The sequence below is a fragment of the Crinia signifera genome, chromosome 9, assembly GCF_055691185.1.
Source record: "Crinia signifera chromosome 9, ASM5569118v1, whole genome shotgun sequence".
Classification (NCBI taxonomy): domain Eukaryota; kingdom Metazoa; phylum Chordata; class Amphibia; order Anura; family Myobatrachidae; genus Crinia; species Crinia signifera.
In genome coordinates, this window is record NC_139225.1 from 37,809,576 (window position 1) to 37,953,754 (window position 144,179).

The window sequence follows — 144,179 nt, forward strand, 5'->3', positions numbered from 1 at the left end:
ACTACATAAGTACCTATATTTTTTCTTCGCTATGTCCACAGAAGTTTTTAGCTCCTTTTTCCATTTGGGGGCATATCTTCAGTGTCCACACTGAAAGGATCCTGTCAGTTCCTCAAACATTTTGAAACCTGATTTCTAAGGAGTTTTTTTAGACAGCATTTCGAGATTAGTGATTTCATAGTAGGTGCCTTTTTGAAAATGATATCGGGCGGTGTCGGCAAATAGTTAGAGAGTATCGGATCTCGTTTTAGTACGTGGTAGTTTTTTTGTATAATTTTTCTTTCTTTTTCAGCAGTATTATATTTAGTAATAAATAGACAAAAGATTTTCTCTTGATCATATTTTCCTTTGTTTTTATACTAAAGTAGTTCTTCTCTGTTGGCAATTTTTGCTTTATCTCTGGCTATCTCTCTCTCTCTCTCTCTCTCTCTATATATATATATATATATATATATATATATATATATAAAGATAAATAAATAAGAGAGAGAGAACAGACTCTAGTTTCGCGCCACAGAACTTATGAATATTTTACCTGGGCTGGCTTACAATTTCCACTGTTGGATAGGGGAAGGATAGGATATGGATAGCAATTGTAAGATGGCACCCTTTGTGATGACCATGGCACCCTTTGTGATGACCATGATCAATGTGATGACCCATTGATCTAATCCTTAAGGATTAGATCAATGAAGCCTTTGAATGAATCGTACATTTTCTAAAACAAATAAAGTAAAGTCCATAAATTTCAAAAATGTATTAAAAGTCTCTTTCTCCACTCAGTGTTGGTGGTTATTTCAGACCGTCAAAAGGTTCAGGTATTTTAACATAGCAAACAAGTATTTCCAACGAGTTTCGTCCCTACATGGGACTTTATCAGGGGTTCGCAGATCGTATAAATAAATTACTTCCAACTGCTTTCACAGAAGTTATGTTCAACGGCTTTCATAGATGGAATAAATCCGCAGTAAGGTAATTCAATTGATTATATATCACAATTTCAGGGATACACTGTCACTCAGACTATTTTCATTCGGTAGTTGAGTCCATGTATGAGCCTCTCAATTTTCATAAAAGGTCTTACCTTAAAAGGTTAAAGGTGCCAGTGTGATAGAACGCAGGCCACAGGGTGAGGAAGCGCACCAGTGTGATAGAATGCAGGCCGCAGGGTGAGGGATTACGTCAGTGTTATACAGTGTAGGCTGCGGGGTGAGGGAGAGCACCAATGTGATAGAACGTAGGCCACAGGGTGAGGAAGCATGTCAGTGTGATAGAGCGCAGGCCGCATAGTGAAGGGGGGCGTTAGTGTGATTGAATGCAGGCCGCAGGGTGAGGGATTGCATCAGTGTGATAGAGTGTAGGCCTCAGGGTGAGGGAGGGCGTCAGTGTGATAGAACACAGGCTGCAGTGAGAGGGATTGCATCAGTGTGATAGAATGCAGGCTGCAGTGTGAAGGATTGCATCAGTGTGATAGAATGCAGGCCGCAGGGTGAGGGATTGCATGTCAGTGTGATAGAGGGCAGGCCGCAGTTTGAGGGATTGCATCAGTGTGGAGTGCAGGCCACAGGGTGAGGGTATCAGTGTGATAGAGAGGAGGCCACAGGTTGAGGGAGCATGTCAGTGTGATAGAGGGCAGGCCACAGGTTGAGGGAATGCATCAGTGTGATAAAGCTCAGGCCGCACGGTGAGGGATTTCATCAATATTATAGAGTGTAGGCGGTGGGGTGAGGTAGAGCGTCAGTGTGATAGAGCACAGGCTGCAGAAAGTACGGATTATTACCTGTTAGTACGATTTCCTCTACTCCTCCATGGCAGCCAACCTCTGGGTTCTCTCCCTATAGGTAGATATCTGGAAAGGAATAAAAAAGACACCTCCCCTATATAAGGACTGCCCCTTCCTAGGCTCAGTGTCTTTTAAATTATACAGCTTAAACATAACATACACATATAACTCATTTTTTTTTTTTTTTAAGTTACTCATGGGCGGGAATAATGCTGCCATGGAGGAGTAGAGGAAATCGTACTAACAGGTAATAATCCGTACTTTCCTCTACTTCCCCATGGCAGCCAACCTCTGGGTAATACCCTAGCAGTTACCTCACTGGGCGGGTTTCAACTTAAAATTACTATTCAATGCAATATGTCCAAATAAACAGGACACCAAATGAAAAAAAAAAGGATACGAGGTTCTCTTCACCTCCTCTTCCTTGTCATAGACTTTCTTCTCTTTTTTTTTTTTTTTAATAGCGCCACTGCGCTAAGAATCTTCCTCCCAAACTTTGCATCACTTGATGACCCTACATCTACTCTGTAGTGTTTGGTGAAGGTGTGTGCTGAGGCCCAACATGCCGCTCTGCACAGTTCTTCCATTGAGGCCGCGCCCCTTTCTGCCCACGACGCCGCTACTGCCCTTGTAGAGTGCGCCTTGATGCCTTCAGGTGGATCTATCTCTTTAATCCTGTATGCCTCTGCTATGCATGACTTGATCCACCTGGCTATAGTTGTCTTGGTGGCTCACAAGCCCTTGTTTTTCCCTTCTGATATTACAAAAAGTCTCTTAGTCTTCCTCCATGATTCCACCCTCTTCAGGTAGATCAGTATAGCCCGTTTGACATCCAATTTATGCAACCTATCCTCCTTTTCGTTTGCCGGCTTGTCGCAAAAGGTGGGAAGCACTATCTCCTGATTCACGTAGAATCGCGACACTACCTTTGGCAAGAAGTTAGGGTTCGTCCTTAAGACCACTTTGTCGCTGAACACATTCAGAAACGGCTCTTCAGCCCAAAGAGCCTGCAGCTCTGACACTCGCCTTGCGGATGTTATTGCCACCAAGAATGACACTGTCATCGATAACATTCTGGTGGACACTTGCTCCAATGGCTCAAATGGTTCCTCTGTCAGGACATTCAACACCATGTTCAAGTCCCATGGCGCCATAGGTCTGTGAAATGAAGGCCTTATTCTCTTCGAGGCTTGTAAAAATCTCTGGACATACTTGTTATCTGCCAGTCTGATGTCCATCATAGCTCCTAAAGCCGCCACTTGCACCTTTAAAGAGCTCACAGAAAGGTTTCTTTCTAACCCTCTCTGCAGAAAGTCCAGCACCGAAGTGACCAGCTTATGGTCTTTACCTTCCCTTCTGCAGAGCTCTGTATATGCCTTCCATATCCGGTAATACGTTTTAGACGTAGTTTGTTTCCTAGCCTTCAGCAGGGTATCCACGACCTTTCTGGAAAACCCCTTTGCTACCAAGTTTCTTGTCTCAGCAGCCACGCCGTCAGATTCCAGTGGTCGGGCTGCCTCTGTACGTGGGGCCCCTGTCGTATCAGGTCTTCTATGTCCGGTAGTTCCCAGGGAGCATCCACCGCCATCCTGACCACCTTGGCGAACCAAGCTCGCCTCGGCCAGTAGGGCAGGATTGCTATGACAGTCATCCGTTCCTGTTGGATTTTGTTCAACAGTCTCGGTATCACTGGAAATGGGGGAAAGACGTAAGCCAGGCCCATTCCCCAACTGGCGGTTAGGGCGTCCGCCTGCCATGCCCCTTGTTCCCAGTGCCTTGATATAAATTTTTTGGCCTTTGCGTTGTACTTGGTGGCCATTAGGTCCACCTGCGGAACTCCCCAGTGGCTTGTCAGTATGTCGAATATTTGCGGGGACAGTTCCCACTCTCCTGGTCTTATTGCCCACCTGCTTAGGGCATCTGCTTGCTGGTTTTCCTTCCCTGCGATGAACACTGCCGACAGGCTTAGGACATGTCCTTCTGCCCACTGGAGTATGTTTGCCGTCTCCTTCATCAGTTCTTGGCTCCTTGTACCGCCTTGGCGGTTCACATACGCCACTACAGCTCTGTTGTCTGATCTGATTACAACTTCCTTTTGCCACAGTTGTACCTGAAATGCCCGGCATGCCATAAGCACTGCCCTCATCTCTCTTACATTTGAGTGTGCTCTTGACTCGGCTTGTCTCCATTGACCTTGTGCTGTTCTATTGCCGCACACAGCTCCCCATCCCGACTGACTGGCGTCGGTGGTGACTACTATCTGTTCCCTTTTTGCGAATGATCTTCCTTGTCCCAACCTGTTCGTGTCCATCCACCACCTTAGGTCTTCTTTCGCTTGCTTTGACAAGGAGATCCTTTGCATGGGATTCTTCCCGTCGCCATCCCATTGGGCTAGAAAGCACCCTTGTAGGTTTCTTGTATGAAATCGGGCCCATTTGATAGTGTCTAGCGCTGCCGACATGAGGCCTAAAACTTTTAGACAGTCTCCTGCGCACACTAGCCTTTTTCTCAGAAGCTTGATTACTTCTGACCTTAATTTCTCCTGCCTTTCTGGTGTCAATCTGACCCTCATGGCTTCTGTATCTATCACCACATCCAGATACTTTGCGGCTCTTGTTGGTTCCAAGTGACTTTTTTCCTTGTTTATAAGCCACCCGTGGTGCTTTAGATACTTCGTCACCTTCTCTGTATGATCTCTCGCCATTCCTTCTGTCTTTGCCATAATCAGTAGGTCGTCCAAATATGGCCAAATTGTCACCCCCTCTTTTCTCAAGTTTGCTATGAGCACAACCAGAACCTTTGTGAAGGTTCTTGGGGATGTGGATAGGCCGAACGGCAGAGCCGTAAATTGGTAAGTAATTCCTTTGATTTTGAACCTTAGGTATTTTTGTTGCTGTTGACATATGGGAATATGTAAGTAAGCGTCTTTTAAGTCTATTGTTGTCAGAAAAGACCCCTGTTTGATGTCCGGGAGGATAGATCTTATCGACTCCATTTTGAAGTTTTGTGTCTTGACATATGTATTGAGTCTTCTCAAATCTAGAATGGTCCTGAAACCCCCTGTCGCCTTTTTTACTACGAAAAATCTGGAGTGCCAGCCTTGGCCTTCTTGATCTTTGGGCACTATGACTACTACACCCTGAGAGATCATAGTCTGCAAGCTGCTCATTAGCGCCTCCCTTTCTTTCGGGCACCTTGGCACAGGGGATTCCTCCATCCAGTTTCCGGGCGTCATAATGAATTCTATTTTGTACCCGGTGGAGACCACTTCTTGGACCCACCGGTCCTCTGTAGATCGGAGCCAGGCCTGTTTGTACTCTAACAGCCTGCCCCCGACCCTGTCCCTGGCGTCATTGAGATGACTGCCTGAACGAGAACCTTCCTTCCTTGTTTCTTTGCCCTCGAAAGGAACTCCGATTTCCAAACCACGGCCGCCTATAGTTCCTTCCTGGCCTGTAAGTTCTCGCCTCTCTGAATTTCCGATTGCTGGAACCTCTGAGACTTATTGAAGGGTTTCTTTGCACCCCTGTCCTGTGGAAGCCACACTGATTTTCCACCTGACACCTTCGTGATGATGTCGTCAAGCTTTTTCCCGAATAAATACTCTCCCTGAAATGGTAGGGATACGAGCTTATTCTTTAATTGGGCATCGGCTGCCCACGGTTTCAGCCACAGAGCCCTTCTCACTACTGCTGCGTTGGCGTTGACTCTTGCTGCCAGCCTGACTGCATCCAGTGAGGCATCGCACACAAATTCTATGGCTACCTGCATATTCTGTACAATCTTCAGCAGGTCCGCCCTTTTAATGCCGTCGATCATATCCGACTCTAGGTCCTGACACTACGACCTGAGCACTCTAGAAGTAATTGCGATTGCTGATGACGCTTTGATCGCCGCTCCTGATGTTACGTGTTGCTTACGCAACCCCATCTCCATTTTACGCTCCATGGAGTCCTTGAATATATTGGCGTCCTCCAATGGAAGCGTCGTCTTCCTAGATATACGTGCGATAGCCGCGTCTACTTTAGGCGGTTCCTCCCACGTCTTAACTTCCTGAGGTTCAAAAGGGTACATTTTATTAACCCTTAGTGGCACCGCCACCTTTTTATCCAGGTGTGCCTACTCGTCCTCTACTACTTCTTTGAGTGTCAAAGACAGCGGGAATGTCTTAGGCTTTTTCTTTTTGTCTCTGAAGAGCAGATCTTGTAACTTGCCTTCCTCTTGTGCCACGTCTATATTAAGAGACTTGTTCACCAGTGTAAGCAGGTTATCCAGCAAGTCCGGATTAAATTCTAATTCTGCTTTTTCCTGCATCACTTCTCCTTCCTCAACTTCCTCCTCTATAGCAGGAGCAGGGCCTTCTTCTGAGTCCTCTGAGTTAGCAGAGTCAACCTCCCTAGGCCTTTTAGCCGACATCTTTGCCAGATCCTCCTTTGTCACGAAGGTATCTGCCAAAGCTGTTCTAAGTTTTGCAACCAGTTCTGTCATTTGTGAAGGTGCCAGTATCTGAGAACCTTTGCAATTATCACAAATAGGCCCTGCACATTTGTCAGGAAGTGTTTTGTCACAGAGTGTGCATTTGGCCAGATGCATTTTTTTATGCTTGGCCTTTCCTTCTGCCTTTTCCTTGCTTGCTTCAGACCTGCCGAAGTACACACATTATGAATGCCTGACTATACCAACAACAACATTCCATGAAAAAAATAAACAAATAAATAAATAAATAAATAAACTAACTGCCTTTCCTGCTTACCCTGACTTTGCAGGCTGCTTTCTTTCATCCTCCATAGTATAGAGTGCCTGAAAGTATCTGCACAAGGATACAAATTCAGTAAGCATAAATATGCAGGCATATACACAGCCCTGGCCAAGCCTAGGGTCTTACCTTCACTCAGAATAGCCTCCTGCAGCTGCCCTCTGGAGAAGCAGTGGCAATATAATCTCAGTCCCCGGGTTCTTTCTCCTATTGCCGGCGTTTGGAACAACAATGGCGCCGTCCTGTGCCCGTGTGACGCTTAAATGGCGCTTGTCTATGACACGAATCGCGTCCAGTACCACACAGGGGTTATTCCCCCATCATGCCGCGCGCCCGTGACTCGCCACGCTCAGCGGCGTCGTGCCTACTGACGCGAGGTGACGCGCCCTCTGGCGACGCGCCCTCTCTGGTGACGCGCCCGGCGTCCCCCAGCGTGAGCAGGCTCTCTTCCTATCGGCGCCACCTATGACAATTCCGGCGTCATGTGACGCGGCCGTCGCCCCTGATGACGCGGCCGGCACCTCCGGTACACGGCGCCTGACTCACCGCTTACAGCCGCCCGGCCATCCGACATTAAGGTCCATGCCTCAACAGGAACCATCTCCTGTGGCTCCTGAACCCGGGGTAAGCGACCTAACTGCACCTGGCAGCAGGACGCTGTAATGTCATCTCCCCACCACGCTAGATGGCGGGAGAAGTTGCTCCTTATTAAGTCCCAGCCTAGACCCCAACTGCACTGGGCAGAGGAGAAGGCAGCAGCCAACCTCAGGGTAAGCACTCTCATCTACCTGGAAAGGAAAAAAAAGACACTGAGCCTAGGAAGGGGCAGTCCTTATATAGGGGAGGTGTCTTTTTTATTCCTTTCCAGATATCTACCTATAGGGAGAGAACCCAGAGGTTGGCTGCCATGGGGAGGTAGAGGAAATAGGGCTACTTCCCAGGTTAGTTTTCCATCCCAATCTAACCCTCCCTGCTCTGCAGCAATCCAGTAATGGGCACAGGGAACTTCCAGTTTGTGTTCCAGCTTAGGGGGTGCGGAAATATCAGTGTATGGGACCCCAAGAATTCTATTGCCGGTCCTGGTCGTAGGCAACAGTGCAGAACTTCTATCTACTGTCATATTTTTGTATATTTAATAATGGGCCCTGCTTAACGTTTGCTGGTTTAGTTGTGATTTTTGCTATGACAAGTGTTGCCTTCAAAAATCAACTTTTAAAAATGCTAAATTCATTAGTAGTCTATTTTTACGCCTACCTGCCAATCATTCTGTTTTTGTTTGTGAAATGAGCTGGAAATATGAACGGTGCGGCATATTAATGGGATCACAAAGTAGGCCTCTCCCTAGAGTTATTACTGCATCTCCCTGCAGGACATTGATTTTCTTTTGTGTGCCAAGCGAATGTGCGATCAGTAGGTCTGACAACATAAATGTCAATGTTCCAGGCTTAATGTATTGACAAGCTACACAGGAAGACGTATCATCAATGACATTTCCATTGACACATTGGGCCTGTTTTAGACCTGCTCGCTAGGCTGCGTATATTCGCTGCCTAGCCAACAGGTAAACACTGGCTGCACCCCACCCCCGTCGCCCGATCCCCACGCTAGCATGCAAGCGGATGTGTACGCTCACCATCAAATGAGTTTTCCTCCGTTCGTGGATAAAAGTAAGTCTGTTCTTACCTGTACCCTTACCTTATCTGGACGGTGATCACTAAAATGGGGGGCGGGAGCTGATGTCATGTGACGTCAGCCATTCACCCTGAGGATGCATGGGCACGCCTGGTATTATCAGCAGATGAGTGGCAAAATGGATGGCTTTCCATAGCATCCTGCTATGGAAAGTCTTACACCCCCAGGAAAATTGTTAGAATGGGCCAAATATGATCAGTGTGTTTCACTGAGCGGTTTTCAGCGTCAGCGTTATCCATACACGCTGCGCAAAATCGGCCAGTGTGTATGGACCTTCTAGCCTCACCTTTTTTAGGTGAAGTACTGTCAGTGACCACTAGAGGCCACTCGATGGACCTAATAATGTAACTAGGGTGGCCAATCCCGGGATCGGGATCCGCGGGATCCCGGGATTTGGCCCCCAAAACACCGGGATTTCAATCCCGGGATTGGAGTTTCCAATCCCGGGATTTCGGGATTAGACTGCGCATGCGCAGTCTAATGCCGGGCAGCGTCTGAGCGGGTGCTCAGCAGCTGCCCGGCTTCTCCCGTCCCGGGCAGTGCGGCTCTGCGCAGCGTGACGACGTCAGAGGTCACGCTGCGCAGGCCGCACTAGCTGTCTGCCTTCATCCTGTCCCCGGAACAGCCTGCCCAGCCGCCCAGTCCCCTGACCAGCCCGCCCAGCCCGTCCACCCAGCAGCGGACCTGCCGGCATGCCACCAGCGGACCAGCCCGGACTCCATCACCCCGGCTCACCCACCCACCCGGCCGCACCACGCATCTGTAAGTAAATATGCGGGGCGGCCGAGGTGGGTTTTTAACATGAGCAGGTTTCTCTCGATATATAACGAAGCCGCCTCTGATCTGCTGTCTGATCGCGTTAGTGACCTTTCTGCTGCCTGCGTCGCTGTGATGTGTCCTGTACCTGTCCTGCTCGGCCTGTGCCCATCCTGCGCCCGCCTCACCCCCCCCCCCCCCCCCCGTGCCCTGAGGTCTGTATTAGGGAAGCCAATCCCGGGATCTCGGGGATCCCGGGATTGGGCATTTTTCAATCCCGAATTCCGGGATTGAAAAAATGCCCCGGGATTGGCTTCCCTAAATGTAACAGAAAGTAAATGCAAAATTATCGGTTTGAAACTTGCTGGATATGGAGAGAGGGAGCTGTGAGGTCAGAGATTGGAGGTAGTAGCAGATAGGGACTAAAGCCATACTTGCCTACTTTTCATCTCTCCTCTTCGCCTTTTCCAGGAGAGGAGACAAGATAGCATCATGTCAGGGGGGCGGGACGAGGCAGACGTCACCAAGCCCCACCCCCATGACAGACAAAGGTGACATTTTGCGGGTCCGGAGATTGGGGGAGGGGCTAAAATGACGTGAAATTATGCGAATTGCATCATTTTAGCCCCGCACCCAATCTGTGGTAAATCCACATTTAGCGGGGAAGAACAGTGTGTGTGTGTGTGTGGGGGGGTGGTAGCGTGGCCGATGCAGGAGACTTGCCCACCTTGCCGGGGGTGGGAGGGGGACCCAATTTCGGGAGCCTCACGGCCATTCCGGGAGGATAGGCAAGCTTGCCTAAAGCGGAGCATACACTACTGCGATTTCTCCTAGCAGTGTATGCCCAGACGATCACCTGCACCCTCTGTTCCCCACCCTGCCCTTTGCCGGGAGGGAGATCAGTGTATGGGAGCATTAAACCATTATTTTGATAGGCTTTTAACCAGTGCTTTATAATTTAACAAATTAAGGGAATGATTTATGCAGAAATATATTGGCACTGTATCTGTTGTTGCTTAGTTATAATTAAACCTTTATCTGAACCTTACAACCCTGCTCTGGTCTCTTTAAACCTCTTTATTAAGAACACATACAAGCAATAACATCCTATATACAATACTAATACTGCATGAGCACAGCATTACTGTACAATGTCCATATATTGTCATAGGTGGGCGACGATCTGATCCATAGTGTTCTCCTGTAATCAGGCCTGATCCTGCATCTTCAATACACATCACTGCCACATCAATAGCGGCTCAGAATATGTCATCATCGCAGATATCCAGATATACATCAAAGGCCTCCCGGTTACAGTTCCCTTCTGGGGTGAAGACGTACTTGTGAAACGTTCCGTCCACGCAGACCGCTATAAAAATAGAGAGCATGGTTACCCCTTCTGTAGTGGGAGGATGGAGGTTTGGGGAAATGAGAGGTAAAGGTCTCACCTATGACAGAATTGACATTTTTGGAGGTGTTTTTGCCGAAGGCGCAGATACAAGCAGACTCTGCAGGTACGGTGAAACTGGCTAAACTCCACTGTGAGTCCACGTACTGGCCGATCATAGGTCCCACCTTACCGACACGCGCCAAGCTGAAACAGGATAACACGCCCGTTTGGTATGCCCGTATATTTAAAGCGGCAATCATTGACAAGGAAAAGCCAACCTATGTCCTTTTCATCAAACCCTTAGGATGGGAGTTCTATTGAAGGTGGGATGTTGCCCATAGCAACCAATCTGATTCTATCTATTATCTTTTAGAAGGTGCTAAATAAAAAAAGAAGTCGAATCTGGTTGCTATGGGCAACATCCCATCTTAGTAAATTGACCCCAGAGAGGTTTATGATCATTGCCTTTAGACATGACACAAAACAGCTCTGAAGATGGAATCAAATGCAACGTGCAGAGCTGCACTGTGTCGTATTCAAAGGCAATGGAAGTCAGCTAAATGTTACAACAGCTCGGTGAAATATGTCAACTAAAGTTAGTCAAAAACCTGTACGGTTCTCAAACTGTGGGTCCTGACCCCAAAGTGGGTCCCAACCTTCTCAGCATGGGGTCGCGACTCCATGTTGCTGACCATCAGGCTGATGACTTTTCTAATGGCATTCAAGGAGTCTGAAACATCTGTTGAATTGTCTATTATTTTAGAATCCTCCCATCGCTCTGTGCCTCCACAATGCTGCCATGTATGTGCTGTCTGCTGACTACACGTGTGATGTGATGACCTTCGGCGGTAACTTTCTGGGGTCCTGTCATTTTTTTTATTGTCTGTTGGGGTCCCAGAGCAAAATAGTTTGAGGACCCCTGGTCTAAACAATTAATAAACAAAAAACAACCCCTTAACCTCTAATGAGCCACTGCTGCAAAAAAACAAACACCCCCCCTCTTCAGTGGACCTAGGGGGTGATTCTGGTTGCTTTGCAAAAGCAAACTCCTTTAATGGACAAAGCCATGCTGCACTGCAGGTGGGGCAGATGTAACATGTGCAGAGAGAGTTAGATTTGGGTCAGATGTGTTCAAATGAAATCTAAATTGCAGTGTAATGTAGGGTACACACCAGGACGACCACCGTCGTTCACGACCGATAGACGACCATGGAACGATTTCCCTTGGACTTCCCGGGAGCTCCCAGGCAGTCCCCAGCAAACGATTAGCAAAAATTGTGGGTTTTTTGCGGAACGATCTAGATCCGATCCCGATGTGCCCGCGATGGTCGTTAAGACGGTCGGATCGCTGGTTTTTTTTTTTTTTTGCAAGAACACATGCGACCGTCGTCAGATGGGCCTTTGAAATTGTAATGAAGGGGCTGGACTAGCAGAGGGGGAGGACTAGCAGAGGGGGATAGGAATAGCAGCAGCCATTTTAAACCAGTGTATTTCTGCTTTGTTACTAGTGAGGCTTGGTTTATACCTGCTGGACATAGCTATTTACACATTACTTTGTTTTGCCTGCCATTACAAAGTGTCTTTTAACCCTGCACTATGGAGAATGCAGTGATGGGTAGTCACCAGCAACAGTACCTGCTCTATTATGCAGTTTTGAAGCTCAGGCGTCAGAGAGCCCAGCGCAGGAGAGAAAGATCATGCTGGACAAAGCAGTGGCTACTTCAGCGTCAGACTCGTTCGCACATGCCACTGCTCAGGGACATCAGGGAGAATAACCCAGACGATTTTCGTAACTTCTTGAGGATGGATGATGCCACATTCCAGGAATTGCTGCGTCTGGTGACTCCCCACATCGAGAAGCAGGATACCAAGTATCGCATGGCTATCCCTGCTGAGGAACGGCTGGTGGTGACCCTGAGGTTTCTGGCGACAGGACGGTCTCTTGCTGACCTAAAGTTTGGATCCCTCATCTCCCCGCAAGCTTTGGGCCTCATCATCCCGGAGACCTGCAAAGCCATTGTGAAGGTGCTGCAGTACCAGTATTGCAAGGTAAGGATGAAATATACACTGTACACTTTATTGTGCAAACAAAATATTTTTATTTATAATTTAGGCCTAGGACAGAAACAGGTTTTTTAGGCCTTTCATGGTTAAAACATGTAAAATAGTAAATAGATTGTGTCAACACAAATATATTATAATACCATATATAAAAGATATTGTACAAAAACACACACTATATATAAAGATTTAAGTATGTATGACCCAGTTTAAACTTTCCCAATAAGTACGGGCTACTGTGTGGCAGAGGATGTCTGCCGCAGATAAGTAAAGGCTGCGGCCCACATGGCGCATGGCGCAGATGCAATGGTCCCGGCCCCATTGATGTGCGCCATACGCCATGTGAGCAGTGGCCATCACATACCTGCAGCTGAGACCATGTCTGCCGCACAGTACCCCATACTATTGGCAAAGAAAAAAGGGCAATAAATGGAGTTTGCTATCCAGATTGAGGAGAATCCTGTTCTCCCTCTGGTAATGCAGGTACAGGTAGCAGCATATAAATAAACAAAAAAAACACACTCTGGTAACTTCTGGAACATGCCCTTACAACAGTAGGGATAAGGTACTGTGCGGCAGAGGATGTCTGCTGCAGATATGTAAAGGCTGCGGCCCACATGGCGCATGGCGCAGATGCAATGGTCCCGGCCCCATTGATGTGCGCCATACGCCATGTGAGCAGTGGCCATCACATACCTGCAGCTGAGACCATGTCTGCCGCACAGTACCCCATACTATTGGCAAAGAAAAAAGGGCAATAAATGGAGTTTGCTATCCAGATTGAGGAGAATCCTGTTCTCCCTCTGGTAATGCAGGTACAGGTAGCAGCATATAAATAAACAAAAAAAACACACTCTGGTAACTTCTGGAACATGCCCTTACAACAGTAGGGATAAGGTACTGTGCGGCAGAGGATGTCTGCTGCAGATATGTAAAGGCTGCGGCCCACATGGCGCATGGCGCAGATGCAATGGTCCCGGCCCCATTGATGTGCGCCATACGCCATGTGAGCAGTGGCCATCACATACCTGCAGCTGAGACCATGTCTGCCGCACAGTACCCCATACTATTGGCAAAGAAAAAAGGGCAATAAATGGAGTTTGCTATCCAGATTGAGGAGAATCCTGTTCTCCCTCTGGTAATGCAGGTACAGGTAGCAGCATATAAATAAACAAAAATACACACTGTGGCCCTTGTGTGGCAGAGGATGTCTGCTGCAGATATGTAAAGGCTGCGGCCCACATGGCGCATGGCGCAGATGCAATGGTCCCGGCCCCATTGATGTGCGCCATACGCCATGTGAGCAGTGGCCATCACATACCTGCAGCTGAGACCATGTCGATGGTAAATGATAAAGTAGCCTATTTTTTAAGACAGATCCTCAAAAACAGGACACTCTGGATCTTCTATCAGTAAAGAACTGTAGAATTGACGGTACTGGGGGGGTTGAGAAGGCTGTGTAGGTGTTGACTGGGTATGTGTTGGAATTGTGCTCGACTGGCCTGCTACGGTGGCAGGCGGAGTAGGCACTGGTGATTCTAATGACAGTGGTGTGTCTGGTGCACTACCAATGCCAACTATTTTAGTGCCACTGTTGAGATACCCTAAACTGCCATTATACACCAACTCCATGCATAACTTTTCAAAAGTAAGTTGCTGGTTAGGAGCCATGTTGCGAACACACTCTGCCACATAAGTGAAGTAGTTGTCATGTTTGTCCGGGTTTCTTTGCAGGACTTGATGTGCCCGCATCATAAATTCTTCATGTGCCGCTGCTTCTCCTTTTTTTCCTTTGCCACGCATTTTTTTGGCACGGGGGAGTGGTGGAGTGGGTTCCAGGGTGGGTGGCGGAGTGCGTGCCGGAGTAGGAACTTCGTTCGATGTGCATGCATTCTCAGATAGGACAGATAGGTCTGGGGTTGCAGGTGGGTAGTCACCAAGCTGTAAAAAAATTGAACATGTTTACTAATCAATTCTATTTACTTCTAATTTCAGTTCCCTACCAGCGTGAATGAATGGAAAGTCATTGCAGAGGAGTTTGAACAGCGATGGAACTTCCCAAATTGCGGTGGAGCCATTGATGGCAAACATGTCCGCATAGCCCAGCCTATCAATAGTGGTTCCTACTATTTTAATTACAAGGGCTATTTTAGCATTGTACTAATGGCTGTTGTTAATGCGAACTATGAGTTTATCTTCCTGGATGTAGGAAGGAATGGCCGTGCATCGGATGGTGGCACTTTCAAGGACACAAAGTTCTACGAAAGGCTCATAGCGAACACCCTTCACTTGCCGTCTGTCCAGGAAACTAAACAGGGGCTTAACTTTGTTTTTGTGGCTGACGAGGCTTTTGGCCTGCACGAGCATGTCATGAAGCCATATGCGCAAAGGGGGTTGAACCATGACAAAAGGATCTTTAACTACAGGCTATCCAGGGCACGGCGTGTTGTGGAAAATGCTTTTGGCATCCTGGCAAGCCGGTTTCGCATTTTCCACACTGCCATTAACCTGAGGGTGGACAAAATTGACTGGGTTGTCACGGCGTGCTGTGTCCTGCACAATTTGCTCCGCAGAAAAGCCACACAGCAAAGGGCTACAGGCACAGCACTCCAAGAAGACCAAGAACTGCCAGAGGAGGTAGTGCAGATATCCTCCTTGCAAACCCCAACACAACACTACACAGGGAGTGCACGAGCCAAACAGGTGAGGGAACAGTACATGGCCTACTTTAATGGGGAGGGCGCTGTGGATTGGCAGGAGGAATCAATTAGATAGCCAAAAAAATAGACTCACCGATGCAGACTGCGAATTCTCCTCCTCCTCCTGCGCCGTGACTTCTTGGTTTTCATGTTCTACCATAAGGACTACTCCTGTCCTCATCGACTCCTGGCTGAGGGTGAATGTCAACCGGTCATAGTACCAGAGCGATGTTTGATACATCTCGTCGACTCCAGCACCAGACTTCTTTGCAGCCTCCACCTTCTTGTGTTCCTTTAAGAACACCGTGCGCAGATTCTGGATGCGTTTCCTCACCCATTCAACATTGGCCTCTGGGTGAAATGGAAGACTGTAGCGTGCCAACTCCTCCAAGGCTTGGTTTCTTTTCATTTTGTTTGAATACTCCTTGGATTTTGTTCGCCACAGGCATTCGTGTGAACGATATTTTTCAATAAACCCTTCAAGAAACTCTTGTTCCTTTGCGTTGGACATTGGGACTGTAAAAAGATAAAACCATTTTAGTTGTTATAGTTATACCAATGTTTTGTTTCATATTTAAATTTTTATAGTTATAGTTACCAGTTTACCTAGTTCTTATGTTTTAAGTATTTAAAATGTTAATAAACTTTTATGAAAACCACTATACATTTTATTGTGCAGATTGCTATTCACACACACAGGTGAATGGGGCCTAGCAGAGAGGAGTGCATGGAATACTGCAATGGTGGACAATGGTTTATGTATATATATCTATATATACACAAACACACACACACAGGTGAATGGGGCCTAGCAGAGAGGAGTGCATGGAATACTGCAATGGTGGACAATGGTTTATGTATATATATCTATATATACACAAACACACACACACAGGTGAATGGGGCCTAGCAGAGAGGAGTGCATGGAATACTGCAATGGTGGACAATGGTTTATATATATCTATATATACACAAACACACACACACAGGTGAATGGGGCCTAGCAGAGAGGAGTGCATGGAATACTGCAATGGTGGACAATGGTTTATGTATATATATCTATATATACACAAACACACACACACAGGTGAATGGGGCCTAGCAGAGAGGAGTGCATGGAATACTGCAATGGTGGACAATGGTTTATGTATATATATCTATATATACACAAACACACACACACAGGTGAATGGGGCCTAGCAGAGAGGAGTGCATGGAATACTGCAATGGTGGACAATGGTTTATATATATCTATATATACACAAACACACACACACAGGTGAATGGGGCCTAGCAGAGAGGAGTGCTTGGAATACTGCAATGGTGGACATTGGTTATATGTATACACACACACATGGGGCCCACCCAAAAAAAACAGTGACATGGTCGGGTGCACGGTTGCCAAACCAGTGCTTTATACACACTATATACATTGGTGGCAACAGTGGGCATGCATAGAAGAGCATTGGGAGTGCAAACATACCAGGTTGTTGTTCTGGGAGATGAGACAAGAAGGAGAGTCCAACTGCTGCGCCAGCGCTGTTTGCTATGTGGAAAAACATGGCGCCGGGGGAGTGTTTAGGAAATGCCACTCAAATAGGCTGGATCAAACGACGGACGCACCGACGGACGGACGACGGAGGCGGCAAAAAACACTCACGATCTGCATACGATTGACGGTCGGTCGGCCTGGGATTGACGGATCCTACCTGCAGCACGTAGGACCAAAGATGCGACCAAACGAGCGGCGTGAACGCGCATTGGATCGGAATCGGATCAAATAAATGTCAAAAACACACGATAGTACATACAATCTGCATACAACCGGTCGGAATTGGATCTAAATTGACAGAATCGGGCCCTAGTCGTCCTGGTGTGTACCCAGCATAAGAATAAAGCAGACAGTATTTACCCTACACAGAAGCAAAATAACTCACCTATATGTAACTCTCTCTGCACATGTTACATCAGCCCCACCTGCAGTGCAGCATGGTTTTGTCCTTTAAAGAAGGAAATTGCTTTTGCAAACCAACCTGAATCACCCATTATTGTGAAAATACGGAAAAATTGAGCAGTTGAAAAGCACTATTAGGATTATTTTAAAATTATAGGATTTTCTTTTTTATTTCAAACTAGTTTTACTTTAATCTTATAAACTACAGATTTTTTTTTTTTTTTTATAGTATTTGCCCACGTTTTAGTATAATGGGTCTCTCCCTGCACAGTGCTTTGTAAAGGCCCACATATACTTGTATGGGTGTGGTATAGGGGTCCGACAGTTGGGATCCTGACAGTCATTATCCCGACATCGGGATCCCGACTGGCCAGACCCAGACACCTTGCGGACTCACTATGTTCGCCACACTGCGGGCACAGTGGCTCACTATGCAAGCCACCTATTCTATTCTCCCTCTATGGGGGTCGTGGACCCCCACGAGGGAAAATAGTGGGTGGCCGTCGGGAACCTTGCTGTCGGTATCCCAACGTCGGGTGAATGCCTGTTGGGATCCCGCCTGTCGGGACCCTGTCCGCCACCCACTTATTGTCTCTCTCCCCAACTCAGCACACACGGGCTGTGCTTTTCATCACTCTCCCCTCTGCCTGGCTCCCCACCAGTAGACCTGGGCCCACATAAAAAGTACCCTCTCTAAGCCACTGACTATACATAGCATGCAAAAGGACCGCACACAATACATCGTATGTGGTCAGGCCAGCTCCCCTGCGGGCAATTGCGCTGGCCCTTTATAAAGGTATTATAGTATACTAGCTAATCCTGCTGGAAGCAAAAGCTTTGAAAGCTAGTCTTCTACCTTGTGATTGACTATGTGTTTCTGTATGTGTGAAAGATATCTAGTTTCACACGTTGCCAGCAGATGGCAGTGTTTTGGTTACACCACGACACTAGATATATATCACAGTACATAGTTTAAATTTTTGTGAGTTATTTCATAAAATACGCACCTCAATTGTATTTTTTTCTTTTTCATGCTTTACAACATTGACACCAAATAAAAACTGAAAAACTCATATCGACCTTTTGCTGTCTGCCTAGAGACAGTCAGTGAGCTATACCACACCCAGCTCCCTGACCTATCTTCAGATCTGTTTATTACAAGCGTAGCATGTGCTGAGCCTGGTTTTGCCATTTTCCCAGACAAACAAACAATTCCTCTCCTGAGCCTGATGGCAGAAGCCCTGAGACAGCCGCCACCGGCTCTCTCTGCTGCGCTGTCAGAGTGAAGGATGTCACGTACGCAGAGCGGCGGTTCAGCTTGGTGTCCTTCAGAGCGAAGATGTGCACGGTGCCTTTATCGCTGGAACTACACAGGAAGGAGCTGTCGTGGCTGAAACTGATGCTGGGGAAACAGAAGGAATACAGTTCTATTAAGACTGATTTTTATGATTCTAACCAGATCAGGAAATATATTTACAAAATTATAAATATAGACATTGTAGGAGCTCAGCAGGAAAAGTGCTTGATGGCAGGTATGTGCCACTGAGACTGCTGATGTCAGTGGTATAAATCCCAGACAGGGTTGAAATGGGTGGTACGTCTGGGTTTTGGAATGCTTGTGTTGGTTTGCTACTAGCCATTTCCATACTACACACAAGGTTAATCAACTCCTGAGCTGGTGAGAGAGAGCTGGTGTTGCTAGGGTCTATCTGGGACCTGCTAATACAGAGACAGGGTGAGTGCCTTGGTCTATGTCTGCCTCTTCTGAAGCTGCAAAGAGCAGAGACGTTGTGTTCAAATTGAATGGAAATGATGTGGAGATAAGCCTTGTGTCACATGACATACCTCTTTAAGTAGTATGTTGTACAGCATACTACTTTTCACAAGAAAGCAAGTATGCTGTACACCATGGGTCTTCAACCTGTGGCCATCCAGATGTTGTGAAACTACTTGTTCCAACATGCATTGCCACATTTTTTCCAATAAGAGCATGCCAAAACTGTCAGGGCATGCTGGGACATGTAGTTCCACAACATCTGGATGGCCACAGGTTGAAGACCTGTGCTGTACACCATGGGGGAATATATATGCCTACTATTTAGTTTTACTTTGTTATGATTTAAAGGTTTTATTAAGCATAGGTATTATTGCAATATCAAAAATGGATTATTCAGTATAAATGTATTAGTTTCTAATTCAGGCATTCACACTTATTATTTAATTGTTGTGTAGGGTGGTGTTATGTAGGCCTTTACCATTGCCCACAATATGTCATTCAAAGCACGCTTACCAGTATAAAGTGGCTGGGTCTGTACCACGCCGCAGTTCCACCAGCTGCTCCCGCGTCTGGGTGTCAAAGAGCCGGATTAATGTGCCTTTCCGGGATGCGGAAGCCACCAGCGTGCCTTGCTGATTAATGGCCAGACAGCCCAGCTCACTCTGGTGGGCGTTTATGGTGAACGGGGCGGAGGAACTGCCGGGTTTGGCATTGCACAGATCCTACAGGCAGAGTGAATGCTTGGATTAGTCATATACCTTCCCTGCACCAAAGCGCTATAATGATATTAAACTCACCACCAACTGCAGGCTGCCGCATTTATGTCCTGGGAAAATAAGCAGCTGTTTCTCCATACTGGGGCACAGATCGCATAGGCCTGGGGACATAGACATTAGTATGATGATGAAGACTCTCACCAATACACTTGTTTACTTATAAAAAAATATTGGAAGCAAATAATACAGAATTAACCCTGTAGATGTGTACCAATGAAATCAGGACGACACGTGCAGCATGAGTGTAATACAGGTCTTTACTCAGCATGAGCCAGACATAAGGTAAAAGTAACAGAAGACAAACAGGAAGGGAGTCCCCTCAGCATGACATCATCTCCAGGCCCCATACCAGTTGTTACATCATTGTGTGTTCTGACAATGATTATCTGTTGTGGCTGTACAAAGGGGTCGATTCAGTCCTGCACAGTGAGCAGCAAATTCAACCTCATTTTCAATGGTGGGGGAGTGCTCATGCGCATAGTCACTCATGCCCATATGTGCACCCCAAGTCACGGGGTTTGGTTGGCTGGGGGAGGGGGATTGGGCTACGTTTAGAAGGATGGAAATTACCTGTTTGCTAGAGAGCAAAAACATGCCGCCTAGTGAGGTCTGAATTGGGCCCAAAGCTGCTTAACCCCTTCACTGGTAATCCCGAGAACTTTCTGGGCTATGTCTTAATGCCCAGACTGGCAAACCCGGAAAATTCTCGGGATTGCCAGTGTTTATCGCTCCCTCTCCTCCGCCTGCGGCGCCGGCTTATGACAAGCAGGGAGGGGCGCCGGGCAGCGGCTGACAGTGTTCAGCGGCATTGCCCGGACCCTACACACAGCGTGGTGGGTTTTTTTTTTTAGGTAGCGCTCCCCAAAAAAAACCTTGCCCAGTGGGGAGCGCTACCTTAAAAAAAAAAAAAAAAACACCACTGAAGGGGTTAATATGTTGGCGCTATATAAAACTTACATTTCCATCTCAGTACCTGTCATAGTGACACTTCATATACACATCATTATTACAGAGGGACACTGACAAATTAGTCAGAAACCAACCATCAGCAATGAAGACCCAGGCCTCTGTGTCTAGCATGTCGCACACTCTCATACCTTAGCACAGAGGGGAGATTTTACCTTTAGGATTGTCTCGGGTGTCAAACTCAAAGAGTTTGGTTGGATTGTCAGGAAAAGAGTAGACGTAAATCCGATTTTTCAGTACGATGATAATTCTGTAACAGGAGATTATTGGGTTACTAAACATTCTAGATATCGACAGAGCATCGCCCTGTTACAGATTATATTACAGATTATGTTACAGATTATATACAGTGGGGAGCGGAAGTTTGGGCACCCCAGGCAAAAATTCATTTTAATCTGCAAAAAGAAGCCAAGGAACGATGGAAAAATCTCCAAAAGGCATCAAATGACAGATTAGACATTCTTATAACATGCCAAAAAAAGTTTGATTTTATTTCCACTTTCAAAATAACAGAAAACAAAAAATGGCATCTGCAATATATATGCAAATACTCACTTGTCAGATCTCAGACGTACACTGAGCACAGGTTTAGTAAATGTAAATTCCAGAACCAGTTTATCCTTTCCATCACGTGAATCATCCCAGATCAGCACTAGATACAGAATACAGACAAATAAGCGCTATGGCTGTACCATCGCCATTTACTCAGAATGTGATAGGGCAATAATTACCAAGATGGCAAATTAAAGGCTTTAATGTTCTATACCTGATATATCTGAAAACTTGGGATTACTCCCGCCTCCAACAAGCGCCAGTAGATTACACCTGTGTAGCATTTCTACCTGTCCGACACTGCCCACCTGCTCCAGGTCTAGGAGAGAAGGAAGACAATTAGCACTGGTGAGTGGACTGAACGTCCCTCCTTACACTTGGACTTAGGGCCTTATTCAGACCTGTTCAGTGGCAAATGCAGGATTTCTAGAGGGGGGTTTCCAAATTCAATCGACAATCTCACACTCTGTGCAACATTGGAGCAATGCGGTAGTCTGGGGGAGTAACGATCCCCGGACATTAATGTACACATTGGTCTTTTTATACACTGGATACTGTATGGAATACAGTATTAATATCTAACACAGCGGTAGCCAACTCCAGTCCTCAAGAGCTACCAACAGTTCACATTTTCCAGCTCACCGCACAGGTACACAGGTGCACGCATTACTGACTAACACATTTTAAAAGATCCACAGGTGGAGCTAAAAACTTTGCTTGTGATTCTGTGAGGAGACATGGAAAGAGTACTGAAGTTGGCTATCCCTGATCTATCACTATAGATGGTCTACAACAGGCATGTCCAAACTGTGGCCCTCCTGCTGTTGTGAAACTACGAGTCCCATCATGCCTTGCCACAGTTTTGCTATTAGGGAATGCAAAAACTATGGCAAGGCATGCTGGGATGTGTAGTTTCACAACAGCTGGAGGGCCACAGTTTGGACATGCCTGGTCTACAGTATTGGCTGTATCAAACATTTTAATAATATAAGTAAGTGGATAAGAAAAGGTTAAATATACCATTATAATAAATACACAAACATAATGAAACTAGTACTGCACTTTCTAAGCTCACATTCTCCAACCTCATGGTAAGGCTCCAGTCTCTTCTTCCTGGTAGCTGCTCTCTGCTACGGTCTACTGAACTGATGGAGGACTCAAATCCACACACACAGAAAACTTGTTAAAAGCTGCTACCACTGGGCATGTGCAGCAGCTCTCCTCTGTCCCTTATACTGCATAATATTGCTATCAAAATTTTAGCCAATTGCCAAGAGGAGGGGGGTTTCCAGGCAACTGGACCCCCCCCCCCCCTTGCATCTGCCTATGCTGTTAGCAAGGCTGCACATTTTGCAGATTGACACATTCATGCTGCCCTGCAGGTGGGGTAGATATAAAATGTGCATAGAGAGTTATGGGGCCTACACATGTAGAGATTTGTGCCAGTGATTTTGCATGGGTGATTCAGCATGGGAGATTCCCCTTGAGTTTCTTCTAATCTAGATCACTCAGAAAGTGTCAGTAATATGCACCAGCGATTAAGCATGTGAGATTTAAGTTAAGCAAGGTAAAAAAAAAAAAAATAAAGTGAGGCAGGGAGTATTCTGGTGACACAAATCATTTATCACTATCGACTACTCCAAAAACACAGGCTATGTGCAGTCTCTTGCTAAGCGATCTGACTAGATTGATGGTACATGCTGGTTCTATGCCCATTATTCAGATCTGATCACAGTACAAATTTGTTCTCAAACTGGGCAAAACCATGGCCCTTATTCTGGTTGGTGCGGTAATATCCGCGTGCGTTCGGCCCGCCGATGTTTTGTGTCTGCGCATGTGCAGAGGCGTCTCTGCGCATGTGCGAGCGGGGCGTACGGCCAAATCCCGCATGAAATGTGAACACTCCGAACAGGGGGTGGAGAGGGGCGTGAAAGGCTATTTGGGCTCATTACCATATGCATACGCCCCGCGTTTCATGGGCGTTCCCATGCAAACGCTGGGCGTACGCATGGTAATGCGGCCGTGACGCACGTGTAGGGGGCGGACATATGACATCGCCGGATGTCAGCTGCCCGCCCAGATCCCTGCTTTTGCACGGAAAAATGTCCGTGTGGTCTGAGGTTGCGGGAGCTGGTGGAGCACTCGGTCCTGCATTCGATGGTCTGCGACCATCGAATGATGGGGGAGGTTCCCTGAGATGGAGGAGGCGTATTCCATGAAAAATACACGTGCGGTCCGTTCGGCCAGCTTCTTACCGCGTACGGACGGAGTTGGCGATCCGTACGGAAGGCGGGGTTTCGCACGCACGGTCCTGCCCGCATATTCGGATCCGGACGCACCGATCAGAATAAGGGCCCATGTGCACTGCAGGTGGAGCAGATGTAACATGTGCAGAGAGAATTAGATTTGTGTGAGTTATTTTGTTTCTGTGCAGGGTAAATACTGGCTGCTTTATTCTTACACTACAATTTAGATTTCAGTTTCAACACATCCCATCCAAATCTAACTCTCTCTGCACATTACATCTGCCTCTACTGCAGTGCACATGGTTTTGCCAGTTTTGAGAACAAATTTGTACTGCGATCAGATCAGCATAAGGGCCTATGGGGGAGATTCTCTAAGCTAGAAATGCGGTAAAAACCCCGTTATCGGGGTTTTTACCGCATTTTGGGATGCTGTAAGCATCCCCCGCCGGGTTACCGCGGCGGGGGGCATCGCCAGAAAAATCTGGCGATGCCCCATAGAAGCCAATGGGCTTCTATCGCAACCCTCCGCCGCCCCGCGCCGACCCCCCGCCGCCCCGCATCGCCCCCTCCCCCCTCACCTGTGTCCGGGCAGCACAGCGCAGTGCTGCCCGGACCTGTGACCTCCTCCCTGCACTGATCCTCTTCCGGGTGCAGGGTTCTTAGAGAATCTCCCCCTATATCTCCTGGCAATAGTGACATGCATCGCTATGGGCACTACACATACAGCCATGCATGCTTAATTTCTAGTCAAATTAAGTCAGATTGCTTTGAAAATAACTTAAAATCACTACGCGTAGAGGTAGGTCCCATTAGATTTGGGGGAGTTATTGGTTTCTGTGCAGGGTAAATACTGGCTGCTTTATTCATACACTGCAATTTAGAGTTCAGTTTTAACACACCTCACCTAAATCTAACGGTCTCTGCCCGTGTTACATCTGCCCCACCTGCAGTGCAGCATACTGCAAAACTTGCAGCCTTGCTATCAGGTCTGAATTAGGCCCTTAGGCCCTGATTCTGGTTTGGTTGGTAAGCTGTGAACATCGAAGCTTACCGAGCACCAGAGACGCCACCCCGAAACCCCCCTCCCCATGCCGCCGATTCCCCTCGTTAACATTTGAGGGGATGTGTAGTGAAGACACATCCCCCCGCATGCCTCCGCTCCAGGAGAAATCAGTCGATGGTCACCGATCATCAAATGATTTCTCCTAGCTTCACAAATAAAAGTCTGTGGGAACGGACTTTTATTTGCAATCGCCGGGACGAAGAAGGGGAGGGTGGCTGACGTCTTGTGACATCGTCTCGCCTGTGTACCAATGTGAATGACCATAAAATGCTGGGCATTCCCATAGGCGATGCCCATTCCCACCGCCCCCATCCCTCCCTCCCTACAAGGATCGGCCTGGCGAGTGTGTAACTTGCCAAAGCCACTTGTTGTCAGGGTCTGTACATGCGTAAATACATGTTTGCGCATATGCAGACCCCCAAACGTTGGAACGGGGCTGAATTTGTCCCCTTCCAAATAAATTAATATACCCCCTTAGTCCGCTGTACTCACCAAGGTGACCCTTCTCCATCAGCGGCTCAATGTTAAAGATCCTCACTCCCGTCTCCATAGCACAACAGAAGCAGCCTAGAGGACAATACAATAACATCTAAACACCAGTCTCATCCAATGGGTGCAGGGCTACAACATACGTCATTTCTTGGTTTAAACACCACAACCCGCTCTGTATGTATAAGAGGCACATCTGGTTCGAGTTTAGAACTTTTTTATCTGTGTGCTGCCCTGGAGTAGTCAGCCTGTGTCGGCATGTTGGGGGCCCATACCCGATATTAGGGACCCCCAGTGACACAGAGACGCCTTGACGTACGGCCTGGGGACTTAGCCCTATATCTGCAGATATATGCAACCAAGATCTCTGTATTATCTGATTATTATATGTATATCTCTCACTCAGTGTGCAATTGGGATACAAAATGTTTTTTTCCTGACCCGTCCACATTATAAGCATAAACAGACCTGACCGGCCTTGTGTACCACCATCTCATTGAATGACCCCTACATTCTGTGGCCTTCAGCAGCCCTGGGAGTCATACTGTACATGTGAGACAGCCAGGGGATAAAATTCAGCGTCTGTAGTGCAAATAGCCGCTTTCTTCAAATGGAACCCAGCACATCTACGGGACTTCCTCGTGCCCCATCAGAATGGTTGTGAGTATACATCATCCAACCAGGTTTAACGACAATACCTCTTGTATTAGTATAGTGGTTATATTCTTCTTTTTTTGTCCATTTACCATAAATAGGGAGCATTTTCACTAATTCCCTACCACCGCTTTTTGGAAATTATGAAGGAAATATCACATATCATTTTTTTTACATCGCCGGGAAGGCTAGTGTTAAGTCACTACCATTATTTTCTTGGTCCACAATAATGTACATTAAAAAGTATAACTGACATATAAAAATATAGAAATGGACAGGGCACACTGAGTACTAGCTGAAGATGGGCAGGCTGCTAGGATTCAAGAGGTGCCCAGCCTTTAATTAGCCTAGAGCAGGCATGTCCAAACTATGGTCCTCCAGCTGTTGTGAAACTACAAGTCCCATAATGCCTTGCCACAGTTTTGCTATTATGGATCTTAAAACTATGGCAAGGCATGCTGGGATGTGTAGTTTCACCACAGCTGGAGGGCAATAGTTTGGACATGTCTGGCCTAGAGACTAGCTAGAAATGGCAGCACTGATCTCTGTGTCAAAGCCAGTGCAAGTTTAGGGGAGCATTGTCATTGCTACAGATGACAGATGACAGTATACATATTCAGAAAAGAGGGCCCAATACAGCATGGTTACAGATTACAGAAAAAAAGGCTAAATCTGGATTTTTGGGGGGAATCTATGCGTGTTGCGTGGGGACCATTTATTGGACGGGTGTGATGTCACATACAGCTACTGCAACTTGAAACATGGTTGTCCAGCACTTATTGTGCGAGTGCTGCACTATGTAGATAAGTGCTCGCACAATAGGGCTGTGGGCCTGCGGCTGTAAAATCTTGTGGATCCTGCATGCAGGAGGGCATTGCCCTGTAGCATACTTGCCTACCTGACCCTCTCCATGATGCTCTGTTCCTGGACTTTCCTGGTAATGTATGATTGCCATCACCTGTGGTGAAACACCTTTCTTATCAATTATCTAGCTCCCCGCAGGTGATGGCAATCATACATTACCAGGGGAGTCCAGGAACAGAGCATTTTCTCCCTCATGGAGAGGGCCAGGTAGGCAAGTATGGTCTGTAGTTTTGAGGATGTACTAAAAGGAATGAAAGCGGAATGACAGTCTGGTCTTCTGAAAAGGAATGCCAATTGACTATAATGGTAGAAAATGACATTGATATGTATATTTCTGAAATTATTAAACATATCAACTATATTTTTGGTACATATCTTGCTAAGACCATTACACATATGTTACATGCAGAATGACGGCTGCTTGCTATGGAATGACGCCCTTTGATATTTTATCCCATTATAGTCAATTGGCATTCCTTTTCAGAAGACCAGACTGTCATTCCTTTAAGTACGTCCCGTACCCTTGTGAGAATTTGGTGCAGCGTGTAAAAACATCACTCCCCCATCTCTTATTTTATATATGAATATGGTGTGTGAGAGACAATCACGGCAGTGTATATCTGACACATAAAGAGTGTATAAGCCTGTTTACAGTGCCACAGCAGCTGTTTGTGTGCAGGAACTGAGTGGCAATACTGAATGATCATACCCTCCAACATGACCCTCTACTTTAGGTACAAAATGCTCTGTTCCTGGACTTCCCTCTTAATTTATGATTGCCGTCACCTGTGTTGAACTAGTTAATTTATAAGAAAGGTGTTTCACCACAGGTGACGGCAATCATATAAGTAAGAGGGAAGTCCTGGAACAGAGCATTTTGTACCTAATGGAATGGGTCATGTTGGAGGGTATGAATGATGTCACCCTAGCCCGGGTACCCCCTGGACTTGTCCCAGAGGCACTCCCTCTCTGCTTGCACCTCCTCCTCCACTCACTCTGGTCCTGGTTGAACCGGAGCCCGTTCACACCGCGCTGTTGCGTCATGGCTCGCCCCGAGCTGTGAAGAAAAAGAAATGTCGTCACTCTGACGTAACACCGCGGTTGATCAGCCGGGCCCCATCCTTCTCTGTGACTGCCTAGCAAAGCTCATACCCCGCGTTCACTGGGTGACAGCGGCTGTGTTTCTCAGGTAACGCCTAGATCCCTTTCTTTTCCACCGGGTGCTTCCTTGTTTACATGTTAGACCGTGTCATACGGAGGACATGACATCAGACTGGGCAGAGGGAGACTGCGCCGCCATTCTACATTCTGGCAAAGATCCTGAATTGCTGTTACTGTGAGATGCTGACGTGTCCGTCAATCAGATAACCGAACACAGTGACACTTGCTACATTGTCGCCCCGAAAGTAGCTAATTTAATAGTCATTGAGAGGGCAGGGAAGGGCAAGAGACGCCGGCGCCGCCATCGTGCTTAAGGGCAATGTTGATCCTGCCATTAGCAGATAATGCAAACAGCGGCACCTGCAGGCCTCCATTAACACTGCGATGGTGACGTCGTCGCCATAGGATACCGCCCACCTGTCTCTAGCCCAGTGGATGCTGCTGTAGTATAGTACAGTAGCTCCGCCTCCGTGTGTCACAGCCGCCGAGTCTCTGCATCTTGGAGGACTAAACCACTGGTCTCAGAGACGCTCTTGTCGATATCGAGGACTCTATGGTGATCCCGGCTGGACCCGGAGATGCAGCTTACGGTGAAAGCGTTAAAAGGGAAAGAGGCCAATCTCCAGGTGGGTGACGGTGGTAGTGCGGCGTGTGCACCCGGGGGTCATAGTCCTTGTAGCGGGTGTTTCTATAGCCTCTCCATAGCTTGCAGCAACACACATAATTGCACCAATTCCCTTGCTGTTGGAGGAGCCCTCCTGCCCCTGTTAGTGCCTCAAAGCCCATTGCTGCCCTCCTGTTTGCGGCGGCTAGATGCAGGATTGCTTGGGTATCTTCTAATAGTGGTGTATGTATATATGTATGTATGTGTATGTGTGTGTATGTATGTATGTATGTATGTATATATATATATATATATATATATATATATATATATATATATATATATATATATATATATATATGTGTGTGTGTTTTATGGTAGGGTGTAATGTAACATACCTCTCAACATTCTTGGAACGCTCCCTGTTTGTTGGCTCAGTCCCGCTGTCTTGACTGGGACAGAATTGTTCCAGACACCACCGGGTAGGTGGTATTACTATTAAACAAGCGGTGGCACATGTCCTAAGTTGACTGTGCCAGTCTGCTGCGCATGAGCCAATCTCTCAGAATGTGGCGTTGGTGCCATTTTCGCAATGATTTCAGTACTGAAAATTTGCGTGCGCTACTATGCACTCCTGGGTAAAATGTGTCTAAACGCGCCTATTGTTGGGAGGAGGCGTGTAATAGAAATGTTTTCCATAATCATGGGCCAGATACAGTAAAACAAGTAACTTTGTGTCCGCATCGCCGGCCTGAGCCAAATTTTTTAGTAAGCGATCATAGATTTTGGTGCCCCTAATTGTGGATATTATGGCTGGAGCTACACCATGGTGTCCCTCCCACATAAGCCTAGCCATATAAACACTGGCTTTGAAAATATTGCTGCAGATCTATAATATTCCAGATTTGGTATAATACAACAGAGTTATCTAATTATTATGTAACACACATCTAAAAGAAGGACAAACCTATAGGGGTGTGAACACAAAGTAATACCAATTCATATTATGCCACACAATAATCTCTATTCAAATAATGCCACACAGTAGTGCCACTTATACACATTACACCGGATCCGATACGTGATCCCGGCGGTCAGAATCCCGACCGCCGAAATTCCGACATGGGGGGGACGTGGATCGCCCCCCCTTGCGGGCTCGCTGCGCTCGCCACGCAGCGGGCCCGGTGCCTCGCTACGCTCGGCGCGCTATTTTATTCTCCCTCTATGGGTGTCGTGGACACCCACGGAGGGAGAAAGTTTGGGGATTTCGGCGGTCGGGATTCTGAACGCCGGGATCCCGACCGCCGGCAAATTGACCGCATCCCATTACACCAGGTAGAGTGCCTGTTACACAATGCACCAGGTAGATCTCCTTGTGTGTGTTAGGTTATGCTTACATTTGGCTCTGGTGCAGCAGACATTGCAGACACAGAAGGGGAAGCCAGGAGAGGTAAAGCGTAACAAGGGATTGGACTATGCAGCGCTGCCCTGCTTCATATGCGAAAAATAGCTGGTTGCTGCAGCTACCAAGTGGCATGTGGATGGATAATACCAGTGTTGCGGCCGTGCGGATACTGCATAAGCGCTGTATACTAGGAGCCCTTATGAAGACTGTCACACATTACAGGCAGTGAGCACTATAGCCACCTTCTCTATACACACTGTTCCACATACAGAGCATTAACAAGTTACCACACACAGAGCACTTTATCAGATAGCCAGAGAAGACGTGTAATCACGGGATGCGGTCATCTATTAGAATGAACTTAGGTCTACAGTCATTAGGTCGACCCCACTAGGTCGACTGGCAGGAAGGTCGACCTGACTTAAGGTCGACATGGGCCAATGTCGACATGACTTAAGGTCGAATTTGCATAAAGGTCGACATGAGGAAGGTCGACTGGTCATAATGTCGACATGGGTTTTTCACTGTTTTTTTGAGCCGACATGTGCCGACAGGCGGTATTTCATGCCCTACCATCCACTAGGGCGTGGTGGGAGAATAAAATAGTGTGCCGAGCGCAGCGAGGCACCGTGCCCGAAGCGAAGCGAGCGATGCGAGGGTCCGATTCTCATTGCCAACTGTGTCCATGTCGACTGTGTCGACATTCGGATCAAAAAACAGTGAAAAACCCATGTCGACCTTATGACCAGTCGACCTTCCTCATGTCGACCTTTATGCAAATTCGACATTAAGTCATGTCGACCTTGGCCCATGTCGACCTTAAGTCAGGTCGACCTTCCTGCCAGTCGACCTAGTGGGGTCGACCTAATGACTGTAGACCTAAATGCAGTCTGACGAATGATCCCATTCCGTAATCACTGTGTGTACCCAGATTAAGGGGCCCATTTACTATGGATCACATATTCAATATGATCTGGGCAGGATTTTACTACCCAGGATCGCATTGCAATATGAAATCCCATCGGCGGCATGTAACACTCTGCCAGGGAACCCTCTGAGTGGCCAGCACTGCGGTGAGTAGCGCATAGGCTACAAATTCTCAGATGGTGGTATATGCGGGGGCCAGTATCCGGAATGCTTCTAATTCCCGATATTGGTAAATCGGGCAGCATCGCTTACCCCTATAAACCTATGGGGGATGCAGGTACATGCAGGACAGGAGGGATTACAGCAGGTATCAGAGATACATGATGGCGGTACTTAATATTTGTGGCTAACCAGGGCTGGATTAAGGGTCTCATAGGCTTGGAGCTGAAAATGTTCAAGGGCCTATTATGAGATGTGCAGGAGGTGAGGTCAATACCATGTACACTATACACCACAATATCTCCCTAAATATCTAAAAGTACAAAAATGTCCTATGTGTAAAATAGGAACGCAATTTTAATACTTAATTTGGCCCTGCGCTACCCCCCCCCTCAAACGCATGATTATAGGGAACTGTCTACAAATATTGTGCCAGATGTATCCAGCTTCAAAAAGTGATCAAATGGAGAGTGATAAACTGCCAGCCTATCCGCTCCTACCTGTCATGTTACAGGCTGTGTTTGATAAATAACAAGTAGGAGCGGGTTGTTTATCACTCTTCATTTTATCACTTTTTAAAGCTTGATACATCTGGCCCTTTGAATGATAAATGGGCCCCTAAAAGATGAAGTCAATGGGAGAACACACAGTAGTGGAGGGAGGTATGTATCTATCCAGTATACAGGTTGTAAAAATAGCTGGAAATACGAAGTGAAAATGAAGACCAGGCACCATGTGAGTCTGACACTACATTTGAAACACTGTCTGTGAAAAGGGAGCCCATTTGAATGACAAGGTGTGGATAGTAAGAGGAGATGGTAAGGGGGGAGGGGCATTGGAAGACACTCGCACGCAGAGCAGAGATTGACAGAGAGACGGGAACACGTAGAAGTTGAAGCTTCAGACTCCCACAAAGTTTGGGACATAGACAGAAAATGGTACAAACATGGGCTGGGGAGGAGAAGGAATACTATGTACACTAAGGGACTGATTCCAACCCGTTCAGAGGGCTGCGAATTCACAGCCCATCCAAACATCGATAGACTGCGCACAAAACAAGCAACCGCCGAGTGACTCCTGGGCAGAGTAGGAGAAATCCTTCCATGGTAAGTAACCATGGAAGGATTTCTCCTCTGTGCGGCTGCATGCGAATGGATGTGTGCGCGTGCGTTAACTGCTTGCTAGGCTATAAAAACACGCAGCCTAGCGAGCAGGACTGAATTGGGCCCTAAGTTCTCTCGTGTAGACCGGAGAACTGCAGGTGGGATGGGAATGCATTCTAAGCAGATCAGCCTGTGTAAACAGCTGCATGAACAGATAGTGCAGGCACCAGTCTACATAGATGCTACCCCATGCAAACGGCCTGAAGTGCTACAGCACCCAGTTTTGGAACTACTGGTGTATAGTCTAATGCAGGGATAGCTCTCCAGCTGCTGTTGAACTACACATCCCAGAATGCCCTGCAACAATTTTAGTATGGTAAATAGTAAAACTGTTGCAGGGCATGCTGGGATTTGTACTTCAATAACAACTGGAGTTCCCCATCTCTGGTCTAAAGGTATTGCAGTAGTTGTATTATGATCTACTGACCACTGCTCCATGCCAGCCAAATGTCGGATAGAGAAATACCATCTTTGTGCCAATCACACATTGCAAAGAAATACCCCCAGTACAAAGCACCTTTTCCTCTACATCATACTCACCTGTCTGTCCCCCGTCCCCCCCCCTGTCCAGGAAATTCTGCAGCTTTGGTCCAAAGGGCAGATGCTTGAGGCGTAGCAATGGGATTTGTATCATTACAGCCTCTCATCCAGCTTAACATTCCACCATTCATTCATTTAGCACAGGGATGGGGAACCTTCGGCCCTCCAGCTGTTGTGGAACTCTACATCCCAGCATGCCCTACTACAGCATTGCTATTTGGCCATGCAAAAACTGTTACAGGGCATGCTGGAATATGTACAACAACAGCTGGAGGCCTGAAGGTTCCTCATCCCTGATTTAGCAGAAGGGTGTAATGGCGCAATTTCCAGCAAATCATGGCCCTGCCCGCTTCAGTTGGATACTGACGGAATGCGGGAGGATCGTACTCTACCAAGTATGTTCTACAACCTTCCCACAATCAGAAGAGGAATTTTGGCTAAGTCCTGCGCTGCGGGTGGTTTGACCTACCTAATCCGTAATATAGCACGGACTACCACACCTCATAAACTGCTGCTGTTCTGTGGGGGGTAGCTCAAATCCCCAAGTTAGTTACCAGAAAAAAACACAAAGTAGAACTGCGCAGTAAAGGGGGAAATAGTACATGCAATTTATTTATACCAATATAAAACACATATAAAACATACACAAACAAAATTAAAACACAATTTATAGGCACAACCGGTTGTGTCAGGATTAATAGGTTTAAAACCAAATAGATTTTGCTTCCCTTAGCTTATCACAGTCATGTTAGTTGTGAAAGATACTGATTAGGTAACAGTCTTTGTATGGATTAGTAGATATTACTGTCCAGGTTTTGTTTTGTCTGGCCAGACAGTATTGTATTAGGGGTACCTTACAGCTGCCACCTGTAGTTCCTCCGGTCTCCCAGTGGATGGTGCTGAATCACCTGTATTTGTCCAACTATGTCTGGAGTCACCTTCGGACTTGTGGGCTGATGGTAAGCCTGTATGGATTCCCCTATGGTGCAGAAAAGAATTTTTGTAAGTAACCAACGCGTTTCCCCGCCTCCGTTAACGGTCTCAGCGGCTTTTTCAAGGAAAGAGCCGCTGAGACCGTTAACGGAGGCGGGGAAACGCGTTGGATACTTACAAAAATTCTTTTCTGCACCATAGGGGAATCCATACAGGCTTACCATCAGCCCACAAGTCCGAAGGTGACTCCAGACATAGTTGGACAAATACAGGTGATTCAGCACCATTCACTGGGAGACCGGAGGAACTACAGGTGGCAGCTGTAAGGTACCCCTAATACAATACTGTCTGGCCAGACAAAACAAAACCTGGACAGTAATATCTACTAATCCATACAAAGACTGTTACCTAATAAGTATCTTTCACAACTAACATACTAACATGACTGTGATAAGCTAAGGGAAGCAAAATCTATTTGGTTTTAAACCTATTAATCCTGACACAACCGGTTGTGCCTATAAATTGTGTTTTAATTTTGTTTGTGTATGTTTTATATGTGTTTTATATTGGTATAAATAAATTGCATGTACTATTTCCCCCTTTACTGCGCAGTTCTTCCCACAATCAGTTGTAGTTGGGCTGTATGAATGTGAGATGGGTAATGTGTAATATAGTATGTGTATGCCAGATCTGATATTCTAGGCCTTCAACATCTCACAAGTCTTTGGTTTTCAATATTCTAGGTCTCTGAGAGTGATACCATCCTTGCAGTGAAGAGACTGGTGGAAGAGAAGCTGCAGGTGCCAGTGTCCCAGCAGCGGTTGTTGTTCAGGGGCAAAGCCCTGTCAGGTATGGTACCAATTGCTAGATTTTGGACGATTTAATAATAGCTTTTTTTTTTTTTAGATTTATTTTAATACTGCAGGTTTTTCATGAACATCATAATTCAGAGGGAAATTATTCTGTTTTGTGTGCAGCGATAATTAAAGGGTGCCCATAAGTTATCACACTTGTTGCGGCTAAACCCATTTATAGCCCTGGCAAAAGTGTTGAAACAGCAAAGTTTTCGTACATTTCTCCTCGCCGCTTCTGGAGGCTGTATAGAAACCTAGCGCCCGCGGCTCTTGCGTCCAATCGGAGTAACTATTGAATTGCACCATTGAGCACCAATTATTTAGTGTGGAGTCCAAAACAGTTGAATCCCAACCCCCCCCCCCCATAGTGTTTGATGTAAAGTGTTTATGGAACTTTAGTAATAAAGGCATTTTAGATATGGACTTTTGGGGTATTCAGTCTTGGATTCCACCTGTCGGAACTTTGCGACAGTCTGCATCCTGGCCTGTTCTCGCCTGGCTCGACAGGCGGAATTCAATGGCTCTGTTTTGTTGGAAATTGCTCCCGGAATTGAATACCCCACTATATATTGATTTTAAAATGTCAACATTATCACAATGTTAACTAACAGTAACTCTATGCAGTTTACATATTCATTTGTTTGAACTGTATTTTAATAAAGGCGTTTAATGATTGTCATCCTCAGACGAACATAGTCTTTCTTTTTACTCCATTGGGCCTGGCTCAAGACTGAACCTAATGGTGAAGGAGCGAATGTCTGTGGAGGTCGGAGGGAACGCTGTCTGGAAATCCCTGGCTGTTATACTGGGGAAGCATTTCAGCCCCTCAGATGCAGAAAGAGTTCTGGAATATGTACAGAAGGTAATGCAATGCGAAAACCTGTATAATGGGTCATGTTGTTTTTTTTTTTTTTAATAATTAAGGACGGTTCGGTTTTTTGGCATTCAGTTTCCACCTCAAATTCATGGCCACAAATGTTGCATATTTTCCTCCCCAACCCATAGAGATGTTGTGTAATTGCTCGGTTACCGCATAAAATGGTGTAAAGTACTAGCCAATTCGCTTCTAATTTACTGTTTTAATCATTTACTTAGTATTTGTTTCACTAATTTACAGGATGTGTTTCAAAAATGACAGGTGCTGATTGGTTGGAACTTTTTAATTTAAAAAGTTCAAGTAACCTGTGATCTACAATAAAGGGTCTCTCTAGCAGGGGTGGGCAATTGCTGTTGATGAACTACACATCCAAGCATGCCCTGCACTAGTTTCAGCATAGCCAGATAGAAAAACTAAAGCAAGGCATGCTGGGATGTGTAGTTCATCAACAGCTAGAGGGCTGCCTATTGCCCACCCAGCCCTGCTCTAAAGGGCTGGCTATTCAGAATGGTGGAGTAGTGAGGTCACAGCAAACTTCAGGTGCTAAAATCAGACCCACTTTGCACAAGTGTTCCATGCCCTATTTTGTGTGAATCTAGGCTGCCATAAAGTGCTGCCGCAATGACTGGCACAGAATTGCGCAGAATTGGCCCCTATGTATAAACAAATGCCTCAAGCAGTTTCTGCGATATTAAGTACTATGGTTTCTTGGCTATGACCTGACGTTGTCCTTACTTGCTATTTCCACTTAGGACTACGAGCGCAGTCTGTCACTTCTCAGCCTGGATGACATTGAGCGGCTGGCTACACGAATTCTCCATCCACAGCTACCGGATACCATAGACCTGGGATTCCTGGACTGAGAAACAGAGTCCTCTCCCACCCTTCTCATCCCACAATGCACTTGTTGTCCCCCCCTGTACAGTCACCAAATGGCATCACAAATGTAATAAAATGCAAAATGACAAGGATCTATGTCCATGAATTTCTTTAAGGTCTAATATGCTGCAAAAGAGGGACATGGTCCAATTGGGTCACCCCTTCAGGTTTATGGGAGAGGTCTCCATGTACATGACGGATTGTAGACAAGTGTCAATTTAAGTTTTCGGACGTTACATTATTAGATTAATACAACATGTTTACAGAATAAAAAACATTTATTCAATATTTCCGTATTTTTAGCTTTCTGAAGGTAAATTTGAAATGTTAGCATATTATTACAATATATTGCTTTCAAATGTACACTATATACATGTAAACAATACTCAATATATATATATATAATACCCTGTAAAACAGTAGATCTTATTTGATTTTTTTTTTGGCTTCATATGTCTAGAAAAGTAAAAACAGGGCACATGTTCAATGGTTACACTGCGGACAGTTAAAAACAGAAATCCAATTATGTAAGACAAAAACTTTTGTAAATCCAAGTAATGTTCATTCTAGCACTCGCCATATTTGAAAAGCCATGGAGTTCCTTTTCCCTGTCTGAGGTGTCACTGTCTGCTGTAGTGCTTCTAGCACAGTGTGGTCTGTATATCAGCACTGATATGCAAAGCAGGCCTGTGCTAGAAACAACACAGCAGACAGTGACACCACAGGCAGGGAAGAGGAACTGCATGGCTTTTCAAATATGGCGGGTGCTAGAATGAACACTATCCAGGTATAAAGGGTAAATTTTTAGATTCTATTATTATTCTTTTTAGGCCTCTGTGACACCGTCATTGTGTTAAACCAGCCCTATACCACTGGCTTGCACCGTAGGCGGACAACACAGCGATCACATGGTGTACATCATGTATCAGTAAATTAAACCACTAAAGATGGACTAACCTATACCTGTCAAATGCCAACTGCAGTCATACATACACTCCAGTTCATAAATAAAAATGCATTTTTAAAACCTAAGGGGTGCCAGTGGGAAATAGCACAATATATTATTGGTGGCAAATCACTGGTGTGAGCGCAGTATATTAAACACTAGGGAAGGGTCATTATCTTTGTCGCAATCGAGAAGAAAAAGCAGATGTGTAGTGCACCAATTGTACTGGCTAGTAAGGTGCAGAGGGGGAATTTGTCCAGTGGTGCCGGAATAGCCAGTTTCTATACTTTGTGAATGTGAGGGGAGTGGGAAGGTGTCTTACGGGTAGTCCTTCTCCTGCTTCTATGCTTTCTCCAGGCCTTCTGAATAACTGCTGCAGCTTGGTTTTTGCGCTGGAAGAGCTGCTTCCTAGCCTTCTCCCTTTCTACTAACTGCAGCCTTGCCTCCAAGGGAATCAGCTCAATGTCCAACTGCTGCCAGTCAGTAGCACACTGCCCAGGCTTTAAACTCTCTCTAGGAATGGGTAAGGTCAGTGCCCTCCTGAAGCCAATGTCACTGGTTGGAGAGCAGATCGCTCCTTTTCTGACCATGTCTGTCTGTTTAGTCAGCCTACAGCGTGAACCAGAAGAGCTACGTTGTACCGTTCCTACACGTTTCTTCCCGTCACATCTAGACTGTTTTCCGGTTGCAGGTCTCTGTCCACCTCTGGCGGAGCAACCTCTTTCCTGGTACTTATGTGCGTCTGAATCCTCCCTAGGTTGAGTAGAATTGTCCTTATTTATGTGGTTTACTGTATCCGAAGAGGCTTTATTTCCCCTAGGTGATCTAATCTCTGTAATACTACAATCGTCCATTTTTGGGGTAATTCTATCCAAATCTTGTCTTTTGTTCCCCGACAATCGAGTACCTTTTATTTGCTTTTGCTCTTTAAGGATATCTGAAGTTTCTATTTCTAGGACACAGAGTCTACTTCCACCAACTTTATCATTGTTCTCAACATTTACCGGACAATCAGAAACCTCACTAAGCTCCCGGTGAGATTTCCTACGCCCAGTTTTACGACTATGATGCTCTTTTTCAGGGACCGTACTATTGTTGGATTCCTTTTTAGATCTGGAGTTTTGTCTGTTATCCTGTTTCTTCATACCCCCTTCTTCGTAATATGGCATCTCTGCTAGTACTGTTGGAGAAGAGGAGGACTGGGAATGAGATGAGTTTCTTGGACTACACTTGTTGGGTGTGTCACAAACCTTTTTATGTCTTGGAGATGTGCGTTCTACCTCAGGCAGTTGCTGTACTGTCCTGTTTTGGTGCTCTTTGAGTTTTGTCTTATTTGTAATCTCTTGAAGTCTTTCTTTTGTGCTTCTTTTACGATGTACTGCCGGATGACTGTTGTCTTCTTGTTGGTCCCTTAAACACTCTTTGATATCTTCCTGCTTTCCTTCCATCTGCCCATCTTTGGCTGCCTGACCAATTCTGAGTTTTCTCTTACTTTCGCCCTCTCTCTTTTTGGCTGCTGCATCTTTCCTCAGCTGTTCATGTTTCATTAGTAGGTTCTTCCTGTCTCTGAAAGCCCTCCGCACTTTGTGTGCCTTGTAAACAGCCTGAATTTTTGAGGCAGCGATATCTTGTATTGCAGCAATAGAAAGGGCACCATGTTCCAGCATAAACTGTATTACCTCTTGGTGCCCGCCAAGCAAAGCATAATCTAAAGGCGTGTATCTCTCTTCTATGCTTTCCATCTGGTTAGGAAAGGCATTGTAGTGTAGTAGAAGTTTTATGGCATCTAGGTAGCCATTGTTACAAGACCAGTGCAGAGCCGTGCGACCATTCTTATCCTGGATGTTAGGGTCTGCCTTATTCTCCATTAGTATTTCCATGCAGCCAATGTAGCCTCCATAGGCAGCACACTGCAGCGGAGTCCTGCCTTCATAGTCCTGGGCGTTCGGGTTAATGTTATTCTCTATAAGTATTTGACATACATTGGCATTGCCTCCTAAGGCTGCCCAATGAAGAGGGGAGCGTCCATCTTTGTCCACAAGATGAACCGTTGCACCACCTTTAATTAAAGTATAGATGTCCTCTCTGTGTCCCATTTCGCAAGCTTTGAACAGTGGCGTGTGCCTCATGACGTCTGCCGCATCCACTTGGGCACCATTTTCTAACAGAATGCGCACAGTGCTAATCTGTCCGGATAAAGAGGCTGCGTGAAGAGCGGTTCCACCGTATTTATCTGTCCTGTTTATCTCTAATTCTGGGTCTAGCTCCAGCATAGCTTTCACCGCCTCATCACTGCCTTTACCTGCTGCCCACATAAATGCAGTCCTGCCCTCTAAATCCGCCTCATCTCTCACAGAAGGGTGAGCCAGCAGGATCTTTACAGTGTCCGGGCAATTCCCCTGGGCAGCATAATGCAGAGGGGTTGCTCCTTGGCTGTCAGACGGTATGTTGGGGGATCGATTTCTCTCCAGAAGTAGATTTGCAATTGGAGTATGGCCTAACAGTGCTGCCCAGTGAAGAGGAGTACGGAAGAGATTGTCATAAGGCGCCACATTACATCCCCGATAGGACGTCAGAAGGCGCACTACTTCTTGGTTACCATCACCAACAGCAAGATGCAGAGGAGTGCGGCCTTCGTAGTCTTGCCAGTTGAGTAAGGACTCTGTAGGGGCTGCTTCCAATAGGCATCGTACGGTCAGAGCAGCCTCTGGATCTTTGTGCCCAGCTGCCCAATGTAGTGGTATCTTTCCCTCGAGGTCAGGGATGCCTATGTTGGATCCATGCCGCACTAATAACCTGACATGCTGCGGGCGGTTGTAGTAGGCACTCCAATGTAGCGCAGTTTGCTTCTTTTGATCTTGGGCATCCACTTGACCAGGCGGTGTGTGTTTCAGAAGAAGCCCCAAACAGCGAGTGTCCTGGTGACGGGTCGAGAGGTGCAGTGCCGTGATGTCACGTAAATCACGTTGGGTACAGTCAGCCCTACGAGACAGGAGTAGTTTCAGCAGCCGGTGGTTGCCCGTTTGGGCTGCCAGGTGTACCGCAGTCCTGCCACTCTTGTCAGAACGATTCAGCTGGGCCCCATAACGTAGAAGCGCCTCCGCGCAGGCTCTGCGGTCACCCAACACGCTGTACATCAGAGCGGTTCTCCCAAGGCCATCCTCCTGATCAATAAGCCCTGAGTTGGAGCCTATGAGTCGCAGGAGGGTGGCCTTATCCCCTGTCACAGCAGCTGCATGCACAGGGGAGGCCAAAGAGGAGCCCTGGGGCTGGCAGGTCATCTCCTTACAAGCTGAATTCCCCAGCACTGTTTTTATGGTAGCCAAGAGCTACCGGCTTCTTCCATTTGCCATAATAACTTCTGTGGTCCTGCAGAGACTGACGGATACCTGTTCATCTCTATGACAACTGGAGGTCTTTCTGTCACACGTGGCTGTCCGGTCTCTATGGTAAGGCGGGCGGCAGTGAGGCGCATGCGCGCTGACGACCTTACGGCGACCCGTCACATGATTTGGTTGGTGTCTGACTCCGGAAGTGGCGCTAGCCCCGCGCGGCGCTAGTAGTGTCTTTGCCATCATGGCTGCCGGATCGCTGCCTGCCTTCATGGCTCCGTACTTCCCCGGGTACCGACCCTTCGACCCGGAGTCCCTGGGACTAGGGGCGGCGTTCCGTCTCACCTCGTTCTCTGATATGAAGGGCTGAGGGTGTAAGGTCCCGCGGGAGACTCTGCTCAGGCTCCTGTCGGGACTGGAGGAGGGAGAGCCCCGGGAAGCGGGCGGCGGAGGGGAGTCGGAGGCGTCATGTGTGCTGCAGGATGGAGGGAACCCGCGGCTAGGTAAGCAACTCACACTCTATCTGGCCACTGCGCTGAATATCTTTTGCAGAACTACATGCTGTGCTGCAGACACCTGAGTCTAGTGCTAGACAGCCTTTTTAAAACTTCAATTCCCGGCATGCACTGCTGCAGATAAACAAAACTAGTGTAATACAGCTTTTGGAGAACTACAAGTCTCAGAATGCTGTCCTGCAGAAACCAGAGCCGAGCACTATAAAACCCAGACGTTGACCAGTGGCCGATATCTGGGCATTGTAGAACTATACCTCCAATTATGTCCTGCTGCATACATGGACCAGCTATTGTCTCGTTGTCTGGTGTTTCGCAACACCTGAAGGTGCAGCTTGTCTATCTCTTCCCCCCCAACTGCAGTTTGCTGCCGGTATTCTTAGTATTTTTACACCCAAATATTTTTTGGGTTGGGAACAGAATGTTTGCTAGGTCCTCCAGATACATGATGGGTGTATGGCTCCCAGGCTGACTACAATGTTGAGGAAATGGGACGTATTGTATGGGTCATAGGGTTGACACTATGAAGGTCGACAATGCTATAGGTCAACATGGATAAGGTTGACGCAAGCATTAGGTCGACAATCAAATGGTTTCGGTATCTGTGTATTGCTGCACTCGTGGTCAGTGGCACACTTCCGACCCCAAATGGGACACAGATTTCAGGAAGTTAGTTCTTGCATAACCATGCTGAAATAAGGCTCTGTGCTGTTGACATTTTTTGGAGACCGTTGGTAAAACAAGAACTTCCAGTCTATGGCGACTTGTATGTTTGTAACGAAAACAGAATGTGGTTCTTTTATCAATGACCCCTTTATTTGCCCAATTATTTTAACAGCAGTAAATGAAAGAAAAAAACAGTTTACATTTCTCAGTACAGGGATTTTTGGAGTGCTGGCTCTTATTGTCTTGAACTAGAGACACATCTCTCTAGTTCTTGTCATGCCACTGACATTGAAACCTACGCTTACTAGGTCCCCATGTGACATATGTATAGTTATATGCCTCAAACCATATTCTTGTGTTTTTGTACACAGTCACATGTTAGTTGGTAAGATACAGAGTGTTCGGAAAGTCACTGTGCACTCTTCATAAAGCAGTGGTGAAGTTGCCTATGGCAACCAAACAGCTGCTCCAAATAATTGTATAATATGAAAATTAGAAATGTTACCTCAATGCTGGTTATTTGCCATAGACAAATGGCGCTTCTTGCAAATAAGTAAAATTAAGCTGAGCGGAAACTTTTGGTCATCTGGGGCATCAATAACATAAGGCCTGATTCAGAGATGGGCGCCATGTCCGACGCAGAGGTACAATTAAGTTTTGTTGCTGATAACAGGTGTAAGGAGGATTTATTTGGAGAATGATTTAGTGTTTTGGCGATAACGAGGTGGTGGTGACGTAGGTGTGTTGCTACCGATTCAGGGACCTGTCCTACAACTATCATGTACCAGATTGCAAAAATGGTTCTCACATCTTATGTCCGGCAGCCATAAGTGACCATAGTTGCATCTTCCCGCACAAGCCGCGGATCTGAGATGCTGCCAGTTGGTTTCTCTGTACTGGTGCCTACAGCTGCAACATTTTAAAAAGTTCATACAACAGCTGCATATTGCATTGCGGATGCCACTGCTTATCTCTCTGAATCGGGCACATAGACACTACACGACAGTGGCTTTTATTCCACCTCTGTTTAGGAACAGTCCATGCTATTGCCAGAAGGAAGAGAGAATATTCATGTATCTGGTCACTAATTTGACGTATTATAGGGAAATGAAAGTACCTCATTTTTTTTTACGTGCGGCTACAATCAAAGACAACACCTAGAATCTTGTGCCTTCTGTAAATTTAAGAACCTGTGTGGTATTAATGTGGATGTTCTAACATAACTTACAACTTGGGACATTTCCAATTGGCATACTGAGAGTGGCCTGAGGGAGCACTGCACCAATTTATGTAGCGTACAGTGTGTATCCTCTGACAATGACCGCACATATCGTCTGCTTACAGCTCCTAAGCTGGGTACACACGGAACAATTTGATGCCCGATGTGGGCGTTCCCGATCGATTAGAACGATCGGGAACGCTTCAATCAGATTGTTACTTGCATCGTTAACAATGCGCGTACCTGCGAATCGTTAACAATGGTCTATGATCTTTCCTGCATGCAGGAAGATCATAGACAAATTGTTGGTCAAGTGTATCAAATCGTTCCGTGTGTATGCACGACAAATGATTTGATACACTCGTGAACGATGTCGGAGCGATTCCGACATCATTACTTGTGTACAGCCCTCTAGTCTTTACAATAGGAAAGCCAGGCCACAGAAGGAAAAGGGCAATTTTAATGTAGCCCATGTTCAGTAAAGTCAAATTCATGGTAATTGGGGAAGCCAATACCAGGATCGGCGTTATCAAGGGATTTCGGGCCAAAAATTGTTTGATTTAGAACCTTTAAATCCCATGATTTATGGGAATACCATTTATTATTCTGGGCAGTGCACTTGGCTCAGATGCTACCCGCTGGGCAGCACAGGGGTTCACTGGTGTCAATGGTGCTTAGATGGCAACCATAGAGAGACAGACAGCTGGATTTTGAATGGAGCTCTAGCCACCAGCCAATCAGGGAAGAGGCTGCAGAAGTGGCTCTTGATTGGCTGCTGGACCGCTAGCTCTATTTAGCGGCTGGTCAGGGCTACATTCAAAATCCCGCTGGCGCTGTATTTCTTTATGGTTGCCTGCTCAGTGGCTTTTCCATCTCTCCAGCACATCTAGGCTCTGACAGGTCCCAGTCTCTGTGTGCTGCGATGCTGATTGAAGGCCCGTACCCGTTCTGCAGGACACTGGCTGTAGTTCATGCAGAGCAGAGGGATCTTCAGTCAACTATAACAGCTGTGGGGAGAATGTGGATGGTGCCGTGTGAGTGCACAGGGTCATAGGGGATGCGAGGGCCCTTCAGGCTTGAGACAAGGGCACAGGTGCCACTAGGCTGTGTGGCATCGGTGTATTTGGCACTTAGGTGAACAGGCATAGAGACACAGACAAGGCCTGCAGCATTTCAAATACTCCCAGCAGCAATCCATACTTCGATCCCGGGATAATCAGGATTAATCATTTGTTTTTATTCCCGAATCACGGGATTAACATCCCTAATGGGAATGCAGCATGCTGACCAGCAGCGGTGAACTATAAGCGCTTATACTGCCAGTACTGATGTGTGTACAGCTCTAGCAATAGGCTACTATTGTCTGCATTTCCATCATATACATCCATTTTGCTACCTACGCTCCATACTGTTTTTAGCATGTTCTCCATACTCGTATTAAATTCATGTCTGCTTCTCTGATGACTAGACCCTGGCATTCAATGTCTCTCGTGCTTCTGCTGCAGGTATTGGGATGGACTCCTGTGTGATTCCTCTAAGACACAGGGGACTTTCCCTGGTTCAGACCACTGACTTCTTCTATCCATCTGTGGAGGACCCCTACATGCAGGTGAGTTCTATAAACCCTCTTGTGTAACCTTTGTAAGAATAAAACGCACAACCACGTAATCCTCCTAATGAGTCCCTTGGGATTTTGTTCCTGCGGCCTGTTGTGTGCGACCATCTGCTGAGTCACCATGATACTGCTGTGCCTGTATCCATAGGAGGGAGTTAGGAGCGGAGGGAGGGAAGGAATTTGCTTATAAAGCATTACATGGCTGTTTCTTAAATAGAATCGCCATATCTTACTTTGTTAGCACATTGGTTAATGATTTGCCCCTGCATCTGCTACAGTTTCTGCATAGTTTGTATGGTGCTGGGACAGAGACGAGGCCAAAAGTGTCTTGCTGAGAGATTCTGAAGACAATTATTAAATGAAGTAAATTGTGCTTGCATGACGTCCTTAGGTTCAGTAATGTGGTGGTCGTGGGCAGGGTTGTGCTTCTGTTGTAGACATGTTATAATTATCATTAACCGGCACTGGTTTTGCAGATCACATTGACCATAAATAATTAGATTTTGATCCTGGACCACCAACCTCAGGGTGACACAGCACCCAGTGTGGAAGCCACTGGGTGGCCATGGTTTGGTGACTGCATTTCAACAAAGTGCGTTATTACGGTTTTAGAAGAGCCAGTCCGTGGAGAAATTGGAGATCTCTCCAGCAGGGTCTTTAATCACATCCATCTATGGCAGAAAAATGTGATGGCCACTTGTTAAGCTCTCAATCTGTCCAATAACACACAGCGCAATCTGGGAATGGCACTATGGCTACTTATATAGCCCTTATATCGCTGCACTAAGCAGTAATGCAGCATGTCTCATGGTGCAGGAAAACGAGTGGCTGATAAATCTCTCCCCCCCCCCCCCCCTTTACACATTCTTGACGGCATCACTAGATAATCCTAGGTTCATGTACTGTTCTTAAACAAAGCAGTATCCCCTGTGCTAGGTCTTCTCTCATAGGCTAATCCTAAGGTGAACACAAAAGGGGGAATTCAATTGTTCATCACCCCTGACTTCCCACCTAAAGGGATGGAAGGTCGCAGGACCATATTAAATTAATGTTTTTATTAACTCATGCTCAGTTGGGCGCCATCTGCTGGCAAGGAAACAGTTGTGTACCCCCTCAAGTGTCTGTCATTGCTGGCAAGCCTCACTGATTACCTTTGTTAGTATGGGTAACCACTGCAACTGTCATGATAATATCTGCGCTTGTAGCAGCACAATGACATGTGCAAGGGATCCCTCTGAATTTGGCTTCCTTTCCTCTCACAGTTTTGACACATGTGCGCAACACTCCTACAAGTCGGTGCAATCGCATATAACCACGCTATCGCCAAGTTCCCATCACAAAAATGCCCTATTTCACAGAGAAAAATCTGGTTAAACAATTTTGCAAATGCTCACACTAGTGCTGCCTGGGTACACTCAGGACTTTCACCAGAAGTCCTCAGACATGCATATAATGCAATGTATAAAGGTGACACAACGGCGCTTATGTGTTTACAAACAGACAAGAACAATACAACCTTGTTTTGTTAAACAGGCTTTCATTTGATCTTCATTGAATTTTGTTCTTTCAATGGATCAAAAAGCTTAATTGAAAAATAAAGAATCCCAACAATCCCAGTACTGTTGCATAGAAGATAACAATTTATTCATAAAATGCACTCACAAAAAACGTATAAAATAAGCATATCACCACCATATTAATCAATTAATTGTAATCAGATTGTTTTGTCTGCACCTTCCCCAGCACTTCTGCTTGTATCAGTATGAACAGAGGTGCGGTTACTGTGCAGTTGGTTGCAAACTGCGCTCTAAATATCATCTGGCACCCGGAAGTGGGCATTTACCGGAGATCTGTTTCACTTTCTCTCTCTCTCTCTCTAGCCTGTTTAATAATAGTCGCATTCTGTCTAAAACATTCTGCCATTTCATCTATTTGTACAGAAGAGCAGGTGTGTGATATTCAGTTTCATTTGTCTCTAACAAACTGCCCAAAGGGAATACAGTCTAACCATCTCTTGTGATGCTAACTTGTACTTTCAATATAACTGTTAGTCTGTAGGTTTTCTGTATATTTAATAATTAACATTAATAATTTGGCCGTATTTAAATGTTTAAATCTAAAAACACAATCTCTTTACTTACATGAAAAGTTAATGTAATGTTAAAATCATTGGTATTGAGGTGCTCACAAAAGGCAGATAATTTGGTGGGTGCTCCTTGCCATAAGCAGTTGAATTACCAATAGAAATCCATGAACAGAACCGTTGGAATGCAATTTGCTTTCCACCTGTGTTATAGAAACGGACTTCTGGTCTGCAGCATGTGTGGAACTCACATTTTGCCTCTGATTTGTGATATGTGTATATATATGTGTGTATATATATATATATATATATATATATATATATATATATATATATATATATATATATATATATATATATATATATATATATATATATATATATATATATATGGAACAAGTGGGGGTAGACTCTGTTGTGCGCTAATCCTAAAGGTCAGCTGCCCCTCTGATAAGGCTCTCCTGTTAGTGAGGGCCTACGTGTACAGAACAAAAGCAATCCAACACGTAGCGATGTGTGTAGTTGAGTTTTCTGAGCAATGCTAGATCACTCAGATCGCTCCGCACACATCGCTATGTGCTGTCAGGGCCAGTGTTCTCCAGTGAGAACACTGGTGCCGACCGATTTAATCACCGGGAGATGATAATGCGCGGGGCCGCACATCGCTATGGCACCTACACAGCGATGTAGGGGTATTTTCTGATCAATGTAGTTCAATTATTTATATATTAATGGTTATTTATATAGCGCACACATATTCTGCAGCGCTTTAGGGAGTAGTTGAACCTTCACATCAGTCCCTGCCCCAGTGGAGCTTACAATCTACCAAATGTACACACACATTCTAGGGTTAATTTTGTTGGAAGCTAATTAATCGATCAGTATATTTTTGGATAGTGCAGGGAAACCAGAGTACCCGGAGGAAACCCACACAAGCATGGGGAGTATATACAAACTCCGCACAGTTTGGGCCATAGTGGCAATCGTACACATGACCTTAGGCTAACCATTACACCGTAAGTAACATCGATCAGAACATGTCTTACTCAAATCTCTGTGTATAGGCCTCAGTGCAAATGTTTCCAAGCTTCAAGTAAAATTGGCAGCTCTTGTTAGCGGGTTACTGAATATGTAGTAACAAACCCCCTCCCCCCTCCAATGAATGTTATGTGTTGTAGATGTTCAACTGTTCCCTTCCTTTTTCTATGTATTAGCTACTCCCGTTATCTGTGTCGTTATATGGAAGCTATCACAAGACCGGAGCAGCTGACTCATGCTGTCAGTGCAGTTGAGTGACTTGTTGCCTTCCATCTGCTGTGGAACTACACATCCCTGGCAAAGTTCTACCCATAGCAACTAATCTGCCTACATACACACTTATGGTCCCAGCTAGTGTGGCCAATCCCGGGATCGGCGGGATCCCGGGATTTGGCCTAAAAAAGTCCGGGATTTTGGGATTAGACTGCGCATGTGCAGTCTAATGCCGGGCAGCGTCTGAGCACTCGCTCAGACGCTGCCCGGCTGTTCCCGTAACCTGACCCGGCGTGCGGCTTGCGTAGCGTGACAGTAGAGGTCACGCTGCGCAGGCCACACGTCACCAGTGACCGCCTACCCGCCTCTTCTCCGCCGCCCGCCGGCCTGACTCTGCCCGCCTCTTCTCCGCCGCCCGCCTGCCTCCGCCCGCTGTCTTCTATGGAGGTGCACTTGCCGGGAGGCACCGTGCACCTCCAAACCCACTCCCGGCCGCCCGCACCCTAATGTAAGTAGATGTGCAGGTTGGCCGGGGTGGGTCCTATGCTAAAAATGTTTTTTTTTTTTTGGTGGGGATGCCAATCCCGGGATTGAGCATTTTTCAATCCCGGGATTGAAAAAATGCCCCGGGATTGGCATCCCTAGTCCCAGCTACTCTCTACCAGATACACTGACCATATAGATTAAAAGTCCATTCTGTTTCTGGTCCTCATGTTGCCATTGTAGCACTATATGCACACAAGCTGATCATGAACATGTGCAACAAACTATAGTCTACTTTATAGCTCTGTTACTGCAGCATACTATGTGGCAAAAAATCCTTACACAGCTTATCCTTTGTTTTCAGGGCCGCATTGCCTGTGCTAATGTGCTAAGTGACCTGTACGCCATGGGAATTACTGAATGTGACAATATGCTGATGCTGCTTAGTGTCAGTCAGAAGATGACCGATGAGGTGAGTCTTGCAGTACCACACTTGGTCCCTCTCCAACGGCTGGCCAGTCCTAGGCTGTCAGCTTATGATTATTTTACCCCATTTCCACCAAAATCCCAGGTCCAACCTGATATCTGGAACGTGAATTTTTTTTGTGCACAATGATACACAACTTAGTATGTCCTCAAGTGTTGGTTTGAAGGGTGAGAGGTTGCTTAGTGATGGAATAAGTTTATGCTATTATGTTTGTCAACTTTGTCTGTCCTAGGAGCGGGAGAAAGTTACACCCCTCATGATTAAAGGTTTTAAGGATGCTGCGGAGGAGGGCGGTACCTCTGTAACAGGGGGCCAGACTGTGATAAACCCGTGGATCATCATTGGTGGAGTGGCTACAGTTGTTTGCCAGTCAAATGAATTTATCATGTGAGTATAAATCGTTCAAAAGACTGTTCACCGCTACAGAAAGTTTTTCACACACTTGCTGTCTTTTTTTTTTTTTTTCTGTAATCATCTATTTTCAGCACTGAAGATATATTTATTTATTACCAGTTATTTATATAGCGCACACATATTCCGCAGCGCTTTACAGAGAATATTTGAACTCGCATCAGTCCCTGCCCCAGTGGAGCTTACAATCTATATTCCCTACCACATGTACACACAGACATTCTAGGGTTAATTTTGTTGGGAGCCAATTAGCCTATCCGTATATTTTTGGATTGTGGTAGGAAACCGGAGTACCCAGAGGAAACCCATGCAAGCACAGGGAGAATATCCGCACAGTTAGAGCCACGGTGGGAATCGAACCCATGACCTCAGTGCTGTGAGGCAGTAATGCTAACCATTACACCATTATACACCCTGTGTCCATCCTAGAGCCTTCAGAATGGATGAGATTATGCATCACCCAGCAGTGTATCATTTCACGTTGCATTACAGCTGGTTGTGGCTAACGGGAGATGTGAACGCTCCTGGCCTTTTCTCAGGGGTATAACTACAGAAAGAGCCCCTTTGCCAGTGGTGGCCAACTCCCGTTCTCAAGAGCTACCAACAGTTCACATTTTCCAGACAACCTAGCTGCTGCACAGGTGCATTCATTACTCACTAACACATTTCAAAACATCCACAGGTGGAGCTAATTACTTCACTTGTGATTCTGTGAGGAGATCTGGGAAACATTAACTGTTGGTAGCTCTTGAGGACTGGAATTGGCTACCCCAGCCCTATGCTATATACTCCTGTTCTGTTATATTTTGGCTCTGGGTAAATTGCTTTTCACCAAACTGTTCAAACTTTTGGTTTTGACAAGACGGTGCGTGGTGAGGGTTGGACCATAGCAGTCTTGTGCAAGCAGTTTGTATTTCAGGGCTTGACATTTAAAAAAAAAAAAAAAAAAAAATCCATAGGACCCAGGGTGAAAGTGTAGGAGCTAGACCCATAAGTACCGCTCACCTACATGCTCTTCGCTACAGATTTCATGCTCTATGCCACGGGGGATGACCCCTCTTCCCACCATCAGTATGTGCAGTAATGCAACAGCAGGGCAGAAGGGTGGACAACCCACCCGGCTCCAGCAGACCAGGTGCACGGTGCGCTATTTCAGTACTCACGGTGACTCTCGAGCCAATCACAGCTCACTGTCCGACAGGCAATTGGGCACTTCTACTGTATTTTACTTACAAGCGTCAGACTTATATGTATGCAATGCCCACAAGCCAATTTTCACATTTTTATTTAAAGACAACTTTTTTCCCCGCATGCATACTACGTTAGGCTAACGTAACATCTGTTCTTCAGGCCACACAATGCGGTTCCAGGAGATGTCCTTGTGCTGACCAAGCCTCTGGGGACACAGGTGGCTGTCAATGCCCATCAGTGGTTGGACAATGTAAGTGTCGGTTACAGAAATATGAAGGTCCTTTCTGTGAATTGTATCCAATAACCTCCCTCTAATGATCCCTCTCAATAGCCCGACCGATGGAATAAGATCCGGCTTGTGGTGAGCAGAGAAGAGGTTGAGCTGGCCTATCAGGAAGCCATGTTTAATATGGCTACTCTTAATCGTACAGGTAACGCATGATCTATTTGGCTGTACTGTGTTTTCCATAGAGCTAAGGCCCCTGCACACATTGCCTAATCATTGTACCTGTGTGGGGACCTGCATCAGAAACTGCTTTTGGTGGAACAACTCTTCCACTATGGAACTTTCCCTAGCGTGCTGAGCTAGCACCAGTCTGTTCACACGGAATAGTAGTACTGGGAACATATGCTTATCAGGGAAGGGCCTCTATATACAAGGATTTATTTCCACAAGTTTTTATTTTAAAAAAATCATAAATTTATTTGCTAACTATGGGCCCAATTCAGAGTTGATTGTTCATCTGCAAAGCTGTGAGTAGATCAGGGCTGGGCAACACCAGCCCTCCAGATGTTGATGAACTACACATCCCAGCATGCCTTGCAGCAGTTTCAGCATGGCCACATAGCAAAACTAATGCAAAGCATCCTGGGATGTGTAGTTCATTAACATCTGGAGGGCCGGTTATGGCCAGCCCTGGAGTAGATGGTCACTGTCCACACAAAGAAAACCCACCCTGTGTAAATTTGCTATTGAATTACAAATGGATTATTGTGCATTATCCACTCAAATCCAGATGCAATTCATGACCATAAAGTGATTTTTCCAATCTGTGCAAATGTGTTTGACGCTCCCACAGCTCTGCCACTGACAGGCTGATCGAGGTCACAACTGTTTGTTCCCCCAATTGCTGGCTTCCTGACAGTTAGGTTCTGGGCGCTTTGCGTGTACAATATATTAGCATGTTGTGTGGCTAATTACCATTTCACATGTGTACAGTACTCAGGAGCAGTGTATTAATAATTGCTCTATGTATTTTGCACAACTGTGTCACAGCTGATAGATATTCAAAAATAACTACAGTGGTTTTCAACTCTAGTCCCTAAGTATTACCAACAGGCCATGTTTTCAAGATTTCTTTGATTATGTACCGATGAGTTTTTAATTCTTGAAGATGTGACCTGTTGAAGCTATAAGAGGATTAGCATCGAAACATAGGGCCTGATTCAGCCCTGTTCGCTAGACAGGTTAGCATCGAACGCCCGCATATTATTTTGGCTCTGCCCACAAGAGGGCTATTTCTAGCTAATCTTCATTGTTTAGTATGACGTTATTATGTTCTGTCTGCTTTCAGCTGCAGCTCTAATGCACACGTTTAATGCCCACGCTGCCACTGATATTACCGGCTTTGGTATCTTGGGACATGCTCAAAACCTCGCTCAACAGCAGCAAAGTGAAGTTAGCTTTGTTATCCACAATTTGCCTATTATCGCCAAGATGGCAGCTATCACAAAGGCCGTTGGAAACCGCTTTGGATTACTTCAAGGAACATCAGCGGAAACATCTGGTAAGTTTCATTAGCTATCCGTTTTCAAATGACAAAAGGGGAAGATCAAGTTTGGCCAAAATTACTAACCAATCAGCTGATGTTACATTACAGGCTGTGTTTGAAAGATCAGTTATCCGATTGGTTGGTAGTTGATCTCTGAGTATTGATAGATCCCCTTTATGTATAACAATTCAACACAGTCTGTGTTAATATTGTAAGTTCAGTCCATATTAAACGGTTAGGTGGTAAGTAGCCAAGGCGGGACTGTGACCTACAGCAACGGAACAAATTAGATTTAATTCTATTGCAACTTTTGTGTTACATCAACCCCTTTACTAGTAAGACTTCTCCTAATCCATATCACTATTTCTGTAACAATAGATAATTATTAGATCTTCTTAAAGGTTTGCTTTTTATATATAGGTGGACTACTCATTTGCCTTCCCCGGGAGCAGGCTGCCCGCTTCTGCGCTGAGATAAAATCACCAAAGTACGGTGAGGGACACCAAGCCTGGATCATTGGCATAGTAGAAAAAGGAAACCGGTCAGCCCGTATCATTGAGAAGCCACGGATTATCGAGGTGACACCACGAGGTGCTGGGACCAGTGACAGCAGCAGCACAGTAACCCTAGAAGGACCATGTTAAAGACATAAAACCCCCCCAAAACTGTTTGCTGAACTGGAACTTACTTGCATATCTGAACAGGAAATAGGATAAAATGATTTAATTGGAATAAGAATCGTAATCTGAATTTGCACCAATGGAACTATAAATTGACAATTACGTCCTTGATAAGAATGGAGGATTATGCCAGCGTCCAAAGACAGAATTTTTTCTTTTTCTTTACTCAAAATCAAGCTTTGTAGATTTTCTCACCTATACTATTAGGTCCAGGCCTGAGCAGCTGGGTCTATGTGTTTAGGAGCAGAGGACTTGACCTCCTGGTACCCTCTCATCTATGAAGCCTCACTCTTAAACCTATTATTGGGCTGGATGAGGCTGACACTACTTTGTAAGAGGGGGAGGAAGGGCAAATACATTCTTGGGTAAGGCTTTCAAATTATTTTCAATAAACTTATTTTTGTCAAACCAAACTGACTTGATTTGCATATGCCTGAATATATTGCTGTCTTGCTTTTGATCGCCTTTAAAAATACCAAAATTAGAGCAGCTTGACTTTATTTACAGAGGTACAGCTTATGTGATAACAGGAAGACGTTCTTTTTCAACCTAGGCACTGAACAAACTTGATGGGTGTAAAAGAGTATCACAGTTGTTTCGGACAGAAGTCACTTTCTGGTATACAACCAATCAAAATGAGCCTTTTCAAAATAATCTGTAGTATTTAATATTTTCAATTGTGTTGGTCTGTGTTTGTAAAGATTGATCCACCCCATGCCAAATACTTTAGTACCTGACAGTCACGAGTCCTTCAGCTTCAAGCCGCATAAGAATCACCGATTTGCAGTCAGATTGAGAACACCAATTTGCATTGCGTAAATGCTAGGCAGTCCGTATACACCATATATCATCTTTATGGGTAGGCTGAGCAGTCCTTAGAGTTATTCAGCTACTCTATACAATCCATAACATGAATCTGCAGCGTATCGATGTCTGGCGCCTTGTACTGGCACTTGGGGCAACAATACTCCTGAAATTCTGGTACAGTGTGGAAGGAAGCAGCTTGTGGGTTAGGGTAGGACATATAGGACCCTATAAAAATAAATAAATATCAGTGGTGGTCACAACATGGGACTCGGAGGTATTAGGACTATGACATACCTGGTAGACTTGGACGTAAAGTGTCAGAATGCCTATTCCTCATCTCTTCAATCCTAGCCCTGTAACCCAAAGCCACTTGTTAGATGGAGATGATCGCTTAAACTTAACGAAAGAACCTTACGAATACAGGATAGACAGACCTGGCACCTTCAGACTCGTTCCTCATCCTTTCTTGCTGAAGTTTGCTTAATTGTTCCTGCAACTGCTCCTTCTCCGCATGAAGTCTCTCTCGGGCCTTTCGTTCCGCCAGGAAGTCTGCGCTATAGATCTCAGCCTGAGGCAGGAGAGAGATAGTGTAGGAGAACGCCACAACTACGCATTAAGAGTCTAGTTTTACCAATCGACCTACCTGTGTTTTCAAAACAACAACCGTTTCCTGGAGGCCTTTTTGCTCATCAGTTTGAACCTTCAGCTTGTCTATGAGCTCTTGTTTGGCTACAAGAGCCTCTTCTGCTTCCTGTAGCTGCTGCTTTAGCTCCTGAAGTTCAATTCCTGTGCACTGCTGAGAGCACAGCAAATGTTTACTCATCTCAGGAAGTAAAACTCAAAAGTAGATCACATTCTCTAATTTAATCCTCACAGCACCCCAACAGCCCACATTTTCACTATAACCATAGCTCATCCCCAGTTGGTTAAATAAAATCAGGTGCTTTGGACACCGCTTTTGAGAACCTCTTGACTAGTTAGTTACATTGGATTCCCACTCACCTGCATCCGTTTTTCCTGCTGAAGGCTCTTCTTGATGTGAACATCATATTCTTGGAACAGCTTGTGATATGCAGCCTGGAGCTGAGCAAGTTTCCTCCTACAGGACAATGATCACAAAGGATTCCTTACAAAAGGGGCTAGAATTAATTCTACATATCAAACGCAGAACATAAAAGCAGATTTCTAAATAGTTGGACTAAAGCATTGTAAGGCCAAATGGCATCAATAGTGGGGAACCCCCTCGGACTATTTATTTGATACAGTTAAGTCTGTGGCTTAACTTTATATTTGAACCCGTGAGTATGTCCTACTGGAAGGCAGATTAAGATTACCAAAACCAATATCTCTTTACTACCATATTTCTATTAGTTTATCAATGACACAATCCCTATAGAGAACAATGGGTACTTGTGTACTAGCACGGCGCCCATCGCATAAGGCATACGATGGTATGCGATGCGATGGCAGCCAATGTTATACAATTTTAAATTGTATACCATCGCATTGTATGCCATTCTATCGCATATACAACGGTATGCGATTTAAAATTGTATAAGCACCCTAATGGCTTTTTCAATGTAAAAAGCGCCCGCTATAACATAATTAAACATGATGGGTGCTTAGTATGTTAAAAGCACCCCCACTATCAACGCTAACCCGAAGCATGGCGAGGGACGGCGGTACGCGTCCTACGACCTTTTCATACCTCCATGTCGGCATAGAGTTGATTTTATATATGTGGCGAGGGGGATGCGTAATACATGTAAAGTAATACGCGCTCGCCACGCTTCGGGCTCGCTGCACTCGCCACACTATATATAAAATCAACTCGACGTGGATAGTGGGGGTATAAAAAAGGTCGTAGGACGCGTACCGCTGCGCTCGCCACGCTTCGGGTTGGCGTTCATAGTGGGGGTGCATTTAACATTGTAAGACCCCATTAGGGTGTTTATACAATTAAACATCGTATAGTGGGCTTATACAATTTAAAATCGCATCGCTGTGCATCGGGTGTATGCCATGCGATTATATGTCGTGCAACCTAATATCGTGGGCGCTGTGATAATACACAAGTACCGAACAATGCACTCTATTCCTACCAAATTTATTGGTCTAGACCGTTGGGTCAACATAAATCCACTTATATTCTCCCTCTATGCCCACTATGATGGGAAAACCTCATATTGACCTTTTGCTTATTTCAACCTAATGACCACTCATCCAAATGGATTATACACTCATGCCTAGTGTCCACCAATGTTCTACAAACTGTCCTACCTATAGAGATGCTATGAATACATAAAGGCAAGTGGTGTTTTGACCTACCAAACACCTACATGTATATAACTTCATAGAAGTCATCCCCCAGTTTATTGGGAATATTGTATGTTTATACAGCAAACCTTTTTAGATATATTTCCTAAAAAAACCACCTCCAAACTTCCATCCAGTAGCACCTCATAATGTGAGGTTATATACCTTACATGCAGATTATCCACCCACTGCTAAAGCATTGTCCAATTGTGCTGGAGTTTAATAAATAATGGGATCTTGGTACTTACCGGTAAATCCTTCTCTAAAACCACAGGGGACACTGGAGTTATTACAATGGGGTATAAGTTGGTAGTCACTAGGAGCTGGCACTTGAGAATTATATTCTTAACTTATAATTAACATCGGCATCAGGAAATGGCTTGAATAGAAGGGAACCGGAGTTAATACTCCTGCTAGGAGCAGCCTGCAAAATTGCCCTCTTTTACAGCGATCCTTTTTGCCTGGTGGTCAAATGTTGCAGCAGCTCTGCCACAGCATCGGAAAGTAGTTGCTGAGCCCAGGAACAGCCATGGAAACAGGTAGAGGACTGCAAGGCCCCCAAATCTGCGTTTACCTGAGATCAGATGTGCGACAGAGTCTCCAATCCATCTGACAAAAGGGTACTTGTTTCCTAACACGGCACCCGTCGGGTCCCATCGCATACCTTAACCTAAGGTATGCGATGGGACCCGATTTTCGGGCAGTAAAGACGTTTTTAATAGAATAAAAAAATAAAATAAAAAATCTGTCGCATTGCATGCCATTATAATGCCCCCCAGACCCGATTTTTTTTTATTTTTATTGTAAACCCACCTTGATATTTATTATGTCAAATGCCGCCCCCCCCCCATTAACACCACGATCAATGTCAACCTGAAGCGTGGCAAGCCCGCGAGGGGCGGTGGTACGTGTCCTCCAACTTTTTCATACCCCCACTATCCACGTCGGCGTGGAGTTGATTCTATATAGTATGGCGAGCCACCGAGCCCGAAGCGCCCCGTGAGGGGACGCATAATACGTGTGAAGTAATGCGCGGGGCTCGGTGGCTCGCCACACTATCTAAAATCATCTCCACGCTGACGTGGATAGTGGGGGTATGAAATGGCCGGAGGACGCGTACCGCAGCCACTCACCACGCTTCAGGTTGACGTTGATCGTGGCATTAACAATGGTGGTGCATTTCACATAGTAATTACCCATCAGGGTGGGTATACAATTAAAAATTGGGTCTTGGGGGCATTTAACATTGGGTCCAATGTAAAATTGGGTCTCAGAGACCATTTAACATTGGTTTTAATGTAAAAATCGGGTAGGTTGCATCGCATGTAGCGACCGATTTTTCAGACCCGATTATAATCTGTGGCGCCGTGCTAGGAAACAAGTACCGACAAAAGTCTTACGTGCTGCACCAAATATCCTTCGGATCTGAAGCGATTAGAGATTTACCATAGGTCTGATCAGATATTTCTGAAGTGAAAATTTAGCCCAAGTTCAAATCAGATTCCTGGTAATTCAAGGGAAATCTGAAGAGATTTACAGCTTCAGATATGTCTGCGTAGCAGAGGAAGTAGACTGCCTAGCACGTAACCCTAGTGAGCTGAGTCACCCTTGCCGGGGAACCTTGTACAGGGTTCTGAATACCAGGAATACAGGCCTCACAGAACAGGGAGTTATTAGATTGTGCCTGAGTAAACTTTGCAGCACACTCAGAACAACAAGAGTGCTTTTTCCATGGGCCACTTTTCAGCCATGGTGGTAAAATATTGAATACAATATAGGACAGTGAGAGGGGGCAGAAACAGGGGAACAACTACACTTTTGGTCCTAACATGTTAGCAATTTTAGCAATGCTAAAAACTCTAGGCACAATATACAGTAACATGTGCTCCAAAATCTCCTGGCAAGCTATGCACCTCTGTATTTACTACCCTAGTGCAGCTTACAGCCTCAATGCTGAAGAGCTAACCGAGCCATCCCCAGCAGCAGTATATGTCTACTACAGTGATAGCTAACCTTGACACTCCAGCTGTTGCTGAACTACACATCCCAGCATTCCCTGCATCAGTTTCAGCATGGCCAAATAGTAAAACTACCAGGGCATGCTGGGATGTATAGTTCAACAACAGCTGGAGTGTCACGGTTAGCCATCACTGGTATACTACAATATCAGCCTGTAACATGTGCCGCCAGTGTAGTATGCTTTCTCTGTTGAATTAGGTCACAGGTTCTCAGGACACCACACATTGCATGTATTACAGGTCTCACGGAATCAAATTATATAGTTCCACCTGTGGCTATTTTAAAATATCAGTAATGAATACACCTTTCGAGTGACCTGGAAAACGTGAACTACTGTATTAGGTAATTATATTATTTAGAGTAAACCCTCCGATAGCTTTGCTTAGACTTAAAGGGTATTGATTGATGACCATTGCACTCGTGCTGCGGCTGCTGTTTGTAAGTACAGCATAAACCAATAGGGAGAGTGTATATTTCCAACAACCAATGACCACACTTGTTGTGAAGTAGCTAGATTATGTTTGCCTGCAAGTCAACAGGCCATTGGAAGAGCCAGAGTGGAACAGAACTGGGGTCAGTACACAAATCAGCACTCTAAAAAACTTAACTGGCACTTCTTTGCAAAATAATTGCACAGTAAACAGAAAGGAGGAGGAACAGTTGTGCCCCCAAGATGGGTTAATCACAAGTCAATTGTGCGTTCAATAGGCTTTGTAATAAGGCTATTTAATACACCCCGCAACCAGTTTGATTTTGCAGTGTAAGTGATTGCCGCTTTAAAAAAAACTGGAGATTCTTACCAACTCTCACTTTCTGAATCTCTCATCCTATTAAAATTTCCCTTAGTCTTTTCGAAGTGATAAAGTGGAAGGTGATATCGCACCAGCCAATCTGCTATCTGTCAAGTTACAGGCTTGGTTTAAAAAAAAAATGGTACTCTTTACCTAGCACGGCGCCCACGATGTCCATCGCGGCCATCGCATGCACTAAAAAAACGGGTGCGACGCGATGCCAGCGATTTCCCGTAGAGATCAATGTTAAGTGTGATTGGACGCGATTTTACTGTTTAATGCCTCAATGCCCGAGATTTTTCCATAGGAAACAATGTTAAATGGGCCACAGAGCCCTAATAGTCCCCCTGAAGTTTGAAATGGCCCCCACAATTGTGAACGCCACCCCACGATCAACGTGAACCCGAAGCGTGGCGAGCGCAGCGGTACGCGTCCTCCGACCTTTTCATACCCCCACTATCCACGTCGGCGTGGAGTTGAGAAAAGAATAGTGTGGGGAGCGCACCGAGCCCGAAGCGTGGCGAGCGGACGCGGATACCTGTGAAGCCCGCGGATGGACGCATTTACCTGTGAAGGTATCCGCGTCCGCTTGCCACGCTTCGAGCTCGCTGCGCTCGCCAAACTATTCTATTCTCAACTCCACGCCGACGTGGATAGTGGGGGTATGAAAAGGTCGGAGGACGCGTACCGCCGCTGCTCGCCACGCTTCAGGTTCACGTTGATCGTGGGGTGGCGTTCACAATTGTGGGGGCCATTTCAGACTTCAGGGGGACTATTTGGGCTCTGTGGCCCATTTAACATTGTTTCCTATGGAAATATCGCGGGCATTGAACAGTAAAATCACGTCCAATCACACTTTTAACATTGTTCCCTATGGGAAATCGCGGCCATCGCGTCGCACCCGTTTTTTAGTGCATGCGATGGGCGCCGTGCTAGGTAAAGAGTACCAAAAAAATATATATATATATATATATATATGACAGTAAGGAGCTGGTTGACTTTATTATTGCCTTATTACTTCACCAAGCTTAATACATCTGAATCTCTCATCCTATTAAATTTCACCCCTAATATCTGCCCCCCAGTTCCTTAGGTCTGGATATGTTAGTGTTTAGTCAGCACGTAAGGGGGCAGATGTATTAAGCCTGGTAACGTGTTAAAGTGGAAGGGGATAACGCAACAGCCAATCAGCTGTGTTTGAAAATGAGTTGATCAGCTGGTGCATTATCACTACGGGTGAGTTTTACTGGGATCTCAAAACAGGAACTCATTGGCTATCCGAAACACGTGACCGCCGATAGCCATTCTGAAAAGTCAGAAATTGTGATCGTTTGTCGAAAAGTAAAACCCAAATCCGCTCACCCCTAGTTATCACCTTCCACTTTATCACTTTACTGGGCTTAATACATCTGCCATATTGTGTAGTACCGTTGAGATCACGACTCATTTTTAATCAGCTACTGTGTGGCATTGCTAGCGGTACATGAATTGTACAGCAGAATGATTGACCGAGTATGGCTGTCTTGGATTTTATCCATATTTCTATCAATAGTATTAATTTTATTGCAGCTTCACTTACTGTATGTACATCAGTCACTTGCAAAGTTCCACACATTATCATGGGTGACAGTTACAGTTTGCTTATGATTAGTTTATACACATGACATGGAAACTAAACACAAATGGACACAGTCTGCCAGTAACAAACATTTAGAGGTTCTACAGTTCTGTGTTTTATTAGACCAGAGGTTCTCAAACTGTGGGTCCCGACCTTCTCAGCATTGGGTCACAACTCCATGTTGCTGACCATTAGGCTGATGACTTTTCTATCTCAGTCAGTGATTCAAGGTATCAGAATAATCTGTTGAATTGTCTGTTATGTTAGACTCCTTCCATCATTTTGTGCCTCCTCAATGCTGCCATGTATGTGCTGTCTGCTGCCTACACATGTGATGTGATGACCTTCTGCAGTAACATGCTGGGGTCCTGTAATTATTTTTATTCTCTGATGGGGTCTCAGAGCAAAATAGTTTGAGGACCCCTGTTTTAGACTATTGTCTCAACACTTTCTAATTGACTGTTACCCTTACCTTCTTCCCCCCTATGAGCTCTGGAAGAAGGTAAGGACAAACTAGTGAAACTGTACTACCAGGTAATCTTTGCAAGCCGACTTCTGGAACATTTATCTAGTTTCAATGTTGATGCTATAACAAGAATAAGTTTACACATTCATTCTTAACATACAGTATGCACACAGAACCCTTTATGGAACTATACCCGACTCTTCTCATGGTCAGTACTAGTTTGAAGCCTAAAGGTGGCCATACATCTACAGATTGATTGTCAAATATGGCTGGTTGGATCAAACACCTGGTAGTATCTGAATGACGGTTTTTGGCAGTTTTTTAGCATTTCAAAACAAATGGTCAACTGTCATTTGCTCTCATCCATTTCTAGGATTGTTCCAACCAGTCCGATCTGACAATCTGTAGATGTATGGCCAGCTTAACAGTCTACCTGTAATGTCCTGTAGCACACTGCTGGTAACTTACATCTCCTCGCCGGCATTCTGTCTCTCCAGCTTCAAGGCCGAGTCTAGGTTTTGCACCTGCAACCTGCGTTGGTCCAGCTGGATCACGTGCTGCTTTATTTGAGCCTCACACTCCTGCTTCTGCTCTTGCGCACACCGCAGGCTGCGGAGAGAGGCGACATAATCACAAAATTATACACAGAACTTTTTAGGTGCCAGCAGTGGCGCCGGAACGGGGGGGGGGGGGGGGGGGCAGCTTGCCCCCCCCAAAATTACTGAGGCGCTAAAGCAGCTGTGCGGGCGGGCGGCTGATTAATCAGTAATATAGGCGGGCGGGCGGTGGGCTGATTAAGCTTGATCCAGCCTCCCGCCCGTCCGCCTATATTACTGATTAATCGCAGCCGCCCGCCCGCACAGCTGCTTTAGCGCCTCAGCAAGAATCCAATTCCTATTCGCAGCCGTCCGCCCACATGGATGACTGCTGCGGGGAGATGTTGAGAACCAGCGCCCGCCAATCACAGTGGCTGTGGATGTGATGCGTCCACAGTGATTGGCATGCGTGATGCGGGCCGTAGGGAGGGAGACTGGTCGCGTGGATCAGTGCATGGGCGGGAGCCGCGGGAGCATCCTACAACAGCCGCAGCAGCAGCCATCACCACTGCTGCCACAACTAAAACTTAAAGGTAAATGCTGCTCCTCTCACCCTCCCTTCCCCAGTGACTGACAGATCCAGGGGTTGTCATTTACCCCTGGATTCACACCCAAACAGGTTTATGTAATTATGTCTGTTTATCATAATCAGACATAATCACATAAATCTGTTTGGGGGTGACACTGACACTTTTTCCACTTTTTACGAGTAAATGACAACCCCTGGATTAATGTCAGTCCTGGTGTCTCTGGCCACATGTATATGCCGCTGCCCGGTGTATAATGCCCACGTGTATATGCCGCTGCCCTGTGTAAAATGCCCATGTGTAAATGCCGCTGCCTTGTGTATAATGCCCACGCATATATGCCGCTGCCCTGTGTATAATGCCCATGCATATATGCCGCTGCCCTGTGTATAATGCCCATGTGTATATGCCGCTGCCAGTGTGTATAGTGCCCGGGGGTAACATATAGCAATTTAGGGGGCGCCAAAATGAGATTATATCTTGCCCCCCCCCCAACCTAAAAACGTTCCAGCGCCCCTGGGTGCCAGGAGTACCCTTTACTTTGTTCTTGCGCCAGACCCGCACTGTGCATGTGCATTGTGGGACACACAGCGGCTTGCGACACCAGTAAATTGTCTGCAGCCATTTGGGGAAAGAGATCGGCTTCTTTTACCAGAACGGAGGCATGTAGAGGGCAGTAATGCATGCAGGGAGGTCTCTACTTCTACCAGATGCCTCCTGCTGCATTACAAAGTCTGTGCATAGCTGCCGCGATACACACTCCAGTCACATCTGGATGAGGCCCACTGTGCAGGACTGGGTAGGGGAAAAAAAATTGCAGCATTTATTATAAATGATGTCTGTAAGGATCAGTGATCTTATTCCAAATAGATGCTGCATTCAAAGCAGTATTGTATATTTAATACTGTGCAGAAGTAAATCCACAGTAGATCTGTAGTTCGTTCCTAGAAGAATCTACTGTGAAGTGGGCATACTACTGAAAACACACTAAGCAGAGACATATGGGTGGTGGGGGGGGGGGGATTTGGGATAATTAATAGCATGATGAGAGCAGCGATGCACCGCACCCGACGCGGTAAACTGATACGGTGTCCATGTCGAAATTCGGAACCAAAATACCTTTTGACTGTCAACATTCCCTAATGCTTGTGTCAACCTTCCGACCCCATGACCCATACCCATATTGAATTCCCCCCCAGAATGCACAAAACAGTGTAGAAGCCAGGTATATGTCAGCACAAACATGTAAAAGTACAGGTACCATGACTAAACATGCTCACCTTTGTTCCACCTTCCTCTTCTCCCTCTGAGTAACCTCCAGGCTCATTTGGCTCTCGTTTAGCTCCCCCAGCAGGGAGGTCACCTGCGCTTTCACAGACATCTTCTCCTCAGAGAGTTGCTGAGAGACAGAGGAGAATTATATGCAATATACTCCGATTGGTTGTGAAAGATCACCTGACCCCTCAGTAATGCAGCCTGTATATTTCATATGTAAAAGGACCAACACTCTTGCTAAACACCGTTCATCATTGAGCAGGTCTGAATCGCATTCTTACTATACCAAAACCATTTAAGTTAGTTTGACTTTGATACCATTCCTGACTCGGAGAGTGTGGGAAGTAGTGCGTACATTAAACAGACAGGAAAGGATTTCAAGACTTTATTTTTGTCGGATGAAACCTTGCATCATCTTACAGCTACGAGTGTACTTTACAGGAACTAGGCACAGGTTTGTCAGGCAGCGTCTACTCTTATAATCAATTCTATCCATTGTTCTGTACTTCACTAAACAGCCTTATCTACACATATAGGGTCCGATTCAGGATCGCTCGTAGCATCCGAATTTGGCCTCAGCGCCAATGGTCAGGTTTTGTGCCATGCACATTTCTGCACATGTGCATTCTCTGGCAGCGAACGGCTTTGCGAGTTACACACTCACCGGGCTGTTCGCTGCGGGGAGCGAGGGCCAGGGGTCGACATGGGGAGCAGGGGGAATGCTCAGCATTTTCTGGAATGTTGATGCCTGCTCGGGCCAGGTGGCTGAGGTCACATGACATCAGCGTTTACAGGAAAAAGAGATACTAGTAGGCGCCTTTTGCACACAAATAAACCAATTTATTAGACTAATACATCATACATTAATTAAATTAAATTAAATCAATAAACACAGAAAAATGTACAAAAAAAGGTATATGTTAGGATTAAAAAATATGCATAAAAAGATTAAAAAACATGTGCAAAATTAAGCAGCTGATAAGGTGTGGTACATAGTTACCAGGTCCTGGTGTATTTGTTTTCTTTCATATGCGCATATGAGGCCAGGTATTGGTTCCCAATTCAGGGATAAATTGCCAGCACTTTAGAGGAGTAATAAGCAGCTGTAGAGTAACCCAACAGGGTATTTGTAATCCAAAGCAGGGATTTTCGAGCAGTTCTGTGATAGCCGGAAAAAAGATTAATTGATACGCCAATGCGGTCGACACTTCAGTGTCGATGAAGACGACAGCCACAGGTCTTATATGTCGGTGGATGGTTTCAGCAGATCCCAATGTGGGGAAGAAAACACGCCAGATGCCCTGCGTGCTGTGTCAGGTGGTAACAGAGCAGCTGTACCGGCCAGACAGCCAAGCACAAGCCGCCGGACACTGACGCGGGCGGGGGCTGTTTAGCGGTGAGAGTCTCGTCCGTTCTGCTACAGATGCGACAGCTACGTGCCGCAAAAAGTAGGTGGCTGTATAAGGTCTTCAGTGACACACCACTGCTGTGCCTGTCAGCGGTTAACAAGGACCGAGGTTTAGGTGAAATAGTATCAAGCTCAGTCTTTGAGAATTTTCCTCCAGGTTCACTTGTTCGGATGGCGGCAGCAGGGCTCCTATCAAGACGCGTTTCGCCGCGCTACGGCAGCTTTTCCTCAATTGAAAAAGCTGCCGTAGCGCGGCGAAACGCGTCTTGATAGGAGCCCTGCTGCCGCCATCCGAACAAGTGAACCTGGAGGAAAATTCTCAAAGACTGAGCTTGATACTATTTCACCTAAACCTCGGTCCTTGTTAACCGCTGACAGGCACAGCAGTGGTGTGTCACTGAAGACCTTATACAGCCACCTACTTTTTGCGGCACGTAGCTGTCGCATCTGTAGCAGAACGGACGAGACTCTCACAGCTAAACAGCCCCCGCCCGCGTCAGTGTCCGGCGGCTTGTGCTTGGCTGTCTGGCCGGTACAGCTGCTCTGTTACCACCTGACACAGCACGCAGGGCATCTGGCGTGTTTTCTTCCCCACATTGGGATCTGCTGAAACCATCCACCGACATATAAGACCTGTGGCTGTCGTCTTCATCGACACTGAAGTGTCGACCGCATTGGCGTATCAATTAATCTTTTTTCCGGCTATCACAGAACTGCTCGAAAATCCCTGCTTTGGATTACAAATACCCTGTTGGGTTACTCTACAGCTGCTTATTACTCCTCTAAAGTGCTGGCAATTTATCCCTGAATTGGGAACCAATACCTGGCCTCATATGCGCATATGAAAGAAAACAAATACACCAGGACCTGGTAACTATGTACCGCACCTTATCAGCTGCTTAATTTTGCACATGTTTTTTAATCTTTTTATGCATATTTTTTAATCCTAACATATACCTTTTTTTGTACATTTTTCTGTGTTTATTGATTTAATTTAATTAATGTATGATGTATTAGTCTAATAAATTGGTTTATTTGTGTGCAAAAGGCGCCTACTAGTATCTCTTTCCTGTAAACTCTCTTTTTTTGGGGGCGGCAACCCCCTCCTAGAGGGCAGCCATTTGCACACAGCACACATACACTGACCCATAGCGCTCAGAACATACCGTCTTTCCACATGACATCAGCGCCTGCCCTGTCTTTGGCGTTAAGGTGCTCGCTAAGCAGATAACAACTGCTGCTTAGCGAGCACCTTAACGCCAAATGACCGCTGCTTAGGGAGCCAACCTGAAGTAGGCCCACATTACCAACACTTTGATTGACAGTGTGGCACAGTGAAGTTTTCTAAAGAAATGGTGAAAATTAAGAACCTAGGGATTTTATACGCCATATAAAGTACATTTACTGTGTGATCACATGTAGATATCAAAGAGTAGCGTTGCCAAATCAGCCATTAAAAACAGTTTAGAAGGTAATAAAACAAAAACTCCTGGCCCACATTGGCACTGGAGATGGAGAGTAAATTACACAGACTCCCAAGCTATTTGGAGTTTCCCAGGCTGCTCCAATGGCACATCGGGTGACAGCAGACATACCTAGAAGTCTTCTGATGGAGCAGAGCACAGTATGCTGCTTGACTGATGATTAGAGTTGACTACTGGATACGTTCTCTTCCAAGCGACAGTACCACAACAGATTATCTTATTTTAAACAAACTATTTCAAGGCAATTATCTGCCAGTTACGGTTGGAAGAATCTGTTGACATCCCCATAGGCTGAGAGCCGAATCTGCCATCTGAAGTTAATGCTCAGAAGTCACTACGCTTTGTTCTACATGCAGAGCACTTTCCCAGGCAGTAGAAGTTGGTTTGCCATATAAATGCCACGTGTTCTAGCACACAGGATTATACCCCGTACTTTGCAGATCCTGCTCCCACCGTGCTGCAGTGTATTGTGGTAGTCTGAACGATTTTTACCTGCAGCTGCCTCCGTGCCTCTGCGCCCTGATCTGCCAATTGGCCCTTGAGATCTGAAACCTCATTGTACAACTTCTGTATCTGTTCCTTGAGCTGAGCATTCCTGTAACAGAGCAGATTATGTTGCTGCTGTCTTCACACTCTACTGGTTGTCATCAGTTCCAAATGGTTACTCACCAGCTCTCGGTCTCCTTCAGCCTGTCCCGGAGACCTTGTTCCGTACTCGCCCTCCTGAAACAGACAGACAGTAAGTGGGGAACAGGGTCAGGTCATTCTAAAAGCCTATCTGTCAGCAGCAACTCACCCGTCATCTGGTGTGACCTGTAAGTCTGGAAGTGGCTTCTGCTCTGCAGGCTCTTCCTGGAACCATAATGTAGAAGTCAATTAAAGAACGGGAGAATAGAACTAGATCCAGTGTTCTATGTGCAGGTTCAAGTTTATCACTTAACATTTGCAGTTCCTGTAACATCCAACATTGGCCATATACCTTCACATGCCAAGCCAGCCCGTAATTAAATAAAATGCAATCACTGTTAGTATGTTAGAACTTTAATCTGGTTCCACCATGTGTCTTCAGATTTAGGAGAAATCACTTAAAGGCACTGCCCACAATCGGATGACATATTGGGTTGTACATGTCCTAGTGCAACTTACTTCTACTACTCTTTGGGCTTAATTCAGACCTGATTGCTGCTCTAAGTTGCAGAGCCCTATGATCAGGTAGTTACTGCCCAGACAGATGGAGTGAAAACCTTCCCCATGCAAGTCTATGAATGGGCTTGTGAAAATGATGCGGCTAGCTGCAAATCCGTACGCAACTCCTTCACCCTCAAATGATTTTTTTCAGTTTGCGCATAACCCAGAACCTACCCTTCATGTGCGATAGAAACCAGCCGATTGGTGGAGGAGCTGATGGCACACACCCTCCCAACGCTGGCATCCTGTTCATCACCTCGCGCATGGCTAGCGATTAGAAAAAAAGGATGCCGGTATGCGTGAGCAGTCAAAAGATAATTGTCCGCTGTGCCAATTCGCACAGCAGCGTTCAGGCCTGAATAATCAATTAAAAGATAAAAACACAGCGCTCTGAGCAAGTCTATTACAATTCCAAGGATGATAGTTTCTTAGCCAATTTAATGACATCATACACAACAATAAAAATGTATAACTATTCTCATGGTGTATATATAAAATCAGGGGTGCTGGTCACAGTCTCGCTTATGTATTAATGGACCAATTGAGCAGCAATAAGCAGTCATAGACCATTCCATTCCTACGATGACCACAGTTTGGATACGGTGTTGGAAATACAGTCCGTTCTCAGCAGCCTCTACACCTGGGGTAGCCAACCCTAGTCTTTGAGAGCTACCAACAGTGCATGTTTTGCAGGTCTCCTCACAGAATCGCAAGTGAGCTAATTAGCTCCATCTGTGTATCTATTAAAATGTGCCAGTGATTAATGAGTGCAGCTGTGCAGCAGCTAGGTTGTCTGGAAAATGTGCACTGTTGGTAGCTCTCGAGGGCTAGGGTTGGCTACCACTGCTCTACACTCACTAGAGCAGGATCCCACGTAGATGGTAGGACTGTATTTCCAACACTGTGTCCAACCGTTGGTCGTTATAGGAATGGAATGGTCTATGACTGTTTATTGCTGCTCAATTGGTCCATTAATACATGAGACTGTGCCCACTGCCTCTAATTTTTTATAATCCACGTATTACATAAATCTTTAAAATTGTTTCTAAACCAATCATCCGTTGAACAGTAATAATTCTTCCTCAGAAATATACATGTTTTTTAGTTATGGTCTATTTTGGGATAAACTACCCCATTTTTACACAGCTGCATGAAATAGAATTCATATCAGCATCTGTATTATCCCCCAGTATTGGGGCACCGTCTCTCAGGTCTGAATAACCCCATTAATTTACCTTCTTGGCCGTCTTCTGTATGGTATAGCCATATCTTTAGGTTGGCAGGCAGAGTGGTTTATTTCCATTACCCTGAGACACAGCACCCCTCTGGTTTAATTGCTGCATAAGATACAATGTTATGTACTATCCCTACAGGAATGGATAAAACTACAGAAGGAAGCCAGAGTGGGACAATTAAGAAGTTAAAGTTGCATGGAGGTGGGATACCACAGTGACTAGAGCTACAAGATCTCTGCAATGGCACTCTTACAAGACATAACATACATTTTAAAACCGTCCAGTTCTTACAATATTCTGTACATAGAATGGTTTAACCCTAGTTAGAATACTGTCTGAGGTTTGTACTAAATAACAAACCAAGATTTCCAGGTCTGTTACTTCCCATCATTTATATGGGTACTTGAGGTTGCCCCGTGTGAACGGATGTAAGATATGAGGACTTGGTCTCACCTGCTTGGCTCGAGATGGTCCTTCGTTATTTCGTGCTGTCTCCTTGATTGTTTCGCACACACTGGGTGTCAGAGTGTCGCAGGAACTCCCAGGGCTGCTGTTCTCCTAATAACACACAGCGCAGAAGTCAAGCCAAGCAGTCAGGTAGAGGAAAAGGACGTGGGCATTGCTACTAGCAGCCAATCAAATAATAGCTATGATTTAAAAAATGACACCTTGTATATGATTGATTGCTATGGGTTAATAATTAGAAGACTTCGTGTGTACTCTTTCATGAATGTAATTTTACTGTACACAAGGCTAGCTGAACTGGGGGAGGGATAAAGAGGTTATTCAAGGTGCCCATACACGAGTCCGACTTGTCGCAGGCACAAGTCGGACCTGTTTTCTCCTTGAGCGCCCAGGGAGGGCTATCTCCGACTTGGCAGCATGTAAAAGGACTCCTGGGAGCTGCTGGGGGAGTTCAATGGAAATCGGATGCAATACATCAGGATACGGTCACTAGGTCGACTCAATTAAAGCCTACATTGGGTCGACCACTGAAGGACGACATGGCTTAGGTAGACACCTGACATGGCTAAAGACGTACGGGTTGGAAGGTCGACAAACATTAGGTTGACAATGGGAAGGTCAACTTCATTTTGTTCCATGTGTTTTTGTGAGCCGACAGGCGGTATTTTATACCCTACCATCCACAACGGCGTGGTGGGAGAATATAATATAGTGTGCCGAGCGGTGCGGTACACTTAGAAGGTGTCCATGTCGACATTTGGGACCAAAAACTGAAAAACCCATGACGACCTTTTCACTGTCGACCTTTCCATTGTCCTACCTAATGCTTGTGTCGAACTTCTAACCTTGTCGACCTTAATTGAGGAGGCCCTATGACCCAAACCAATTACAGCACGGGTGCTAAGAGCACCGCAATGTGTTGCTGATATTCCGATTCAGCTTATGTACTTCACATAAGATCTGCAGGCTCCGATCCGATGCGCACATCGGATCAGACCTAATGTCAAACACCTCCAATTCGGGTCGATTTCCCCCCAATATATTGGCCCGATCCTTAGGAATCAGGGGAAATGGGATCGGTGTATGGGCACCTTAACTGAAGGCCCATACCTAAACCCATGGTTTACCTAAACAAGTTAAGGAGATGTGTGTAGCTGTCAGATGGTGCACCCTAGAGGAATGGTTCAAAGCAAAAAAACACAGAAAGGAAAGTATACTCTTTTGTTGGGGCCCTCTTCTATTGGTAAAACTTTTAGTCCAATAACTGGACTCAGAGACACACAAACACATAACCGATAATATAAGTACTGACAATGTACATGAATAAACCAGAGTGAGAGAACATCATGGGTTTTCCCCTCAGACAAGTTTCAGAATGTGCTGAGGAAAATAGATGAACCAGAGAATGCTCTGTAGTTTTATCACTTTGACCTATAAATATCAAACGATGGGAATCAGTCTGTCAAACAGGATATATGTAATATGTACAGCTCTGACTGAAAATAAATATGTTCCTAGATAAGTATGAACAGTGTTGCCGACTGGAATTTATAAAATCTACAATCCTTCAGGTACATAGAGTATAGATTAGAACGAGGGTAGGAAGAAGGAAGGGTCCTGCCAAAAACGGCAGTGATTTCTGCTGTTTACCCTCATACACTGCATCGAAAGGTTAATGAGATCAATCTGCAATTATGGCAGTGACTATAGAGGGTTTCTGCTGTTGGCGTTATATCACAAGAATACTAAGGTGGGGGGGGGGGGGGGGGGATTCAATCCCAGACGTTTTTGTTTCTTCTGACTGTAACTAGACAGCCGGCATTAAATATTTTGGATATGGCGGATTGGAAAATCCGTGGATCCATGGTCAGAAATAGTGGCAGAGATTGAATATCCCCCTAAGGGAGAAAGATTTACAGTATACAGTGGGTAAGCCACGTATTAACAAACATGCAGCCACAATCCTTGAGAGAATAGAATATACATTTCCTTTTTGTTACAAATAATAGGGTGAAGGAAGAGTCAAACCAACACTTGGGAGTAACATTTGCTGTTAGCCATCACACAATGGCAGGTATTCAATGCCGGTGCGAGCGGCCGGCGAGGGGGTTAAACTGCGAGGATCACAGAAAACCAGTGATCCTCGCAGTTTAACCCCCGCACCGGCCGCTTGCACTATGCAACGTTCCGGGGGAATCCTCGCAGTCACAGAACGGCGAGGATTCCCCTAAACTGCGAGAGCCGAGGCTAGTGCAGCAAACTCGCTGTAATTAGCCTCGATTCTCGCAGTTTTTGGAGGCACATTCGCAAATTTCCCCTCGCTCAAAAAAAAACGGAGCGAGGGGGAATTTGCGTATGAGGGGGGTCAGTTGAATACGGACAGGGTGAGCGGTGACTGTGAGCAAAAAGTCCTGCTCGCAGTCACCGCTCGCCCACGGCATTGAATATATGCCTATGTATCAGAGGGTTTATGTGAGTGTGGAAATGACAAAGTGTTTCTGCTGTTGCTGCTAAATTACATCAATGAGAGAACACTAAGGGGCCAGATGTCTCAAACTTAATAAAAAAAAAAAAAAGATAAAGTGGAGAGTGATAAACAGACAGCCATTCAGCTCTCCTCTGTCATTTTTCAAACCCAGCTTGTAAGATGACAGGTAGGAGCTGATTGGCTGTTTTTTTTTTTCTTTTTTAATCACTCTCCACTTTATCCCTTTTTGAAGCTTGATAAATCCAGCACTAAAAGGAGCCCATACACGCTCCGATCCTGGCGGTACAATGTGTGCTTTGAGGTGCGCGCTCCAGAGGCACCTCATTGCACAGTACAAAAAGTATGTGCTGCACATACTTTTGTACTTGCTTTTCATCGCATCGCATTGCATGCCTTCGATGTGATGGATGCCATTTAGGCCCAGAATGCACGCCGGGATCGGAGCGCGTATGGGCTCCTTAAGAGAGATACGTTTAGAGGGTACCTGTATACCATAGTGTACTTATCTTAGGCTCCTCCAGGTGGGTCCGCAGGGTGCATGCCAGCGCTAGAAGGTGCACCCTTCTAGTGCAGGAATACAAACCGTAATTAGGACAGCACATGAGCACATCTAGCATCACTGGTTTACAATGCAGGTAAATGCTGCACACAGCGAAGGCAGCCATTTTGTTGAAGCCATTTTGTGCATTTCTCACAAGTATAAATTGCTTAAGTTGAGGGAAAAAAAAAAAAACTAAATATCAATGAGAAAAACCTATTAGATGATATCACGTCCTTGAAATGGGTTAACCAGTAGTTCCCTACACAATCTAACATGTACTTTGTACATAGAAGGACTTATTGGCCCAATCGCATAGTAATATCTACTCCCTGTTTATCAAAGATGACCTTGGCAGATTACCTTTAAATGATCAGTCAGATAGAGGTAGGTGGATAGATTGCCTGCAAACAGGAATTATTTTCACTTGATTTTTTCCCAGTTATCCGTAAACATGCTGGTGTGAGGACCTCGGCTTTTATGGCATTTATAGACAACTTTCTCAAAATAGATGTACATGATCAGCAGGTAAATGTAATTAGAGCAAATACCTCTTGGGGAAGCCTCTGAATACACACCAGAGGCCGGTCCGTCTGGGACTCTTTCACGGGCAGGTCATCCCTGGTGGTTACTTCTTGCTGCTTTTTTGCCGCTTCAAGTTGAGCTTGCAGGAGATGCCGCTCGTTAGTCAACCTCTGCACCAAGTTCTTGGCTTCGTTAAACTTGTATGCAATGAATTCCCGCTCTCTCCTCTGCATGTCCTGAAAGTTCATCATTTCGCTGTGCCTCTTCCGCAGCATGGCGTTACTCTGCTCTAGGGCCACTGGTGGAAGGGGATGCACTGTATCAGGCAGCTTGCACTGTATCATGTGCCAATCAACCTAATTCAAGAAATCTTAAAGCATGCGCCATTTATAAACGTAGCAGCAGGGACACGGTGCACACGCAGGTAGGTGGCCTCCCCCCATTTGCAAGGAGATGCCCAGCAGTTTCCTGGGTGCACCCAGCGGTTTACTCCTAAATTATCCCTACGTCACTAGGTAGACAGTGGTCAACATCAAATGGGTGACAATTTGGGGATCTGTGTGATGAAATGTACAAATCGACACCAACAAAAAACAAACCATGAAGAACTAATTACATGACCTTTTTCCTATGTTGACCCACACACTGTCTACCATTAGGACAGCAGTGGTAATCCCCAGCCAGATCCCTTTTAGATAGAGCTATACACGTGTGGCCAAATCCATGTAAGGCTAGTCTCGATGGCTGCATACTCGGCTGGCCAGATGCTGTCACTGCCCCACCAGATTTACCAATCATCTTATTGGAAATTATGGAACAGCAAGGTCAGTGCGGCGACTGAGTTACTTGAATTGCTCCGTCGGAGACCACCTAGTGGCTGCCAGCAGGCAAAACACTTGAATTCCGCCTATAGAGGTGAGGAGCTGTGTTAGCATTTTAGGACTAAAAGTTATGGGGGTTATTCTGGTTCACTCCTTCTGGCAAATTCCTTATTAAATGGACAAAACCATGTGCACTGCAGGGGGAAGAAGTAAAATGTGCAGAGCGATAATTCGATTTGGGTGAGTTATTTTGTTTCTGTGCAGGGTAAATACTGACTGCTTTATTTTTACACTGCAATATAGATCTCACTTTGAAGTAAAACCCCACCCAAATCTAATTCTCTCTGCACAAGTTACATCTACCCCACCTGCAGTGCACATGGTTTTGTCCATTTGAGAAGGAATTTGCCAGAAAGAGTGTTTAGCGGTTCAGCCCGAGGCCTTGCAAGCGCACACATCACTCACCTCTCAGGTCCTGATTCTCAAACCATAAGCGCTGAAAGGCCTCATGATTAGACACATCTGGCGGGAGCGTCTCTGGCTTTCCCAAAGATTCGTCCTCGGAGCCGCCTCCGTAGCTTCCACCCGGACTCTCATTGGGATGCACCATATCAGCGGCCTGCCCTTGGGCGCTCATTCACTGCGCACGGACTCTTCAGGTTATCAGTCTGCATGAAGAGGATAGAATTACATCAGGCCATATTAGAAACAGATGGCCTCTTAAAAATAGAACGCACTTTAAAAAAAAAAATAAACTACAATCACATTTGTTCATTTAGATCCCATTCCTTTAAAGGAGTCCGGAGAGCAAGCCTTCCCGAATTCCATCCCCAAGGCCCCACTGAGTCACAGAAACTACAACATTGTAGTCAATACCAGAAATGACTAAAGCTGGGTACACACTAATAGATATGTCTGCAGATCAATTCAGCTGCAGATATATCAATATACGGATCAGGCAGCGTGTTCTCCACTCACACTGCCTGATCCAACAGAACGGACTTCACAAGTGACGGAGCGGTCAATCACTGATGGCTCCCGGAGGGGCTGTATGGACGGTCACTGGATCGGGCATCGGCTGTGTTGCAGAGCCGACGTGTTATATCTGAACGACGCCGTTCATAGATATATGGCTCTTACACACTGGCCAATGGTTCTTCAATATATCAGTCGTTATAGAAAGGCTGATATATTGGCCAGTGTGTACGCACTTTTAGTATCACACAAGGGGCTGACAATTATCCCAAATTCTGATACTGACAAAAGGAACCCTGCGGGGCATAGATATGGCTTAGCCAGCATTGGATTGTACACTGAAGGCAGGGCCGGCGCTACCCACTCAGCAGCTCCTGCAAAGCAGGGAGGCGCCATGCTGAAAAAGCGCTGTCTCTCTCCCTGCTCTGCTAAAGCTGCCTCAGCCCTCACTGTCACTGCCTCCTGCACGCCACCCGCAGCACCTGTCTGACAGCGGGCGGCAGTATGGAGAGGCTGAGCAGCTCCCTGCACCATGCACACACTGTCCTCCTCCTGCGACCTGCCCCCTCTTCCTCACGGACACTTGCGCTGAGGCATGTAGCGCTGACTGTGAATGCCTGGATGACATGTCATGTCCGGATCCGCCCCCTACCCATTGCTCCCTGCGCCTGTCAGCTGTCAATCAAATGACGAACAGGCAGCAGTGCCGCCTCCCCTTCCTTCCCTCTTCTCAGTGTGCTGTGACAGTGCCGCTGCCAGTCCTCAACACTCTGCCCCCTCTATCTCCTCCCCTCTTCTCCCATCTCCTCCTTCTCTCCCCTCCTTTCCCCCTCAGTCACGAGTGCTGCACATACTTTTTGTACTGCTTTCAGATCGCATCGCACACACATTGCTGCATGCCGTGCGATGCGATCTAGCCCATAACGTATGCGATTCTCGCAGCGTGTATGGGCACCTTTAGTGCCTGCAACATTTTGCGGACACAGCACTGAGATGGTATATGCATACATGTACATGCACCCGAGATCCTCCATAGGATTGCATGTTGCATACACTCCCACAATCGGGCTGCAGCTTGTTGCAATGGCAATGTGAAAGGGCGCAAAATGTATGGTTTGCAGGAAGGCGCCGGACACCCTAGCACCGGCCCTGACTGAAGGTTAAGATTCTGAATATATCTTTTGAACCTCAAATATCACATACAGAGAAAAGAAAATAGACACTGGTTAGCTGAAGCAACATAAGAGGGACAAGTCAATTTCTTCACACCATAAACATATCCTCTTTGCAATGTAATAAAACAAAGCTTATAAAATGTATTTTGCAATGAACATTAAATACATCAATTATTTTGAATATTTTTTATTACTGGACCTTGAATATCTTCTGCTTTCCTTATGATTTCTACTAATGGTTCTATTGCAAGGACAAAGATGATTGGGGTTATGGAATAAAACATGTACAGTATCTAGGTCTACAATCATATGGTCGACAGGTAAAAGGTCGACATCAAAACCGGTCGACAGGTAAAAGGTCGACATAAAAAAACAGTCGACATTATTTTTAGGGTGTCTATGACACTGTCTAGTGTACCGCGTCCCCTCGCATGGCTCGCTGCGCTCAGCACACTATTTTATTCTCCCACCACGCCCTAGTGGATGGTAGGGCATGAAATACCGCCTGTTGGCACATGTTGGCTGTAAATTTTGTAAAAAATAAATAAAAAAAATGCATGTCGACATTTTGACCATGTCGACCATTAGTGGTCGACTACATGACTGTCTACCTTGAGTCATTCTATGATCAATCCAGACACTGATTATTGGGGATAGAGGATATCCCTGCTTAGTTCCATTAAATAAGTGGAATGTCCTCGATAGGAATCCATTGCTATAGACCAGTGTTTTTCAACCAGTGTGCCGTGGCACACTAGTGTGCCTCGAGCTGTTCTCAAGTGTGCCCCCACATCTAGAGATGCCCAAACCCATTTACAGCCACCACCAGTTTAAATGTTATTTACTGGTCTCTTATTTTCATGTAAAGGGCCAATGTATTTTATTTTTGTTACCTGTGGGGACCAGTGTGATTCTTTTTAATGTGGGGGCCAATAGGTTTGTTTTTCTCCTGTGGTGGCCAATGTGTTTTGCCCTGTGGGGATCTCAGGTTGTGCCTTGGCAATTTTAAAGTCTTATTTAGTGTGCCGCAAGGTAAAAAGGTTGAAAATCACTGCTATAGACATTAGCAGTTGGGGCTGAGTAGAGACACGATAGCTAGGAGGAAATCTCCCATTATTCCAAATTTCTGGAGGACTATTTCCATATATCCCCAGTGGACCCTATCTAAGGCTTTCTCCCCATCTACTGACATTATTAATAAGGGTTCTTTATTAGCAAAATGTTCCATTATGTTAATTGCTCTATTAATATTATCTGATCCCTGTCTCCTTTTCACAAATCATACCTGCTCTGGGTTAATTAGTTTACCCCTAATTGGGTTTAATCTATTTACACTAAATGTTGCATACATTTTAATATCTGTATTTAAAAGAGCTATTGGTCTGTAATTTGTAGGTGAGGTTGGCTTTTTCCCTTCTTTACCAATAGTCACTTTTTGAGCAACTAGCATCTCACCTGGCATTTTTCCCTCTTGCATTGCATCTTTGAAAACCTGTAGTAACAGCTCCTTTTGATACGTTTTATAAAAGTTATTTATATACCCATCTTTACAACATCATTATGGTTTACAGTCAGTAAAGATAAGGACAGGGAAGCAATGGGAATTTTATCTGTGCACAAAGTCAATGGTTACACTTGTAACATAAAATAATTTTTCTACCAGACTGTTTGTATATAGTCTCTGCCTTCTTCCTACTAAACAATAAACTGGTAAGTTGATGGACTACTGACACAAATTGACCCTAATATGCAAGAATGTGCGTGTGTACAAGGGCAAAGTACATGGACCAAGTGTTTCTGGTCTGCCATCGCATTCCATGTTTCTAGAATCAGAGCATAATAAGGTGCCCATACATGTTACAATTATTGTATACAATATCGCATCTCATCCGATCTCGGTTTTGCGATGACATCAGATGAGATGAGATCTAGTACAAAAAGTACGTGCTGCACATACTTTTTGTACTAGATCTCATCTCATCTGATGTCATCGCAAAACTGAGATCGGATGAGATGCGATATTGTATACAATATTGTATACAATAATTGTAACGTGTATGGGCACCTATAGATTAAGGTCCAAATGAAACTAGGATACTATCTACAAAGTTATCCCCCAACTTCTGATCTTCTCCCACAATTCTTCTTAAAAGCCCTGGCAACCAAACTCTAGATATCATTTCTTCATCCTAGAAATAGACAATATTTACTGGGTTGCTATGGGCAACAGCACCACTTGCCTGTTTTATAGGCTTTAGTAAATCTACCCCCAGTGTGTGTGTGGTTGCGTGTGCCACTGGTAGGAAAAGACTAAAATCCACTAGGACTGGAGACTGATGTGTGTGACTGACCTTCTAGAAGATAATAGATAGAATCTGATTGGTTGCTATGGCCAACATCCCACCTTCAATAGAACTCCCATCTTAGGAAATGTACCCCTTTGAGCTTGTGTATAAAAGGGAACGCTGGAAAGTTTGAAGTCTACAGGGCAATCTTCCACCAAGTGGAGGCAACCTGACAAACGTCCTACAATTGGGAATGACATCAGGAAACTTGTGTTGATCTGAGATGCGCATAATAGAAGAAATGATGCACAGTTAGAGTCATGGTGGGAATCGAACCCATGACCTCAGCGCTGTGGGGCAGTAATGCTTACCATTACACCATCCATTCTAGAAAGGAACATTTTGCATTGTTAATTAGCGAGCCACAGTAGAAATCCATTTTTGAAAAATCATAGAGTAGCTCCACTAACGTATTAATCTTAGAGATGTGATTTCTCATTGGTACCGTTGCCCCTCCATTCTTTCTAGAATGTTCCCAAGTGCCCCTGCAACTTGCTGGAGATGTGGTTCGGATATTGGTTCTCCATTACATATTTGGTGGACATACCAGATTCTTAAGCCCTTTTGGAATAGTGTGATTTCGACCACAAGAGAAATAGTAGGCCCAGAAAGTCCAGAATTTTGATTACTGAAATTACATCCGGTTTCTCTACCCAATTATAAAAAAAACAAAAAAAAAACAAAACCTGTGTTGAAATACCTTAACAGCGCAGCCAAAGCAGTCATACCAGTCCATATGAAATCTACCTCTCCCCCTTCCCTGTCAGAATGGTTTAAGATAGGCATGTCCAAACTGTGGCCGCCCCAGCTGTTGTGCAACTACAGTTGCATCATGCCTTGAAACCATTTTGCTATTAGGGAATGCTAAAACTATGGCAAGGCATGCTGGGATATGTAGTTTCACAGCAGCTGGAGGGCCACAGTTTGGACATGCCTGGTTTAAGAAAATTGAATGGTATATGAGAATGGATGAAATGATACTATCCTCCTCAGACAAATGTCATGCTTATTCTTTGATCTGGTCTTCCTGGTTAGAGTTCTGCGACACCGATATTCATAAGCACATTGCTATAGTTACTTAGCTTCTGCTCCAAGACTCAACGCATATACATTAGATCACAGCCTGATACTGTATATATAGGTTCCCCCCCAACCACCCTTCTTTCTCCAAACTTTATTTTACTTGTTCTCCTCTCTTGTCTGTTTTACCATATGCTTTATAGAGTTCATTCTAGCACCCGCTATCTTTTAAAACCCATGCAGTTCCTGTTCCCTGCTAGGGGTGTCACTGTCTGCTGTGGTGTTTATAGCACAGGTCTGGTTTGCATATTAGTGCTGATATACAGACCACACTGTGCTAGAAGCACTACAGCAGACAGCGACATCCCAGGCAGGGAAGAGGAACTGCATGGGTTTTAAAAGATAACGGGTGCTAGAATGAACACTAGGTGTATAAAACAATCAAGACACTGGCATTCGTTTGTTAAAACACTTTTTTTTGTAAATAATTCTTGTAGAAAAAAAAAATAGAATAAAAGTAATCGGATTTAAAGACACTACTACAATAGTGGGATCTAATCATAATTTGCTTGATTTCAAATGCAAAGTTGCGTAATGCAGGAATTAAAATATGCGTATGATATCTGCAATGCTAAGTATTTAGGATTTTCCAGGTAAGTTCCTCTAGAATTCCAGGCCCAATGCCAACACTATTCTCCTGGTATTCCCCTCACTGGTGACTGTATAAGGATACCGATGTGATTAAAACGGTCAACAGCTTCCTTTTTAGTCTTCTTCCTTGTTTTTGAATAAGAGGTCAGAAGGCACACAGGAATCACCTGACCATAAGCAGCAGTTTGATTGCTTAAATGGTCACTGTTCTCAGTCACAGTTACATAGTAGTTAAAACTGAATCAAGACGTGCGTCCATGAAGTTCAACCTTCTCCTTAATTGCTTACAAGATCCTTGTGAGTCACAGCAGTAGATGCTATATTGCCATGATCGGGGCCGCTGAGAGGGGGGGGGGGGGGGGGGGGGGGGGGGAGTGGGTACTAATTACATGGGCCCAGGCTTGCTGGAGGGGCCCGGCGTAGGCCCTGGTCCGACCCCCCCTCCTGGGCAGCAGCAGCACACACCTCTACAGCATGTGCTGTGCTGACAGGAGGCTCAGCATGTGCGTCTCGTTGACAGCGTGAGAGCTCATGCTGTATGTCTGTGCTGATGCTGAGGGGGGGGGGGGGGGGGGGGGGGGGGGGGAGGGAGGAGGAGGAGGAGGAGGAGGAGGAGGAGAACGACTCAATAACAACAACCCACCTCCTCCTCCCAACCCTCCCCACCACCAACTTTAGGGTGATTTTTTTTTTAACCCCCACTAAACATTTTGGGGGCGTGACATAACCGTGGGAGGTGGTCACGCCCCCGCGATTAGGCCACGCCTCCAACAATTTACCAGGCCCGGCATAGCTCTCGGCTGCCCTGGCCATGATATTAATATAGATATATGCTGTAGTATTATAGGCCACTAAGGTAATTTGCTAAAGTTTACTTTAAACATCAAACTCAAGTCACACTTACAGACCAGGATTTAAGTTTAGCCATACTTGAGCACAGGTGATTTAATTAGTACTTCAGTTATTTTGATTTACGCATCAGCCTCATGGATATCCTTAAATCCTGGACTGACTTTAGGACCGATGTTGGGAAGGAATGTGTTAGGGTATACTAAATATGTTAAAGGATAGGTCTGAAATGTATCAGTTTTCTCTCCTGGAAATCCAAAATCACTCAGGAATTTTATATGTTGCGACTGATGCAGAATGAGGAATTTTCATTGGTTTAGTTGAAACAAAACCAAGTAAAGCTGTATCTTTATGTAGTGTTCATTCTAGCACCCACCATCTTTAAAAACCCATGCAGTTCCTTTTCCCTACCTGGGGAATTGCGGTCTGCTGTAGTGCTTCTAGCACAGTGTAGTCTGTATATCAGCACTGGTATGCAAACCAGACCTGTGCTAGAAACACCACAGCAGACAGCGACACCCCAGGCAGGGAACAGGAAATGCATGGGTTTTCAAAGATGGCGGGTGCAAGAATGAAATCTAATTATAGAATTGCCAATCTATTGATGAAACATCAGCCAGTGTAAATGAGCAATATATCTGTGAACACCGATATATCTAAAGATATATTGCCGCATCATGCTGTGTATACTGACCGCTCGTACTGCCGATGCAGGAGCCGCCGGTGATTGACAGCTCAATGGGTGGGCAGATGCAACCCACCCAGTTGTGATGTCAGTCTCGACAGATCGGGCAGATTGCAGGGAAAACACGCTGCCCAATCCGTCTGTAGATATAACTGCAGATCAGTTATTCTTCAGATATATCTTCTAGTGTGTACCTAGCATAAGAGAAAGCCAATCTAATACAAACTATAAGAGGTAATGTGTAAGGCAATAAATGATAGTAGTTTGAAGCCTACATAGAAGTAAATTATTTAATAAAACTGCACTCCACAAATGCATTTGGACATGGAAGTACATTTTAAATGTACCTCAGCAGCCCTACCACACTACAATACACCAGACAAGACAATTACAGCAGATAACATTTTTCTCATATATACAGAAGATGAAAATTAAACAGCAAACCCTTTCTTACCTAATTGGTGAATGGTTGAAGGATGCAATGTGTGGAACTCCGATGTCACAGAGCCTTCATTTCTTATAGGACTTGTAGCATTTCTCAGCATCTAGTTCAGCTAAGAAATGAGATAATGTACTATTATCTTGTTCTGATATCATCGGTATAGAGCACCAGCATATTCCATTATACTTTACAACTAGGAAAAAGATGAAAATGAGCAATGAGAGACAATAAGGCCACTATGTATACTGGAATCACTTGTCCACGTGAGACACGCTCTGGATCAGTCCGTGACACTCTCACACCCAGATGTAACGGACATTAATAACATGGCAAAATCATCCATGTAGGTTACTGCGCTATGGTATATACAGGCACTACTTAAAGTATACTACTAGAAAAACAACAACAATAGGAATGCAGGGCCAAAGTCTGGGATTTAAGACCCCCAGCAGCACTCACGTATGTGACAGGTGGATTAGGATTTTCCTGTACAAGAAAGGGAGGTTCCCAGCATGGAGACTGCTGGTATTTGTAGTACTCCACCTCCCAGGTAGCCTCAAATGGTGTGCTATGGTGTAGATTTCAGTCTAGAAAGCATAGTACACTGGGACTTGTCGTTCCACAACAGCTGGTGAACCATGTCCCACTCACTTGCCTCCCTTCCCATGGACCCTGTTATGAACTTATCACTAGGACAGAACCCAGAGTAAAGGGCACCTGCTGCCTGGCTGGTACCCACCTTCCAGCAGGAGACGGCAGTCAGCGGCTGAAACGAAAGCAACTCTGCCCCAGTACTTACCTCAGAGTGTTTTCTCTTTACCAGTTTCCGGGTTACTTCCCCCCCTCACTGCATGACGTAACCACGTCGGGGTTTTTTTTCGGGGCGTCACGTGCGGCGATGTGCAGTGAACAACAACGGAAGTGGGGCAGGCTGCAGGAAGTGGGGCATAGGGACGACAGGCACGGCGGCCTGTCCGTCATGTGAGCCGCTCTCCCGACGCCCTCTGATTGGAAGCTGTCATCCAACGCGCGCTCTCATTGGATCATGGGGGCAGGCGCGATGACGGGCCCACCGTCAGCTGCCTAAAATGCTACGCCCACCAATGACATACTGGGCTTGTGATTGGACACACGACGCAGTGTGGTGGGTGGAGCCGACCTGGTGGGCAGAAATGGGGAGCAGACCCAGTGTGGGTGAGTGAGGGGGTGGGGCTGGGACCGGCTGTCAGAGGCACACACGCTCCTCCTGTACCAGCTTCCCTTATACATATAGCGGCCGTCTGCGCTGATAAGTGCTGTGATAGTATATGTTACCATGTGCTGTGTAGCGAGATCTCTGGCCCTGGTACTACATTCCCATAATACCTAGACAAAAGACGGTACGGCATGCTGAGTCTTCTAGTTCCATAACTGTAGAGCCACAGGTTCCCCTACAAACACACTCTCTCTTTATACATCTGCCCCATTGAAATATATTTTTAGAAAAAAAAGGCACTAAAACTAGCAGAACAATAGCACATATACGCACACACAGGACATGCACTGAAGGCCGCCACCTGAAATAGGGCGACATGGCTAAGGTCGACAGGGTTGGAAGGTTGACAATGGGAAGGTCGACAGTCAAAAGGTCGACATGGGTTTTTCCCAAATGTCAACAAAGCAAAAAAATTGAAAAACTCATGTTGACCTTTTGACTATCAAACTTCCCATTGTCGACCTGATGCTTGTGTCGACCTTCCAACCCTGTCTACCTTGGGCATTTCGACCTATTTCAGGTGTGGACCTAAGCCCCGTCGGCCTTCAGTGCAAGTGCCTCTGTTGTTTGTGCATGTGTGAGAGAGAAAGTGATGTAGTTTCACTCGCTGCCAACAGATGGCAGTGTTTCTAGAGTCACACAAATGGACATACCCAGAGAGGAGAAAAAAAGTGACCACACACCAAAGATTGGTATATGTATTGCATAATACATAATGCCAACCGTTGCCTATATAGTTACCCATATTGGCCAGTGAGTATGAGGTGAGGTGTTTTATAACTGAATTCTAAATTGCAGTGTCAAAACAAAACAGCCAATGTTTACCCTGCATAGAAACAATATAACTCACTCAAATCTAACTCTTTCTGCACCTGTTACATCTGCCCACCTGCAATGCAGCATGGTTTTTACCATTTGAGAAAAAAGCAGTATGCAATCAGTTTTCAAATAACCCCCACAATCAGGGGTGGCAGCACACAGAAATGGTCTTCTGCAGGACGAATCAATCAGGCATCGGGAGTGCTGCTGGAATAGACACAAGCAGTGTGTAGGGCGAGTGATCACTCAGGTGGATGGCAGAGGGAGGAGAAGGAGGGATGCTGGAGGAGGGGGGAGGTGGCAGCAGATGTGGGCTGGGTAACAGAGCAGGGGAATGTGATGCAGTATTGGGGAGAGGGTGTGGAAATCACATCTCCAGTCGTGAGGGAAACACCATGATCCGCCTCTCACAGATCCGCCTCCATCACATATACACAGAGGTGCAGGCATCCAGACTCCAGGGGACACATAGACCCTGAGGATCGGCAGACACCTGCGTTACATCCCTCAGACTCAGACATCCTTAGTACATCCCTGTGAGTAAGCGACCCTTATATGTCAGTGTATGGATGGGGCTGAGTGAATGTGTGAAGCTGTCTTTTGTCTCTTATGAGTTTTGGAAAGGAAATGTAGTTCTGCACAAGATCTCTCAGGCCATTTTATACATAAAGACACCTAAACCACAGAGTAGGCAGGAAGGACTAACGTATTCTCCACAATCTGTGCAGCCTTTAGGGCTGAGCCTTCCACCCTCCTAGGGAAATTACAGAAGAAAACACTGATCATGTGTTCCCCTAGTACACAGCACGTGTGGGGCTACAGCACTTCTGTATGGTACTATAGTAGATTACAGCATGACTTTTTTTTTTTTTGCAGTCTCTGACATTTAAGGGGTAAACAATGGCACCTTTTTATTTTCTATGGAAGACAAATACTGGTAATACCACCTAGGTCAGGGGTGGCCAAACCTGTCCCCAAGATCTACTGAGTTCATGTGTTTCATGTAACCTGTAGATCTATAGAAGGAATGAATGCAGCATGTTTGAAAATGTGACAGTTAGTAATGACTACAGCTGTGCACCAGCTAGTTGACTTGGAAAAAGTGGACCGTTGGTAGATCTCGAGGGCCGGTTTGGCCAGCCCTGACTTAAGTAATAGGAAAGTGATCCTGATAGTGTGTACACACTGTGAGATTTGATTGCTATATGATTTCTGCTCTTCTGCAAACTCCTGTGCGATTTCTATTTGATTTTGACTTTCTGCACTTTCGATGCGATGCTGATACGATTTTGCCTTTCTGTATGCTATTTGCATGTAATTTTGACTATTTGATGTTGACTGTTATACATTTTAAATAAAAGGGTTGTTCATATAAGGGAGAGGGCTTGATGACGCAGATCGCATTGGGATCGAATCGCAAGGCATGAATCAAAAAAATTTGATTCATGCCATCTTGTCTGATTTCCACTATATAGTCTTGGCTGCACTGTCTATTTGGCTATTCAATTTGATAGGCTAAACGGGAGCACGCATCAGCATCGAATGGGGATCGATAGCTTACAAACATGTTCGATGTCTATGTGATACCGATTCGATTTTGACTATATATTCAAAATCGAAGGGTAAATCTCACCCAATGTAAACACCATATATCTGTTACACTACATATCACAGGTCATAGACCCTGTCCAGTGGGGATGCGGTCAATGTGCCGGCGGTCGGAATCCCGACGGACAAAATACCGACGCCGGATTCCCGACCACCGCAATGCCGGCACTTTGTCCCCCTATGGGAGTCCATGACACCCATAGAGAGAGAATAAAATAGTGTGCCGAGCGTAGCGAGGCACCGGGCCCCTTGAGTAGCGAGCCCGCAAGGGGGGCGATCCACGGCCCCCCCTTGTCGGCATTTCATGCCAAATCCGTCCAGTGAATATGGAAATGTTGGGATATATAAAGGTAAAAGTGCCCATACACAGGTCCGATTTGGCCTGTTTTCACCCAATTCTGATGGATCCGGCAGACGGATCGGGTGAAAAGTGGCCAAATTGAAAGTGTTGATATCCGATCAGATGCGCAGTCTCGTGCACATCAGATTGAAGCCGGAGCGTATGAGCACTGACTCTGCCACCCTCCCTGCTGCGGGGAATGGGGAACGGATGTAATACGTCACATGCAGAAGGACCGCATACGATCCTGACGCTCGAGGGGGAGCGGATATGAAAACACTGCTCCGAGAAGTCTGAGCAGTGTATGGCCACCTGTATAAGAGGGAATTAATGACAATTTGGAAGCATTGGAAAGGCAGGAGATATTGATGCTCTGTGAGGCTTTGTTAAATGAAAGAGTTACATATTGCAGGACTCTCATTAAGCCAAGGCATAAAATGCAGCCTCACATGTGATACCTCAGCAACTCACACCGGACTCCCTGGCGGATGAATCCCATTCGATATATCATATGCAAAATAACTGCATACGACGTATAGCGTGTGATCCCATTCACCGCTGCGGGATACAATGTATCCTTTTTGCAGCAGTGGCTATCTCCAGATCCAGTCTGATGTGCATGGGACGCGCATAGGATAAGAATCGTATGTACCGTAAATGTATCGATGCATTGAAATCGTGTCGAAAATGCCAAATCATATAAGTGATTGAGGACCTTAAGGAGTTCTACATCATCACTGTACTGGATATTTCTTGAAACTGCACAAACATCACAATGAAGGGTTAATTTGCTTTCCGCAGACCTAGGGTGAATTGCATTGCACTGGGGCAAGAGATTGCATAGGGATTATCTTTCAGAAACAGGGGGTTAGGCAACAGTTTGCTTTAAGGGATGTTCTGCAAACGACAGGACGCAATAGTAGTCACACAGCCTGAATGGGTTAGCACTGGTCTCTACCTGTGAGTGGGAGAGGTTCAAGCCATTTGCTGTATCATGCTGACATTGCCTAGTATTGCTGTGTGTTTTGGTTAAGCTTTTGTCAAACTCTGTGTGTGTGTGCTGTATGTACATTGGCAGTGCTACTGCCCCTTCATACAATGCAGGGGGCACACCCTGCCCATCTTGCCCAAGCATGTTTAATCTGCCAGCAACAAGCATGAACTAAAGCACTGTCTACTTAACCCCTCAATTGGTTGCAGCTGCAAGCAAACTAGTGTCATGGCTGCAGCTCCACAACGGTTTATCCGGCAAACCTGTGGCTATGCAGGTGTGGATTATTAGGTCAAGACATGGAAAAGGTCAACATGGTCTAGGTCGATATTGACCAAAGGCCAACGCAGGCAATAGGTCGACATGGAAATGGTTTACAAGTTTTTCATGATTTGTTGACAGGGACACAGTATTAGTGTACCGCGTCTACTCGCATAGCACGATGCGCTCACCATGCTGTTATGTTTTCCATCTGTGCCCACTTGAATCGCGAAGTGAGAACAAGTCGGTTTAAATAAAGATTCATGAAACCCTTTTCAAGTGTCGACCTATTGCATGTCGACTATATAGTGGATAGACAATGTCTAGGTCAACCACTAATGATCGACATTGACTAGGCCGACAACTGAAAATGTTCGACATGCCATATGTCTACATTGTCAGAAGGTCAACAGAAGCTTAAGGTTGACATAGACATGATTGACACTTGAAAGGTCGACACAAGTTTTCACAATTTTTCAACTGTCGACATGACTGTATAAGTGTACCGCACACTATTATATCCTCACTCAATGCCCACTTGTATAGTAAAGTATGAACCAAGTCTGTCTGCACCAAAAAAAAGTGAAACACTTGTGTCGACTATGCCCATGACAACCTTAAGCTTGTGTCTACTTTCTGTCAATGCCGACCTATGGTACGTCAACCATTTCCAGGTGACTAGCTAGTCACTATCGACCATTAGTGGTCGACTTAGGAACTGTTGACCTAGATGTTGCCGACCGCATACCGGACCGGATACCTGGCTATCCAGGTATTGTGAAACTACAAGTCCCAGCATGCTTTACCAGCTGATTATTGCAACTTGAATTCTCACAACAGCAGGAGAGCGACAGGTTGACCAGATCTGGTGTAAAACCTCATCATGGTCAGGATGTTCCAACCACTTGCGGTACAGCTCACCACCCATCACGATGATACTAATCACATGTGTACTTAGATACATACAGTATGTGAGTAGTAACGCAAATGGCAGCTCTACCCAGCTGCCATTTGCGATGGCTGCAGGATCCAGGACTCCTGGAATTGTGCCATGTGTGCACAGTGACGTGGCAGCTGCAGGGCATAATGGTGTCCCCATTTCCCCCCACCACACACACACACACACTTCCTTAGAGACCCAGTGTTGGGGCTTTAGTGCATTTGGAAAAGCAGGTTTTACCACCTTTCTGCTTTCCCGCCCCTTGCCATATTGTATAGTTCTATATAATGCATTGAACTGATCAGTCTCCATCCTTTCTATATTGTGTAATTGGGCAATGTCACATCTAGGTCTGGTTCAGTTTAGGAGCCGAAAATCCAACAGGTGGTGAAATCCGCCCCCTTCTATTACATAAGATGTTTTGTTTATAAACTTCATGTCTGTGTTATTTATTATACGCTCTTCTCTCTATTTCATATCTCATCAGTCTGCACAAACCTTTACTGTGAATTTATACCCTAAGGCACAGTTTTCCCATACTCCTCCATTAGTCACCTGTGCTCAAGCATAGATATCCTTAAAACCTGGACTGCAATGGAGTTTAGGCACCTCTGCACAAAGCCATCTATTTACTTAATGGTGCTAATATTGGTGTTATTGAATGCAGAAAATAAAAAAAATGGGTGTAGTTCAGTAGATGAGAATGGTTGACACTTTTTTGGCCGGTGTATTTGTATGTTTCACCATATCTAAAGCAAATTAGTGGTGTTTTGTAGCCTCGCTTCGGGCAAGGTGTCTGGCTGCGCTCAGCACAGTTACTATTCCCAGTCCTATGCTGGGTGCACACCAGGACGACTAGGGCCCGATCCCCTCAATCTTGATCCAATTCCGACCAATTGGATGTAGATTGTGTGGTGATTAGGCCCTTTTTTGTCCTGGTGTGGACCGATACCGATCCGATGCGCGGTCCCGCGGGTCGGTCGGTCGTTATTCAGATCCTACCTGCTGCAGGTAGGATCTCAATGACGACCATACAGCCGGGTGCGGGTCGTCATTGGATCGGACCCGCTCACAGTGCACATCGTGAGCGGGTCGTGCCCCCCCCGCGGACGAGACACTGACGACCCGCTCACGATGTGCATCGTGAGCGGGTCGTCGTGGTGTGTACCCTGCACTAGTCCACATGGCTGGTACATACATAGGATAGTAGAATACATACAGATGACTGGAGGCGGGATGCCGGCAGTCAGAATACCGACGCCAGCATCCACATAAAAGGAACCATGACAGGGGAAGCATGTTTACCTTCCTACTGCCCCCTCCTAGCCCTCTGTTCCTGCAGCCTAACCCTAACCTTCCTATCCACAGCCTAAACCTAAGTCCCTAAACCTAACATCCCACCACTGGCCTAATGGGCCCCATACATCAGCAATTAATTGTGACAATCCTGAGATCTGGAGATGATTGCCATAATTAATTTTAGATGTGTGGGCTCCCCTTTTGGCAATCCCAATCAAAAATTAATAGGGATCGCCAATCGATTGCTTAATCAGGTTTTTAAACATGCTTAATAATTTGGTATTATCTGCGGATCTTTTTTATATGTGTGGGCATTCCCAATTCGTCTTCTTCATCTATTTACATTATGAACAGCTGAAATGACAATCAATTGGGCAATTTCCAGATATGAAGATGCAATCTTTAGATGAAAAAATCTGCCGATCACTGAAATAAATCTGTAATGTGTGGGCAAAGTCAGATAGATTGTAGAATCCATTTATCTGGCCAAAAAATCCCTGAAATCCATTAATTGTGATTGCTGATGTATGGGGCCCATAACGCTAATCCGCCTACATACATACGATCGGAATTCCAGTGTCGTTATCTCCCTTGATGTCAGGATTCTGGTCATCTGACTTCGAGCCAGGAGTCCGGCGGTGGTAGTCTGTCTGCCAGCACCCTGAGACAGCCAGGATGTTACCACATCCCTGTGTAGTAACTATGCTATGTAACATGTTGGGGGCTCCTCGGCTCAGAAATTTCAGCTTGCGTTCCTTGATTTCTCCTGAAATACCCCATTAATAAATTGTGTGACAGGATGCTATGGTCACAGCAGTGTTTCTCAACCTCTGTCCTCAAGATTTCCTAACAGGTCATCTTTTCAGGTCTTCTGTCTATGGAAATAGGTGGAATCATTACTGAACCAGCAAAATAGATTACAGGCCAAATTCAATTAGCCACAGTTAATTCATCTGCCGGGGCTATTCGATTATAGCCTGCCTGATAGAGAAATCCACGTTCACTGCTATGATCGTAGGTGACACATAGCTGTTAACGTATAGCCCCAGGAACATATCCCAGATTCTATGGGTTAAAGCCTGCGGCTACCACCCTTTTCCTGGTGCAGTAAATTACTGCATGCAATTGAATCTCTCCAAGCTACACACTATCCAGTTATCAGACGATCAGCTGGTCCTGCCCAATAATTGGATAGTGTGTAATGTGTATACAGGAGCCAATAAATGTCTTCAAAAGCTCCTGCAACGCTCAAATCATTGGATTGAGATAGCTTGTGCTACCATAGTATATTGGTCATGATCCCATTCTAGCTTAACTCGTCTCTGATTTAATAAATCCATAGAACATGACCCATTGGTGGTATTATAGGATTGGATTGACAACCACTGCTCCAAGGAAAGCAGACATCCTCCTCTCCAGATCTGTAGTTGATTACACGGTCATGGATGGAATCCGATTGTAGCACAGTAGTTCTCAAAGTCGGTCCTCAGGACCCCACATAGTTAATTTTGTTCAGGTTGCCAGACAGGTGCCCTCATTACTGACTGACACATTTTAAAAGATCCACAGGTGGAGATAATTATTTAACTTCGTTCAGTGAGGAGACCTGTAAAACATGCACTGTGTGGAGTCCTGAGGGCCGACTTTGAGAACCTGTGCTCTAGCACCACATCCACTTAACCCATACTTGCCTACCTGACCCTCTCCATGCAGGAGAACATGCTCTGTTTCTGGACTTCCCTGGTGATGTATGATTGCCATCACCTGTGGGGAGCTAGGTAAAGGTGTTTCACCACAGGTGCTGGCAATCATATATTACCAGGGAAGTCCAGGAACAGAGCATTTTCTCTTGCATGGAGAGGGTCAGGTAGGCAAGTATGACTTAACCCCTTTAGAAGTTGTAGTAAATCTGTGTGTGTGGAGTTTCCAGTGCATTACCCCTGTGTACACCATTCTACATATGCCTGCATGTCCATGGATATATGTATGACTGATCTGATCACTAACTGCCTAGCATTCCCACCAGTGTATGGGTATATGGTGACATCTCCTCTCCCCCATGCAGAGAAGAAGATGAGTGCCTCCCAGGAACAGGTGCACCTCAGCAGGTCTGAGGTGTGCGGTATAATGAGGGAGGAGCTGTACAGTGAAGTGGATTTTCAGCGATCTCGGACCCACATATTCATTGTAGTTGGTGCTTCGGTGAGTAGCATATTTCTTTTTTACGCAGTTACGTTTTGCCAGCTATATTAAAATATCTTAGCTGAATTATAATATTGTGTGTCTTATAATGCACCATCTGTTTATTAAGCTTGTCTGTGGATATATTTATTCCTGTCACAGGCTTAGATTCGACAACACAGACTGATGCTTGTGAGTGCGGTGCAGTGTTTCCTGTCAGCCAATCAACAAACACAATCACCCATACAATCAGGTGTAGACTCAGGATGTTATACCCAACTGAATCAACACTGCATGCTATCACATTTTATTGCACTGAGAGATAATAAGTGATTACAACTAAATTAGACATGTGGGTACCTGCCAACTGCACACAGATTAAATGTTTGTAGCAGCGGTTTCTAGTGAACTGGTAACGGACATTCTTATTAATATTGTTTAATCAAGGCTCCAAAAAAAAAAGTAAGAAATCTTCACCTGGATAGGTCATGTTGCACTAGAAGGGGGGTGTTTTATAAATAAATATAGGTGTGTGTATGTATGTGTGTGTGTGTGTATATATATATGTGTATATATATATATATATATATATATATATATATATATATATATATATATTTTTTTTTTTTTTTTTATTATTATTATTATTTATTTTCTAAATCCAAAAGGACAAATCAGCACTCGGGAGACGGTGATCAATTACACATAAAATATATCTGGGGACGTTTCGGGGGTATTAGCCCCTTCCTCAGCCCAAACCATATTATCGCTTTCAACCAGGAGAATAATTAATTGCACAGGTTCTGTGGCTGACTTCAAGCCTACAATCACCTGGTTATAATCAGCCATAGAACCTGTTCAAGATGCAAATTCTCTCCCAAATTTACAGCAGCCCCTAAATCCCTTCATATATATTATTATATAAGGGTTGCCTACCTGACCCTCTCCATGAGGGAGAAAATGATTCAATCATTTGGGAACTATTTTTTGATTGTCATTTGCTCCCATACATTTCCAGGTTTTTGTTCCCACCAGATAGATTGGACAGAAAAATCTGTACGTGTGTACGCACCTTAGGTCTGACCCTTCCACAGCTCAGCGACAGAGACAGACTGATCAAGGCTGGTGCTGATGTCACAGACCCTCCCTTAATGGGCACATCTGAGTTTTTTCGGACACTCCCAGAAAATGACCAATTACCACCACCAACCGCTGACTTCCTGTCCGTCGAACTGCAAGCGGATTGCTATTCAATATTTTCATATATTTAATAATTAAAATAACAATAATATACACAACAAAAAAAATTAAATTAGCCAACTATTAGCGATTTAATAATATTCTCTTGCCACTATGACAGACCATGCACATAAAATAATTGTCATTTACAATAAACCTAGTCTCACAGAGTATATTCTCTAATAGTGATAATGGGGATTGATCAGACCTGATTGCACGGCTGGGAATTCGCAGGCCGGGCCATAATCGATGAACTGCGCATGCATGCGGCCCATAGTACGCATGTGCGAGGCCATCCTATGATAAAATCCTGCTGCATTTTTTTTTTATTGCTGTCCGTACGCTAGTTGATTACGAGGAAGCCGGCGCTTGGAGGCGGCGACCGTCCGTTTTCTGGGAGTGTCAGGGAAAACGCAGGCGTGCCCAGGAGTTTGAAGGGAAGTCCGGCTCCGATCTGCCTATTTCAATCGCACCCGCCGAGTAATTCCTGGGCTACCCACTAGCAAAATCGTTCTATGATGAGCGGCTGCGTATGGATTTGCAGCTAATCGCAGGCCTGTGATCTTTTCACAACCGTGCTCATTGCTTTGCAGGCTTGCACAGGGCAGAAGTTCTCTCTCGCTGGGCAGGGATTACCTGATCGCAGGGATCTTCAAATTAGCAGCCCAGATATCAGCTTTGAATAACCCCCAAAACATCCAGTAAAAAACATACAGGGCAGGATGTTCTAACATTCACTGCCCCACATCGCCGCTTACCGCATTCATACTAATGGCAAATGCACTAACATACGGCATTAGTGACCCAAAGGGCGGCTCTTGCTATAAGACCTGCCTTTACGACGTGGCAGCGTCCCTGGGCTTTCGATGGTATGCTGGGTGGCGATCTGTGACGGATCCCTTTGACAGCGCTGCGGAGAGAACCCATAGGCTTCTATAGGGTATCGCCAACAAAAGCTGGTGATTCTCTCCGCCTTGCTGCTCTGGTGGAGGGGCTTTAGTGCAGCAAAAAACCCCATAACTGTGTTTTTACTGCATTTTCGCTTTAGAGCATCCGGCCCACAGTATGTTGCAATGTCCGTATCTTTTGAAGCCAGAGTAATGCCCCATTACCGCTGGGTGACTGCTGCCTCTGTAATGAGCGACGGGCTTAAGCACAATCGCGCCGCACTAGTGATTTGCACTATTGTTTATAGGCAAAGCCCTGCAAACTAGCAGGAAATGCAGTGTAAGCACCGACTTTCCCTGCGGGCGATAGTGGTGCGTGGGACTGCGCATCGCCATCACTGCTGGGCATACACACCAAGCGATCCCTGCTCCTTTTTGCGGGGCTGAAATCGTCCCCTGTGTATACCCCTTGATACTATATACATACAATTTTTATTTAAAAGTATTAAATGTTTTGGTATAGATAAGAATGTTATATTCGATATTAAATATACTATTTATTCATTCTATTTGCACTCTCTTTTATTGCTAGACTGGGATATGCTATCTCCTGTGCATTAGAGCGCAGCACTCTGATTGGATCAGAGTGCCTGTAGGTTTGGGCGCCTTTCTCCATTGCTCCCTGATTAGTAAAAGCTGCTGGGACTCTAGGACACGTATAAGACCAGCAAGAACCTGCATTCATGGCATGCCCACAAGATACACACACACAGCGCTGCTTAGTGGTTGTGTCACCTTGTGTGTGCACATTGTGTTACCCAATACAGGAAGGCCAGTCCTTGCTTCATTTCACTTTAGCAACTTAGTAAGTAGCCACACACAACATCCGGTGCACATTACCAGTGATAGGCAGGGCGGTGTGTGTAATAATGCTGCACTAGTCTTAAGGCCTGTCCGATGGATGGGCGAAAGTTTGTGTACAGTGAAAATGTCTTTCATGTAGTGGACACTTATAGGCCTGTAACCCCTTCGGTGGTATGGCTGGAAATTCCTCAGACTGAGCTGCACTGCAGGAGCGGGCTCTCATAAGAAATTTCCGGGCATGCCACTGTAAAGAAAGGGTGCGCCAGTGGTGCCTCCAGCGGTGAATCACTGGCGTGCCACCCCCCCTCCCTGCCACTGATTTCCCCCCTCCCCGCTCGGGGAGAATCCGGGCCGCTTGGGGAGGGTAAGCCATTCCTGTGTTCAGGCGTCTAAAAAGAGGAATGCCCAAACGGCTGAGTGCTTCTGAGCCCCCCAAGCGGCCCCAAACTTCTCTATACAGCCGAAGCTGGCAGCAGTCCCAGGGAGCAGGGGCTGCTGCAGAAGGCAGTGACTGCCCCTTCTGTAGTGAGTATTTCTGTGGCAGGACAGACCTGCCCTGGTAGGTTTGTCCTGCCCCAGGAAAACCCACCACTCAAGGGGTTAAGGGTCCACTGAAGGGAGTCTGTTTATTGTGTTGTATTCAGTGCCGTCAAAGGGGGAAGCGTGTACCCCTGCAATATTTTTTTTGTTTTTGTTTACAGGGGCATGGCAACGCTCCCTCCCATTTGCCATGCCTCTCCCCTTGACCCCGTTTCCTTTTTTACCAGGGCCCGGCGGCGCTCTCAGCGGCCCTGGTTGTATTTTCCCACCCCTCCCGTGGCCTGGCTCTGCTTCCCACCCTTCCCGTGGCCTGGCTCTGCTTCCCACCCTTCCCGTGGCCTGGCTCTGCTTCCCACCCTTCCCGTGGCCTGGCTCTGCTTCCCACCCTTCCCGTGGCCTGGCTCTGCTTCCCACCCTTCCCGTGGCCTGGCTCTGCTTCCCACCCTTCCCGTGGCCTGGCTCTGCTTCCCACCCTTCCCGTGGCCTGGCTCTGCTTCCCACCCTTCCCGTGGCCTGGCTCTGCTTCCCACCCTTCCCGTGGCCTGGCTCCGCTTCCCTCCCCTCCCGTGGCCAGGCTCCGCTTCCCTCCCCTCCGGTGGCCCGACTCTGCTTCCCCGAAAAGGTGCTTCTTATTTCGGAAGGGTGCCTAGGGGAAGAGCATTTCCAATCCATCTGTTGCTGTATTTTGGGAACCTGCCTCTCCCCTATTAGTACTCCCCTATTAGATTTTAGGCTAAAATAGCTGCCAGTGTGTCGTATTTCTCTCTGTTCTATCTATCTTACAGCCCCTTCTGCGCCTACACCATAACCTTCCCTGCACATAGATTGTGTTACACAGTGGTTTCAGGATTTAGGGAATTATTGGTGCTTTAAAAGAAGGTACACAGACTAGGCTTTCCTTCTGGCAGTTATGAGCAATCCATGTCAGACGTTAGTAATGTGTGATAACAATACAACCCCTACAGTCAATGCACATTGTTATTGTCATTTATACAGAATGCTTGTACCAAGTTTTGTATCCATGATACAAACCCTCTCCAGCCTCCCATTATGTGTAGGCTATTGTACAATGGGATGAGGTCTTTCAGCACACCCCACCCTTCCCAGTAACAGCACACACAGCTGGAAACGCTGTTCTGGTAACGTGCCTGGCTCCCAGCACATTCATCATCAGTTACTCAGCAGATTACCCTGATTATGTGGTGCCAGGCTTGTAAGCAGACACACCTTCTGTATACAGCTCCTTGTCCTTGGCACTGCGGTCTCATGTCTCTGCCCACGTATACAAGAGTCCATTCCTAATCGCACCCTTCACTTGGTGTAAATCTGGTCATGTATGGACATTGTGTAAACAGAATGGACGATGTAATGGTTAGCATCATCAGGAGGGCATGGGTCGATTCCCAGCATAGCCATAATTGTGTGCAGTTTGTATATTCTCCCCGTGCTTGTGTGGGTTTCCTCCGGGTGCTCCGGTTTCCTCCCACAATCCAAAAATATACTGATAGGCTAATTGGCTCCCAACAAAAAGTAACCCTGGAATGAATGTGTGTGCGTGTACATGTGGTAGGGAATCTAGATTGTAAGCTCCACTGGGGCAGAGACTGATGTCAATGTTCAAAAATTCTCTGCGTTGTGAAATATGTGTGCGCTATATAAATACCTGGTAATAAAAATGAATACATCTGTTGACCATGTTTAATACACAACTGTGTACCAGCGTTACCTGTGCACCTGTGTCCTGCTGCTAGCCAGCTCCCTGGTTAACTCTCCACCTTTGATTCTCTTCAAAGTTATTAGCATCCCAAGCATTCCATCTGAAGACGTCTGTGCTTGGTTCAGGATATCCTCAGCAGAGGTCACCATTGGCTCTCAGGACAAAAACCAACCAACGGCTCCCAGGCCGATTATTCTATCATCGGATCCAGTCCGTTAAAACCTCATCGGTTTACAGACTGCTAACGTCACTCCCAGCTCCCAGGCCAAAGAACCCCATTATCGGTTTCCAGATTGATAGTCATACCATTGGTTCCCTAGCCGATAGTGCTTCCCATTGGCTCCCAGGCCAATATCTTTTGCTGGCTCCCAGGCCAGATTCCTCCCTCCCGGCTAAATACCAGGATCCAAGCTACAGTACCTGTCCTCATCGGTTTCAAGATTGACTACTACAACATCGATTGTCAAATAGACTGAAGACCTCCAATTGCTACTTCCCAGTGTGTGTCCTGTACATCCATCTCAGCCAGGTTCAGAGGACCAGGGCAGGGGGCTGCAACCTGCTCGTTTGGTGCAGCGAAGTCCAAAGCTCCTTGCGGAGCTCCCTGGCGTAGGCCACCAGTGGTTAAGACTCCGCGCCCCTGTTCCTTATATCCATGACCACTCTGTCCAGTTGCAGATTAGCCCCGGGGCGACAGGGGCGGTTGCCCCAGGGCCCCCATACATCTGGGGCCCTCACACCCGCCACCCCACCTCTACGGTGGCGGGTGGGTGGCAGGCAGCGGGTCCGTGTAGCGCTGGCGGGTAGGGGGTCCCTGCGGCCTATGTGAAGTCAGCAGCAGGGTCTCTGCAGCAGATGGGAACTAGTAGCGCTACTACTGTAGTTCCCATCTGCCCCAGGGACCCCGCAGCTGACTGCCTATCCGCTGCAGGGACCCCTGCCCGCCAGAGCTACACGGATCCCACTGCCCAGATCCCCGCGCTGCCCAGGTATGGGGGGGGATGCCTCTGCTTAAAACTACAGATCAAATGCAGTTCCATGATGCTTAATGCAGCATCCCCCCCTCCCTTTGTCCCTCCCTCCCTCCTGTTCAATGCTGGCACCTGCCGGGCCCCGCCAGCCGTCGATATGGAATCGGTATCCCGAGTCGAAGCCTGTGTACTCCCCTTTAGAATATTGATGATCAGAGAGGTATTTATTGCAAACTCCAGTATCGATTTATTACTTACAGGGATATCTTTTGTGGTGACACCCCGGTAACTCTTCCTCCAACTCATCCTGCTGGAAGCTGTTCTACCTTTCCAGAGCTATTATTCTATGGGTATACGGTCGTATTGTCGACCACACTTAGGTCGACAGTCATTAGGTCAACACCGTTGGGTCGACAGGGTTCTAGGTCGACATGGATGAAGCTCGACAGGGTTTTAGGTCGACATGGGTGAGGTCGACATGGGTTTTTTCACTGTTTTTTGACCCAACATGTGCCGACAGGCGGTATTTTATGCCCTACCATGCACTAGGGGGTGGTGGGAGAATAAAATAGTGTGCCGAGCGCAGCGAGGCACCGTGCCCGAAGCATAGCGAGCTAAGCGAGGGGCTGTGGTTGACATCCAACTGTGTCCATGTCGACTGGGTTGACATTCGGGTCAAAAAACAGTGAAAAAACCCATGTCGACCTGTTGACCTAACGCATTTGTCGACCTAAACCCATGTCAACCTAGAGCCCTGTCGACCTTGCTGCCTGTCTACCTAAGTCCTGAAGAAACAGATTTTTCAGTTTTGGTCGACAATACGATCCACACCCATTCTATGTTGGTGGATACATGACCTGTACTGTGCAGGAGACTTTCACAGCACTTACCAGTGGGGATTATAACAATAAACAGTGTGTAGGAAACAAAAGGCCTGTGTTCTGTCTGCACATCACACATGACGGACATTTGGAAGAAGATCAAAATATATTTAAAAAGTTCCTGTAAAACTAAAAAATCTGTTTCTCCAGGACTGTGACCCTCTGGAGCCAATACTAGGATATAAACACGTTATTCTTTAGGACAGTTGGTGATGAAGAGATTGGATCTTCTGGAATAATTTACATTCTGTTCATTCTACAGGGAGATTTGGCCAAAAAGAAGATCTACCCGACCTTGTGGTAAGTAGAAGACAACTATACAAATGGGGGGAATGTAAAGTAGTTATTTAATACCCCTTTTACATACTACCTGGGAATTACCCAGGATTTTGACTGCTGGGTCATTTTCCCTGGTGCAGCTGCCCTGTACCCTTTTACACTTACAGCAGCAAATTACAGGATGAAGCAGTTCTACCTGGTATTTTGCTGAAAAGCCCAGGTGAAAACTCTTGAAATGTACATTAGGGGTGAGATTTAATCAGGGTTGCCTACCCTCCCGGAATGGCCGCGAGGGTCCCGAAAATCGGGTCATCCTCCCGGCCCCCCAGAAAGGTGGGCAGCCCTCCCGGATTCTGGGGGACCCCCGCTCCCCCACCCCGGCCGCGGCATTTAAATGACCTTTTCTGACGATCACCGGAGAGGGGGCGGGGCCAAAGTGTCATCATCGTGCTGTTTAGCCCCGCCCCCTCCACAGAGATCGTCAAATTGAGGCACTTTCCTTCATGGGGGCGGGCTTAATGGTGTCACGTTTAAGCCCCGCCCCTGAATTCCTGCTGAAAGTCTCCTCTCCGGGCTTCTCCCGGAGAGGAGCTTTCTAAAGTTGGCAACCCTGGATTTAATAGGATGAGAGATTCAGAAAATAAGGTTTAACATGGGTATAGCACCAAACTGCAAATGTCTAAAGTGTGATAGAGTGGGGGCAGATCTGTTTCACTGCCGGTGGAAATGCGGACAGATTAAAAAAATTTGGGAGGAAGTATGGCAATTCTCCATCAAATTATTAGTATACACTTTTCCACTCACCCCAGAGTGGGCGATCTTTGGGATAACTGAGAGGGAGACAAAGATTGCAAAAGGCAAAACAAATTGTTACTGGCAATATCAGCTGCAGCTAGGAAAAGCATTCTCCACAGGTGGATAGACAGAGCTGCCCCCACAATGAAACTGTTTGAGGAAAAACTATTTTATATATTCCGTATTGAATGGGTGGAGGCGACACTCCAAAAAGAAAAAAGGGTGAAAGAGCTATTTGAAACATGGGGAACTATTATAGAAAAACAACCAAACATAATAAAGATACATCTAAGAAAATGTTTCCAAATAACGAGTTGGGACGAAACAAGAATAGCACGAAATGAAGACCCGATTAGCACTATTTAAATCCACTAGAATAAAGGTAGACAAGGAGAAATGCGAGAGTCAGAGGAAAGGGACAGGATTTAGATGCCTAGAAAGTCTGGTACAAAGAAGATGGGAACTAAAGAGGATAAAATACGTGACTGGTAGGAATGTATCTTATGCTGTGACCAATCTGTATAATCGGGTATTGTCCGCACCTGCTCCTATCGGAAGAAACAAATCTTAGAAATAATTGTCACCATCTATTACACAGTGGATCGGGGGCCTTAGGCACCAGGTACAACAGAGCGGGGATAACCCTGTAGGAGAACCCCATCTTCTTATGGGTAGCATAATAGTGGTCTTATATGTCCTTTTTATATTGTTCGTTGTTTAATTGCTTTGTATATTTTATATTATTTGTTGTATGTTTAATTATCTACTTTTCATGAGTTAGGATTACATTTATAATTTCTTCCCCTATGGAGCACTTCACTAACTTAAGCAATAATAAAAAAACAAAAACGACCCCCAGCACCACTTGGTAACCACCTATATGATAGAATATACATACCTTTAACGTGGCTCTTATCGGGGATCATCCTAGTGACTAAAATGACGAATTCTGAAGTGGGTTATATAGCGTATCCATAAAGGTATAATTATACAACACCCCTTCTGGGCCTTGTTCTCAAGAGATTGTATATAGCTCTCCACCTGAGAATAGATTCTAGTATTTGTACCAATGTTCTTGTTATTAATATATACTTGTAACCATCCCGGATGTATTGACTACCTGATGCAACCGCATGAAAGCTTCTTTTAATAATGTACATATGAAACTGAATTGAATTCTTTTGATTAATGTACACTTGCTTCAATAAAAAAGAAATCTAAAAAAAAAAAAAGAAATCTCCAGGTTTTTTTAAAGCGGCAATCATTTACACTTCAAAATCCAACTGTGCTGCAGTGTAAATGATTGCCGCTTTAAAAAACCTGGAGATTTCTTACCAAATCTCTCACTTTCTGAATCTCTCATCCTGTTAAATCTCACCCCATATGCGATAACATTCACTGCCTCAGGTATTGTATACAATGCATCCTTGGTGCAGTGACGACAATCTTTGGATCTGAGACGATGCGCACGGGGCTGCACATTGGATTGGAATCATCAAGTAAATGAAGTAAGATTTGACACTTTTCACATGTAGAAAAGAGCCAAATCATTTTTTTTTGTTGTTGGTTTAAATCAGTGATTCCCAACCTGGGGTACTTGTGCCACTGGGGGTAGACCGCACACTGATTGGGGATACTTTAAAAGGATCCGATACGTAATGCCGGCGGTCGGAATCCCGGCGGTCGGAATCCCGACATGGGGGGGACGTGGATCGCCCCCCCCCCTTGCGGGCTCGCTGCGCTCACCACGCAGCGGGCCCGGTGCCTCGCTACGCTCGGCACGCTATTTTATTCTCCCTCTATGGGTGTCGTGGACTCCCACGGAGGGAGAAAGTTTCGGGATTTCGGCGGTCGGGATTCCAGTGTCGGGATTCTGAACGCCGGGATCCCGACCGCCGGCAAATTGACCGCATCCCCTTTAAAATAATATGGGTAATGACAGAAGAAAAGGAAGTGGTCTCCTGATGGCAGACTACGTCTCCGGTTGCCGTGGAGATGAGCCACATTGCGTCACTTCCGGTCCGCCTGCAGTGTCCTCAGCATCTCCCCTTGCTTTTGCTTGACCCACAATCCACTTGGAGCTACCCGCACTGCCCTCAGACATCAGCAATCATCTGCCCCATGCTGACACGGGTGGAGGAAGCAGCGGCATTAATCCTACATGCCTTCGTGGGATCCCCGGATCAGTACACAACCCCGGACAGTACACAACCAGCGGCCAGACACAGAGGGACCCAATGCCTGACCACATACTACTCCTTTGCTACTCCTTAATGTAAAGAAACACATACCGCTCACTTCCACTCCACTAGTAAGTACTGTGGATATTTCGAATTGAGAGGAGGCGGGACTCAGAAATAAAAAAGACTAATCAAGGGGTACGGGAGGGAACCGCTGGTTTAAATTAGAACCACTTTTCTTTTATTCTGTAACCTTTCATTCTGACCCATCCTTAGCATTAAAGTCTATGGTCCTCAATGCTGGAGAAACCCATATGGTGTGGTGGGCTCGCGTCCAACTCCCCAGTTTCCCCCTGTGATACACACTATACAGTTATGGGGGAGGTGCACTACATAGACTTCATAAGTTATCAGCTAATTCCTAATGTTCCCTGTCATTGTTTTGTTCTCTTACAGGTGGCTGTATAATGACGGTCTCCTCCCTGAAGATACCTATATTGTGGGGTTTGCGCGCTCAAAGCTGACCGTGCAGGACATCCGGAAACAAAGCCAGCAGTACTTCAAGGTAATGTCCTGGCTGGGAAGGTTCTAGCACTATGCTGTCATAGGTGGTGTTCCCACCCCCCCCTGCAGCTCCCCTTTCTCCACATGTATTGAGTCATAGCATTATGAACATCGTAATGATGGCGAATAGGTGGGCGCTGGAATTTTTCATATTACTTGTGTGGCATTTTTATTTGCTTTGATAGTCATACTAAATACCAGCTCTTGAATGCTGGATAAAGTACTGTACACCAATTAATACCTGAATAAGGGGACTGCCCCCTTAAGGGGGGTATTCAATGTGTGCCATAATTTCCAATTTTCAGAAATATGGGATTCGAGTATACAATCCCAGATGTTTTCGCTAGGGAGACATCAGGGATTCACTTGTGCAGATCTGGCTCTTTGAAAAGGGGAATTTGCTGTTGCGGAAATGCAATTTTTTGGGGGATTAGCGTCCGTATCCTTGGCAAAGGGGATTCGTGGATCCACGTCTTTGCTGATTTTCAAATTGTTTCCGAAAATCGAAAAAAAAACAGAATAGATGGAATTCGCATTCCATCTACTCTGTCAGGAAATGGCCACTATTTTGCAGTGTTATGAGAAATGACAACATTGAATACCGCCCTATATGTATGTTTGCATGTCCCGATAAACATTCCCCCCTTTATTGCCGTGATCGTATATATTTTCTGTGTGCACACTGAACAATGGGGCCAATTCAGACTCTCGCCGGCGTGTTCACTCCATATTGGGCGGAATGGAGGCAGAAGCAAGGGAACACCCAACTGCTTGTGACGTCAGCGCCCGCCGCAAATTCAGAGGAAATTGTCAAATGAAAAGTAACTCCTGGCTGACTTTACGAATGAGGGATATACAATTTTATATATATATGCGAATATAAGCAGCCTAGTGAACAGATCTGAATCAGGCCAAATATTTGCATGTGTGCTTGTTGTTTACTTCTGACAACTTGTTGTTCAGCTTTGTTGTTGTGTGTTTGCTGTTGAATGACTAAAATGCAGCAGCTGTTGCAAAAAGTGTGTCCCATGCCAGTTGCTATAGCGCCACCTTGTGGTGCACGAAAGAATATTGGCAACAACTCTGATTTTCTTGTGTGCTTCAGGTCACTGATAAGGATGCAGGGAAGCTGGACTCCTTCTTCAAGAGGAACTCTTATGTATCTGGACAATACTCTGATGAAGCTTCTTTCAAAGCACTCGACCAACATCTCCAGTCGCTGCCCAATGGGTCTAAAGCAAACCGCCTGTTTTATTTAGCAGTACCACCCAGTGTATATCTGGATGTGACCCGTAACATCAGAGTGACCTGTATGAACACAACGTACGTGATTGCATTCCATCACCCTTAATATTGCTATATGTATTCATTGTTAGTTTTCACGTGTTTCGCCAAGGCAACCTGTATCCTGGTTTGGGGGGTGATTCAGGTTGGTTTGCAAAAATAAACTCCTTCTTTAATGGACAAAACCATGCTGTACTGCAGGTGGGGCAGATGTAATATGTGCAGAGAGAGTTACATTTGGACGAGTTCTATTATTTCTGTGCAGGGTAAATACTGGTTGCTTTATTTTTACACTGCAATATAGATTTCATTTTGAAAACACCCCACCCAAATGTAACTCTTTCTGCACATGTTACATCTGCCCCACCTGCAGTGTAGCATGGCTTTGTCCAATAAAGAAGCAGTTTGCTTTTGCAAAGTAACCTGAATCACCCACTTAGTGCGAAGGGGTCTTCCTGGGTTCGGTGCCGTGGGAATTCTAACGGGACAAACCAGGGCGGCCTGTAATGTGACATATTGTCACTACAGGACACATGCTAATGCTTGTCTGCTGGAGCAGCGATGTTATTACAGTAATAATTATGTTTCCGCCCTCTCTCTGTGCTCCTGCAGCGGATGGAATCGGGTGATTGTGGAAAAGCCATTTGGAAAGGACCTGGACAGCTCCAATAAATTATCTGAGCACATCTCCGCACTCTACCAGGAGAACCAGATCTACCGTATTGACCATTATTTGGGCAAAGAGATGGTGCAGAACCTCATGGTGCTCAGGTTAGAACCCTTCGCCTGTCTGTCTAATCTCAGCATTCTGTTATGTTACTGACCTTAGTATAACACACTTTACCATGCTTTCTCTAGATTTAGCAACCGGATATTTGGACCCCTGTGGAATCGGGATCACATCGCCTCTGTGGTTTTGACATTTAAAGAGCCATTTGGCACACAGGGGCGCGGAGGATACTTTGATGAATTTGGCATTATCAGGTACAAATAATATAAATGACATTATTATATAAGCCCTCCTGTCTATATAATATCGGTGATACTATTACGCGTGCCCCCCGGCCTCTGTAATATAAGTGACACTACTATATGATATATGAGCCCGCCCAGCTTGTGTAACATATTATGGGGCCCATTTATCAATTATCGCATTTACAATGCGATATGGGTGAAATATTACCGCCCAGGATCGCATTGTAAAATGCGATATTAGCGCTGGGATGGCTCCAAATGGAGCCCGTCTCTGCGATGCGCTTAGCCGAAAGCGGAGAGGTCTGCACATGTGCGGTTATCGCTGACCCCCCTGTTGACCGCACTGTCCCGATCCATAGGCTACAATGGGCTGTCTCCATCTCAGAATGGCAATAGCCCAGGGATTCGAAGCCGGGCTGCCCAATGTTAATACATGGAGCAGCTTCTCATCCCCTATAGAATCTTATGGGGGAGGCGGCCAGCGGCGATGCAGGCTGGATCGCAGCAGGGATCGGAGATTCCCCTTTAGTACATTCGGGGGATACTTAAATCTGGTGTTTTCGGGGATTTAGCCACAAATATTGTTAGATAAATGTAACCCTATATGAGCCCTCACGGCCTGTGTAATGTAACGGATACCATTATATGAGCCAGTGGGGCATTTGCTTCATCCTCTCTCTCTATTTCCAGAGATGTGATGCAGAACCACTTGCTGCAGATGATGTGCTTGGTGGCCATGGAAAAGCCGGTGTCCACTAACTCGGATGATGTGCGGGATGAGAAGGTAACGCATTGTTATTTGTAGGAGAGTAGGATACACTGCTGCTTGCACCACATACCAGGTTCTGTGTGCTGGAGAGGAAGATGGGAACATCAAGGATGATTCATGGAAATAATCCATCTGACGCTAACCATTAGTGGTGGGAACGTATGGGCCAGAATTCTGCACCGCATGGTGGAACTGGTTTACTGCTGGCATATTAACTAGCCAAAAGCTAACGTCACCCTCCTTCCCGTGCATATTAGAGAACACTGGTGCGTTACTGTAGAAGATCAATGTAAGATGGAGTATGAGATGGGAACATCGCCCTAGATCTCTGACTATACATGGGAAATAGTGTTTCTTGTGTCATTGAAGCAGTAGCACAAATGTTTGTGCTGGAACTATTGTATTGTGTTTCCTGTGCAGACTGTGGCCCTTATTCAGATCTGATTGCAGTACAAATTTGTTCTCAAAATGGGCAAAACCATGTGCACTGCAGGTGGGGCAGATGTAACATGTGCAGAGCGAGTTACATTTGGGTGGGTTGTGTTGAAACTGAAATCTAAATTGCAGTGTAAAAATAATGCAGCCAATATTTACCCTGCACAGAAACAAAATAACTCACCCAAATCTAACTATACATGTTACATCTGTCCCACCTGCAGTGCACATGGTTTTGCCCATTTTGAGAACACATTTGTACTGTGATCAGATCTGAATAAGGGCCTGTGATTCCTCTGTTTGCACTGGTCTAATTCATGTTTCACCTTTCCCAAAATCTGCATTTCTATTGTACGCTCTCTCCCCAGGTGAAGGTACTGAAGAGCGTGCCGGCACTGACCCTTGCCAATATTGTTTTGGGTCAGTATGTCGGGAATCCAGAGGGGCAAGGAGAGGCTCAGAAAGGCTATCTGGATGATCCCACAGTACCTAGAGGATCCGTCACCCCAACATTTGCCACTGCTGTGCTATATGTGCAGAACGAGCGATGGGACGGTAAGGAGAAAGTGCTGGGGAGATGGTTCATCATGTGCTACATTACTACACTTCTCACGTTATTGTTAACAATATCTTCACCCTGGCTAATGTCTGCATTGCGAGGCTGTGACTGGCCAATGATAGCCCACATTCGACTCTTTCAAGGCACTAGTGAATGACTCTGTTTCTAAGGAACGCTTTGTATATATGCAAAATAACACCAGCTCTAACTTTAACTAGATTGGGGCCTGATTCTGGTTCACTCTCAAAAGCAAACTCCTTCTTTAATGGATAAAACCATGCTGCACTGCAGGTGGGGCAGATGTAACCTGTGCAGAGTGATAGATTTGGGTGTGTTTGTTGTTTCTGTGCAGGGTAAATACGGACTGCTTTATTTTTACACTGCAATATAGATATTCGTTTGTACAAACTCCACCCAAATCTATCTCTCTGCACGTTACATCTACCCCACCTGCAGTGCAGCATGGTATGGTCCATTAAATAATGAGTTTGCTTTTGCAAACCAACCAGAATCAGGACCATGGTCTCCATGGCTTAACCTGGTACACTCCACCCCGGCCTCTCCATTTACTCTTCCTTTACTTTAACTCCATACTCCAGTATGCAGATACAGTACTTCTCGTATCACAGCTGTGCAATTCTGGCACTTCTTATTATGGCCCCATGCCATTTTTTTCTTTTTTCTTTTGTTTTATTGCATTTTGTTTATTGTATTGCACCTGTTGTCTTAGCTGGTAGATTTATAGGGCATACACCGGGTTGCATACCCTCTCGGATTGGGCGGGAGGGTCCCGGAAATCGGGTCCCCCTCCCGGCCCCCCGGAAAAGAGGGCAATCCTCCCGGATTCTGCCTCACCCTCCGGATCTCCCCAGCAGCTGCCCGGCCGCATTGTTGACTTACCGCGATTTGTGGCTATTCACCGGGAGGGAGGGGCTAAATATGCAAATAGCTCAATTTAGCCCCTCCCCTCCATGAGGCACCACAAATTGGGGGGATTTCCATTGCTGGGGGTGGGGCTTGATGACACCTACATCAGGCCCCCGCCCCCACACATGATGCTGACAGACTCTTCTCCGGGCTTCTCCCGGGCTTTTTTTCATTTATAATCAAAATCGAATCGAATGCATTTGATTTCAATTTGATCCCAATGCGCGGCCCAACAGCATTAAAACCGAACAGAGAAATAGTGCACGCAAGACTATGTAGTACAGATCTGTAATTTATACTCTAATTAAGGTGCCCATACACGGTACAATTATTGTATGCAATTTGGACTAGATCGCATCCCATATGTTTTGCAATGAGATGCAATCTAGTACAGAAAGTATGTGCAGCACATACTTTTTGAGCTGTGCGATGAGATGTGCACGGGAACGCGCATCCAACCCAATTCATCGCACCCAACAATTGTACCGTGTATGGGCACCTTAAATATAATGTGCACACTGCACCGTGCGATTAGATGGGGATTGAATAGAAAGTAAATCGTACCTTGTGTACGCCCCTTTTAATTGTGCTTAAAGTAAAAAAGATAACAAAGAATTCTACTAACAAAATACGCTGGGCATTTCCATTGGATTGCGGGTGGGTGCAGTGTGCCAGGGGCATGTGGCTGATGTCACATGATGTCAGCCACCCACCCTGTCTTCGTCCCGCTGCCCGCAAATATAAGTCAGTCTCCACTGACTTTTATATTTGCAAAAGGCAGGGGAAATCATTCGACGGACGGTGAATATCGAATGATTTCCCCTGCTGCGGGCACATGCCAGGGGATACATCCTCGTAACATATCCCCTCAAATGTTTGCGAGGGGACGGGGGGGGGGGGGGGGGGGTGTATTTTCGGCGGGGAGAGCTCTCTGAGACTCTGTAAACTGCAGCTTCGTTGTTCCCTTGTTTGATAACCAAAATAGACCATTTTTAGGACTGTGAATGCTCTCCTATATCTGTACCCCTCTTCTGTCCTTTTCCAGCTGTGTCTGTAACCTACAATTCTGTCCCCAGGTGTTCCGTTCATCATGCGCTGCGGCAAGGCTCTGAATGAGAGAAAGGCAGAGATAAGGCTGCAGTTCCGCGAGGTTCCAGGTGATATTTTCCAAGGACAGTGTAAGAGGAATGAGCTGGTGATACGAGTTCAGCCAGATGAAGCAGTCTACACAAAAATGATGACCAAGAAGCCAGGGATGTTCTTCAACCCTGAGGAATCTGAGCTAGACCTGACATATGGAAACCGGTACAAGGTAATTGGAGATATGCGCGTCCGCAAATACTTGAACTGTGATCTTCTCGCAGTTAAAGTTCCAATGGAGGGGGCGGGTCATGACTTACTATTGGGGGCAGACCAAACAGTTTCTTGGAGCGGCCTGAAAAGCGGTGGCGTGTCCGTGCGGCTCCGTGGGAGGGCCGCGGTGGCTGTGTGATGTCACATGCAGCTGTTGTGTCCCCAAACATGGCCAGCCGGCGCTTGGCACATCTCTTGGCTGGACCCAGTGTGTGGTGCCCTGAATTACATTTTGCAAAACTGCAACCAGATCTGAATCGGCCCCCCCCCATGGGGTCACTCACCTCCACTAACCTCGCTAACCTCGACCAGTGTGTATGTAATTGCCGATGCTGGTGCTGCGCCGGGTCCCCACCACCACCAGTATCGCCGGGTACACACATAGCCTAGAAGAAGGAGAGGAGAGCAGAGCACTTGCCACAATGGAGCATGCTGGGAGTATTGCCCTACCCAACAGAATAATAATAATTTTTATGCTCTAGCGCTTTTCTTTCTAAAAACATGGTAAATAGTACAAAGGCATCATATTTACAGCAAATTAAAAAAAATACTACAGAAATAATTAAGAACCACTAAACCTAGAGAACACAATAAGCATTCTGCAGGGTTGGTGCAGACATTTTGGATAATAGCTTCTACGAGAAAGGCACCAGGTGAGCGTACTATCCATAAAAGTAACCAGGTGAGGTGGCCATTTTGAGTGCGATACATAGAATAACCTTGAGTGGTTTAGGTCACACCTAGAAGAGATGACACAAAATGGGTGTTTGCAGTGTCTCAGTGTTGTCCCAACATAATTGCCAGATCCATGTCATTTGTCATCCTGTCTATGAGCGTACCAGGTGAGAAAGCCATGTTGGGCACACTACGAAGGTTATCTTGTGAGGAGATCAGCCATACAAGGGCCTGGGGCACACAGCTTTAGTTCTCAGTATACACACTTTCATACTAATAACTAGCAGCTTGCATATAGTAACTTCTGTATACGTCTACCTAACAGGATGTTAAGCTGCCAGATGCATACGAGAGGCTGATTCTGGATGTATTCTGTGGAAGCCAGATGCACTTTGTGCGCAGGTAAGTCTGGTGTATGTTGCACATAATGGAGAGGTGGGTGAGTCTCTGATATTGTCGATAACGGGTCACTTATTTTCTTGCAATAGTGATGAGCTGAGAGAAGCCTGGCGCATCTTTACTCCCATCTTGCACCAACTGGAGAAAGAGAAGATCAAACCCCTGCCCTACAAATATGGAAGGTGAGCAAAGAGACTACACTACAACGTATGTGGGCAAAGAAATGTGAGAAAGGGGCGCGATTTGGTAGTTAACCAATCAGTTAGAGTGAAAAAAAGACAGGTTGATTTCGTTGTGTAAATGATTGTCGCTTTAAAAAAAAAAAAAAATCTCTCTCACTTTCTGATTTTCACACCCTATTACATTTGGCCCTTAGCCTTATAACTTACCATCTATATGGGAACTCTACCAAGTGTGGTACAAATGGCCAATTCGACAGTCGGAATAATCATGTATTTTGTTGCAAAAGACCACGGATTCCACAATCCTGCAGCTGTTTTTGACAATGCAGATCCAACTTTTTAAAATGTCTGCATAGCTGCAATGTGTTCTAAAATGGCTGCGTGGAATCGATGTGTGCCGATATTTACGACTGATGGAAATATAGCCACACATTAGAATACCCCCTATAGCTTCTAAAAAGGAAAATAGGGGATGTTGGCCATATTTACCAACGACATTCTTTTATTATTGCATCCTAGAAAATGATAAACTGAACCCGATTGGTTGCTAAGGGGCAACATCACCACCTTTTTTTATTTTTAGATGGTTTAGTAAAATTTCCTGTGAATGATATTCAATTTGTCCCATTTTTGGGGGCTATTTTACCACTATTTTCTCTCTCTTTTTTTTTTTTTGGTCCATACCTTTCTATTCTATTTTTGGCGAGGTGAAAAATCACTCCGACACTTGAATATGCCCACAATTTCACGAAAATAAGAGGATTCACCGATCTAGGTGTTTTTCCACCATGCCAATTTTTTATTTTTTTTTGCCTAGGACAGAGGTTCCCAATCTTTTTCGAATCACGGCACCCTAGAGTATCTGAACTTTCCCAGGGAACCCCTAGGCCCCCCAAAAATATATAAAATTAAGTAGATTGTGTTTATATGTGCTAAAGGGCATGTTTAGCTTTTTTTTTTTTTACACATTTTATGATTGGCAGCCACCAGCACTGGTTTTGTCCATAAATAATTGATCATAAATAATTTGAATTGGTCCTGGACCACCTAACTGGGGCACCCCTGCAAGTGTCCCGAGGCACACCAGGGAGCCACGGCACACAGTTTGGGAACCACTGGCCTAGGAGAAAAATCATTGCTCTAATTGAATAGGCGAAATGTGCAAATTTAAAATGGCAAAATCAGCAGATTTTTTACCTAGGGGAAAAATCAGCACCAATTGAATACCCCGTAATAGTGCAAGACCACTCCAAATATCCAATAGAAATATAATTAGAGAGAGAGAAGGCCCTAAAGAAATGGGGCTCCTGTTTTGAATTGTCTTATGACACAAACTATAATCTCCATCAAAATAATAAACAATATACTGTCAAGTTCACAATGCAGTTGCTATATTGGGGGTGTATTCAATCCTGGGCAAAATTTTTGCCAGGCGAAAAATCACCAATATTTACCAGGTTTTTTGAGAGAATTCGACTTGGCCTATTCAGTCCCATGCCAATTTTACGCCTGGGTGAAAAATCTAGCATTGTCAAAAACGATGCAAATTTGCTAAATTGCCTGATTTATGTATTTTTAAACGAGATTGTAAGAATAAATATGACAAAGTTTAAGGTCTCTGGCAAGATTCATGATGCATGACAACAATAGTCTGTAATTCTTTGCATCTCTGCGGTGTGCCCTTCCGGCCTCACATGCACGACTATCTCTGACCCTTAGCTCTACCAGTCCTTTTTGCTATATTACCGTCTGGGATTGTTTTATTCCGTTACTGATCTTGTTTGAGAAATGCATGCAAAATTTACGTTGTGTAATTTATTTTTTTGTTTTGTTTTCTTATTGTTTCATTTGAAAGTTTTATAAAAATAAATAAAATACACAATTAAAAAAATTAGCTAAATTGACCTTAACGCACCTGATTTTGGTGAATTTGCAGCCGTTTTTGCCCATACCAATGCATGCAGAAAAAAAAGTGAAATATTCACTGAAAGTTTACTCAAAAACTGGGCGAAAATGCCAGTGATTGAATACTGATAGGCAAATCGTTGCAGTTTTTTTCACCTGGTGAAAAACTCAGCCAAGATTGAATATGCCCCATAAGAAGTATTGTATCATAGTGCTGTTTTATGGTGACGTTTGCTTGCCGGCACCCTTTTTTTTTTTTTTACTCTGAGAGATTATGTTATTACATTCTCAAATTAGGGTTTACAGTGTAACAACAACAAACTGAGGAACATTAATTTTCCTCCTCCCCTTTAGTTACATACCCCCGTGAATGCAGAGAACCTTTTGATTTATTTATTCCTAATATCTCCCAATCCTATTCCAGCCGCGGCCCACAGGAAGGTGATTTGTTGATGCAGAGTGTTGGCTTCCGATATGAAGGAACATATAAATGGGTAAATCCTAACAAACTGTGATGCCCTCCTCTGAAGACTTCTCCATCTGCTAGAATTTAACATCTCAACACTCTCCCCGGCGCAACCAATTGCACCATCGGATAATGTGGGGACCGAAGAACAACATCAATAATTGTACAACGTTACAGTATTTAGTGACGCTGGCCTCCAGTTTACATGTATAATCTCTGTCCGTGTTGCTTCCTCCGGCTACCTTATACCTACCAGGTGCATTCCTGGAGCTACCTGTATACCCTGTTGCTGTAGATCAGATGGACTGATGATTATAGATGGTGCTCACTGATGAAGCTAGACCATCTTATACATGTTCTAGTGGGGTTTTTTTTGTTTGTTTATTTTCATACAGGTTATATAGTAAATACTTTCATGCATATGTTTGTGTGTTTTTTTTACAAGGCAAACTGTAACTCTGCAGATTGTATCTACCTATAAGCCTTTATTGGTACTTTTGCTGGGACCCCTCAGCAGCACGGGAGATTCTAGTAGACGGCCGTTTATTTATGCGCAGGACAGGTGAGACCTCATCTGAGCTGTGACCCAGATCTCCCATAAGGGGCAGCGGATGACTCCTGGACAGGTGGAGTTCCAACAGTCATTTCTCAGACATCAGAATCCCGACTTAAGGTTCCCATACACATTACAATTATTGTATACAATATCACATCTCATCACATCTCGGTTTTGCGATGAGATGAGATCTAGTACAAAAAGTATGTGAAGCATAATGTTGTACTAGATCTCATCGCAAAATCGAGATGCGATATTGTCAGTGTTGCAAGTAAGGGGGTACGGCGTGGTACGGAGTACCTGTAAGAAATATGTTGCAGGTACGCAGTACCACTTACCCCCTGACCCACTGTCAATTCTATTTTTATTTTAAGTCTAATCATAATGCATCCGCAGCCCGCCCACCCAGCGTTATGATTGGTGCTGTATGCAACTACCGGCTACTGTTGATTTAGCCTTTCACATTGACAGGCATCAGCGGCACCGACAGCATGAAGAGCAGGCTCCACAATTGTAAGCACAAGCTGCCCAGCTCTCCCCCAAGCAAGAGCCAACCCACCCCCAGTCATTCCCTGTCTCCTGATGCCACGCCACTATTGTCATTTAGTCACTCCTCTAGCTTTGTGTGACCACGCCCCCTCATGACACATGGCCACGCCCATTTTTGGTAGAGGCTATCAGTACCACCAAGAAAAAAATTCTACTTGCACCACTGGATATTGTATACAATAATTGTAAGGTGTATGGGTACCTTTAAGCTGGCCATACATCTACAGATTGTCAAATCTGGCTGGTTGGAACAAACACCCGGTAATACCTGAATGACAGTTTTCCAGCATTTCAAAGCAAATGGTCAACTGTCAGTTGCTCTCATCCATTACCAGGTTTTTTTTCCAACCAGCCAGATCTGACAATAAACCTGTAGATGTATGGCCAGCTTTACACTGGCTATTGTCCCCCATTGATGGAGAATAAAATTGGTGAGGAGCGCAGCTTTCCACCATGTCTTAAGGGTCATCAGCTGTTATCCCCATATGCGTGAACAGACCATTCTTATTGAGTGGAAATTACATTTCTAGTGTTTAGATCTTTACACCCGCGTTGTCATCATTTTTTTTTTGTGGATTTTTTTCCCCCAAAAATCCACCTCCAGCGATTTGCAGGGTAAATTCCTGGGGTAAATAAAATAACAAATGTCAAAAGGAAACCGATGTGGCTTGACAGCACAGTCAATTTTGAAACCGCTAAAAAAGGAGGGCATTTAAACAAGATGGGACACTTAAATCATTTGCCGCATATAAAGAATGTAATAAGAAATGTAAAAATACAATCAAGATGGATAAATTAGAGATTGCAGATAGCAAATCAAATCCCCAAAAATTCTACAGTTATATAAACGGGAAACAGTTAAGGAAGGAAAATATTGGTCCACTAAAAAATAAGCAGGGTATCCTGCAAAAGAGAAAGCAGAATTATTTAATGAATTTTTTGCATCTGTATTTACAAGGGAAGAATCTTCAGAAGATCTCCCACAGATTAAATGCTCAGCTCTTGATTGCTCCCAAACTATGTTTGAGTGAGGAAATGGTCAAAAGTAGATTACAGAACCTAAATAGTAAAAAATTTACTGGCCCGGACGAAATACACCCTTAGATACTAAAATAATTGAATTCTTGCATAGCACTATCATTATATCTGATATTCGAGGAATCAGTAAACTCTGGGACGGTACCAAGGGACTGGAGCATAGCTAATGTAGTACCAATATGGAAGAAAGGTAGAAAACTAACCCTGAAAATTATAGACTGGTCAGCCTTACATCCATTGTGGGGAAAATATTAGAAGGTACAATAAGAGATAGTATCCAAAATTTCTAAGAACATGAGAAAGTGACAAGCATGGGCTTGTCAAAAATAGATCATGTCAGACTAATTTAATTAGGGAAATTAGGGAAATCTGTTGATGTAATGCTGCTTGATTTTGCTAAAGCTTTTGACAGTGCCTCATAAAAGGTTCAACTGGAAACTGGGTAATTTAGGGTTAGGAGATAAAATTTGTAATTGGATTAAAAACTGGTTGCACAATTGTAGACAGAGAGTGGTCGTAAATGGCATACATTCCAGCTGGGGTAAGGTACAAAGTAGAGTCCCGCAAGGTTCAATATTGGGGCCCACCTTGTTTAATATATTCATTAATGATATTGGAAGTGACATAGTGAGTAAAATTGAAATATTTGCGGACGACACATAATTGAGTAAGGAAATTAACTCAGGAGAGGATATGGAAACACTACAAAGTGACCTAAATAAACTGGAAAGGTGTAAAATGCAGTTTAACATTGAAAAATGTAAAGTAATTCATTATGGGAACAAAAATGAACAAGCTACTTATAGGCTAAATAGAGTTATTATAGGAAATTGTGCTGTAGAGGAGGACTTGGTTGTCATTATAGATGAAAAATTGGGTAATAGTGAACACTGCTCAAGTACAGCATCACAAGCAAACCGGACACTGGCATGCATTAAACAGGGTATGGATTCAAGGGATGCCAATGTGATAGTGCCTCTTTACAAGGCATTGGTGAGACCACACTTGGGCACCGCACCTTAAAAAGGACATCAATTCATTGGAACAGGTACAGAGAAGGGCGACTAAGCTAGTAAAAATATCGAATCACTAGAATATAAAGATAGGTTAACCAGGCTGAATATGTTTTCACTGGAGAAACAGAGGTTGAGAGGTGATAGGATTAGTATAATCAAATACAGGATTGGGAATCCTATGAAACTGGGAGAAGATTTGTTAACTAACAGGCCTATACTTAGGACACGCGGGCATGTACTGAGGCTCGAGGAAAATAAATTCCATACTGAATTAAGAAGAGGATTTTTCACCATTAGGGCAGTACAATTCTGGAACTCATTGCCGGTGGGGGTGGTTACAGAAACTACTGTTAATGAATAAACCAAAACTGGATACATTTTTGGCCACTAAGGGAATCCTATAGATAGGACTTACTCAAGTCAGTAGTTACATGCAGTGGCATAATTATAGAGGGTGCAGGGGGTGCAGCTGCTACGGGGCCCGAGGACCCAGCAAGCCCCCTGCACCCTCTGGAATTTGTACAAACTACTACTGACCCGGACCCGGTGGCGGGTTGCACATTACATGAAGGAGGAGGAGGGCCAGTTGATTCAGGCTCTCCCCTTCTCCCTCTCTGGTAGTACTGGTGCCGGGGCTCACGTCACAACCTAGTGACCAGCCCCGGCGCGTGAACAAAACCTTCTGCTAGCGCAGTAGCGCTGTCTGTAACGCGCTGAGGTACTCTGACACGCGCTGACATGCACCACTACATCTGCAGGAAGAAAGCTGCTGGAGTACGGGCACGGCAGTCAGGAGGCCCGGCACCTATGCACCTAATGGGAGACCCGTCTCCGGAGATCCGGTAGAAGGGGAGGCCTGTCCCTGGATGCCCGGCAGGAGGGGAGGCCCTGGAGCCTCAGCGCTGCTGGAGGTAATTTGAACTTTACTAAACTTTACCTCTCCTCCCCCTCTCTCCCTCCCTCTCTTTTCCTCTCTCCGTCTCCCTCTCTTCCTCTTTCCGTCTCTCCCTCTCTCTCTCTCTCTCTCTTTCCCTCTCTCCGTCTCCCTCTCTCTCTTTCCCTCTCTTCGTCTCCCTCTCTCTCTTTCCCTCTCTTCGTCTCCCTCTCTCTCTTTCCCTCTCTTTGTCTCCCTCTCTCTCTTTCCCTCTCTCTCTTTGTCTCCCTCTCTCTCTTTCCCTCTCTCCATCTCCCTCGCTCTCTTCCCCTCTCTTCGTCTCCCTCTCTCTTTGCCTCTCTTCATCTCCCTCTCTCTCTCAATTTCCTTCTCTCCGTCTCCCTCTCTCTATCTCTCGCCCTCTCAGTCTCCCCCCCTCTCTCTCTCTTTCCCTCTCCGTCTCTCTCTTTCCCTCTCTCCGTCTCCCTCTGTCTCTTTCCCTCTCTCCGTCTCCCCCTCTCTCTCTGTCTCCCCTTCTCTCTTTCCCTCTCTCCGCCTCCCTCTCTCTCTCTTTCCCTCTCTCCGTCTCTCTCTTTCCCTCTCTCCGTCTCTCTCTCTTTCCCTCTCTCCGTCTCTCTCTCTTTCCCTCTCTCCGTCTCTCTCTCTCTTTCCCTCTCTCCGTCTCCCTCTCTCTCTTTCCCTCTCTCCGTCTCCCTCTCTCTCTCTTTCCCTCTCTCCGTCTCTTTCCCTCTCTCCGTCTCTCTTTCCCTCTCTCCGTCTCACCGTCTCCCTCTCTCTCTCTTTCCCTCTCTTCGTCTCCCTCTCTCTCTTTCCCTCTCTCCGTCTCCCTCGCTCTCTTTCCCTCTCTTCGTCTCCCTCTCTCTCTCAATTTCCCTCTCTTCGTCTACCTTTCTCTCTCAATTTCCCTCTCTTCGTCTCCCTCTCTCTTTCCCTCTCTTCGTCTCCCTCTCTCTCTCAATTTCCTTCTCTCCGTCTCCCTCTCTCTATCTCTTTCGCCCTCTCAGTCTCCCCCTCTCTCTCTCTTTCCCTCTCCGTCTCTCTCTTTCCCTCTCCATCTCTCTCTTTCCCTCTCCGTCTCTCTCTTTCCTTCTCTCCGTCTCTCTTTCCCTCTCTCCGTCTCTCTCTTTCTCTCTCCGTCTCCATCTCTCTTTCCCTCTCTCCGTCTCCCTCTCTCTCTCTCTTTCCCTCTCTCCGTCTCCCCCTCTCTCTCTCTTTCCCTCTCCCTCTTTCTCCGTCTCCCCTTCTCTCTCTCTCTCTTTCCATCTCCCCTTCTCTCACGCCGAAACGGAGACCTGTGTGCTCACGGTACTTTAATTTCATTTATAGTAGGGGGGCCCTGTTCAACATTTTGCTATGGGGCCCACAGAGTGCTAGTTATATTTCTGGTTACATGTCAAATAGGTTGAACTCGATGGACTAATGTCTTTTTTCAGCCTTAATTAATGTTACTATGTCAATGCCTAACTTACTATACACATATTAACGCTAATTGCTGTTTAGTGTCATTGAAAAAGTGACCACAGGAATGTTTTACTATTATAATACAAAATACTAATATTTGTTAGGGAAAAGGAGAGAAAAAACATGGGGATGGGAATAAGAAAAAAATAGGGTGGGTATGTGTCCCCTAGTAAGGTACTACGCGTTTCGCTGGATGCTGTTCTTTCGTCCTTTGTGTGATGGTGGACATATTTGTGGTTCTAATTGTCCATATACTTTATAACTTTGACCATAAATAATATATTTTGATCTTTGACCACCAACCCGAGGCACCCCTGCAAGTGTGTCCTGGCTCCCCAGGGTGTCTAGGCACACAGTTTGGAAACCACTGGTTTATATGTATTTGTTTTTTAAAGATATGTACAATACTAATCCTTGATATCAATTTATATCAGCATGATAATGTCTGTAGATACAATGGGGCTCATGTAGAGGAAAATGCATTGCCCAGGAATTTCGGGTAATATTAGGAGAACACCATAATGGGTCACAGTACAGGCATGTGGGGAATTATTATGTGCACATCAGGAAATTATCACCACATTGGTTATTTTAGGCATTTGAATATCATTTATTTTACAACAAAATTATTTTAATTTCCAAAAAATAAAAACAAAAGTGCTATGTCTGCCCCTATGTGTTACTCTGCCCATCGGCGATGAAAGATCCAAACTATTCTGAGTAATAAGTGCAGAAAAGAAGGTAGAACAGCCCACGGTAAATAGGGAAATCAAGATATAAAAATGAATTATAACACTTTAACCCCTTCCCGACATTTGACGTACATTTACGTCATGGTCGGGAAGCACTTCCCGACACATGGCGTAAATGTACGTCATGGATTTAAACTGTCACCGCGTCTATAGACGCGGTGACAGTTTCAACATGTCTGCTGTCCCTGACAGCAGACATGTCCGTGCATGCCCAGGGGGGGCTGCGATGCCGCCCCCCCGTCGGCGATCGCTGTGATTGGCTGTTCAGTGTGAACAGCCATTCACAGCGTTTTCCTGTGTCACCGGCGAATAACGTTCGCCGGTGACACGGGATCGGAGGTGATTGGTGCTGTAAAGTACAGCACCAATCACCGCGGGGTGTAAGGGTGACACTGGTGTCACCCCACCTCACCCCGCCCGCCCCCAAAGGCCGTGATTGGTCCGTCGGACCGACGGACCAATCACAGCCATGGAGGGGGGTTTAAACTAACGGTGACTGCACTGCAGACGCCATTCCGGTCTGGAATAGCGTGCAGTGCGGTCACCGTGCCCACCTGCCGCCATATACTGACCAGAACCTTGCTCCATACTTACCTGATCACTGCTTCATCACTGCTTGATCACTGCTTGATCTGTGCTTGTAGTGTGCTGGATGCTTCCTGGATCCTGTTGCTACTTGTGCCTTCCTGTGCTGTGAAATTGTGCTGCTGCAGTGTAATAGCTAGATAGAGAGATAGATAGAGAGAGATAGAGAGATAGAGAGAGATAGAGAGAGAGATAGTGTCAGAGAGTGTTATATTTTGTGCTGCTGCAGTGTGATATAGTTATAGATAGAGAGAGAGAGATAGAGAGAGATAGAGAGAGAGAGATAGATAGAGAGGCCTAGTGACAGAGTGCTATATTTTGTGCTGCTGCAGTGTGATAGTTATAGAGAGATAGAGAGAGAGAGATAGAGAGAGATAGTGACAGATTGTGCTATATATTTTTTATATAACTGACTGCTGCCCCCTCCTTTTGTGCTGATCAGTATAAATTAACTGATCAGCAACTTTTTGGGGGCGCAGGTTTTTTTTTTATATATAGATATACCTGTCAGTGCTGCTGCTGCAGTGTCATAGAGTGATAGATAGTGAGAGATAGAGAGATAGAGAGAGATAGTGACAGAGAGTGATAGAGAGTGCTAAATTTTGTGTCTGCTGCCCCCGCCTTTTGTGCTGATCACTATATCTGAGGTGATCAGCAACTTTTTTGGGGGTACAGAGGTTTTTTTTTTTTTATATATATACCTGTCAGTTGCACTGTCAGTTGCACCAAAGGTTGTGCACCTGCTGCACCTCACTGGTAATCAGTGTCGCATCACTGATCACCTTTTTTTTTTTTTTGTGAGTGCTGTGGGGTCTTTTTTTAATTTTTTTTTTACACACACTGTGATTTTGTGGGTGTCCTGTGGCCACTGTGCGCTGATCAGTGACGTACATCACTGATCAGCTTTTTCGGCACAGGGTTGATCTATTTTTTTTTTTTTTGATCAAATTCCTGTTGCCTTTGAGCGCTGTTCAGTGACAGACGTTACTGACCAACATCTGTGCTCAATTTTTGGCGCAGGACCTTTTTTTTTTTTTTTTAACCCCTTCAATTTTTTATTTTTAACCCCTTCATTTTTTTTTTTTTTTATTGGTATAAAGTATTTTTTTTTTTTCTGCACTACATACACACTACACACTACATACCCCCCGGGTTGAAATAAAGTTTGTACCCCCCCCTACACTATACACGTGTTGAAACATTTCACTACCAGTAACACAAAAATAAAAATGGCATCCCAAATGTCCTCCCAAATGTCCTCCCAAATGTCCTCCCAGTCATCCAGGAGAATGTATTCAGTGGAGGAGGCATATGCCATGCTTGCCTCTGACTCTGACACAGCCAGTGATGCAAGCGGGGAATTTGAAGGATTCGTCTTAAGCTCCTCTTCCTCCTCTGGTGATGAGGGACCCCCTCAAAGACGCCCCCGTAGAGCAGCTGAGACCCCCCCCCCAACAATTGATCTCGTATGGACCCCACCACCAGACAATTTTGAGCCCCAGGTTCCTGAGTTTTTGGCCATGCCAGGAATCCAATTTGATTCCACAGGTCTCAGAGAAATTGACTTTTTCAAATTATTTTTCTCTGATGATTTTATAAATTTAATGGTGGACCAAACTAATTTATATGCCCAGCAGTTTATTGCTCAAAACCCCACGTCATCATTTGCTAGGTGGACCCCTGTAGATGCAGTAGAGATGATGACGTTTTGGGGTCTGGTGTTTCATATGGGCATAGTAAAAAAGCCAGAAATTAGGCAATATTGGAGTACAGATGTTCTGTACAGTACTCCATTTTACCGTATGGCCATGACCCGGACTCGATTTGAGACAATTCTTAAATTTATACATTACACCGATAATGCACAGTGCCCACCCAGAGATGATCCCACCTTTGACCGGCTATTCAAAGTCAGGCCGGTCATTGATCATTTCAGTGCCAAATTTGAAGAGGTGTACATCCCTGAAAAATTTATTTGTATCGACGAGTCCCTTATACATTTTAAAGGAAGGGTTAAATTCCGCCAGTACCTTCCCAGTAAGAGGGCAAGGTATGGCATAAAAATGTATAAACTGTGTGAAAGCACCTCAGGGTACACCCACAGGTTTAGGGTTTATGAAGGGAAGGATTCAAGAATTGAACCGCCAGAATGCCCCCCCTCCCTCGTAGGTGTTAGTGGGAAAATTGTCTGGGATTTAGTGCACCCCTTCCTGGATAAAGGTTATCACCTCTATGTGGATAACTTTTACACTAGCATCCCCCTGTTTAAGGCCCTTGGTTCAAGAGGTACAGCAGCTTGCGGTACTGTGCGCAAGAACCAAAGAGGCCTCCCAAAAACGCACATTGCCCAAGTAATGAGAAGGGGTGAAAGCAGTAGAATATGCAACGAAAATATGTTGTTGGTCAAATATAAGGACAAGAGGGATGTCCTTATACTGACAACAATTCACGGAGACAGTACCACCTCCGTCCCTGTACGAGGTACCAGTACCCACACCTCCAAACCTAATTGTATCCTGGATTACAATAGGTACATGGGCGGAGTGGATCTTTCAGATCAGGTACTGAAGCCGTACAGTGCCCTGCGGAAAACAAAAATCTGGTACAAGAAGGTGGCCGTGTATATCATCCAGATGGCACTGTATAACGCTTACGTGCTATTCCGTTCTACCGGCCAGAGGGGGACATTTATGCACTTTCAAGAGGAAGTCATAAAGGGCCTAATATTTGGGAACCAGCAGGCAGAGGGCCCCAGTACTTCTAGTACTGGCCCCCGTATTGTACCAGGGCAGCATTTTCCTGATGAAATCCCCTCCACTGGAAAAAAGGGCAGGACACAAAAAAGGTGCAAAGTTTGCTATAAAAAGGGAATAAGAAAGCAAACTATTTTCCAGTGTGACACTTGCCCCGACAAACCCGGCCTATGTATAAAGGAGTGTTTTAAAATATACCACACATCTATGGAATATTAGGTTCATAATTTCACCGTGCTTCGGGGGTCTTGCTAATGCCACATAGCACCCACCATTCATTCCACCAGAATCTGAGCCGCAAAATCCAAAAATCACTCCTTCCCTTCTGAGTCCTGCCATGCACCCAACTGGTATTTTTTGGTCACATGTGAGGCATTGCCGTACTTGGGAGATATTGGGGCACAGATTTTGGGGTGCTTTTTCTCCTTCATTCCTTGTGAAAATGAAAAATTTTGAGCCAGAACTGCATTTTTGTGTAAAAAAATGTAATTTTTCATGTTCACTGCCCAGTTTTATCAAAATTGGTGAAACCCCTGTGGGTTTGAAATGTACACTATACCCCTAGATGAATTCCCTGAGGGGTGTAGTTTGCAAAATGGGGTCACTTGTGGGGGGGTTCCACTGTATTGGTGCTTTGGGGGTCTTGCTAATGCGACATAGCACCCACCATCATTCCACCAGAATTTGTGCTGCAAACTCCAAATATCACTCCTTCCCTTCTGAGTCCTGCCACTTTTTGGTCACACATGAGGCATTGCCGTACTCGGGAGAAATTGGGGCACAGATTTTGGGGTGCTTTGTCTCCTTCATTCCTTCTGAAAATGAAAAATTTTGAGCCAGAACTGCATTTTTGTGTAAAAAAATGTAATTTTTCATTTTCACTGCCCACTTGTATCAAAATTGGTGAAACCCCTGGGGGTTTGAAATGTACACTATACCCCTAGATGAATTCCCTGAGGGGTGTACTTCGCAAAATGGGGTGACTTGTGGGGGGGTTCCACTGTATTGGTGCAACATAGCACCCACCATTCATTCCACCAAAATCTGTGCTGCAAAATCCAAAAATCACTCCTTCCCTTCTGAGTCCTGCCATGCACCCAACTGGTATTTTTTGTTCACATGTGAGGCATTGCCGTACTCTGGAGAAATTGGGGCACAGATTTTGGGGTGCTTTTTCTCCTTCATACCTTCTGAAAATGAAAAATTTTGAGCCAGAACTGCATTTTTGTGTAAAAAAATGTAATTTTTCATGTTCACTGCCCACTTGTATCAAAATTGGTGAAACCCCTGGGGGTTTGAAATGTACACTATACCCCTAGATGAATTCCCTGAGGGGTGTAGTTTGCAAAATGGGGTCACTTGTGGGGGGGGTTCCACTGTATTGGTGCTTTGGGGGTCTTGCTAATGCGACATAGCACCCACCAAAATTCCACCAGAATCTGAGCTGCAAAATCCAAAAATCACTCCTTCCCTTCTGAGTCCTGCCATGCACCCAACTGGTATTTTTTGTTCACATGTGAGGCATTGCCGTACTCTGGAGAAATTGGGGCACAGATTTTGGGGTGCTTTTTCTCCTTCATACCTTCTGAAAATGAAAAATTTTGAGCCAGAACTGCATTTTTGTGTAAAAAAATGTAATTTTTCATGTTCACTGCCCACTTGTATCAAAATTGGTGAAACCCCTGGGGGTTTGAAATGTACACTATACCCCTAGATGAATTCCCTGAGGGGTGTAGTTTGCAAAATGGGGTCACTTGTGGGGGGGGTTCCACTGTATTGGTGCTTTGGGGGTCTTGCTAATGCGACATAGCACCCACCAAAATTCCACCAGAATCTGAGCTGCAAAATCCAAAAATCACTCCTTCCCTTCTGAGTCCTGCCATGCACCCAACTGGTATTTTTTGGTCACATGTGAGGCATTGCCGTACTCGGGAGAAATTGGGGCACAGATTTTGGGGTGCTTTTTCTCCTTCATACCTTCTGAAAATGAAAAATTTTGAGCCAGAACTGCATTTTTGTGTAAAAAAATGTAATTTTTCATGTTCACTGCCCACTTGTATCAAAATTGGTGAAACCCCTGGGGGTTTGAAATGTACACTATACCCCTAGATGAATTCCCTGAGGGGTGTAGTTTGCAAAATGGGGTCACTTGTGGGGGGGGTTCCACTGTCTTGGTGCTTGGGGGGTCTTGCTAATGCGACATAGCACCCACCAAAATTCCACCAGAATCTGAGCTGCAAAATCCAAAAATCACTCCTTCCCTTCTGAGTCCTGCCATGCACCCAACTGGTATTTTTTGGTCACATGTGAGGCATTGCCGTACTCGGGAGAAATTGGGGCACAGATTTTGGGGTGCTTTTTCTCCTTCATACCTTCTGAAAATGAAAAATTTTGAGCCAGAACTGCATTTTTGTGTAAAAAAATGTAATTTTTCATGTTCACTGCCCAGTTTTATCCAAATTGGTGAAACCCCTGGGGGTTTGAAATGTACACTATACCCCTAGATGAATTCCCTGAGGGGTGTAGTTTGCAAAATGGGGTCACTTGTGGGGGGGTTCCACTGTCTTGGTGCTTGGGGGGTCTTGCTAATGCGACATAGCACCCACCAAAATTCCACCAGAATCTGAGCTGCAAAATCCAAAAATCACTCCTTCCCTTCTGAGTCCTGCCATGCACCCAACTGGTATTTTTTGTTCACATGTGAGGCATTGCCGTACTCGGGAGAAATTGGGGCACAGATTTTGGGGTGCTTTTTCTCCTTCATACCTTCTGAAAATGAAAAATTTTGAGCCAGAACTGCATTTTTGTGTAAATAAATGTAATTTTTCATTTTCACTGCCCACTTGTATCAAAATTGGTGAAACCCCTGGGGGTTTGAAATGTACACTATACCCCTAGATGAATTCCCTGAGGGGTGTACTTTGCAAAATGGGGTGACTTGTGGGGGGGTTCCACTGTATTGGTGCAACATAGCACCCACCATTCATTCCACCAAAATCTGTGCTGCAAAATCCAAAAATCACTCCTTCCCTTCTGAGTCCTGCCATGCACCCAACTGGTATTTTTTGTTCACATGTGAGGCATTGCCGTACTCGGGAGAAATTGGGGCACAGATTTTGGGGTGCTTTTTCTCCTTCATACCTTCTGAAAATGAAAAATTTTGAGCCAGAACTGCATTTTTGTGTAAAAAAATGTAATTTTTCATTTTCACTGCCCACTTGTATCAAAATTGGTGAAACCCCTGGGGGTTTGAAATGTACACTATACCCCTAGATGAATTCCCTGAGGGGTGTAGTTTGCAAAATGGGGTCACTTGTGGGGGGTTCCACTGTATTGGTGCTTGGGGGGTCTTGCTAATGCAACATAGCACCCACCAAAATTCCACCAGAATCTGAGCTGCAAAATCCAAAAATCACTCCTTCCCTTCTGAGTCCTGCCATGCACCCAACTGGTATTTTTTGTTTACATGTGAGGCATTGCCGTACTCGGGAGAAATTGGGGCACAGATTTTGGGGTGCTTTTTCTCCTTCATACCTTCTGAAAATGAAAAATTTTGAGCCAGAACTGCATTTTTGTGTAAAAAAATGTAATTTTTCATTTTCACTGCCCACTTGTATCAAAATTGGTGAAACCCCTGGGGGTTTGAAATGTACACTATACCCCTAGATGAATTCCCTGAGGGGTGTACTTTGCAAAATGGGGTGACTTGTGGGGGGGTTCCACTGTATTGGTGCAACATAGCACCCACCATTCATTCCACCAAAATCTGTGCTGCAAAATCCAAAAATCACTCCTTCCCTTCTGAGTCCTGCCATGCACCCAACTGGTATTTTTTGTTCACATGTGAGGCATTGCCGTACTCGGGAGAAATTGGGGCACAGATTTTGGGGTGCTTTTTCTCCTTCATACCTTCTGAAAATGAAAAATTTTGAGCCAGAACTGCATTTTTGTGTAAAAAAATGTAATTTTTCATTTTCACTGCCCACTTGTATCAAAATTGGTGAAACCCCTGGGGGTTTGAAATGTACACTATACCCCTAGATGAATTCCCTGAGGGGTGTAGTTTGCAAAATGGGTTCACTTGTGGGGGGGGTTCCACTGTATTGGTGCTTGGGGGGTCTTGCTAATGCGACATAGCACCCACCAAAATTCCACCAGAATCTGAGCTGCAAAATCCAAAAATCACTCCTTCCCTTCTGAGTCCTGCCATGCACCCAACTGGTATTTTTTGGTCACATGTGAGGCATTGCCGTACTCGGGAGAAATTGGGGCACAGATTTTGGGGTGCTTTGTCTCCTTCATTCCTTGTGAAAATGAAAAATTTTGAGCCAGAACTGCATTTTTGTGTAAAAAATGTAATTTTTCATTTTCACTGCCCAGTTGTACCACAATTGGTGAAACCCCTGGGGGTTTGAAATGTACACTATACCCCTAGATGAATTCCCTGAGGGGTGTAGTTTGCAAAATGGGGTAACTTGTGGGGGGGTTCCTACATTTTAGCATCTTATGGTGCCTAGAAACCTACATGGTGCCTAAAAAATAATCTCATAAAAAGGAGGCTCCAAAATCAAGTAGGTGCTCCTTCTATTATGAAGCCTGTGGTTTGGTCAACGTGCACACTAGGGCCACATATAGGATATTTTTGAAAACAAAAGAATTGGGGGAATCAATTTTTAGTCACATTTCTCTAGTAAAATGTACTGTGTTCCTTAGAAAAATGTATTAAAATTGCAAATCTGCAAAAAAAATGAAATTTTGAAATTTCACCTACACTTTGTTTTAATTCCTGTGAAACACCTAAAGGGTTAACAAACTTCCAAAATGCTGTTTTGAATACTGTGAGGGGTGCAGTTTTTGAAATGGCATCATTTATGGGGGTGTCTCACATACAAGTCCCTCAAAGTCATATCAGAACTGAACTGGTCCCTAAAAAAATCAGTGTTTGAAATTTTCTTGAAAATTTGAGAATTTGCTATTCATATTGTAAGCCTCCTAGTGTCCCAAAAAATTAAAAGGAAGTTGAAATAATGATGGAAACATAAAGTAGACATATGGTCTATGTTAGTTATTAACTATTTTGAGTGGTATGATTATTTGTCTCACAAGCAGAAAATTTAACATTTTGCAAATCGCTAAATTTTCCATTTTTTCACGACATTTTGGTATTTTTCACAAAAAAACACAGACTGTATCGACCCAAATTTACCACTAATTTGAAGTACAATGTGTCACGAAAAAAAAATCTCAAAATCACTGGGATAAGTAAAAGCAAAAAAAAGTTATCCCCACTTAAGTGAGACATGTCAGATTTGAAAAAAATGGCTCTGTCAGGAACGCAAAAACTAGCTCTGTCAGGAAGGGGTTAAAACAGGATAGCTATCCTCATATATAATCACCAATAATTGCACATAGGATTTGTTCAATATAATCAATCACATGATATAAAACTCCTAATAAATCTGGTGAAGAGTGTCAAGGGGCCTGATTACAGATTCAAATTCAGGGCGGGCACTGACATCATGTGACGTGAGATGCACACCTCAAGTAGTCATAGACACGTCTGTTTGCAGGTGTCTGCCCAGTGTTTTCATGGGCACGCCCATAAAACACTGGGTGGTCTCCTTCATCTGCCCCCTCCTCCAGTGAGAGAATGCCCCAGAGACTGTGAAAGCCGCTCACTCTGGGGGTTCGCACATGCGAAAATCCCTACCATCTGGAACAGGGCCGAATTCAGACCTGAGCAATCAGTTCAGAATTGGCAGGTGCCTCTCGTACAAATGCAGGGATCTCGCCGCCAGCAGGTGCCTCTCATCGTACAAATGCAGGGACCAAGCCGCCGGCAGGTGCCTTTCATTGTACAAATGCAGGGATCACACCGCTGGCAGGTGCCTCTCATTGCACAAATGCAGGGATCACACCGCTGGCAGGTGCCTCTCATTGTACAAATGCAGGGACCACGCCGCCAGCAGGTGCCTCTCACTGTACACATGCAGGGACCACGCCGCCGGCAGGTGCCTCACTGTACAAATGCAGAGACCATGCTGCCGGCAGTTGCCTTTCACTGTACAAATGCAGGGACCACGCCGCCGGCAGGTGCCTCTCACTGTACAAATGCAGAGACCATGCTGTCGGCAGTTGCCTTTCACTGTACAAATGCAGGGACCACGCCGCCGGCAGGTGCCTCTCACTGTACAAATGCAGGGACCACGCCGCCAGCAGGTGCCTTTCACTGTACAAATGCAGGGATCACACCGCCAGCAGGTGCCTCTCACTGTACAAATGCAGAGACCATGCTGCCGGCAGGTGCCTCTCACTGTACAAATGCAGGGATCACACCGCCAGCAAGTGCCTCTCACTGTACAAATGCAGAGACCATGCTGCCGGCAGGTGCCTCTCACTGTACAAATGCAGAGACCATGCTGCCGGCAGGTGCCTCTCACTGTACAAATGCAGGGATCACACCGCCGGCAGGTGCCACTCGTACAAAGTAGTAGTACGTTTATTTATAAGGCGCCACAAAGTGTCCGCAGCACCGTACATAGCAAACAAAAACAAATTACAAGGTAACATACAGGGTGTGATGATAAAATACAGCATAAATAGGGTATAGCTGGTAGGGGATGCAGTTACAATCCCGGCGGTCGGGATCCCGACGCCAGAATCCCGACCACCGAAATGCCGACACATTCTCCCTCCGTGGGTGTCCACGACACCCCTGGAGGGAGAATAAATTAGTGTGCCGAGCGTAGCGAGGCACCGGGCCCGCTGCGTGGCGAGCGCAGCGAGCCCGCAAGGGGGGGCGATCCACGTCCCCCCCTTGTCGGCATTTCGGCTGTCGGGATTCTGAACGCCGGGATCCCGACCGCCGGGATTCAATACTGAATCCGCTGGTAGAACTAAAATCAGCATCAGTTCAGAAGTAGGAAGAACAGGACAGGAGCACAGGTGAGGTAAAGAGGTAGGGTGAGTACGTGAGGAAGGCGGGCCCTACTCATAAGGGTTAACATACTAAAAGGAGGTGGGTGGACAAACGAAAAACAATAGGATAAGTAGGAACGGATGGGAACGGAGGCAGGATAGGAGGAGCAAAAGAGGTTAGGAGGAGGGATAGGCTAGTCGAAAAAAGTGGGTTTTGAGGAAGAGCTTAAAGGAGGTAAGGGAATCAGAAAGCCTGATGGGTGGCGGGAGGTTGTTCCAGTGCAGGGGGGCAGCGCGAGAGAAGTCTTGGACACGGGAGTGGGAGGAGGTGATTAGGTGATAGGTCAGTGACGGAGCGAAGAGGACGGGAGGGAGTGTGGATAGAGATCAGTGAAGAGAGGTAAGGAGCGGTGGAGGAGGAGGGGAGAGCCTTGTAGGTGGTGGTGAGGAGTTTAAAGAGAACACGGAAAGGAATGGGGAGCCAGTGAAGAGATAAGGTGGGTATACACGGATAGATTTTGCAAAAGATGTGGGCGTTCCCGATCGATCGTAAAGACCAATCGTTCAAATCGTTCCGTGTTTTGGAACGATATTGCCAGCGATGCGCGCACCCGCCAGTCGTTAGTAGAGGTCGCTGATCTTCCCTGCATGCAGAAAGATCAGCGACCAATCGCTAACGATGTGCACAATCGTTTTGGTAATCGTTTCTTCACTGTCCAATTTGGGTTTGGCTGACGACTAGGAAACCACTCCCCTCCTCCATTACGTCAACCTGTCCCACCCTGGCTGCGTGGAGAGGAGCACCGCATGGTGAAGGAGGGAGCAGCGCGTAAAAAACTGTTTGCCACCGCGATGTAAGTAGCTTTCTGCCCACCAATGTTGTACACACAATGCACCCCTTGTGTATGTAGCTGCCGCTGCCCACCAATGTTGTACACACAATGCACCCCTTGTGTATGTAGCTGCCGCTGCCCACCAATGTTGTACACACTGCACCCCTTGTGTATGTAGCTGCCGCTGCCCACCAATGTTGTACACACTGCACCCCTTGTGTATGTAGCTGCCGCTGCCCACCAATGTTGTACACACTGCACCCCTTGTGTATGTAGCTGCTGCTGCCCACCAATGTTGTACACACTGCACCCCTTGTGTATGTAGCTGCTGCTGCCCACCAATGTTGTACACACTGCACCCCTTGTGTATGTAGCTGCTGCTGCCCACCAATGTTGTACACACTGCACCCCTTGTGTATGTAGCTGCTGCTGCCCACCAATGTTGTACACACTGCACCCCTTGTGTATGTAGCTGCTGCTGCCCACCAATGTTGTACACACTGCACCCCTTGTGTATGTAGCTGCTGCTGCCCACCAATGTTGTACACACTGCACCCCTTGTGTATGTAGCTGCTGCTGCCCACCAATGTTGTACACACTGCACCCCTTGTGTATGTAGCTGCTGCCCACCAAACACCTCATTTATTGCGAACAATCCAAAATACTAAAACTGAACTGAAGTAACAGCAAAATAACATTTATTTAGTAAGCAAAAGCATGATATGGTGTACAACTACATATTTTTGTGAAAACTAACCAGAAAACATAACTTTTTAATTACAGAGACATGACCAGTGAACGGGAGCGGGAGTTCCTTACAGGCTTTTTTGCGATCTATCAGGAACACGAATGCCTATGGAAGGTCAAATCCCGCGACTATGCAAACAAAAATAAGAAAGACCTCGCTATAAAGCACCTCGTGACCTACAGCCTCCAATTCCACGAGGAAGCCTGCCCAAAATGGGTGCGCCGTAAAATCCAGAATGTGCGCACAGTCTTTCTAAAGGAGCACAAGAAAATTGCTGCATCGCGGTCTTCAGGTGCTGGTGCCCAGGACGTGTACCTAACCAATCTGTGGTACTACGACCAATTAAAATTCGTCCTAGAACAGGATCCAGAGCGCCCATCAAGAATGCTTTTGGTCGAGGAGGTGCCAACAGATGATACAGAAGATAATGGGGATAATTCAGCCAGTGATTTGGTAAGTTGACTGCAACAAAAGCCCACAATTCACAACTCTATTAGTGTAGGCACTCCTCCTGCCATGGCACTGCACCAACACCATTAAAATATGCCAAGTACTGCTCGCGGACAGCTTTAGCCCGTGCACTCCCTGTCTCATGGAGGGCAGGTGCTCCAACAGAGGCAATATTCGACACTTCCTCTGGTTGATTGGGATCATCGACCATGTTGATGGCAGTTTGTTGTTGCATTGCTTTGCGTCGCAAGTAGTTGTGCAACACACAACATGCCAGCACAACCCAGTCGATTTTATCAATCCGCAAGTTAATTGCCGTGTGTAGCACACGGAAGCGGTTGCTCAGAATCCCAAAAGTGTTCTCAACAACACGCCTAGCCCTCGACAGTCTATAATTAAAGATTCGCTGTTGAGGTGTCAGCCCCCTTTGAGCATATGGCTTCAACAGATGTTCGTGTAGAGCAAATGCTTCATCAGCCACAAAAACATAATTTAAGCCATGTTTGGTATCAGGCACAGTTGGCAACCTTAGCCTATTAGACATCATGCGCTCATAAAACTCAGTTCTTTTAAAGGATCCCCCATCCGAAGCGCGTCCATTTTTCCCAACATCCACAAAAATAAATTCATAGTTTGCATTTACCACCGCCATCAGTACAATACTGAAGTATCCTTTATAATTGAAATAATAAGATCCTGAGTGTGCAGGCGGTGTGATGCGAATGTGCTTCCCATCTATTGCTCCCCCGCAGTTTGGAAAGTTCCAACGCCGATCAAACTCGTTGGCAATTAAAGTCCAGTCCTCTGTGCTGGATGGAAACTGTGAACACATCAAAAAATGAAAAAGAGATTAATATAATTTTTGTACTTTCAACAGGCTTCCACACCGGATCTGGAACAACTCGCATCCCCTGTTCTCTCCAGCCCTACCGAAACATCCACAGGCGTCGCCTCCAATGCTGGAAGTGATAGCTCAACTACCAGAAGAAGGTACAGACGTCAGGATGCAACGGCCAAATCGACTACTGATCAAAATGCAGTTCTACTACAGAAAGTCGAGCAAGTTTTAAACAAGGAACCCGATTATTTTGCGAATTTTGCAACTTATGTTGGTGGTGCATTACGCAAGATGGATCCTGACCAACAGGTTGAATTCGAACGAATTGTATATGATTTGCTGTACCGTGGCAGGAACAAACGCCTCAAACCAGAAACAGGTGTTTGCGATTACACTATGCCTCCCCCTAGTGTAGGCCACCCAAGGTCATACCTAACCCCTCCAAACATTGGTGAACCTCCATGTGCAGTGCTGAACGCCACGCCTGTTCACCATGACCCCAGTATAACATACCAAGCCAGTGCTGGAATGGTCGCCTCCAGATTACACATAAGTAGCCCACCCCCCACCTATCCCCGTACAGTGACGCCCACCGGCCCAGACCTGCATGAACCAGGTAGAACATACCAGTCCAATGCAGGAATGGTCAATGCCCCATTCCACATGACTAGCCCACCCCCCACCTATGCCCGTACAGTGACGCCCACCGGCCCAGACCTGCATGACCCAGGTAAAACATACCAGTCCAATGCAGGAATGGTCACTGCTCCATTCCACATGACTAGCCCACCCCCCACCTATCCCCGCACAGTGATGGCAAGGCCAGAGCAGAATCAACCTGCAAACTCATTTCCCTCGACCTCATTTGACGTCATCTATAGTGCATTGCAGGACTGCAATGATGACGGCAAAAATGTGGTTCAACTGTAACATTTTTGTGGTTTCCACTAATGGCTTCAATATGATACTTCATGGGTCCTCAAACTGCGGCCCTCCTGATGTTGGGAAACTTCAAATCCCAGCATGCCTTGTCACAGTTTTAACACTCCCTTAAAGCAAAACTGTGGCAAGGCATGCTGGGATTTGTAGTTTCACAACATCTGAAGGGCTGCAGTTTGATGACCCATGTGATACTTGAATACCACCATCCATCTTTGATTAAACATTCAGCTTCCCTTTCATAGTTAATGATGTGTGATGCAGTGCTTGTTGCACTGGTGGTCTATTGTTTTGTCTCTCGTGTTTGGGACACATTTGTCTCGGTTGCTTGCTACGCACCACACTATTTAACATCAACTCCATACCTTCTTCGATAGTGTGTGAATGAAAATGGAGGTCCTTAACATTTTTCACATACATGGCTCTCTTTTAATTTATTTTGCCACTTAAAAATCATGTGACATGTTTTATTTTATTCTTGATAATCCAAAAGCAGCAATATGTTTTGCGTAATGTGCACCGGTGTACAAATTAAAATAAAAAAAAAGTTTGGCACCTGAGTATATTGTATGTGTTATTTACGCTTACCTTAAAGTACTGAGACTTTAGGACTTCCACAATAGCCTGGCAAGTTTCAGGGATAATCCTCCCCAATGCCTGAGGTGAGATCAGGGAGCCAAACTTCAGATCAGCCAGGGATCTTCCTGTGGCAAGGTACCTCAGGGTGACGACCAGTCTCTCCTCCGCAGAAATTGCCGCCCTCATATTAGTGCTCTCTTTCTGGATGATCGGAGTGACCAGACGTAGCAATTCCTGAAACGTGTCCTCATCCATTCGCAGAAAATTCCGGTAGTCACAGGGGTGGGTACCTCGGATCTCCACCAGGAGAGACATGTGGGACTGAGTGTCCCTCCTCAGTAGCCATTCCTTGGTCCAACAGGATCTCGCCTGCCTCCTCCTTCGGGCTGGATCCCTACGTTTCAGCATGAGATATGCGTAGCACAACGCAAGCTGGTATTGATAGGAATCCATAATGTGAGCAAAACAGGCCAAAATCACACTTTGCTAACAAAAGCAAAAGCACTGCAGTAGCTGGATAAATCCAGTCTCTCCAACAACAATACTGCTGTGAGGTAGAATGGAGGATGCTTGTCTACCCTGTTAAGTCACACCCATTATTCCGCCCATTATTTATAATTCAAAGGACACTAGATCAATCGTCTGTGTTTTAAGAGAAACGACCAACGATATCAACTCGCTAACGATCGGTCGTTTGTCCCAAATCATTAGGTGAATCGTTTCACTTTGTCATGAAATCGTTGGTTCAGGAGTTCAGACCGAATCGTTAGCGAGATCGAATCGTTGGACACATCTATCCATGTATACCCACCTATAGACAGAGGGGGGAGGCGGAGGTAGAGTGGCGGGAGAGGAAGATGAGCCTAGCAGCAGCGTTAAGAATGGATTGGAAAGGTGAGTACAAATGCAGGGATCAATCCACCGGCAGGTATGTCTCATTGTACAAATGCAGGGATCACGCTGCCGGCAAATGGCTCTCATTGTGCAAATGCAGGGATCATGCCGCCGGCAGGTGCCTCTCGTTGTACAAATGTCGGGACCACACTGCTGGCAGGTGCCAATCATTACACTAAGAATTAAAACTCCAGAAGTAAAATGGAATCTTTGCATAAACCAGTGTTGTTTATTCGCAAACATAAATATATCATACAAGCTCCAGGCTCGTCATTGATTTTAAGTGGAAATAAATTAACATTCAATTTTAATTAAACCCCAGTATGGGACAAAATAGATAAATATATTAGATTCGAGCGATTACAATGTACATAGGCTGTAACCCATTAGCTGCCAGAAATCTGCTTTACATTCTGACAGACAAAGTGCATGGCAGTGTAAGTTTCCTGACGCCTGCTTGTACCACCCAGCAGGTCCCCATATCAATCCAGGAGGTCACCATATCCGATCCAGCAGCGGTATAACATATGTTTCATTCTGCTCATATGTACAGGTCCAGGCATGTAGTCAGTAGGGTGTTTAACCCATTATGGGTGGGATAGGGAATGATCTTCAGCTGTCTTCTATTCCCCGAGCAAAGAGTTGGATGAGCTGGTGATGTACTCTGCAATCATAGAGAGAAGAGACACAGTGAGGCGCATCCTAGAGACAACCATACAAAGGTAACTCACATTCACCTATCTACCTAGCGCCCTCTGCTGTCTGTATATAGGGAGTATTCAGACCTGATCGCACGACCACAAATTTGCAACGCCCAGCGTTCTGCCCCGCTGGAGTGAGATCCTGCCTTGCGAACCAATATCCACGCTGTGCGAATGGATGTATATGGCTGCAAACCTATTCCCAGCCATTCAGGCAAACTGCTGCGGCCACTGCCCACGGCCCAGCCAGCCCAGGGGGGGCGCGACCGGCCCATTTTTAATGAGTTTTGGGCCGGCCCACCGGGAAAAGGCCCGGTTTCCCAACGGCCCAATCCGCCCCTGCACCCTTCCTGCTCAGACATGTCTAGCATTTTACGGACACTGCCAGTATTTTTATTGGCATTAGGACCTAGGACGGTTTCTACCCCCCCCCCCCCCCCCCCAGTTGCCTACTTCCTGTCAATCATCAAATCATCATGCAATCAGCTTGCAAATAACAAAAATAGAACAGGCATCCCTGAGACTCATCTCAGATATCTTTCAGGCTGCTAAATTGCAATCTTCATATCTATCTGTGAGGGGCATACACAGACGTTCTAGGGAAGGACGAATTCCCTTGAACGCCCCAATGGCTAGATCGCCCATACACACGTAGTGATGCGCGTATGTGCGCTCTGTGCTAACCTGTTGAGAACACTGGCGATTTTACTAGATCTTGATTAGAAGTAGGTAATTGGGGTAATTCAGACCTGATCACATGGCTGCAAATTCACACAGCAGACGATAGGCTTGTAGGATTTCATTGCAGCACGGTCTTTCGCATGCGTACTACGAACCACGCGCATGCGCTGTCTATCGATAATCGGCTGCAATGCAAATTCACAGCCATGTTTATTACAATATATCAGACTGGAAGATATCTGAGATGAGTCTCAGGGAAACCTGTTCTGTTAGAGGCACCAGCCTGTTTGACCATCCAGATCATGGATGGCAAGATCAGGGGACTGGTGAAACGACCCTGACATCCTTTAGCGTTATTGGTGACGTCTCAGCTGGTGTGGATTTGTAGTTCTAGAACAGTTGCTTACTGTACCTCAGACCTTTACCTCATCTGACGGCACATAAGGTTTTATTGTTATAATGAGCGCAAGAGGCAAAATACAGAAATATATTGAGAGGTTTACGTCCAGTACCTGTACTGGAGCCATTTTGTATTCCTCAACAAAATTTCTAAATATGATGTGGAAAATATTAATTGTTTAGGGTGCCCATGTAGAACTGGCCCCACATTATGCACAGCGAGCCCTATCCCAGCCCCGCATTGTACCTTGTGTCAGCAAGCTGGTCCCTCCTCCTCTGCCGCACCATTTTCCCAGTGATATTCGGGAAGGGCAAAGGCTCTGCCACAGTGATACAGTTTTTGCTTTCACTGCGCAGTGCCATATTCATGAAGATGTCACTGAGAAGATGGTGGTGTGGAGGAGGAGGGCCGCTTGCTGGCATAAGATAAGCATACATAATGTGCATGATGTGCGTTGTGGAGTCCCATTAAAACCAGAGCTTTCACCCATCATAAATATGCCTATGTTGTGTGTCTATTTACTAGAAACCTATAACATCACTGAGTCACTTAATAAGAATGCTACCCATGAACTGAGAGACGGTGGCACCATTTTGTGCCTTCGTGATGTCACTAGTTCCCTGTGATCTGATTGGTTGCATTCTCATGAATACTGTGTGGAAACTGTATCTTGCCAGTCCCTCCTCCCTCACCTGACACTGAGTTTTGCACAGTTCAAGATCTCTCCGTCGCAGTTCCAAGTGCTGGTGGCCAGTACTTCCGTACAGGGGCAGGTGAACAGTCGTTTCTCATGCTGGTTTTCTTTCTCCTCATCCAGCTGCTCGGGGATGAAGCGCGCGGCGTGGACCCGATGGACTTCCACATTAGGCAGAGCAAACTGGCGGAGCAGAAAATCCATTAGTGCCAAGCATGTTATGCAGGATTCTGTAATACTGACAAATTGTCTTACACAAACCAACAGCTGGATTACACCAGGAGACGTGGCGACAGTGGTAAAGACAGTATGCAATATAGCACATATCTGGACAATGGTATTAATAACCAATAATGTCGCCAAGTTAAAGGAAATTAGAACACGTTTTAAAGACACGAGTGTCTGCGCTTTTTAATTTAACATTGGTCACCTTCCCCTTTATTCTCAATCTGCAAATACCCATGTACTGTACTGTAACAATGCCAATAGATTGCAGCAGGCATATGATAGTGGGAATCAGCCAATCAGATGTGACTGCTGATAATCATCTTCGGTTCACAATCTGCACCAGGGGCCTAATTCAAACCCGATCGGCCCTGTTTCCGAAGGTGGGGGCCTGCACATGCGAGAATGGTGCTGAATGTCAGAGGGGTCCCTGTGGACACTGTATCTGTGCACAGTGTCCCCTCCCACGGCTCGCTACGCTCAACACACTATTATAATCTAACTCTATATCCACTTGGATAGTAAAGTACGAACCACGTGGTCCTGCACCAAAAAAAACCTATATTCACAGTCACAGGTACTGTAGCAAAAAAGAAAATTGCCTGTCTAATAATATTTAGGGAATTATCTCAGCCACATCCTCCGGTATTTCTTACCTGGTCTTTGCGGTTGGTGTGCCTGCTGAGATATCTCAGGAACTGGAACATGCTGCACTCTCGTACAATGATCAGGTCAGCGGTGCCATCTGCTAAGTGTGCGCTCGGCGACAGCCCGTCTTGGCTCTTGGGGCAGGCGCTAGAAATGCCGGTAATGTTAAGTGCTGCGAAGGAACCAGTGATTGTTCTCCAGGAGTCTGACGCACAATCTGCTGGAGACAGAACAGGGTTGTAGCTGAATTACACGTCTGCAAAATCAGACAGTAAATGACGCTAACAAAGGGCCTGATCCAGACCATGTCTGGATCTGAATCATAATCCACATCCACTTGTGTAGCATTAAATTGCAATGTTTGGAGGAATCCTTAGATCTAGGTGTGTTTCCCTTACATGGAACACATGAAGTAATCACATGACTGAATAGCGCGTGTTTACACAGTAGGTCCCTATGAAACGCGTTAGTCAGTGCCAAAAATAAATGTAAATAATAGGACTAAAGCAGTACAGCATTTACAGCCTCATCCCTAATGTGGCAAAGCTAGTGAGAGGCAGTGCTGATATATATTAATAATAGAAGATATAGATTTATTTATTAACAGTTTCTTATATAGCGTATACATATTCCACAGCGCTATACAGAGTATAGTTGAACATTCACATCAGTCCCTGCCCCAGTGGAGCTTACAATCTATATTCCCTACCACACATACACACACACACACACACAGACATTCTAGGGTTAATTTTGTTGGACGCCAATTAGCCTACCAGTATATTTTGGGATTGTGGGAGGAAACCGGAGTACCCAGAGGAAACCCACGCACGTACGGGGAGAATATACAAACTCTGCACAGTTAGAGTCATGGTGGGGATAGAACCCATGACCTCAGTGCTGTGAAGCAGTAATGCTAACCATTACACCGTCCGTGTAGATCGTTTTTTATTGTTAGCTACACAGGAGTTAACCTGAGTCTAGCAGCGGAACTACGATTACTATTATTATTATCATGTTTTATTTTGTTATTATTATTATAGATCGCCACTGGGTTCATTGTTTACCTTATACTGTGCCTGATTCTACATCATTCGGAAGGGGCGTGTGCGTGCGGGCCGATGCCTGCACGAGCAGGCGGCTGACATCACAGGACATCAGAGGATGTCAGCACACCCCCCCTCCACGGTGGACACCGAAGGAAATAAAAGTCAGTGTAGACTTTTATTTCTGAAGGGGAGAGAAATGATTCGATGGTCGGCGACATCATCTCCCTTACGGCTGCATGCGAGGGGATGTGTTCATGTACATCCTTTGCATGTTACCGAGGGGGGGTGTCAGCATTTGTCCGGTGACATTAAGTTAAGCTGCTCGCTGCTTAGCCAGCAGTCCTGAATCAGGGACATTGAGTATAACAACCCTACACGCATGTTCCAAATGTATTTTATTTGACAGCATTTAAGATCTTTAACTAAAAAACCTAAACATTATGACTAAGGCTGGGGTACACACTGGGTCTAATTCAGATGTTGTTGATTGGCACGTGTGCTGGAACTGTACTGGGCATGTGCAGCAGGGGTCTGCGTAGCGGGACACAGATCAGTAGCAGACTGTCAGTGATTGCGGTTTGTGTGCCTAGAGGGGGAGGCAAAATGGAGTGGTGATGCCGCCATTGTCGTGGAGTGACAAGGACCCTTTAATGTATCCACGCTGAGCAGATGATCCGATGTTGCATCCCAGGTTGCAGCAGGATCACTAATGCAGCAGGTGACGCCTCCGACTGCATTACCATATTAGCACTATCACTGCTGCTTCCATGTGAGCAGCAGCAATACCAATACATTGGATATGATGTCAAGTGGATGGGTAAATTTAAAAATATTGGGCGGGGGATTGGTAAATGTGCGTGCACCAGTGCATTTGGGCATTAATCTTAGATCGATGACAATATTGGCCGGACAGCTGATCCGTCCAGCCAAAGAAGACAGTGGCGTATCTATAATGGGTGCAGGAGGCCCCACACTGCGCACACTGCACCCATTTTAGTGAATACTTACCCTCTGGAGCCCCATGGCAGTTGCAGGAGTGCTGCAGAATTCAACGGAAAAATGGCGTGGCGGCCATTTTTCCGGCAACCTGCGCATGTGTAGTGTAGTGCAGCGTAGGGTCTGAGCACTCTACTGCTCCCAGCACAGAGGAGGGGTCCCGGCCGAGGAGGCTGCACATGGGCATCCTCCTCTCTTAAGATGCCCCTTCATAAAGATGTTACCACCGGCCAGCTCTCATCTTCTGCCTCACCACCTATATCTTGCGCACTCACTACAATATAATAAATGTAGGGCACATTTATCAGTGAGGACTCACCTTCAGATTCCGCTGCCTTCTCATTTAATCTTCCCGATGATTCGGAACAGACAAGACACCTGAAACAACAAGAGATACATTCAGCGATGTTCCGATAGGAGGAGGATAAAAGGAGACACTGGCTGACATATAACAGGCTGAGATTCCCAGGTCCCAACACGATTCCAGAGATACAACCGGGAGAATTAAAGCAGCCATTTATTTCATGCAAAACCAGGTTGTTGTTTTTTTTGTGCCTGAAACAAATTGTTGTTTTAATTCTAGCTGCTTTATCAAGGAAATACAAGTCTATTGGAGGCCATGGCTGGAAAAGGAGCCCAGCGGAGCATGAAGAGGCTGACTAATGGAAATAGAACTCAGTAAGGCCTTTGCTTGTGGCATTTGATCAACAGATTGAAGCTGTACGTAAATCTGATGGCGTGAGATGTGTACATGGGCAAATGCCAACCATGTGCCAACCATTGTGCAAATGACCAGGACTCTGCAGCCGGATTGACAGGTTGTGGTGATTTGTGGGTGGAGCTGGGACAGGAAGTATCCCAGCGTGAATTTCCCGGTGATCCTGAGTAACCCGAGGGTTACTCAGATAGCAGATACTCACACAGTTGCATACCTCCCAACTGTCCTGGTTTCTTTAGACAGTTCAGCGGCCCACCCGGGGTAGGGGAGTTGGGATTCCCCCCTGTCTGCCACTGCTCTACTCAAAAGAGCCGCGGAGAATAGATGCTGTGAGAATGCACACAGCGTCTATTCAGAGAGACAGAGGGGCTGGGGGCATGGCCAGGAGCTCACACAGTGCTGGCTATGCCCCCATAGTGACAAAAATGGGGGCGTGGTTGCAGTCAAAGAGTGCATGGCCTCACGGTGATGTTGCACAGGCAAGCCACGCCCCCACTGACCGCAAACACACCTCCTTTTCAGGCACACTCGCAAGCGTCCCGATCTCCATAGTTATGATGTTGGCAGGTACGCGGTTGATCTGATGTTGCATCTTCAGAAGTAACAGCGGATCAGATGAGTCGGCCGGAAGATTCTATTTACACAAGATGCATGCTGGGATGTGTAGTTCAACAACAGCTAGAGGGCGAAAGCTTCCCCATCCCTGTCTTAGAGCATAACAAGCCGTGATGTTTCCTGTCTCAGCTATGAGAGAAAAGTGTGACGTAGGTATCGCAGAATTTCCCGCGTGCAGGGAGCAGCAGCTTTTTTAACAAATAAACTACAATGATACATTACAGAAGACAGAAGCGCAGCGGAAAGGCGCATTCAACGTGGCGGTAATTGTAAGTACATCCTGCCCTGAATCTGGCCCATCATATTCTACTAACAGTGGTGTCAAACTCATGGCCCTCCAGCTGTTGTGGAACTATACTTCCCAGCAGGCCCTGCCACCGTTTTAGCAATCCATTATATAAAATCTGTGGCAGGGCATGCTGGGATGTGTAGTTCCACAACAGCTGGAGGGCCATGACTTTGACACCACTGTGCTAGAGCATCTTATATCTCATCTCATCGTCTGTGATTGCAGTTTCAGGTCTGGCGCATGTGCGCTCCTGGATGCCGAATAGTGATTTGCGCATTTCTCCGTCAGTGCCCCATATCGATTACCCTATACACACATACATATAACACCACAGAGATGAGAATAAGGAGAGTTACCCCGTCCTGCAGCGAGTGTTGTCTCTTGGATTAGAGTCTTGGTCAGCAGCCTCCAGGAATTCTACTCTGCCTCTATATGACCGATTGCTAAGCACAGTCTTGAACCCTAAGAAGGGAAAAGGTAGAGGTTAGTACATATGGAGTACAGCTGAATGAAGACACTTTGGGGGAGATGTATCAAGCCTTGCGCAGAGACAAAGTGGAGTAGTTGCCCAAAGCAACCAATTTGATTCTTTCATTTCAAAGACAAGGGGAACATTTACTAAGATGGGAGTTCAGTCTTACATAGAATGTTGCTACGGGCAACCAATCAGAATACTAATACTAATAGATAGTATCTGATTGGTTACCAAAATTCCATGTGAAATAGAACTCCCATTTTAGTAACTTTCCCCCTTAGAAGCGGATTGGTTGCTTTCTGCAATTTCTCCAATTGATCTCACTCCAAGCTTTGATATATCTCCCCCTAGGTATGTAGAAGTTTAGGAAACTACTACATGGGCATCACAAATGCATGCAAAACAGGTTTGGCACATTCATTTATGACTCTCAATCAGATGTGGCCAAACCGGTCCTCGAGATCTACCAACAGTCCATGTTTTCCATGCCACCTGTTGATCAGCAGATTCAGTGTCAGTTCGGAATGAGTGCAGCACATGTTTGAAATGTGAAAGTGAGTAATGACTGCACCTGTGCACCAGCTAGGTGGTCTGGAAAGAGTGACCTGTTGGTAGAACTTGAAAACCCGGTTTGGCCAGCCGAACTTTTTTTGGTCCGTGTGATTGAACTACTGCAAATCAGGATCCAGGCAGCAGAATTCCCATCATTTTGAATGTTAAAACTTTATCAAAGATTACAAAAAGCGCAAGACACTTTTGGATACCCATCAATCAAATCCATCTGTGCTTCAGGAATATTCTTGTAATTTAGTTGCAACACCAATAGATCTATTTCCTAGAAAATCCCAATCTGCAAATGGTTGTGAAAACCTTTAAGGGCCGATTCAGACCGATTAAGGGTATACGCAGCCTAGCGAACAGGTCTGAATCAGGCCATTAGTTTACATGGGCCACTCTTCTATGTTTAGTCATTGACAACTCAGGAAGACCACTCCATAGTTGTCAGACCCTCCTACCCCCTTAGATAAATCCCCTGATAAATTTAGTGGTCAGCACAAACTGGATTACACATGTTAAGGAGCTGGTTATATTGGTGCACAAGTTGTACTTTCAGACCTTAGAGCAGGGATGGGGAATCTTCGCTCCTCCAGCTGTTGTTGAACTACACATCCCAGCATGCCCTGCTACAGCTTTGCTATTTGGCCATAATAAAACTGATGCTGGGATGCGTCGTTCAACAACAGCTGGAGGGCATAAGGTTCCCCATCCCTGCCTTAGAGAATCCATACTACCCATCAGCACACAGACAGTAGGATAAAGCACTGGAATGGGTTACTGTGACAGCCCTTTTATAATAAGGTCCAAGCCTAATGTCTCACCTGCTAAATCATATCGTATAGGTCCCACCCAACGCATGTTTTCACTTTCCCTTAGAACATCCCCAAAGAAGCCGTAGCCAATCAGAGATACAGAATATTTCATGAGCTCTCCATTGTGGTACGAAGCACAAACATCCATGGGTTGCGTGTCTCCTGCGCAAAACACAAAGTCAGGTAAATTAATGCAGCCACACAATGTATATACACAAGACCACGAAGTTTACCGAGCGCCATTGGTTTTGATGAAGCACGCCATGTATTTTTACTTTGAAAGCTTTATCAGAGCAGAGATGGTAGCACTCTTCGGGCCAGCTGAGAGAATGCCATTTTACAAAGTGTATCTTGTTAGATTTCACATTCTTAAGCCAAGATGGTGTAATGGTTAGCATTACTGCCTCACAGCACTGAGGTCATGGGTTCCATTCCCACCGTCTCCCTTACTGTGAGGAATTTTGTATATTCTCCCCGTGCTTGCGTGGTTTTCCTCTGGGTACTCCGGTTTCCCCCCTTAATTCCAAAATATACCGGTAGGTGAATTGGTTCCCCAAAAATATTAACCCTAGAATGTCTGTGTGTGCGTGTACATGTGGAAGGGAATATAGATTGTATAGATTGTAAACTCCACTGGGGCAGGGACTGATGTGAATGTTCAAATATTCTCTGTAACACGCTGCAGAATATGTGTGCGCTATATAAGAAACTGTTAATACATAATAATAATACAAAAATAATACCCAACATAAAGAAAATACCATGTACAAATGTGGCCGCTCCTTAATTACCTATAATAATATGCAGGGCTGACGTCACGGGGTCATTGATTCCCATTGTGGCGAAGCACACACAATCTGTAGAGCCTGGAAACACAGCGACAGGACATTAGAATGTTTCGCACATGCACCTCAGATCAGAAGTGTGAACATTCCCATCAGTGACAGAAAGACAACTCCCCCCCCCCAGGAGAATATACAATACAAAGTCATCTGTGTGTAATCTGTTGTTCTAAGCAATATAATGGTTATGCAGATGCCTAAATAAAATATTAACGTCTGCTTTAATATACATGCAGATATGAATCACAAATATACTTGGGATAATTTCACAAAATGTAGGCAGATGTTAGGTGACTATGGATGGGGTCCATTTATCATTCCATATTTGCGTCTAAATCCCAGAAACACCACTTTTCGTGGGCTAACCGCACATATTAAGTATCCCATGAATGTATCTCCAGGGACCGCAGCAGGGATCCCTCCTGCGCCGCCTCCGCCATAGCTTCTATGGGGGATGTGAAGCTGCCCGATGTATCAACATTGGGCAGCAGCGCATAGCATCCCTCGGCTACCGACATTCTGAGATGGTAGACTATGGGCTACACACTGCACTGCCGCAGGGGCGGTCAGCGGGGTAGGCGGTGGGTCAACGCTAATCCCCAGCTCAGCACATCGCAGGGACAGGCCTCTTTTGGAGCCCTGTCTCTGCGAGCAGGGGATGATACATCCGGCCGTTAGGATCACATTTTACAATCCTGGCCAGTAATATTTCACCCAGATTGTAAATGCCATCATTGATAAATGGGCCCCTATTTCTGTCATGCAATAGATGCATTGGACTGTGGTTGACAATGA

General features: G+C 45.6%; 8 protein-coding genes across 14 annotated transcripts in view; 3 read left to right on the top strand and 5 right to left on the bottom strand.

Moving 5' to 3' along the window:
* Nucleotides 1-10,044: 10,044 nt before the first annotated feature.
* WDR45 (WD repeat domain 45) lies at nt 10,045-27,958 on the bottom strand. The gene is made up of 11 exons (XM_083158855.1): nt 27,631-27,958; nt 27,474-27,535; nt 24,964-25,038; nt 21,377-21,481; nt 21,166-21,262; nt 20,766-20,860; nt 19,666-19,745; nt 19,382-19,590; nt 18,392-18,493; nt 10,436-10,581; nt 10,045-10,356 (listed from the first exon to the last, which is right to left on the bottom strand). Exons 2-11 carry the CDS (start codon nt 27,520-27,522, stop codon nt 10,247-10,249), a joined length of 1,068 nt encoding a protein of 355 aa, XP_083014981.1. The 5' UTR covers nt 27,523-27,535; nt 27,631-27,958; the 3' UTR covers nt 10,045-10,246.
* On the bottom strand, nt 13,295-18,385 carry LOC146035424 (uncharacterized). The gene is made up of 3 exons (XM_083158856.1): nt 17,075-18,385; nt 15,232-15,653; nt 13,295-14,379 (listed from the first exon to the last, which is right to left on the bottom strand). Exons 2-3 carry the CDS (start codon nt 15,646-15,648, stop codon nt 13,807-13,809), a joined length of 990 nt encoding a protein of 329 aa, XP_083014982.1. The 5' UTR covers nt 15,649-15,653; nt 17,075-18,385; the 3' UTR covers nt 13,295-13,806.
* Nucleotides 27,765-36,072, top strand: UBL4A (ubiquitin like 4A). The gene is made up of 4 exons (XM_083158857.1): nt 27,765-28,265; nt 34,114-34,219; nt 34,911-35,086; nt 35,854-36,072. The coding sequence occupies exons 1-4, from the start codon at nt 28,218-28,220 to the stop codon at nt 35,962-35,964; spliced, it is 441 nt and encodes a 146-aa protein (XP_083014983.1). The 5' UTR covers nt 27,765-28,217; the 3' UTR covers nt 35,965-36,072.
* Nucleotides 36,073-36,625: 553 nt separating this feature from the next.
* Nucleotides 36,626-40,780, bottom strand: INVS (inversin). Its single transcript, XM_083158847.1, has one exon. It carries the CDS (start codon nt 40,205-40,207, stop codon nt 37,208-37,210), a length of 3,000 nt encoding a protein of 999 aa, XP_083014973.1. The 5' UTR covers nt 40,208-40,780; the 3' UTR covers nt 36,626-37,207.
* On the top strand, nt 40,455-53,045 carry LOC146035422 (selenide, water dikinase 2-like). The gene is made up of 8 exons (XM_083158854.1): nt 40,455-40,761; nt 44,161-44,264; nt 48,452-48,559; nt 48,807-48,961; nt 50,336-50,426; nt 50,508-50,607; nt 51,751-51,963; nt 52,369-53,045. The coding sequence occupies exons 1-8, from the start codon at nt 40,503-40,505 to the stop codon at nt 52,590-52,592; spliced, it is 1,254 nt and encodes a 417-aa protein (XP_083014980.1). The 5' UTR covers nt 40,455-40,502; the 3' UTR covers nt 52,593-53,045.
* A 64-nt stretch (nt 53,046-53,109) lies between these two features.
* Nucleotides 53,110-82,328, bottom strand: IKBKG (inhibitor of nuclear factor kappa B kinase regulatory subunit gamma). Of its 3 annotated transcripts, none has more exons than XM_083158853.1 (15): nt 82,137-82,328; nt 81,350-81,449; nt 73,661-73,863; nt 72,401-72,672; nt 68,812-68,916; nt 66,732-66,787; nt 66,605-66,658; nt 66,428-66,530; nt 63,049-63,167; nt 61,114-61,254; nt 54,438-54,534; nt 54,079-54,228; nt 53,870-54,003; nt 53,730-53,788; nt 53,110-53,660 (listed from the first exon to the last, which is right to left on the bottom strand). In XM_083158853.1, the coding sequence occupies exons 3-15, from the start codon at nt 73,830-73,832 to the stop codon at nt 53,518-53,520; spliced, it is 1,605 nt and encodes a 534-aa protein (XP_083014979.1). In that variant the 5' UTR covers nt 73,833-73,863; nt 81,350-81,449; nt 82,137-82,328; the 3' UTR covers nt 53,110-53,517. The 3 variants fall into 3 exon arrangements, with proteins under 3 accessions (XP_083014979.1, XP_083014977.1, XP_083014978.1); XM_083158851.1 differs by having other exon boundaries at nt 54,079-54,231; XM_083158852.1 differs by having other exon boundaries at nt 54,079-54,231; nt 82,077-82,328.
* Nucleotides 82,329-82,376: 48 nt separating this feature from the next.
* On the top strand, nt 82,377-112,299 carry G6PD (glucose-6-phosphate dehydrogenase). Of its 3 annotated transcripts, none has more exons than XM_083158848.1 (13): nt 82,377-82,531; nt 90,916-91,052; nt 98,393-98,430; nt 101,841-101,949; nt 103,054-103,271; nt 103,845-104,003; nt 104,091-104,216; nt 104,898-104,991; nt 105,780-105,966; nt 107,974-108,209; nt 109,251-109,327; nt 109,414-109,506; nt 111,836-112,299. In XM_083158848.1, the coding sequence occupies exons 1-13, from the start codon at nt 82,426-82,428 to the stop codon at nt 111,924-111,926; spliced, it is 1,671 nt and encodes a 556-aa protein (XP_083014974.1). In that variant the 5' UTR covers nt 82,377-82,425; the 3' UTR covers nt 111,927-112,299. The 3 variants fall into 3 exon arrangements, with proteins under 3 accessions (XP_083014974.1, XP_083014976.1, XP_083014975.1); XM_083158850.1 differs by lacking the exon at nt 82,377-82,531 and adding an exon at nt 83,764-83,951; XM_083158849.1 differs by lacking the exon at nt 82,377-82,531 and adding an exon at nt 83,765-83,947.
* Nucleotides 112,300-133,888: 21,589 nt separating this feature from the next.
* The window catches only part of LOC146035427 (ceramide kinase-like), an 85,191-nt gene continuing 74,900 nt past the window's right edge, over nt 133,889-144,179 (bottom strand). For 2 of the 3 annotated variants that reach the window (XM_083158860.1, XM_083158858.1), the window contains exons 7-13: nt 143,334-143,408; nt 142,552-142,704; nt 141,054-141,159; nt 139,395-139,453; nt 137,039-137,250; nt 136,156-136,340; nt 133,889-134,345 (exon numbers count right to left, since the gene is read on the bottom strand). In XM_083158860.1, coding sequence (XP_083014986.1) covers nt 134,294-134,345; nt 136,156-136,340; nt 137,039-137,250; nt 139,395-139,453; nt 141,054-141,159; nt 142,552-142,704; nt 143,334-143,408 — 842 coding nt within the window. In that variant the 3' untranslated portion in view covers nt 133,889-134,293. The remainder of the gene's footprint in view (nt 134,346-136,155; nt 136,341-137,038; nt 137,251-139,394; nt 139,454-141,053; nt 141,160-142,551; nt 142,705-143,333; nt 143,409-144,179) is intronic. The other variant, XM_083158859.1, reaches the window with a different exon arrangement.

Bases quoted from the DNA above. Each gene is read 5' to 3' on its own strand.
- LOC146035424 (XM_083158856.1), bottom strand. From the start codon at position 15,648: ATGTCCAACGCAAAGGAACAAGAGTTTCTTGAAGGGTTTATTGAAAAA. The intron at 14,380-15,231 runs GTGAGTCTATTT...ATTTTTTTACAG, and splicing joins AGAATTCGCAGTCTGCATCG to CTTGGTGACTACCCACCTGC.
- WDR45 (XM_083158855.1), bottom strand. From the start codon at position 27,522: ATGACGCAACAGCGCGGTGTGAACGGGCTCCGGTTCAACCAGGACCAG. The intron at 21,263-21,376 runs GTATAGAACATT...TTCTGTATCTAG, and splicing joins CAAGTTTTCAGATATATCAG to TGCTGATCTGGGATGATTCA. The intron at 20,861-21,165 runs GTGAGTATTTGC...CTCCTGTTACAG, and splicing joins GTACGTCTGAGATCTGACAA to AATTATCATCGTACTGAAAA.
- UBL4A (XM_083158857.1), top strand. From the start codon at position 28,218: ATGCAGCTTACGGTGAAAGCGTTAAAAGGGAAAGAGGCCAATCTCCAG. The intron at 28,266-34,113 runs GTGGGTGACGGT...TCAATATTCTAG, and splicing joins GGAAAGAGGCCAATCTCCAG to GTCTCTGAGAGTGATACCAT. The intron at 34,220-34,910 runs GTATGGTACCAA...TGTCATCCTCAG, and splicing joins CAGGGGCAAAGCCCTGTCAG to ACGAACATAGTCTTTCTTTT.
- INVS (XM_083158847.1), bottom strand. From the start codon at position 40,207: ATGACCTGCCAGCCCCAGGGCTCCTCTTTGGCCTCCCCTGTGCATGCA.
- IKBKG (XM_083158851.1), bottom strand. From the start codon at position 73,832: ATGAGCGCCCAAGGGCAGGCCGCTGATATGGTGCATCCCAATGAGAGT. The intron at 66,659-66,731 runs GTGAGTTGCTGC...TGTCTGTTTCAG, and splicing joins CAGGTCACACCAGATGACGG to GAGGGCGAGTACGGAACAAG. The intron at 66,531-66,604 runs GTGAGTAACCAT...GCTCTGTTACAG, and splicing joins CTGAAGGAGACCGAGAGCTG to GAATGCTCAGCTCAAGGAAC.
- G6PD (XM_083158848.1), top strand. From the start codon at position 82,426: ATGCTACGCCCACCAATGACATACTGGGCTTGTGATTGGACACACGAC. The intron at 82,532-90,915 runs GTGAGTGAGGGG...TCCCCCATGCAG, and splicing joins GGGGAGCAGACCCAGTGTGG to AGAAGAAGATGAGTGCCTCC. The intron at 91,053-98,392 runs GTGAGTAGCATA...TTCATTCTACAG, and splicing joins TCATTGTAGTTGGTGCTTCG to GGAGATTTGGCCAAAAAGAA.